The sequence below is a fragment of the Lotus japonicus genome, chromosome 3 (genome assembly GCF_012489685.1).
Source record: "Lotus japonicus ecotype B-129 chromosome 3, LjGifu_v1.2".
In the NCBI taxonomy this organism is placed as follows: domain Eukaryota; kingdom Viridiplantae; phylum Streptophyta; class Magnoliopsida; order Fabales; family Fabaceae; genus Lotus; species Lotus japonicus.
Window position 1 is genome coordinate 77777074 of NC_080043.1, and position 144179 is coordinate 77921252.

At 35.5% G+C, this 144179-nt stretch overlaps 10 protein-coding genes across 23 annotated transcripts in view; 5 read left to right on the forward strand and 5 right to left on the reverse strand.

Annotated features, from left to right (window-relative positions):
- Positions 1-7791, reverse strand: part of LOC130746119 (mediator of RNA polymerase II transcription subunit 12-like) — a 17406-nt gene extending 9615 nt beyond the window's left edge. Inside the window, exons 1-8 of one of the 3 annotated variants that reach the window (XM_057598648.1) lie at positions 7616-7791; positions 6980-7040; positions 5817-6012; positions 2268-2327; positions 1223-1328; positions 383-451; positions 161-214; positions 1-9 (exon numbers count right to left, since the gene is read on the reverse strand). The exon at positions 1-9 is cut by the window's left edge and continues 99 nt beyond it. In XM_057598648.1, the coding sequence (XP_057454631.1) occupies positions 1-9; positions 161-214; positions 383-451; positions 1223-1328; positions 2268-2327; positions 5817-5944 (426 nt within the window). In that variant the 5' untranslated portion in view covers positions 5945-6012; positions 6980-7040; positions 7616-7791. Of the gene's footprint in view, positions 10-160; positions 215-382; positions 452-1222; positions 1329-2267; positions 2328-5816; positions 6013-6979; positions 7074-7615 lie in introns of all 3 variants that reach the window. The other 2 variants (XM_057598647.1, XM_057598646.1) reach the window with 2 other exon arrangements.
- A 2374-nt stretch (positions 7792-10165) lies between these two features.
- LOC130746120 (uncharacterized) lies at positions 10166-16250 on the reverse strand. Of its 2 annotated transcripts, none has more exons than XM_057598650.1 (7): positions 15132-16250; positions 14496-14691; positions 13988-14055; positions 12294-13881; positions 12057-12187; positions 11675-11858; positions 10166-11454 (listed from the first exon to the last, which is right to left on the reverse strand). In XM_057598650.1, exons 2-7 carry the CDS (start codon positions 14644-14646, stop codon positions 10808-10810), a joined length of 2769 nt encoding a protein of 922 aa, XP_057454633.1. In that variant the 5' UTR covers positions 14647-14691; positions 15132-16250; the 3' UTR covers positions 10166-10807. The 2 variants fall into 2 exon arrangements, with proteins under 2 accessions (XP_057454633.1, XP_057454632.1); XM_057598649.1 differs by having other exon boundaries at positions 14496-14767.
- A 6107-nt stretch (positions 16251-22357) lies between these two features.
- On the reverse strand, positions 22358-31306 carry LOC130746122 (putative recombination initiation defects 3). 6 transcript variants are annotated; one of them, XR_009022015.1, is made up of 14 exons: positions 31002-31306; positions 30354-30507; positions 29291-29435; positions 28984-29121; positions 28464-28516; positions 28178-28369; positions 27873-27938; positions 27545-27610; positions 27158-27207; positions 26000-26138; positions 25682-25769; positions 24147-24238; positions 23022-23129; positions 22358-22672 (listed from the first exon to the last, which is right to left on the reverse strand). XR_009022015.1 is itself a non-coding variant. In XM_057598652.1 (14 exons), the coding sequence occupies exons 1-13, from the start codon at positions 31067-31069 to the stop codon at positions 23026-23028; spliced, it is 1365 nt and encodes a 454-aa protein (XP_057454635.1). In that variant the 5' UTR covers positions 31070-31306; the 3' UTR covers positions 22358-22672; positions 23022-23025. The 6 variants fall into 6 exon arrangements, 5 of the variants coding, with proteins under 5 accessions (XP_057454635.1, XP_057454634.1, XP_057454637.1 ...); XM_057598652.1 differs by having other exon boundaries at positions 24147-24251; positions 28984-29118; XM_057598651.1 differs by having other exon boundaries at positions 24147-24251.
- An 8588-nt stretch (positions 31307-39894) lies between these two features.
- LOC130746124 (U-box domain-containing protein 33-like) lies at positions 39895-51039 on the forward strand. 4 transcript variants are annotated; one of them, XM_057598661.1, is made up of 10 exons: positions 39895-39910; positions 41959-42320; positions 45412-45533; positions 45632-45753; positions 46311-46415; positions 47124-47457; positions 47589-47729; positions 47833-48363; positions 48833-49597; positions 50541-51039. In XM_057598661.1, the coding sequence occupies exons 2-10, from the start codon at positions 42047-42049 to the stop codon at positions 50721-50723; spliced, it is 2577 nt and encodes an 858-aa protein (XP_057454644.1). In that variant the 5' UTR covers positions 39895-39910; positions 41959-42046; the 3' UTR covers positions 50724-51039. The 4 variants fall into 4 exon arrangements, with proteins under 4 accessions (XP_057454644.1, XP_057454643.1, XP_057454642.1 ...); XM_057598660.1 differs by lacking the exon at positions 39895-39910 and adding an exon at positions 39987-40187; XM_057598659.1 differs by lacking the exon at positions 39895-39910 and adding an exon at positions 40919-41412.
- Positions 51040-55992: 4953 nt separating this feature from the next.
- On the forward strand, positions 55993-68247 carry LOC130744768 (signal peptide peptidase-like 4). Its single transcript, XM_057596925.1, has 15 exons — positions 55993-56242; positions 58300-58622; positions 59741-59899; positions 60040-60151; positions 60421-60540; positions 60709-60860; positions 61129-61317; positions 61870-61904; positions 62526-62688; positions 63535-63588; positions 63823-63915; positions 66371-66513; positions 66718-66788; positions 67426-67509; positions 67611-68247. Exons 1-15 carry the CDS (start codon positions 55993-55995, stop codon positions 67727-67729), a joined length of 2067 nt encoding a protein of 688 aa, XP_057452908.1. The 3' UTR covers positions 67730-68247.
- Positions 68248-69580: 1333 nt separating this feature from the next.
- LOC130746125 (SKP1-like protein 21) lies at positions 69581-78280 on the reverse strand. 2 transcript variants are annotated; one of them, XM_057598663.1, is made up of 10 exons: positions 78150-78280; positions 76534-76833; positions 75644-75868; positions 75335-75526; positions 75139-75249; positions 73630-73708; positions 71679-71779; positions 71391-71554; positions 70861-70994; positions 69581-70019 (listed from the first exon to the last, which is right to left on the reverse strand). In XM_057598663.1, coding segments are annotated over exons 2-10 (1044 nt in total). In that variant the 5' UTR covers positions 76570-76833; positions 78150-78280; the 3' UTR covers positions 69581-70017. The 2 variants fall into 2 exon arrangements, with proteins under 2 accessions (XP_057454646.1, XP_057454647.1); XM_057598664.1 differs by having other exon boundaries at positions 78067-78265.
- Positions 78281-91230: 12950 nt separating this feature from the next.
- On the forward strand, positions 91231-95107 carry LOC130746127 (probable glycerol-3-phosphate acyltransferase 8). Its single transcript, XM_057598665.1, has 3 exons — positions 91231-91638; positions 91707-92019; positions 93950-95107. Exons 1-3 carry the CDS (start codon positions 91319-91321, stop codon positions 94829-94831), a joined length of 1515 nt encoding a protein of 504 aa, XP_057454648.1. The 5' UTR covers positions 91231-91318; the 3' UTR covers positions 94832-95107.
- Positions 95108-104052: 8945 nt separating this feature from the next.
- LOC130746128 (ascorbate transporter, chloroplastic) lies at positions 104053-110126 on the forward strand. The gene is made up of 11 exons (XM_057598666.1): positions 104053-104338; positions 104980-105488; positions 105703-105810; positions 105996-106151; positions 106723-106938; positions 107277-107486; positions 108465-108602; positions 108971-109072; positions 109187-109252; positions 109544-109628; positions 109712-110126. Exons 1-11 carry the CDS (start codon positions 104293-104295, stop codon positions 109807-109809), a joined length of 1734 nt encoding a protein of 577 aa, XP_057454649.1. The 5' UTR covers positions 104053-104292; the 3' UTR covers positions 109810-110126.
- A 567-nt stretch (positions 110127-110693) lies between these two features.
- Positions 110694-113434, reverse strand: LOC130746129 (cytochrome P450 86A8-like). Its single transcript, XM_057598667.1, has one exon. The coding sequence runs from the start codon at positions 112626-112628 to the stop codon at positions 111024-111026; it is 1605 nt and encodes a 534-aa protein (XP_057454650.1). The 5' UTR covers positions 112629-113434; the 3' UTR covers positions 110694-111023.
- An 18296-nt stretch (positions 113435-131730) lies between these two features.
- Positions 131731-144179, forward strand: part of LOC130746130 (ATP-dependent helicase BRM-like) — a 12524-nt gene continuing 75 nt past the window's right edge. Inside the window, exons 1-15 of one of the 2 annotated variants that reach the window (XM_057598668.1) lie at positions 131738-131973; positions 132116-132385; positions 133907-135229; positions 135371-136702; positions 136913-137025; positions 137236-137323; positions 137426-137512; positions 137693-137785; positions 137874-137957; positions 138046-138249; positions 139205-139447; positions 139525-141072; positions 141174-141701; positions 142266-142517; positions 143361-144179. The exon at positions 143361-144179 is cut by the window's right edge and continues 75 nt beyond it. In XM_057598668.1, the coding sequence (XP_057454651.1) occupies positions 132185-132385; positions 133907-135229; positions 135371-136702; positions 136913-137025; positions 137236-137323; positions 137426-137512; positions 137693-137785; positions 137874-137957; positions 138046-138249; positions 139205-139447; positions 139525-141072; positions 141174-141701; positions 142266-142517; positions 143361-143993 (6729 nt within the window). In that variant the 5' untranslated portion in view covers positions 131738-131973; positions 132116-132184 and the 3' untranslated portion in view covers positions 143994-144179. Of the gene's footprint in view, positions 131974-132115; positions 132386-133906; positions 135230-135370; positions 136703-136912; positions 137026-137235; positions 137324-137425; positions 137513-137692; positions 137786-137873; positions 137958-138045; positions 138250-139204; positions 139448-139524; positions 141073-141173; positions 141702-142265; positions 142518-143360 lie in introns of those variants that run through there. The other variant, XM_057598669.1, reaches the window with a different exon arrangement.

Below are 144179 nucleotides of genomic sequence, written 5' to 3' on the forward strand. Positions count from 1 at the left end.
TTGGCCAGCCTGTCAAAGTAAATCATGAAGACCAAAAACCTTCATATCAAACTGAGATAGGTTGAATGCAGTAAATAAAAAATAAGCCAGAAGAAAAGACGCAAATATGAATAATAAGCAAAAAGGATAAATAGATAACAAGACATTATAAAGATATTACCTTCCTCTTCTGAGCACGAGACTCATTGATGGCCCTGAGACGTTTTCTAACAGCCTGGAAAGAAGAAAAATTAAGAAGTTAACCTATATCCACTAACACTAAGTTTTCCAATGAATACAAAATAAAAATGGCTAGCGTGCAGTAAGTTCAGAGCATAGCCATAGAAACAAATAAAGAAAGTGGACACAAACATCCCATAAAGATATGAGACATGGGAGTCACCTCTTTGCAACTAAGGACAACTGCCTTGTTAAAATGTGGAACCTGGGTCAGTGAAATTTCTCTAGCTTCCTGAGAGACACAGGAAGCAAGGCAATGTTAGAAATTAACAGATACTAGACAAGAACCGGTTTGAACAGTTAAAATGATTTATTACTAAAAAATCACAAGTTGATTTTCATTATTCCAGTGGCTAATTAAGGAAAGCTGTCATTCACAAGAGTGAAGACATTACTAGATCACTATATCAATTACCATGAACAGAAGGAGATCAAGATAAGAAACTTAAAAGGAAAATCTGTAATATCAATTTCATTGGCAATAGCACAGACAAAACAGATATGAAGATAACGCCAATGTAACAGGAGATCATGCCAGCATACGAATTATTAAAAGCAACAACAACCTCTGCAATCATAATACTAGCCAAAACTAAGATAATGTACTCTGAAAACACAAGACGACTTTTAGTTCTATAGCTATTTCCTATAGTTGCGATTACAGTGAAATAAAAATATAATTAATTGGAGGAAAAAAGCCAGGAATGAAAATAACAGCACATCAGGACGGGAATATAATGAGATTACAGCAGCATTATGAAAAAGTTGCAGAAGATGTAAAAGGAAAAGAAAAAGAAGAAGAAAAGTGCTAGGGGTGTACCAACCTATTTCCTTTTAAGATGAATGAAGAATTTAATCAAAATAAAAATCAAGAAAATATCAAAAGGATTACAGTTTCAAACTTCCAATTACCTTAACATATTCTACCAAAAATAGTTACAACCCATGAGGGCTAAACATGATATCTACAAACCTTAAAAACAAGTCAAATTTAATGACATACCTCAAGTCCCTCAACTGTATCCCTGTATCCAGATTGCAAATACTCTCTGGTCAGAGTCTCCTCAGGACAATTTGGTGTTTGGGGAAGAAAATCTGGGGCCCCAAGCCTGAGATTAAAATAATAGCATATAACATGTAAATATACAGGATAATAACATCTTGTTAGCTTAACCATCAGAATTCAGAGTAATGTTACAAACCCACAGGATAAAGAACTGAAAAATCTAGAAAGACAGAAGTAGAACAAATCATCAAAGAATTAGTAAAACTCAATCGAGAAAAGGAGAGAATTCTCCTTCCAAGCACTTATTCTCCTTTTACAAATGAACCGCTCCTTTATTTAAAGATCTATAATCTGGATCCCCCTCTCCTATTATTTCAGCTTAGTCCCTGCTCTTCACAAGTTTAACCACTAATCCACTTAACTATTCTAACTGACTAGTGAATACTCTATGGGCCCAACCAATTCCATCACCTTGATGTTCAACCTCGTCTGCAAGGTCCAAAATTGGGGAATCAAGATCTGATTGTGGGTTTGTGGCTATTTCCTTTCTAGATACCACTTCTTCTTCCACCTTCAGTTGCATCTAATCTTCCCTTCCCTTCCCTCTGTTTCAAATTTTACAAAATTGTAATATTGGAAAAACTACACTATACCCTTTTCCTTACATATTCCTGTACGGCAGCTAACCTAGCTTCCCTGTTTTGTTGTGGATAAGCATAACTACCACTGGGCATGGAAATGGAGTGCACCATTGCTTTAATCTCTCTTGCACACTTCTCTTTTTCTCAACCTGACAAATCTGAGTCTCCCTCTTCAACTACTTAAGGCCAAGTCCTCACTCTTAACAACCACTTAACTACTCCAACTAACAATGAAGTAACAAAAAGGAAAAGCCAATAAACAAGGGGGAGAAGGGGAAGACAATATCATATATGAAATTTTACCTATGTAATATATACCCCCAAAAGCATACTGTGGCGATTATTTATGAACTAAGAGTAAGAAATCATTCAAAAAACATGCTATTACGAACAAGAATCACCTAGAGTTCAAAGGTTCTCTATCACACTTCAACTTGTATGGGTTTAGCGGTGGTTGTCGCCTGCAAACACAAAACCATAGGGTTGAAAGTAATTATTAGAACTCAGACTTCAGATATAGCATAATAAAAATAAATAAATAACACATTATTTCTAAATATCAAACAAAAACTCTGTAAAAATGAAAAATTTGCAATATTAGGTCAACCAAATATAAAAAAAAATAGAATGCAGGCGGCAACCGAAATGACACAGGAAGATGCTCAGGGTTCAAGCCCAAAGAATGAAAACTCAGGGGAGTACCACTGCGAGGGAGAACCAGCCAGGGACAATGCCACAGAACAAATGTGCCTACTTAGTTTAATTTCCCCCTGAGGAAGAGGATGATGATAGACCTGGATAAAGACTATCCTAACTCCTAAGTGCTGGACTGGAAAGTGGACTCAAACTTAAAAGATCAAGGGAGGTGGAGCTGAATGTCGCTGGATTAAATCTGCTTGAAGATGTTGTGATGAGTGGAGACAGGAGACCTCACTTAGAACTGGCTGTGGTCCAGAGTGTTGAGGGGCAAGGCAATATACTAAAGGAAAGTGCTGATATGGCTGAGGAGGCGGGCCTACCCATGCCCCACCAAGGGCCATGACGACCCTCAGTTGGAATTGTCGGGGTGTAGCGGCCGCCTCGACAAGAAAGGAGCTTAAAGATCTATCCCTTAAGTTAAAGCCATCTTTTGTATTCCTCATAGAAACCCAAGCCAAGAGGGCCAAAATGGAGAGAATTAAAAACCAATTACATTTTACAGGACTGTATACCATGGATCCAGTTGGACTCTCGGGAGGTCTTGCTCTTATGTGGAGGATAGGATGGGATGTTGAGGTGCTGGAAAGCTCAAGGAGCTTTGTGCCAGGGTTGTTAATGGCGGATAGCGTAGTGTAGCGGCCAGCCCAAAAAACACTATTTCGAGCGCTATTGCGGCGCTATAGCGGAAAATAGCGCAAATAGCGGTGAATAGTGGAGTAGCGGTGAACCCCCAGGCCGCTACGCTATAGGCTATAGCACGCTATTAACAAGCCTGCTTTGTACACACCCGGATCTTAGATGCAGGCTCAGATAAGACCTGGGAACACACATTTGTGTATGGAGACCCTGTTCCTGCAAGAAGGAGGGGCCTATGGCCGAAACTACCAGGTTTGAGGCCTAGAGTAGCAATGTCGTGGTTCTGTGCGAAGGATTTCAATGGAATTCTGCTTTCCCGTGAGAATGATGGAATGAGACCACCTGTGAGATCTAGAATCCAAAGATTCAGGGAATTCCTTCACCACTCAGAATTGATGGATTTGGACTTGAAAGGATGCAGATATACTTGGCATAGTAACCCAAGCGATGGGTTTGTCACAAGGGAATGTATTGATCGAGTCCTAACCAACTGGAACTGGCGGGAGTTATTTCCTAATGACGTGGCCTATGCCTACCCGATGGTAAGCTCAGATCACTGTCCGATCTTCCTTGATCCTGCTCAAGAGTGTTAATCAATTGGGAAGCTTCATTTTTTCTTTTAATCTTTTCTGCTTTGTTTTTTTTTCATCCTCCTGAGCAATTTTTTCTCTCATTAGGTGAGGTTGGCTACATAAATAAAATGTATCCATAAAGTCCTATCATGAATAACGTTTAATGATAACCATTTAAAATTCTTAATGGTTTAGCCCATAGTGTTACCAAGTCAGCATGCCCAATAAGAAAGTTATTTAAGTTTGTTCCTACCACAGTAGTCAGTAGCATGCAATCACGCCTCTATGCACCGGCGCAGCCCCCTACCCCAACATAGGAATGTATCGCATCGCAGTTAAGGATTGCAATAATTTACGCAGATGAAACATGCGATCGCGGTGCAAAAGAGATGAGAGATAGAGATGACACGCGAAATCCCAGAAATGTCCTCACATTTAAAAATATTTTGGGATTTGATTTTAATGCCACCCCTATAGATATTCATGAGATCCCCTTCCGCACTTTTAACGAGCGGAATGTATAATTTGTATACCGCACTATGTAATTGATTTCCGCACTTATAAGTGCGGTAATATTGGGTGGCGAGAAAACGAATAGGGGTGGCATTAAAATAAATTCCCAAATATTTTAGGGCTTTTAGGGGTATATTGGGGATTTACATGTCAAATAAAGCTCAGTCAAAACTATAAAATCTTTGACACCCAGCAACCCACGCTCATTCATACGGAAACCCTACACCCCTGCATCATCTCTTCGGGCTCTCTGACGAACATCCAATCCCTCTCCGGCGACCACTGCACGCCGCTTTCTGGCCTGTCCACCTCATCCCAATTCCTATTCTGACCTGTCAGGTAGGCTTCCTACTAAATTTTTTTTAATTTCTCTTCCTCTCTGTTTTCTCCTCTTCTCACTCTATTATGTCATCCTCCTACAGTCGTGGCATCCTCCTATCAACCAGCCAACACTCCAACCCAAAAAAACTCCTATGCAGCATTTATTGATGTGTATGTTTTTGTTCGGACCTATGACTTTTATTGCTGCTATGAATGTGATTTTGATTTTTAAGTGATATTTACCATTTTTTATCAATTATATGTACATAGTTAAATTATATAAATTTATATTAAAAATTTCAGTGTAGCAGCCATCCCGCTATGCACTATACCGCTATATCAGTTTTGGGGCCAGCCGCTAAGTTTTTGTTCAGACCTATGACTTGTATTGCTACTATGAATATGTTTTTTATTTTTAAGTAATATTTACCATTTTTATCATTTATATGTACATAGTTAAATTATATAAAATATATTAAAAATTTCAGTGTAGCGCCATCCTGCTATGCACTATACCGCTATATTAGTTTTGGGGCCGGCCGCTAAGTTTTTGTTCAGACCTATGACTTTTATGGCTACCATGATTTTTTTTTAAGTGATATATACCATTTTTTTTTTCATTTAGATGTACATAGTTAAATTATATAAATTATATTAAAAATTTCAGTGTAGCGGCCATCCCGCTATGCACTATACCGCTATATCAGTTTTGGGGCCAGCCGCTACGCACCGCTACCCAAAACTGATAACTATGGTTCCTACATATTTTAGTATAATAGTCTCATGAAAATAGGATGCACACACAGAACGGACAGAATCAAAGCAGAGAAAACTGAAACTTTTCAAAACTGTACTTAAAACTTCTCTTAGAACTAATTTCTGTTCAGGCTAACTGTGAGTATGGATATGAAATTGCTTGCCTATCATACTATCCAAGCAGAGCATCAAAAAAGTAGACACTACAAGACAAAAATGCATAAGAACTGGAAATTTGATCACTCAAGAATTACATGAACCCCACTCTGAAAAAATCATCATTCCAAATATTAGTTGACACAAAAATTTGTGTTAAAGCAAACCCTTATGTGCCACAGCCATAATTATTTGGAATTTGTAGTAACCATGTCACATATGCTATAGTCATAACTCATAATCATTGAGAAGGAGAGATTGGCGATAAAGAGCAGTGTCAGGAGGAAGTTCTCTTACCTTGAACTTACAGGGAAGTTAGCTGGCAAAGAAGATGAATCGGATCTTCCAGTGTCCCTAGCAGATGGTCCGCCTATTTTATTGTTATTAACTGCACTAGTGCAGCTGCCAGCATGATACCTATGCATTTCCCCTCAACTATAACCGGCATACTTCCCTCAGCATCATACCACTGCAAGTAGCCGTAATAGCTAAACTGCATGATTGAAAGTGCCAACCAAGTTATTTCAAACCAATGCCAATTCTTGAAAAGAAAAAAGCATGTAAATAAAAGGCAAAGGAAACAGAATGAATTATTGAAAAAAATATAAGCGCACATGGTAAACTAGCTACACATTATTAGACTTCCTTCAGCTGCATAAGGATATGAACTGAAATCCTAACATACTGTATATCCCAAATTTAGGCCTCATTGGAGGACATGTACCCCAAAAAACATGCAAGGCAGAATTCCGACTTGTAAGCATACAAATGGATAACAATTAAAAAATATATATACAGTGCCCCAAAAACTATATTATAAAACTGCAGAGTGCTTTGAAAATGCTATACATAAAATATATTCTGAAAAAGGAATGCATGCAAAATCCTAAATTCTAGTTCACGTCACGCTTCATCCCGTTTTCACATGATAAAAACCAACCTGATGGCTCAACCCTGGAGGAAATAAAATAAAAACAACTTAACCTCTATAGTCTGAAATTGAAGCTAACGTTCATACCCCCAAAATAATAACACCATGTAAGTTCCTTCTGAAAACATAACCAAGCAGGTGAAAAGTTTTAAATATACGCCCTCAAAAGCATCTTCTATGCCATACTAATGCTAATTCAACAACAATAATGTTATTAAGAAGCAAATAAAATTTTAGATACTGAGGTCAAGTATAACATTTGAACTGGAAAGTTTCCATTAAAAGTTTTCTGGAGATAAATTCCAATGGGAAAATATGGAAATTGTATCTACATCAGTGTTGTCAAATAGCAGTTATAGCGGCGTTATCGCATAGCGCTTTTTTGGCTTGCCTCTACTCCACTATTACCCTCCTTTTTCCGCTATTTTCCGCTTTCAGAAGCTGGAAATAGCAGAGTTTTGGCTTATCGCTATAGTCCGCGATCCGCGATAAACAACACTGATCTACATGAAGTGCCAACTCTACATACCAGAATAAAAACGTGTGACTATCCATTTTGTAGAAGCCAGAATTATAACTCCAATCCATATCTGAAGTAATAAAATATAAGAGGCAGCAGAAAGCTGCAAGATTCAATCAAATCACTTATGATCCAGAAGTAAAGTCCAAAACCAATAATAATAATAATGAGCAAACAAGCACTCTTTTACTTGTAACATTTTTTTCTCCCAATTCAAAACAGCTAGTAGTTTATATGACCCTCTAAACTACCCAAGATACCAAATGAACTTCTTCAGCTGCAAGACACAAACTTTAAGACAACCCACAAGCTTAATCATCTAAAACTCTCAGCTCAACATCAAATGCAAACTATCCACATAGGGCTAAACATGTAACAGTAAAAACCTAAAAAACAAACCTAAACCAAGAAAAAGCGCCAAAATTTGAACTCAGAAGCAAGATCCAAAACTAGGGTTTTGGTGGGACGAAATCAAGAACCTTCAAAATTTGTTCAATTTTTTCCCCAAACTTGAGAAGCTAATTGCGGGGTTTCAAAATTGAGTGATGGAACTAGGGTTTCCGATTCGGAATTCCAAAAAAAGAGGGGTTTTGATCAAAATGGGAAACCGAGTACGAGATTATCAAAAGGAAAGTCAGGGCATACCTTAGAAGAAAAAAATCGAAACTTTGAGTGAATGGGTTGACGAAAGAGGAAGAAAAGGGGTTGTGAAGAATCAGGATTTGAAGCTATGAGAGGCTTTGACTCTTTGAGCTTCTGGGTGTTGATGAGGACGACGATGATGATGTCTCTGTTGTTGTTGCTTCCTCTGGTAGGAATAAAGGGTGAAGGAGAAGGGATCTACCAATTATTATTAAATTAATATTATTTTTTTGATAATAATTAATATTATTTTTTCTATGTGTGATTTGTGTTTATTCCTTTTATGCCCACCTATTTGTTTGATCTTATTACATGAAAGTTGTCCTAAAGTTCAATGGATAGAGACAAATAGTGTGGACAAATTGGTCAAATTGCTTGCATAAAGTATTTGTTAATTGTTCAATTTGTTTTCTCACAATGCTTATTTTGTCATGCATGCGTGATGAAAAGTTTGAAAGAAGGGGGAGGGCTATAGATAGAGAGGTATGTGCACAAATTGAACTTAAAACCTCTTCAATTGTTTGATCTTATCAACTTAGTCATATAGTAATCAAAAAGTTAGGAGTGCGTTTAGACCTTCAAATAGTAGTGCTTAAGAGAAATTATATGAAAAGTTTGAGAAATTTATTCATCTGATAAAAGAAGCACATACAAAGAATAATAAGATCCAATTCTGAAAGGAAGTACATCAGAAGAAATGATCGACTCTAACTTTAAAGTGGTGTCGTGTCATTTATTCTGACAAAATCAATGTCAAAAGAAGCTAGCATAGCCATTAAAAGAAGCGAAAATTTGAATTAGGTAAACACAATCTTGGACAATAGAAGTCAAATGGGAAAACTAGACCTTATGATTCATTCAGACATGAGGATCAGCATGTAACTTATCTCAAATAAGACAATATCCAAAGCCAATTGCAATACTCAACGCAATGAAAGTGCCCTAGCCGCAACTGCGTTCAAGGAGCCCATCTGCTGGAAGGATGCCGCTGCCAAAACTAGGCAATGAAGTCTTTAATCACCATTCCAAAGCCAGCTATAATAGCACATTTGCAAGAAGCTTCGGATAAAAAAGATGACGATCAAGACAAAGAAGAGCCCCCATGAAGGTTGCAATGCCATAGACCTTCTCTATAAAGCAAAGTTCACACTAAGTTATGATTGCATATAACTTAAAACTCATCATATAGTGTTTCTGTTTAGAAAGTGAAGCGAAAATGAGTTAATATGGTAAACATATTAACTTACAGCTTTTTATTATATTCTTATTACTTTTATTAGCCTCATGACTATCGATCGTGTGATACAGGTTGACATCAGGAGAAAAAAATTAAAACAAGAGAATTTTGTGCATCTAATTTCAAAACCTCTAAAATCTTAGAGTTTTAAAATTAGTGGGATGAAATCCACATGTACAAAAATTGAAACTAAACTAAAAGATGATATATTTTATTGAAATAAAAAATGTTTAAAGTAAATGTAAGTTATTAGTTAGTCATTAAAATATCTCAGTAAAATTACCTTGGATTTAAACATAATTTATAGTTAGAAAAATTCATTGCTAAATTTCTTGTTTAAACTATAGTATTTTTTGACGTGATTTAAAAAATTAGTTATAATTGTGTGATTTAAAGAATTAGTTATAATCGTATAACGCACGATGTTGAGTCACTTTTTTAATTTACTCTTGGAGTCCATGGATCCCTCCTCTTAAATATAATACTCGTGCGTTATACGATTATAATTAATTCTTTAAATCACACAATTAATGTAATACATCATTTCTTTTTTTCAAATCAATGCTTTTAATTTTTTAAATTATACACGATAAAAGTAATTTTACTTTATTAACTTTTTAATTGTGCAAGATACAAATATGAGTAACCTTGAAGCCAATATTGAAAATTGCCACAAATTTTTTTGAACAAAGTAATTCACAAGCAATTGGTGACAAGTTTGAACCACAAAAACAGGGCTAAAACGTGTACCCCAAAGGCTTGGAAATTCTTTATGGTAGGCACTAGGCAGTAGGAGCATCTACATGTTTAGATGACCAACCAATTTAGCTACAATGTTTTGCAAGCACCAATGTGCAACTCAATAATTACATCTACTTTTGCATTGGAGCTGCAGCTACACACCAAACTTGTTGTTCCCTTCTTGATTCTTAGCCCAAATTGGTGTCCATTTTACTGGTAAGAGGCCAGATCTCTTTTGTATCCACTTAGTGTTTTTTTTATAAATGGATGACATGGTCCTTGACATATGGAATTTGACATTCTCTAGCATGGTGAGTATTATCCTACATACATATCTCCCTATTTTTATTTGAACATCTTACAATGTTGTTGCATATTGTGTCAAGTTCGGTGAAGCCACTGAATTTGTCCATGTCCAAAGATTTAGGTATGAACTTGTTGAAATACCATCATCCCTTCAAAGTTCAAAGTTACATAAAAGAGTAAGAAGCAAGAAAAATTATTCTCATGATCCTTATAGTACTAATGTCATGAGTTTCATATCCTTTCTTTAATCTTTTCCTTCGAAACTTCAATGAATGGAAACTTCAAATCACACTTCATTATTTCCAAACTTGTACATACAATAGATTGACAGAAACAAAAAAATATTATACAAAGAAGTTACGATGATGATGATATCAAACAAAATCATATCACACCAGCTAATATAATCAGCATATCAAACTCTACAAAATCTACAACTAAATACCGTTGGCCCTTACAGGATTAAGTGAAGAACACACATAATAAAAGTGTTACTTTGTCACTGTAAACAAGACAAGCACTGCTTGTGGTTTGTACTTTAGAGAGAAGCAGTTGCAGCGCTTCCTATTTACTTCTTGTGACTTGTGTTGTGTTCCCTTATTTGAGTATCTTCATTCACCATGAAACTATGTAATATTGTAAAGTCAAGCATGACCAAGAGAAATGCTACCAAGCATGCTTTACAGAAAAGTCTATCACAACTTTCCCAGTATTCTTTACTTCCCTTCATCCTCTCACAAAGGAATTTAACAGGTGATATGAACAAAACGTAGTGCATGTTTGGAAACCCTTTCACAACTGAGTATGAAGTCAGAATCAGTTCTCAGGAGAAGATTCTATGAGTAGCTTCCGGGTGCCACAATTGATTCTGAATAAAAGCTGATCCAAACATGCTAATGGTCAGTTGTCTTTTACATATTGGTGCTGCTCTTGTTGTCATTAAACTCAAATTGAAGCTGAGAACATTCACTTCCGTCACTTTTGCTTACACAGCTCAGTACTGCATCTTCCATCAAGTCATCAAGAATGTCATCGCCCATTTCGAAACCGACTGTTTCAGCTTCGAATCGAAGGTCCATCCATGCTCCAGTTTTTTCCATGTCTTTCCTAACAATTTTGTCCAAGGTGTGTGGTGGGGGCAAGGGAAGGAGAAGCCAGCACACTCCTTCCCAGACCTTGAGATTGACTCTTTTCATATTTGGAGTTGGTCTTATGCCAGGACTGACAAATGATACGCAAGGTGAGGCCCCGAAGTAATGGCAACAAACCTCCGTGAGAATGTCGTTGATACAGTCATATAGGAGCTTCGGATCACGGCAAACTTGGTTTGGTAAAGACTCTACCTGATCAAACAATGAAGGATCTAGTATCTTATCTGAGGAAAGACATTTCATCAACAACTGGTCTCTAGTCAATCCAGAGGCTTGCATGACGGCTTTAATGTAGTCATATATCAACTCATTTTCTTCAAAACAATATTTTGCTCTATCTGTTTGATTCACAGGTGAAGAATCTTGTTCTTCAAATTGGATATGTAGTGGCGGTACTGGTACTTCAACTGAAAAAATGAATGAATGTGATAGCACATTAAAAATAATATGATAAACAAATATGTTCAAAGCTAGTCCTAGAGAAATTTCAGCAACTTTAAGTTATCTGCATTTAGTATACATTATACTGTTAGAGGCGGTTGAACCATTGGAATCAAGTTAGCAAGGATCTAGTTTTTGAAAAATTGCCAGGTATGCCCTTCATGACTTTAGTGCAGGAATGCTTACCAGTTTGAAATCTGGAGCACCCAGGTTTGACATCATCCTCTAAGAATGGGGTATCAAGAACAGAAACAGGACTGGGCCGTCCAGATACGTCCGCAACACATTCTAGCTCTTTAATTTTCTTTGTGATGGAAGAGTGGGATGGGGATGACTGTGGAGACAATGGTTGGTTTTCTTCTGTTACATCCTGCAGAGAGAACAAATGATAGATCAGATAAAATTTTACAGACATAAGGGGTCACTCCTCCAAAGAAAAGATCATAAAACTACAGCATTAAACAAATCGTAACGAGTCCTTATTTTGACAATATGTTTGGCAAAATACTCCACGATCACCAATATATTGATTTATGTAAAATATATATAATGCAGACAGAGATGGTACCTGCTTCAAACATTTAGAACATCTTGCACTATCGGGAACTTCTGACTCATCATAGTTTTGCTCCTCCTTTAGTGCACTGTTTCCAACTGGTTCTGAGGAAGATTCCAAAACGTTTATCTCTTTTACAGATTCTGCATCACCAGCACATAAATTAAGAAAAGGATGAGTACTAGAATATATGAGAAAACACAAACCAAAGTTTACCATCACTTAAAATATATTTTTTGGACATGATACCTTCAGCAACAATCTCATCTCTAACATGACAATAATTCTCCTCTTTATCAACATGACTAAGCTCATCTGAGAAATTCGACTCTGACTTAATTTCTTGTACTTTATTACTAGAGCTTTCATCACAAATACTTGCCAGATTCTCTGCATTGCCTGTTTCTTGATCCATACCACCACCAAAGGTTGCTTGCTCGGGAGACAAATTATCCTTACTCACCTCCCTAATTTTATCTGAAGTAGAAAATCTTGTCTGTGCAGTCACAAAATGTTGCTCCCAATCCCTTCCAGGACTGCCAAAGGGAGAAAAGTTATACTCAGGAAGAGATAGTATTCTCCCAAGGCTTTTGGAACTCTGCCTACTTGACAAGTCTATGCTCTTATCTCCATTACCTACCATCTCATACAGATGTTTCTTAGCCTCTATGTATAAGTTAGAAGCCCCTTGTTTAGGGTAAAAACCCTTTTCATTTTCTACAATCAGTTCAGAATCTTTATTTGCAACAGTCTTGTCTCCTTTCATAACACCGGTCGTAGGTCTAGAAATTTTTTCAATGAAGAAATGATCTTTATTAGGAGATCTCATTCCAACACTGTTTTTAGCCATGGATTTGGTCCTAAGCCCCTTGTTTGAGACCCCTTCAAGGTTTCCATGTCTTTCCTTTCCCATAGCATGCTTTAATTTCTTTTTTATCTCAGAAAGAGAAAAATGTGAACTACCTTTCACCGAAGGACCGTCATATTCGACAGTATCATGAGAATCCAGGGATGAGGAAAGGTGGTTTCCAGGCTTCAGAACAACAATTCTATTTGGAAAGTCAGTATTCCCATTTTCATTTGTTGAACTTTTTGATTGAGACTTTACTTTTTTCCTGAAAAAATTATGCTTCTTATGGTTGACGATGTCCCTAGTTTGCTCCAGATTTCCATGATCTTGTTCAGAAAAGTTGGAACCAGCAAGACAACTACATTCTTTGTCATTTTCCCCCTGAGAATTCCCAAACTCTTGAATACATTTCAATATAAGTGTATTTAACAATTCCTTATCTGAACTTATGAGCTGAAGTGCTTCCATTAGTTCATGGGAGCAAAGGAATTTTCTAGCTTCTGCCACATCTTTGCCGTTATTTATCATCTGATTCACAAGTTCAATAATTGCAGCTCTAGCATTGTTTTCAGAAATATCATGCATGTGGTTTGATTCCGAATGAACTTCTACTCCTCTATTGTTGCCATGCACCATGGAGCAAACACCTTCTAGATGACAGAACTCTTCAATTATCTTTTCCAGATCAAGATTATCTTTAGATTGCTTCCTTGAATGCTGACGATTTGAGATTTGAGATTTCAAGGTTTCATCCAAATTTGAATCTCTGGTGATATCACGGTCTTTCTCAAAAGATTTCTTATTTCTTTTGGAATCTAACTTGAGGAAGACTTCACGCCTTAACCTGGACTCCTTTGATTCTACTTGAGCCTTATCTTTTTCCTTCATTGCATTTTGGTCAATGAACATCTCTTCTTCAATGAGTTTCTTCACACTTGGCTTGGTAGAAGCAGCTCTCACTGTCGGTCTTTTACTCTGTCCACTGTCCTGTAACAATCATGATATAGTAATATCAATAAATGCAATGTCCTTTTGAGTTTTGTAAACTTTCATTTTTAAATTTCAAATTTATTAGTTTCAAAAGCAGACTTACAGAACAGCCTTGACCATCTTCATCCATATTGCTCAACATCTCAAACTTGTTCTTAGAATGTACAACACCTGTAAGAACAGAATATGAAATTGAATAATTAAATATCAATTCATTTCTATGAATCCATTGTCTTAGAATTCGGGTCAGGCTTAACTCTACCCCCAAATGCTAGCTTAAAGGTCAGGATTACCCTTCCATTTATAAAGACTTAATTGGCTATATCTTTAGTCAATGTGAGACCTTAACACAGTGCAGCTTCCCCCACAAGTCTTTTTCCAAAACCGTTATAGACAGAGAAGTCATATTTTGATGAAAGATTTGAACTCGGAAAACATCACAGAAAATTGCTTGACATGCAAATACAAGTCACTGCACAATTGCTCAGTGTATACTCATTTTGTTATTAGTTTATTTAGCATATAGAAAGTCCTGGTGTATTTAGAGATACACGGACATGGCCATAGTTGTCAATTTTGTACAAATCAAAGATGTTAAACGCAGTTCTTACCAACAGCATGCTTGCTGCTTCTTCTCTTGTCTGCAATCAGCTTCCGAGTGGGGTGACCGTGGCGAAAATCAAACATACTAATAAAACCCCACATACAGCCTGCTTTATCTTTCTCATACCGGATTTGGCGTCTTTGGGACTTCTTTGCCATGGTGATTGGACACGGTTCCGTTCTATCTTTCCTCTTTTCCTTTCCCTAAGGATGGAAATATAGCCTTGGCGTTATTTTTCCTATAGCCCTCTAAAACATTTCAGTGGTAAGATTGCAAAACCTGATAGATTAACAAACATATGAAGCAATTAAATGCAGTTTAAAGCCAACAAAACACCTATCATTACTTCCCAAAATCATAATGGTTTATGCATAATGCACCTACCCTAACAACTTCTTAAATGATGCAGAAGATATATGCACATCAAATTAATCTCTTTATGCTAGTACATTCATTAAATCAAGGCCTAGTTCATGATGAGAAGATTTAAACTTAAGTTACACAGTGAACCATCATAGGAAAATGAGATTTAGTGGTTACCAAATTAAGAAATGTAATGAGAACTGAACAGTTGGGTAGATTATGCATTGAAATTAAGCAAGGCAAAAACTAGATAGTCACATGAAAATGAGATTGCCTGAACCTGAATTGAGAATCTCCTATTCTGAGCCTTTTCCACTCAACTTGGTGAATGAATTAAAGGCAAAGATGCAGATTGATTAGTCCACTGATGAAGCATCTAGGAATACCAATTTCACTCCCCCAAGTTGCAAATTCTAGCTTCCTTTGGAGGAGAAGGTATCAATGCCTTGCTGTTTCTACAGGGCTTAACTATCTGAATCATGAAGCTCCACAGAGAAAAAGCTGAAATTACCAGTTATCTGCGCTTCTCTAAAAGGAAAAGGTCGATTTATGATTGACAACAAGTCACAGAATCACAGCTCATTTGATTCCCCTTTCTTCCGGCATAAGAAAAAATAGTCAATGATCAAACGTGACAAAAAAGCTTCATTATAATTAAACCAAAATTCCTATCCCAAAACAGTCAAATCACTCAAATCCAAATTCCAAAATCACCAATTCAAGCAGAACTCCATTACTTCTGGAACAGACAACCAAATCCATGAGTGCAATTCTGCAAAAATGAAGCATTCATCTCCTTCAACAGTTCATCCACTGAAACAACACAGCACATGAAGAGTCCCCACTAAATTCTTCTCCACCACTAACCAAAAACTCTCACACATAATTCTCTCTGAAGTTACACTCTTTAACCAAATATGAATCACATGAACCATGAAAAATTAAAAATTTGAGATTCTCTCTACCTCTCAGACACTCAAAAGAATGAAACACCACATTCTTTCTGTTCTGAAGAATGTTGCAGAAAATTTCACCCACCCCAGAAGAAAAAATCAAAACTTTCTCAACTGGGTATCTCTATGACAGCAAAAAGAAGAAGAAAATGGTAATCTAGGACCGACCCATGATTTTCAAGGCATAATTATGAAATGGGCAACCATTGAATAGTGAGAAAAAGTGGAGAGAGAGAGAGTTGATGGTGAAGGAAAGTTGAGAAGGAAAGTGAAAGTGGAGGAGAGCTTTACAATGTTGTTGGGTACATGACAGTTGAGGATAGCTAGACAGTGGGGTCCGCAGCACAATGTGTCGATTTCTTCCTTCCTATGTTGCAGTTTTTCAAAGTTCAAGAAACCATCATCGAAGTCACCACCACCAAAAAAACAAAGAGAGAATGGAATCTGATTCAATGGGGAAGAAGATTGACGTGTACGCCACCTTTATACTACAACTGATTAAGGTCATATACATGTAATGATGTAATCATATCACGCCATGTCCACGCAGGTATAATATGTTAGGTTTGTGAGCATCTTATAATTAAAATCACATTCACATGGGACAAATATTTCAACTATGTGAATCTAATGTCAAAATGGACCATGGTAAAGTTTGGGTTAAATAAAACTTCTTGATTCAAGCATTGAAATCATGATAATATATACTCCCTTCGCTCCTTTTTATAAGAAAAACTTGGCCAAATCACACAAATTAAGGAAACATATATTTTTTATAAAATAAACTACAATGCTTAATTTCAATGATGTTTTTTCCTTTTTACAAGAACAATCACACACTAATTACCATAAATGTTGACCATGCCTATTGGGGTGCTTGCAATTTTCCTCCAAATTTTTGCATTGAGAATATGTCTTTTTGCATTGGAATTGATTATTTGACTTAATTTTATAAAAGTGTTTCTTGGGCCCGTGTTTCTTATAAAAAGTACCAAAAAAAATTGCCAAAGGGTTTCTTATAAAAAGGACCGAAGGGAGTATATCATATCTTCACCGATGGAGTTGACATAGTGGTTCAGTATTTTATTCTTTAGGGCAACAACAACGAGAGTTTTTTTTAGCAACGAGAGTTTTTTTTGGGTTGCTCTCTGACAAACAACTATGTTAGCAACTCATCCACCATTAGAGAACAACTTTTAGTGTCTGTTTGATTTTCAGTTTGAAAGTGTTTTCACCTAACGGAGATTTATAGTCTCTTTCATGTTTGGAGCATTGAAATGTGTGATCTCGAATTCTAATATGCCTCAAACGGACTTTCAAACTAAAAACCAAAAACAATTGTCAAGTCGTGGCAAGAGTTGTTTATTGCAGTAACTCCGAAAGAGGTTTGGGAGTTGCTATCGTGGAACTCAATTTTATTTTATGTGATGAATGAAATGATTAAATGTAGATAAATAATAAAATATAAAATATGAGGTAGATTGTGAGATCCATTTGAGAAATATTTTAGAGTTGTTGGGTTGAAGTAAAAAGGCAATAGAGTTGTTTAAAATGGTGTGAATGATGTGTCATTATGAGGAATTGTAAAGAACAATATACAATTCAAATTAGCGACTCTCATGAGTTGTATGGATGAAGATGTCCTTAAATAAGTGGTTTTAGATTCGATTCTCCATTTTGGTGAAGAGAAAACTCATTGGTCTTCCACAACCTAGCGTGCTACATAACTGTTAGCATTTATTATAAAGTTATTGTAATTTACTCTATTGAATTTTAATTAACTTGGGATTGTAACCTCTAAGGGTAAGTTTTAGCTTTGGTAAAACTCTAAAAAAATTAAGCTAATGTGGTTAATTCACTAGATTTTGAAGTTGATTCACGAGAATCTATGCAATATATACCACTAAAATGATATTTAAAATTTGAAAGATTGGAATCGAAGATATTGAATTATCAAAATAAGTCTCACACTATCTCTCACGTCCAAATCGAACTGAATCGGTTAACTGTTTCGAATTAGGTCGAGTTTTGAACTATAAATTTGACCTTAAACAGGACCTAAACCATAAAATCAATTGAAAAACCTATAATCGGCTCAAAACCCTAAAATCGCCCCTAAATAGACTTGAGCCATAAAATCGATCGAGAACCTAAAATCGACCCAAAACCCGACATGAACCCTAAAATCGGCGGGAAAACCTAGAATCGACCCAAAACCGTAAAATTGACACTAAACCTAACTTGAACCTTAAACCGAATAGAATCTCACTTGTTTCATTCTCACGATAGAATCTCATCGATGCACGCGCTTTCCATTCAAAGCGCATTGAAATTCAACTCAGATCGAGGATTCATTTTTATCTTTGTGTTGTTTGTTTTGTTAGCGACGCAGAATCGTTGGTGGTCGAATTATTGCAGCTCTCGAAGGTGTCCACTTTGGCCATCAAATCTAACTTGAGCTTCGTCAAGATGTAACATGTTGTTCATGGATTTTTGTGCTGTGTGATTTTTAGGGGTGGTGGTGGTGGTCGTGGCTTCACTGCGACAACGATTGCCCCCTGCCGCAATGGCTGCTAGATATTAGGAACAAAGAATGACGAAGACAAAAAGAGAGGGTGCTTTTATACTTTAATAAATTTCACTGATTGACCTATAGGTGAACCACTATTTTAGCTGGTTCAAGCTAGCTGTTTCTGTATAACACTACTTTATATTATTTTTTACTGAACTAATTACTTCCGATTGTACCACAAGCTAAAAATATAACATTGCTGGTAGATTTATCTTCTAAGCTAATCATCTTGGCATGCTAACTTCATGAATTGCGTCTCATATATTCAATTGCTAGCTTAAGGGGAAAACAAAACAAAATTATCATTAGTTGTTTTAAGTGTGTCAGCTGAGACAGAACATAAACTCTACTTTTGCCGGTATTAGTCATGATTTTACGATTAATTCTTAGCACAAGCACACTCTCAATATCATCCTCAATTACTCATGATACGTATTTTTCACGGATACCTCGACATTGTCATTGCCATATCTAAATGAAAAGGGGTGCAGTTTTTGTTCCCTCGGGATCATGGTTTATATGATACACAGATTTCAGGGTTCGTCAGTGAAAAAGAAAGAAATTGAAGAAAAAGAAATGGATGGATTATGTAATATCAAGAAGTAATGAGTTCTCTGTCATATATGTTGTGTATTAAATCTAATGGAGCCATCGATATGATACTGATTTTGTGTTTTTTAGAGAACAAGAGCTAGGTCTAAGTGTCACCATGTTGGGACCACATATTTCTGGAATCTTATTCTGAGTTAACTAAACACATGCACTACAGGATCATACAACTTATAAACAATGGCTAATTAAACCACTAAAGAAATAGATCATGTGATATCACCTTCCTTTTAAAGATATAATGTGGTAAAAATGTGATTGCGCCAAAAAATATCTATTTTTTTGGTACATACCAAAAAATATCTATTAATTTTAACATATATATGAAATGGTTGAAAGTTATGTGAGTGTCACTAAATTAAGTCATATTTTTAGTAAATCTCACATAAATTTTAATCGATTAATAAAAGAGTGTTGGAAGGAAAATGTTAAAATAAATTCTTGAATCTCGAAGCAATTTATGTATGATTCTATTCCATTTCCTCCCTTATTGAAAATATAATAATGCCTCAACAAAAAATTGCTCTCTCTTAAAACATTCTTTTTGTTATAGTTTTTTTAATACTGACGCATGTTGGTTCAGTTGGTAAAGATGATGATTGTGTATTTAGGCCCCGTTTGGAAGAGCTTATTTGAGCTTATCTGATAATATAAGCTCTTATGTCAGTGTTTGTGTGAGCTTATGCAAACAGCTTATTTAAAAAAGAGCTTATTTTCATAAGCTGTTTTGAGCTTATTTTCATAAGCTATACATGATAGCTTATGAAAAAGAGCTTATGTTTATGCACAACTTATTTTTTATTTATTTCGATTAAAAATTTAAAATAGCATATGAATAAGCACTTATGTCATAAGCGCGTATAACCATAAGTGCTTAATTAAGCTGTGTTTCCAAACGGGGTCTTAATTCTTAATTTCAATGTAAGAGTTATGTTGGTAGACGATCAATAAGTAATTTGTAAGCGATTTATAGTTCTGATAGTATATCCTAACTTGTGATGGTAATCGAAATCGAATTCACCTAATTTTTTTTTTCAAGTTTGCTTTTTGTTGATGTATTATGTTATCATTGAAGAGGAGACAAGAAGATAGATGATTTCTGATTTTAGTGTACCATGCCTGCCTAATATCTTTATAGTATTTCGATTCATTCAAATAAGGCTTTAATTTCTCTCACTCTCACTCTCACTCTCACTCTCACTCGTACACAAAATCATTGCGCGGGAGAATCAACTGATGCAGCTGAATTGCTACATATTTATGCGCTCAAGGAATTTAATATAATTAAAGGTAAGTGGGGGAGAGGTGGTGTGGGTGGGTGCATGACATATTGAGGACCACCAACAACTGATTAAGAAGGCTCATACTGTAATCAATCATGCCACATGCAAATAGTTAGAGATAATGAGATAAGGACCTTTTACCTCATCTTCAATATCAATATCAACAAGAAGTTCTTAATTAAATACCGCCTCAAAAACTTAACACTGTTTAGTAGAGAATTCAAACACTATATATTTTAACCTAGCCAACTTGTGCTCTGTTTTACTTTTTTGACTACTAATAGTGGGTACTGCCTAATTCCAACTACTGCCTTTGAAGCATTGGATGCCCCATATCTTTTCTATATGTCTAACAAAGTGCTATCAATCCATATGCTATCTGAAAAAATAAAGAAAAAGCAAAGTTGTACAGCAAAGTGGGGAAAGATGAATCTGTTATATTTTACATACAACAATGGTTAGATACCCAACTCCGGAAGTAGTAAAATCATCTCTGTAGAGGGGGAAAATAATAGAGTATAATCAGCACTAAAATAATTCTCTATATATAGTCAGTTTTCATATATAAGAAGAAATAATCTCAATAAACAACCAAATAAAAAGTGGACCGAGAAATTTTAAATTAAAATCAAGAAGATATATTTTGATTTTAGATATAAATCCTACATTATTGAAGATCAATGTGTGCTGGGATACTAGCTAAGCAAGCAATGACATTGATATCAAAATTCTACAATAAGACAAAATAGCTGCCATCAAAGGGGGTATATAATTAAACAAAGTCGTCATTGTGCACTAAACAACATTCTAGCAACTAATCATTTTACAAGAATAGATAATGTGAAGTCTTTATCTGTATATCCAATCGGACGACTACCTCCAATATTCTTTTTTGGGGTAGAAAAAGAGATCACAATTTTCCTTGTTGTGGCATCTTGTGCACATATATACTAACTTTTCATAACGATTTTCTGTCCCCCCGACCTCTCTTTCTCTTTACCTCTCCCAAGGCCGACATTTTTAGGATAGGATATATGAAGAGAGAAAAATGAAAGATGTAATAAAAAGAAAAATAAAAACAAGGGTTAACCGGTTAAATAAGTTTTCTTCATGTCTCTACAAAATGAGTGAGTTTTGATTTTAGCTTGCTGAAAAGAAACTTGAAATCACGCACATCTATTACATTAACGCCCATAAAAACGCACAATACATCTTGTCTTCCTTATATTTCAATTACCTTATTTTAATTTCTAGCTTATTACTATTCTCTTTTTAGAATCGTCTTTGATTTTCTTCTGTGTGATTTGTGTGAGCTTCAGCCTTCAAGCAATGTTAATATACGATTGGCAACACGTGAAAGTTAATATTGCAGAATTTTCAAGTGACATTTTACGAGCCACTAAAAAGTAAAAACAATATGTTTGGAGCACGAGCAAACAGCGTCGGCAATTGCAGTTCAAATGCTTGCATACATATCTCATTATCTCACCATAGCTGTATTAAGTGACATCCTCGTTTCTCCTCTCTAGTACTGGAACCCACGTCTATAGAGCAGAGTCCACTTACCCTCATAGATAAGAGATTGGTCTTCCCTTAAACAGCTAGTGCCCTACTTGGATAGGAGCGTTAAACCAACCACAAACTAGGTTTAGTTTGCAAGTTGTGAAAGAAAGGCATCCTCACTATTATGAAACATGGGGACGCTCAGCTCAGCTGCCTCGTACTTCACATGCCCAAACCAAAGCACTATGATGATCTAATTGATGTGGGCCAATTTTGGGTCACCAATTTATTTTACAATGTGGGTCAAGCATTTTTCTTTCAAAAAGGCCTACGGTGGATTGAATTAGGGTAAAACTAAATGAACCATCCCCACACCTAACAACACCATTTCCCTCTCTTCATTTTTTCAAAAAGTATCCCACTACACCACCATCCCTTCAACCCCCCTCTCCTCAACTCTTTCACCATCCCTTCCTCCCTATTCTCCATCATTTCCTCACCATTCTCCATCATAATAATGATTAAACCACAAGTGGAAGTTTGCTTCATTATCTTTCTATAATTTTTGCCAAATAAAATTGTTAATTTTGACACTTCATTTTTTTGCATAAAATGAATTACTAGTTTTCTATATCTGTTTGCCCTGAGTAAAACTACGTAATAAAACAAGGAGCTGAAAAAAGAATGAACCTACGTAAGCACTAAGCTTTCGCTAAATTAGAATGTCTTCCCATATTAAGATAGAAAGAACGAACCACTTTCTACTGAAGGAAATGCAGTCCACAAAGCTTAATTAAACCAGTAAGCAAACCAAATGAAGAAGCTTTTAACGATTTTTTGTGCCTTGAGGAGGAAAAAGTGGGTGGGGGTTCCTTCTGCATCTGAAAGCATCAAATTGCACCTGGACAATCAAGAAAGTGGTATTGTAATGACATCTGATTTCGATTGTAAACATGTTATTGAATTGAAATTGAGATCATAACTTCTGACAGAGGGATCACATGTGTCACAAAATAGCATAGCAGTGGATTTGGATTTCCTATTTTCAGGGAAATTGTAAATTTTGGCATTCAAGTAATTTAAACCATGCAATCAAAATTGGACAGCTCATAGGTTTCATCAAGATTAGATAGCTCATATAAACTCAAAATAACTAAAAACATTTTGATATTTACACCTTGTCAGACACTATGATACATGAATGTCTTTTCCAAATGGAAAAGTACCATACATGGAGCTAGAAGAGTTACCTTCTTAGATGGTTATAACATTATTATACTTCCTCTTACGCCTTCTTGCTTTCTGTAAAATCCGCTGGGTTTCTTCCTCCTCTTCCTTGGTTATATTTCCGAACAAGTCTTCTCCATGGGAACACATACATAGAGCAGTTATTATTTCTATTCAAATAATGAAAACTTTGTAATAAAGAAATTTGTAAACAGTTAAATTAAATTTAAATATCACTGGCAATAATTCAAAGCAGATCAATGAGTTTAAAACGATCAGAAGAGAATCCTTAGATTCTGAAATGCAAGATACAAGAGTTGTATACAGGAAAGGGAAGAAGCGAACAGAAAATCTAAAAACCAACAGAAAAGCTTAACAAGCTAACCAACAAACTAACTGACTTAACAAACGAACTAACATTATAACTGATCAACAATAATAAATACGCCTAATATCCCCCCTCTAGCCGGAGAGTGGATGTTTAACACTCCCAGCTTGGAAAGCAGCCGTGTGAAAGGAAGAGGATCCAAAGGTTTAGTGATGAAAACGGAAGATGAAAAAGCCAAGCTTGTAATATCTCACGAACTAAGTGGCAGTCAATATCGATATTCTTGATACGCTTAAATGTAGGATTAGCAACAATATGCTAAGCGAATTGACTGTCACAAAAAGAAGAGTAGGAGAAATGAAAGGTAAACACAAATCAGTGAGCAAGTAAGTAAACCACTGAAGTTAACAGTACTCCACTTCAGAAGAGGATTTAGGAGGCAGCAATTGCAAGAAGAAGTCTGACTATAGTAAACTTGGCGACCAGAGAAAAAATATAGAAATAGTCAACCCACTCTTGTTAGGTGTAACCCTTAGCAACCAAACGGGTTTGTATCATTCAAGAGAACCATCGTCCTTGTATTTTATTTTATAATTCCACCTGCAACCAATGGGAACTTTTTAAGCAGGTAAATAAGTGAGACACCATGCATATTTCCATTTAGAGCATGAATTTCGGCTTCCATGGCTGCAACCCATTCTGGAGACTTGACAGCTTCAGTGTAGGTTTTAGGTTCAGTGATAGAAGAAATAGCAAGAGCATAATGAAGATGAGATGGAGATAAGGAGTTACAAGATAATAAGATAAGGATATGATGTACCTGAAGAAGAGAATGAAGTGGACTGGACAGAGTTAAGAAGCCGGCACTGAAAGTCCTCAAGATAAGAAGGAGACTGTTTGTTCCTTTTAGACCTGCGAATAGGAACTAATGATGGAGGCGAACAATCATGAGAATTATCAAGATTCAAGGAGGAAGTTTGACAAGGTGATATATTAGATGGACCAAAAGAAGATTGAAGATAAAAAAGAAAATCAAAGTTTTGTGTTAGGAGTAGGTGTTTAGTGCATGATGATAATGTAAAGGGGAAAACATGTTCATAAAAAAAATTGCAGGAAATAAAAATTTCTCTAGAATTAGGATCAGATAGAATTTAGCATTTAGTTAAAACCAATGAAAATACATTTCGAGCCCGAGGACAAAGTTTACTTCTATGTTTTGTTAAGGTGGAAGAAAAACACAGATCCCAAAACCCTAAGAACTAATAAGGTTGGGGGAGTACAATGAAGTAGTTCAAAAGGAGACTTTTTACCTAAACAGGAGATTGTCATCTGTGATGAGGTGGACAGAATGGTTTGCTGCATAGGACCAAAATCTTTTGGGCAAAATTGCATGACAAAGTAAGTTTCTATCAATGTAGATAGCACTCTGCAATATGTGGTGATAGGGTTTGGGTAATCTACGAGACTACCATACTGTTACAGCGATCCCAATCTTCGTACATTTCATCTCCTCCGCTCAGTGCCTTGGTCGAACCATTGATAAATTTTAACTTGTACTTTGTTGACAAAGCTCGTCGCAACGCTCTCCTCCAAGAATGTTAATTTGAACCATTCAATGGAGGAGATACCAAAACCATACCAGAATTTTCGGCTCGATGAAGATAATACGGGCTTCAAGTCGGATCCACAGTTTCTAAATGTCGATCCCATCATGTTTGGTGTTCTTCTCCATTAAGCAAGGATTCATTCATGATTAATCACACACTGAATCAAGTAGTAGATAGAAAGGAAGAATGAAACAATTGATTATGAATTACAGGTCGAATTGAAGCAACAGATAGGAAGGAAGAATGACAAAGGTTGACAATGAATCGAAGTGCGAGCGGTAGCAAAGCAAGGGTGGGTTCCCTTGCTCTGATGCCATATTACGGTAAGAGAAACTAAGAAGAGGGTTGAGAGAATTTTAGATTCTGAATAGATGAATATCTTCCTTACTTGAGATACAAGGTACAAGAGTTATGTATAGGAAAGGGAAGAAGTTGACGAAAAAACTAAAAAACTAACAGAAAGGATAACCGAAAAGATTAACAAGCTAACCAACACACTAACTGACTAAACTAACTTACATCATAACTGATAAACAATAATAAATTCACCTAATATCGAAGTCTATATCCAGTGTAGACAAATTGTCATAATTAATCAATTTTTAATCATAATTATATGGTACTTAATTATTGCCCTCACCTCCTTGAAACAGAAGATAATGTTAATGAATGTTTTTCATAGCCCAAAACTGCATCTAGACCCATGAGCAAAGGAGACAATATGAACAATAATAGAGACAAAAACCACCTGCGTTTTCTTCGACCAAGCAGGAAAAAGCTCCGTCCTCCTCATCAGATTCAATGACGATTGCACAGTCTCGTCCTCCCCTCACAATCTGTTATGAGAACAGTACATGGCAATTCATACAGCATCAGATTTGTCATTTTGACAAGCACAAAACTTTTGCACGAAAATGAAGTGATGTATGTCACTGTCAAGTGCATCTTATAACTGTTCATATCATATCCGTAAGTAATAAGAAGCAAGAACATAAAAATTATTTTGATTTGGAAGGCATGTAACTATCTGATCATGAATGAGGAGAGACAAACATTTTGATAATACCTTCTCAGAGCATGGTTCTTTTTTCTTTTGCACCTTCTCAGATATTCTATCTGAAAAAGTGACCTCTTTTTTTACTGACATCCACCCTCCCATTTTCACCTTTGGAGCTGCAGCAGCTCGTGTCCTCATCTTCACTTCACTGAAATCAAGAAAAATAGGTCTGACCTTGTTCATCAAATGCTTTAATATAACCAGCTGTAAGAGGAAGTATTTATAATTAATGATTCAATACAATGGGAAAGACCAACAGAAAATAATATAAGGTTAGATCATTATACTCCAATAGAGCTGCATTTTATCAGCCAGTGTGAAGAAGTGGATACAATATAATTTAGCATGATTCAAAATGTAGAAAATAGAATAATTGTATCATGTGTTTGTTGTGGAAAAAGAGGAGAGGCAGCATTCTTCAAAACAAAGGATGAATAGCCTCCCAAAGAAGTGACTCCACCCCCTCAGTAAAGGATGTATGATCTCTTTCTCTCCCCCATAGCGATCATGTGATTTTTAAATCTCACACTCTTGGATATTTACTTTTACAATTGATTCTAGCTTTAAAATCAACTTTGGATGGAGCTACAAATCTTAATTTCTTCGGTTTTCACTACTAGATTTCATTTTAGATTTCTCATAACCTACGAAATCACTTCTCTCATTAATGTATCCTAACATAAATTATTTCATTTTCAATTCTCTTACACGATAGTCAATTTTACTAAAATCAATTCTATTCCCTATCCAGAAATAATTTTAACCACGATGATCCAAATATGCACTTATTATTAGCCATAGAGGAAGGCCTCAAGGCAGCAGTGTAACCGGAAAACAGAGTGCTACTGCTATCTACTCATCAAATAGGATGTTGTATATACTATATAAATATGAAATTTCGGAAATGATTAATTGCCACTGATCTCCTCTCTCAGATCAACTATGGCATATAAAATTAAACTCAACCCTATGTGGACTTGTCCTCACATTTGGGAGTGAAAAGTACATTACATAGTCCTGTAAACAACGGTTTAAAACGTTTTCACAAATAATAAATGAAAGTATGAAACTTCGCTAAATTTACCCATAAACAATTTAGACAACTGAACACAACTTTACTAACTGTTCAGAGACACTGTATTAGGTAAATTTGTGAGGTACACTTACCTAACAGGAGGCTGACGCATTTTCGGTGGGGTAGCCTGTTTGCTAATACTCTGCAAGCTAACAATGTATCAGGGGAAAAATGCTTTTCACTAAAGGAAAAAAACAGCAGCATAATATGGAACGAGGCAACGTTCCTTTCACCATAAAAAGGGGAAAAGAGTATACAACCACTTTCACCTCGTAATGAGTTTTTACTTGTCTAAGACTGGTGTATCACACCATGTTTTTTCTAGTGACATATTTTGGGACTTTATTCGAAATTATCAATTAATTAGGAGAAGGGAAAGTTCAAGGTGCCCATCTATAGAAGACATTTGAGGTGATTGTATACTTTTTCTTTGTAAAAAAGATTGGTGTACTAATGATTCAATAATAGAGATAAAGCACCTTTGAAGATAGAATAGGCTGTGCAAGATTCTTTGGGTTGAGGTTTTTTAAACTACCAGAGATTTCCTGCACGTACTTATCAGTTAAGCATCAGTTCATTGACAGACAACAGGATACTAAGATATAAACGAGAAGGGAACGAAAGAAACCTAATGGGATGAAAACATTGTACAGAAGCAATAAAAAGTGTGAAGGATTTTAAGAAATCTTTATATTGTAGGAGAAGGGAAGTTCAAGGTGTCTATCTATAGAAGACATTGAGGTGATTGTATACTTTTTTTCTAAAAAAGATTAATGTATTAATGACTCAAAATTAGAGATAAAGCACCTTTGACGATAGAATAGGCTGTGCAAGATTCTTTGGGTTGAGGTTCTTCAAACTGCAAGAGATTTCCTGCACATACTTATCAGTTAAGCATCAGTTTGTTGCCAGACAACAAGATACTAAGATATAAACGAGAAGGGAATGAATGAAACCTAATGGGAAGAAAACATTGTACAAAAGCAATAAAACATGTGAAGGATTTTAAGCAATCTTTATGTTGTAGGTTTATCGACTACTAACCTTAGAAAAAAAATGAAGTTTAATATATGTGCATGTTTTAATCAATATTTATTGCCATATTTACGTGCCTGCATTTCTTTGGTGGTGTTATGAAGATAAGTTTGTACGTTTCGCAGAGAGGCTTCAAATAGCTGAGGAAAGGCTGAAACCATCAAATATACTTCCTGTAACTTCTCATTGTTTGTAACCTGGCTCAACTGTTCAGTGACAGATTTCAAGCTCCCGTCGATTCTTGCTTTAATGTCTTCTTGTCCTTTAGTCTGATTTAAAAACCACCTTATCTCAGTAACTGAACTTCGATATTCATTAATGTTAGAGAAATAATGCAAGTCAAGATAGAAACCAGGTTGTTACCATTAACTGAAGTGAATTATCCTGAGCAATCAACTTCTGTCTTATGTAATCCACTGAACGGAAAGCAAGAAGTTAAAAGTTGTATACTAGGTTACCAAAGTAATTTATGCAACATACCAGGCCAGAAAATGCATTCAGATATTATCATTAGAATATGGATGCAAGGAACCCAACCAAAAAAGACCAGACTGAGTAAGATGGCATCAAACATCAAATGAATAGTAGGTCCAGATGTCTGAATTCTAAGTAGAAAAAACGAACGAGCTATCAATTGAACTATGTTTCTAAGAATAAACAATTATTAAATAATGCAACATAAGCATTACAAAATTTCAGTAGAATGTCTTCAGAAAAGTGATTACTCAAATTCAAAGTCAATACAGGATTAAAGCAAGAACTAGATTTTAGTTTCTCAGACTCGCTGTCTTCCAAATATAAGTACTCACCTAAATTAGTATACATAATACTTCTATAAATTCTTTTCAGGGTGTTGTAAATACTTAGAATTTGAATTACTTACTGTCTAAAATCATTTCCTTTGTTCCTTTGTTTACTTGCATTACGTCACTTTGAACAGAATCCAAGATCATTGCAAACCTGCTCAATGAAGTTTCCATCATGCCAATTCGGTGTTCAAGTCCTTCACTTAACTGACCTGCTACAGAAAACAATAGATATGTTATCTTTAGTAAATGCAGTAACATGCAAACATAAAAGGGCACAAACATAATTGACTTCCTACTTTTGCATAGGTTCAAGAAAGCCAGATCATCATTAGATATAATCTTATGTGAATGCTAAAACTATAAGATATGAAATACTCTTACTTTTAGGATCTGCAGAATTCCATTTGACCATGAGATTTCCTGAAGATCTCGAGTTAGGTGGTTGACTCTCTTCTCTCGAATACGTAAGTCGGGGCAAGCTAGATATTTTCTTCGAAGAGTTCTCATATTCTTGGGAACCCATTCTCTGGAAGGATTAAAAGAACTTAATAAACATAGAAATAGAGTCATGAACTGCATGTATTAATGAGGGAATCAATGACTCAAAATATGTTATTTAAATCATAACTGAGTGGTGCATCTTGGAATATGTTCTCTATTTACCAGGACAAAATAACTGGTAATGACCTCTCATGCATTTCAAATGTTTAGTGATAAGAAGAGGGGCAGATGAGATTTTTCCTCTCAAATTTGTAGATACTAGTCCCACACAAGGTAGTGCCCTGCTGATTTTTTACCACACTAAATGGATAAGACATTTCAGTGTTCTTACTTCTTACATGATTCAAGCGTAATAGGTGAGCACCGGATAACTGTGTACCAGGAGGTGAGCTTTTACAGCCATTACCATATGACCGAACAATAACCGAAAAGGCCAACCAGACCACTAACCATAAGATACAGGAATAATTACAATGACTTAGCTTTAATTACATTCACACTTCTAACATTTGACAAACTACACTTACCTTCCTATATTAACTGTCCTCACACTTTGAAACCTTTTTAATGAAATTACACATAACTTCCTACTTTTATGAACGCATAAATCTTTTGAAAAATAACAAAGCAAGGTAGATAAGTATAATTGCCAAACAAGAAGGGTGTCACTGCAACCAACACCAACATCAGAACAGGTGAATGTAATTGTGATTGTTATTATTATCATCCCTAAATATATTCATGATTCATCTCACAAATCATGCTTTATCTATTCTTGCTTCATCTATCAGTTTTCTTTCCAAGTCACAAATAATTAATAAAAGAACTGCAATATAGTTTACAAAAATGTCATGCTTCTTAAATTAGACAAGTTTATACAAGTGCAAATGTGCAATCAAGTTTATAACAGAATTACTGAATCATTTAGGAAGCAAGGTTCGACCTGGTCATTCGTCGTGACAGCCTCATCAAGAGAGCTCTGAGAGAAATTAGACAACAATCCATGCTGAGATGAAAACCCCTGAGAAAATGACTGCTGAGACAGTTGCGAGCGATGCTGCGAAGCTTGCATTCCGCTCGATACATTGTTCGATCTCCTGTTAACAAACAGCAAAAGTGACTTATCAACAACACTATTTTCACACCGGAACCTTGTTAGTTACACACAGGTTACTGATAATTTGATATTCACTCCGAATTCCGAACAGAGATCTTAAAACTGAACTCAAAGAGAAGCATGAATTTCAAATGAAGCATAATTAGCCTAAGTAACCGTTCATCGAAGTTTTTGTAATGAAATACTAAATCAGTTTAACTTCGTTTTTCCAGATCCGATAATTTCACATGATCCAAACAGATCGCTATGCAGAATTGATGAGATTTTGAAAAGACGAAGCTAACTGAAGCAGAAATGAGTAAAAATCATCCTCAAACGGACGCATATGTGAACAATTTCCAGATCGTCGATTTCTTCTCACAGAATGAAACAATCAATTAAGCATTCTAGCTAGTGATTCGGAAAAGAAGAGGTAGAAATAATCGAAAACGAAAGGATTGAAGCGAATGGTGATTGAAAAAGCGAGAAACTAACCTTGAATGTAGAGGAGGAGGGGGGAAGACGGAGATGGAGGAGAGATCGCAGGCCTTGTTGATCTTCATTTTGCGTTTGAGAATCGGAGATGAAACGGCGTCTTAGGTCATCGGAGAAAGCGTGGCGAGTACGAGAGAGGAGTTGCAGGCTTTTTCTGTGTGGAAGAAGGAAGAATGATGGAAACTCGCACACTGCAAACAAATGCGCGCGGGAATTGAACGGGGATTTAAATATTTGAGATCGTTGCTTGAGATTTGAATTTTCGGAGACACATCTTCCTAAACTATCCAGCTAATACGGGTCAATTAATTGGGTTCGCTTCATGGTAATTATGTTTTTCCACTTTTTCGTTCATGAGACTTATTTTAGTTAATTAATTTTCTACTATATTAATTTATCAACTATTATTATTTTGCTTTATGAAGGGTGTGGGTGTGGATGTGGATTGAGATCAGACGTGGCTTCAAGGCTGTTCAAGGGTGCTTAAAAATAAGTTGATACATATGCACGGACAAATGGGAAATGTCAGTATTAAAAAGTCGGAAAGACTATCTCCCAACACTTGTCAAACATATGTAATCAATTATATTTGACCCAACTCTGCAACAGATCAGAGGGTTATCTAAGGTACTCGTGCCAAGTAAAATCGCTCCTTATGAAAAGACAACGAGTTTCGGACGCAACAACCGACTTACAAGGTATTCCAAACTCTTTGTAGGCATTTGCCCCCGATCTAATCGGGCCCAGTAGTCCTAGCCGTAAACGATGGATACTAGGCGTTGTGCGTATTGACCCGTGCAATGCTAGTTTGACTTGGGGGTGGTGATTTAGTGACAGTGGGCAACAAAGAAAAGGGATATGTACGAAATAGAGATATTCGAACCACGTGTTATGCTCTAATCACATGAGGCCAACAACCAACGAATCCACTCTTTCTGAGTGCACCCCCCTACGGCCGACGACGACCCACCCCCCAAATTGTGAATACTACAAATCAACGTCATTCCAAATTGAGGGCCCAAGCGCAAAACTTTCCCATCATCCATGCCACATCTGAAATCCGCTAACCAAAGATTGAGTGTGACACTTAAAACCCCACCTACAGTACATAAATGTACCCTCACCCGTTCGATCAAACTATGTGTCAGGAAATTCGACGACTCCCCTTGCAAGTTGTAGCTATTATTCATCACAAACCTTGGACCTCAAAGTCTTCAAAACTCAACTCTATAAAAGGCGAGTCTTAAAAAACTAAAGGTACAAACTTGAGCGTTGAAGTTTCTTTGCAAGTACCATCGGTGCGACCTTGCAACGGAGTAGTGGACATTCCAACTAGAGACGTACCAGACGCCTCGATGCTCGTCGTTCTCCCCTCTCAATCAACACCCTCCTGGTGATTTCTTTGCAAGCATGCCTCTTCTAATGGAGCGCATCATATGTGGCAGGGGCGGAGGCAGGAATTCATTTCTAGGGGGGCTAAGATTGAATATCATAAAAAAAGCTAAACATCACCAATAATACAGATGTGTGTGTGTGGAGGAAGGAGATGATAGACATTCGCATTTTTATGATAGTATTGAGAGAGAATCATCGAGATGAGAAGAGTGGAAAAATGAGAGATATACTATATAATATGTGACAGAAAATTCAAAAAGACATAAAAATAAAAAAATGTGAAAAAATGCGATCAAGGAAAGAAATTTGTAAATGAATTATTACTTTTGTTATTTGCGTATTGTTCTTATTTTAAAAGTTGAAATAAATGCAGATTATTACTCTTTATTTAAATCTTTTCATATTTGAAAAACGTTACAATTTATTAGTTTAAAGTATTTCACAGTTTATTTATAAACTACTTCTACTTTTTATTAGATTAAAATACTAACTTTAAAATTTAAAGTAGAGTAACACTTTAATGGTGATTAGGCATTGTAGGGATATAGGGCACTGTTTTAAAAAATAGTTAAAAATATAGTAATATAAGATAGGTACATAAATTTCTCAGAAATAACACAAAACATTAATTTTATTTCCACTTCACAAATGAAATGAGTATGTAAAAAAATAGTTGAAACTTTCTCTTATTTTAATAAAATGGGTATGACATAGTTTGTTTTGGGTAAGCCAATGATACATTACAATTAGGCATAAAGGGTGCCCACCCATAGTTTACAAGAAAAGAAAAGGGGATGGGAAGAAGCAATAAAAAACAACATATGAAAAGCCAAATTAAAAGAAAAGAAAAAAAAAAGCTGCAAACAGAGAGCAACGCACAGGCCAGAACAGAGCCAAAGTAATTAATGTATCCTGGAGACATAGTATAGAAAAATGGGTATGACATAGTATAGAAAAAAGAAAAACTTGGGAGCTTGGGGGTGCTAAGCCACAGTAAGCACCCCCTGTGGCTCCGCCACTGATATGTGGTGTTTGGCTTGAAGCGCCAACTAGTCAATGTCAGCCTTTGACCCTGCCCCTACAAGACCAGTCGTTGAAGTTCTTGATCAATGATGGCGCTTCAACTGGAGAGCATCTTCTTTTCAGAAGTCAACGCCATAAAGGGCTGATAAGACTTATGCTTGCCCCCAAGACAAATACGTTGTGGCGATTTGACACACACTCTAACTCACTTTCACTAATAATGCACAAATTAAGTCCAATTCAAGGTGGTTTTTATAAATCCAATTTTAGTTTTCACAATAGTCACAACTATGGTGGTGGCATTCGAGAAGGGAAATAAAAGAGAATATAATAGGTGGTAGTGGTGACACGATGATGGAGGATACCTGGTAGAAGTGGTAGTTTAGGATGTTGAGTAGCAATAGTGGTGGTGGATGTTATTTGATAGTAGTGGTGGTGGTGGAGGTTTCCTAGTGGTGGCGATGAAGGGACGTGGTGGTGATGGAGGGTGATGGTTGTGGCAGTGGTGTGGTGGAGGGTGGCGGTAGGTGATGTGGTGTTACATATTATTAAAAATATAAACTATATAATTCCAAAACTATTTTTGTCAGCTTTAAAAATTAGACCGAAAGTGTTTTGAAATTAAATAAAAATCATTTCAACACCACTTTGACCAAACATGTTTTATTTTCAAATTTACAATTTGAAAACTCGAAACTATCTTGGATCACTCTTAATTACCAATCAATAGCAACAATGATTATTTTCATCATTAGCTGTGATTCACATTTATATTGAAGTGTGTCTTTGTGTAATTTTTGGATAGTTGTTTAATAATTTTATGATTAAATGGGCTGAATGGGATTGGACTAGCCCACTAATGGACTCTGAAACATTCAACAGTGTCTGCGTGGCGATCCGCGAGAGAAGCAGCGAGAGTCGTTGATGCCAGTGAATCTAATGGCGAAGAACACGTGGGGAAGAAGCACAACTTTAGTGTTTCTCACAAGTTTGTTGCATCTGTAGCTCATGTCAATTCTGCTTTGGCAGGTCATAATAGTTTTGCTTTAGCAGGATATAAAAACTACAATTCATACAATTGAAGGAGAGAAGAAGAAACATTTACAGGAAAAGAATGTGAGAAGAAGGAGAACAAGAGCTCCCTTCAACCAGCACACATCAATCATACTCGATTTTTTCCCGTTCACCCAAAGTTTCATTTGAACCATAAAGTTGATACTTGTACAGAAGCCTATGGCGTTAGTTTTTGCCGATAAAATTTTAATATTTATTTGATTTAATATTTTTTTTAATAAAACTTTATTTAATGAAAGAAAAGCTTTTGACCAAATAACCATTTTATGATTAACATTTATATAAAAAATTATGTTCAAATAATATTTTTTAACTATTAACATATTTCTACATTGCTATGATTAAAGTTCATAGTGTGTGTTTGGTAATCAAGAAGCTTGTTCACATATCCGGAATTGATGCCTAGGGAAAAATCTGAAGATGTATTAAACAATGATATAATTGATATGTAAACTAAGTATCTCTTTGGAAAGCCAGAGACAATGAACATGTTCAGAGACAAAGTGCGAGACCTTAGTAAAATGCAGAAATGTCTTCAGATAAATCAATAATTTTAGTAAAATGCAAAACTGTAGAGCGCAAAGAAATTAAGATCAGAAGCAGATCGGTTAAAAGTTAAACCTAACCTCAGTTGTATGCAGAAGAATACAAGAGAGTCATACCTCAAGAAGCTTGTTCACATATCTGGCATCGATGCTTGGGAAAAAATCTGAATATACATGTTCTTGTGAATCATTGTTCATGCTTCAAGCTCAATTGGTTCTTGATAACAATTCATGTTCACAAAGACCCTGCTTTAGACCCTAAGCAGATCAAATTTTGGTTCCAAAATAAGCGGGCTAAGATAACAGTAAACATAAACTATTTAAAGAGCAAATTCAATTCCTTTAAAGCATTTATATTTTCAGTTGTATTACACACTTTTTGACTTCTGCTGGTATTACACGTACTCCAACTCTGAAGGATCGGAATGCAAAGCTTCTTGAAGAGAACATGATATATAGAGGAGCCCTAAAGAATGCTAAATGTTCCACATGTGGAGGTCCCACTTTTGTTTCTGAAATGTCCTATAAGGAGCATGTGGAAAATGCTCGATCAACACCCATAAATGTTTTTGCATGTGACTCAGGAAACATACGATAAAACTACAAAACTAAGATCCTTATGTGATATTGTGCTTAAACTTGTTCTTGAAAAGGATTCTATTATCTAGATTGGGTAGAGAATTTATTAGCCATTGTAAAAACTTCTTCTTCTTCTTAAGTATATTTTCCTCTTGTAACCAATTTTTTTTTACCTAAGTACGTTTGGTTCAACAAAGAGAATGAGAGAGATTTGAATGGAGTAAAAGGAAAAATGAGGTTTCCTAATAATCTATTTTTTTATTTTTTAAATAATGATTTTTTAAAAATATGAATCAAATTGATTTAAGCTAAAACAAACAGGTCCCCAAAGAATAACTCAAACCATGGCTTTACCCTCATCACAAACCTTGGACCTCAGAGTCCTCCAAAACTCAACTCTATAAAAGGCAGGTCTTATAATTCCAAAATTATTTTTGTGGTTTTAAAAATTAGACCAAAAGTGTTTTTAAATTAAGTAAAAATCATTTCAAGTACACTTTCACGGAACACATGCTTATTTCTAAATTTACAATTCGAAAACTCAAAGCCATCCTGAATGACTTTTAATTACCGATCAATAGCAACAATGATTATTGTTATCATTAGCTGTGATTCACATTCATATTGAAGTGTGTCTTTTTTTCCGCATGTGTGGTGCTTCATATGAAGCGCAATCCAAGTGAAACTTTATACTACCTACGTTCCTATTTAACTGTTAAGAGAAAAAAAAACACACATATTAAAGAGTACGTACAATTAATTTTGTTAATTTTTAGGAAAGTATTATTTGTTTTCCTATTTCACCATTTAAAATGTATTTTATTTTTCCTAATTTACTGTTCCTGTATTTCTCAGAAAAATATCATTTAATTCTCTCTTAAAACTCTAAGCGAAACATATTTTTTCATCAAAGTAAATAGATAATAAAGAACGGATAGTATATTTGTTTTGGTGGGGTTGGAGATAACCCGACATGACTTCATAAAGTATTGAATAAAATCAATACGTTGTCTTCACTGTGACTTCATAAAAAGTCCAAATTAGTAAATTATACATTGAAGTGTTTATAAGCTTTTCATTTGAAACCCGATAATGTTGTTTATGGTTACTGTAAAAAAATGAAATATTACTTGTCACTTTCTTCACTTAACTTAACTAGGTTGCTTAATGTCTTTTTTCTTCTCCCTGATTCAGTGATTCCCTACCGCATCACATCAATTACACCCACACATTTGACCAAGAAAATTCTCTTGTAGCATTTGTTCGTCATCCTCTCATATTCCTTGGTATATTCTTCCACTGCAGTCCCACCTGCAATTTCCAAGCACATGGAATTAAATTATGAATGAATGAATGTACATAAAACCTTGATTTTTGTTCTTTCTTCGTTGTTGATAACACGTATGACGTCTCCGTCTTCAGTCCTCATATAGCTTTAGCCGCCGCTAATATGCTATCGCCGCAGTTGTTAATATCTTAATGCATGTTTGCAAACGTGTCAAAATGGAGGTTGCAATTGTATTTTTTTTGTCTTGACCAAGTATCCCCACAGCCGATAGCCGTGAGACTAATCCCTCGCCCCACGGTCAGCGCACTAAGCAGTAGGGGGCTGGCCAAGAGTTTTTTCTATTCGCAAGAGTTGGGATTCGAACCCCCAACCACTTGCTTAAATGATGAAGTGCTGAACCACTACACCAACTCACTTGGTAGAGGTTGCAATTGTATGCATGTATTCACTTTGTTAAATAATTTAAAAACTAAGATTTATTATAATGTAAAATATCAATTTTATCATTAAAGAATCATTTGTGATATTTATGGATGGAATTTAGCGTAAACAACAAAATTGGAAAAGAATGACCTAAATAGTAGAAAACGCGTCTTGAGAACATAGTAGAAATGGATGCAATTTATAGTCTTTGTTTTTTGTGTTCAAAAAGAACAAAAATTTAGTCTTTGTTTTTACTTATAATCAACAAATTTTATTATTTTTTAAATTAGTCTCATAATTTTGATCTAGTTGTAGTAGATATTCTTGATATTTTCTCAAAAGTGTGTGCCAGCTGTGCGATTTTAAAGATCAAACTTTCGATCCAAGCATTCAACTAATCATCTTTAACCACTGCAACTAGCACTCATTGGACGAATGCATTTTCTGATATTGTACTATAAATGGGAGCAGAGGTGGCATTAAGGATCTACCAATACAAAATAATATTAAAAAAATTAGTGATAGTGATAGCTGCCGCTAAATCAAAGAAAAAAAAATTATTGACCAGTTAGGGTGAAAATAGGCAAGGCCAGATCAGACTTTGTGCGGCCCAAGCCTGAACTTCATTCCAATTTTTGCGGTCCAAGCCTGACATGTCTGTTATAGACCAAATTTTAAGGCATGATCTGGCCTTTTAGAAGGTCTAACCTGACCTACTAGTTGTTTATAAGTTTATTTAACTGAAAATGTCTTCTTAAAGAGATCAGTACGCAAGCGGGCAAATATGTTGCGGGTTATAGGCATTTCTACATATCATGCGCTTTCATTTATTTATATTATTAATAAAGAATAATATTATGTAAACATACTAACCTATCAGGCCAAATATATTTTCTTGATAGCCTCAACCTACCCTTTTAGTTAATCGTGCCTTTTAAAAACTATAAGCCGGACCTTTTTATTAAAAGAGTTAGGCTAGGCCAAACCTTTGACGGACCATGCCACGGGCCCGTGATGGATTGTCTTGCCTACTTACTCCCCGACCAAGATCAACGGGCCATCTTGGAGGAACGAGTCATTTCCTAACTCAGACAACACCATGCCATAGTCTTGAACTTGGACTTGATGGATGAGCAAAGAATAATAACCATATGGGAGAAGTGGCCACCAAAAAAAAGATAACTTCAAGGTACAATGCCAGGGTAATTGTGCGATAATTCACCCTTGGCGACTTTCTGCTTTGCAAAGCCGATTGTCGGAGGTCATGGCGCCATACGTGGAAAGCTAGCACCCAAATGGGAAGGTACATACAAGGTGCCTGAGGTCACAAGCATGGGGGTTTATTGGCTTCAACCTCTTTAAGGGAAAGACATTTCATGTTACTAGAATGTGTGCAACCTTAGTGGATAACATAGCTAAAGGGCTCATGCTTCAACCAACGACTCAAAGGCTCTACCTAATTAGATCGGGCCAACGTCTCAAGTGCAACGCTCAGAAAGGGGATCACTTTGAGCTGCTAACTCAAATGAGAGATTCCTTACTTGCTTGGAGGTTCCCCGCCAACACTTGGCTGGAGCAGTCCTCTAAGGACTCCATCCTAGGAAAAGGTCATACATATCATAATCTTGATCACAAGGGAACCCCCCTCCCCCAATTTGATACTCGACGCGGGCGGTTCTGACCAAAATAGTCTCCAACCAACACTAGAGTTCAGTTGCGAGCGAGTTCAACAACACTCAGGAAAAGACTCTATTGAACACTTCCAAAAGAGTTTAAGTACGTGTTCACCTCGTGAAACAAGTGAAAAGCAAACAAGAGTTGAATTTTGAAAGTTATCATTTCGAACATAATTTTTGATGTTGTTGTGGTGAAAATAATTGGAACGCTAGTGTCGGCTAGTGTAATAGTATTTTTGGTCTATACGGCTGGTACACTAATAATTACGGTTTAGGGTCGGTAATGACAATCAATGTGTTGCGTCAACTTAAGTCGGTTGAACCGCTGCTAAATGTAGCGTCAACTCTCGTGATCGACGTTAAGTATTAGCTTCTAGCTGTTTAATGCTAGCCCTGGTGCCGACACTAAGTTGATGCTAAATCGGCTTTAGCATCAACTTTTGTCTTGTTAATCGACGCTAATTCGCGTTTTTCTTATTGTGAGAACTATCGTGCTGATAATGTGTTATATATGGATACGAAGTAATCAAGTAGATAAAGAGATGAGAAGGAGGAGCAAGATACACATAAATAATGTAATGAGATATCATGCAAAGTACTTAAGTACACCCTTTTCCCATATGTGTAATATTAGGTTAAGAGTGAAGTAAAATATAGTACAAAGTATAACCTTAAAATACAGTCTAGCTCATGTATTCTACGTCTAACTCTAATCAAATCAGATGATGAGGCATCAATATATATTTAGAACAAAAACAACTTATTAAGAATTAACAAGTAATCTGTTGCTGAGATACTCCTTCTCGGAAGCTTCATGTGCAGGGGGGGCAGAGGGGACAAAGTGAAGACGGAGAATTAGACAAAACTTGTCACAATTTTGGCCAAATGGAGCTAAACCAACCACAGGTACGGGGTTGTTTATGTAATTCCACAGGATCCTCTGTCTTATTAAATACTAGTTCGTTGTCTCTTCTATTTGTAGTTTATTCACTACACCAACATCAATATGAGCTCAAGACAAGGTCCTTCTCTTCCATTCCTCTAAAAGATAAAAAAAATCCCTTTACATGTAGACCTGAAGAAAGAAGGCTCCATTATATCCTTTTTCATTTTACCACTTTTGTATCATGGCTTTCCATGCACTTTCCACTGTCCTTGGAACATCTTCATGATTTTCTGTGAGGTGAGTCAGACAGAGACAGCTTTGCCTTTGAGTCTCCTATGTTGGATCTGTGGGTTTGTGCAAATTCTAGGATTTTGTCCTTTGTTTTTTATTGGATTGAATGGAATTCCATTTTAGCATAAGGAAATTTTGTTTTACAAATTTCTCTTAAATGAAGCAGGAGCAAGATTTTGATGAAATTAGAGCAAATTGGAATTATTGAATTGTTTTTGTGTTTGATTTTTTTTTCTTCTTTTGTCTGTTTTGGTTTTTGGTAATTGGGTTGAAGAGATTTTGTTAGAGCAACTCCAACCCTTGGTTCCTTATCTGGTTTCTTAACACACTATTCAGCACTATTCTGCACTATTCCTGTGGGCCCGTACTGCCACATCAGACTTAAGAAACTCCTAAGGAACTGAACCAGATTTTGCTCCAACCCATGGTTTCTTAAATTACTATTTGAAGGGTCCCACCCGTGTCCCACCATACAACATAAATTAATAATATTTATTTTCACACAATTTAGATTTAAAATTTAATACTAAATCAATTAAAAAATAATTTAATTAATATTTATACAAATTTAATTTAAATTTACTTAATAAAACCGGTCAAACCGGTAAATTCAAAAAAATTTAAAAAAAAAAAAGCCCAAACGGGCAGAAAACCGGGTCCAGCCGGTCTTGACCGGCTGGACCGGTCCCAAACGGTTGGATGACCGGCTAACCCGGTCATCCACTATAAATACTCCCTTATCACTCCCTCCCTCATTAACCCTAGCCGTTTCCCCTTTCTTCTTCCTCTGCTCTTCTTTTCTTCTTCCTCTGCTCTTCCTCTGCTCTTCTTTTCTTCTTCCTCTTCTCTTCTTCCTCACAGCCAACTCCTCACCTCCTTCGACCCGCCACCTCACCGCCTCCTCACCGCCACCAAACACCCACAACCTCAAACAAAACCCACCTCTCCGCCACCAAACACCCACAACCACAACCAAAACCACCTCACCGCCACTCACCCGCCACCAAACAACCTTCACCGCCACCAAACCCGCCTCACCGTCTCCTCATCGCCACCAAACACCCACCACCGCAACCAAAACTTACCCCAGCCGCCATCAAAGCTTCAATCCGGACCCAAATCGCCCCTCAAGCACTGGATCGGAGACATGCAGGCCTTCCACCCTCCGCCACCGCCACCAGATCGGAGAAAAACAACCGGATCAAGCTTTCCTTTACACCCTTCAGCTTCTGTAATTTTTTTTTTTTCATTTTTCTTTGTAAAAATTTAATCTTCTGAAGCTTTGTAATTATTTTCTATTTTTATTGTTTGAATAAAATTGTAGGTAGTTCATGCAATCTGTTTCTACTATTTCTTCCCTCTGAAATCTGTTGGAAGTGAATGTGAGAGAAAGTATGTTATTTTAATTAAGAAACTGATAAAGCAGAGTTGCTTGCAGAAGCAACTCTGCCCACTTTTCCTTAGCTAAGGAACCTTAAGGAACCCTGCTCCAATGGGTAAGAAACTGGCCCTTGGTTTCTTAACAACTCCAACCTGGTTAAGAAACCAGCGTTGGAGTTGCTCTTATGTTCTAGATAGAAGAGAGAGAAAGCTGAATTGGGTCATTTTGGAATCATGATAATTTTTTTCATGTTCTTTCATATTGAAATTATATATTATATGTAGTCTGTCTCTCTACTTATATGTACTAAATAAGTGATATTATTTAAATATTTACTTGGCATTTATGTAGTTTTGAGTTTCTGATTGAGCTTCTGTTTAACTTGACTCTACACAGGAGGTATTGCTGCTTTAGGAGGGAAAATGTGTTCAAAGGTGAAAGAAATCCAGTATTTGAAGAGAGAGTAACTAACTAACTAATTATAATGGCTGTGGTAAGTCATGTGCTAGCAACTCCACAAGGGATCATTTCCGGGAACTCACTTGGTGATTTTAGGCTTCCTAGAATGTTGACCACAAGGAGAGAAATTATAGAAGAGCCTAATCAAAGTGTTGTTAATGACACAATCTATGTTGCTGTGGCAAAAGATGTGAAAGATAGCAGACTAAATCTTATATGGGCAATACAGAACTCTGGAGGAAAGAAAATTTGCATCCTTCACGTTCACGTGCCATCACATATGATCCCCATCAGTGACAGTAAGTTCGCAACAGCATATATATACCTCTGATCTCTCTATATGGATATACATATACTTGAGGCGTATCAACTGAGAGTAATTTTTATTGTGAGAGATGAGAGCATTAAATCGTGACCATATAATTATAAATGAATGGTTGAGATTTAATGTCATTTAATGATCATGTGATTTTTTTAAAAAGTCATGTGACTTTATGTTTTAATCTTGATCATTCATGTTAGATTTAATGGTCACGATTTGATTCTCTCATCTCTCACAATAAATATTGCTCTCACTTGATACACTCCCTACATATACCTTAGTATTAATTAAAATGTATAATTAATTCAAATAAATTGAAATTAAAACTTTAAAGCCAGAGAAGAAACGTGTGGTATTTAAAGTGTTGGACATGGAACTATGGAAGAGTGAACTCACACATGTAGGTTGGGGTGAGTGTGTGGATTATATGTGAGTGTAGTGCCTGGTTCAAAAAATTTAAGATAATTGGACATAGAACACTAAAGGCTATAAACTATGAGAAAAGGGAAGATACACCGTCAGTGTAAACTTTTTTTACACAGACATTCAATTGTTTTCCGCCACATCAGAAATTATAATTGTAATTTAATTGAAATAAATGAAGAATATAAGTATTTATCCCATGTGGCATACAATCATTGGATGACAGTGTAAAACTTATTTACACTGACAGTACATATCCATTAAACTCATAAACTATTACGGTCCCCTTCATTAATTCCATGTGAGACTTGATTAGTCTGAGTTTGACTTGTTATTGCCTAAATTTGTACTTAAGTCTAACCTTAGAGTCATCCATGTGAGCTATTTTTTTTTTGTCTTGAACTTGATTCTCATGTTGATTTAAGTTGATAGTTTTCTTTTTCATTTAGCACATTCATTTTCTTTTTTAACTATGTTTTTACTATTTTTTTTTGGATTTTTTTTTATAATAACATGTCATTTAAACTTGATCGAACTATAGGTAGTGTTTGGCCCAGCTTATTTCTGACTTAAAAGTCACTTTTAAGGTAAAGTTGGGCCAAACAGATTTTAACATAAGCTCCTTAAAAAATAAGCTCCTTAAATTTTACAAAGAAAATGAAGAAAAGTAACTTATAAGCCAAGGCTATCAATAGGAGCTTTTTTGAAAAGGCTAAATTTTATTTCATGCATCTATTGTGTGGATCGCTAAGTCACTAATCATCAAACTTCGTTCTTCACCATTACATGCTATCAAAGGGCATCCGCTAACTGGTCGAATAGAAAGAAGGATGAAACTTGGAAGTGATGGTTTGAAAAGGAGGATGAACTCTGTCATGGTGGTCACAGGCCAAGACATGGTATTTAAAAAAAAAATTGACAGGAACAAGACCCTTTCCTTCTTCACAAATTTTTGTTTCTATTTTGATTTTTACTGATATTGTTGACGAAATCAATTTCAAAGTGTTATGGAAGGGTTAATTTTGGTGTTTTCAACAGGGAAATGACCATGTCTGGAAAGATGGATTGAGTCACTTGAGTGGATGAAAACTTTTTTAAATTGCAAAATTGCTTCCTTTAGATTTGCTTTGACCATTGTGTTTGATCTGTATAATACTTGTGGGCAAAAGTGTCGTGAAGCTTTGTGAAGGTTTGATCATGTATATAAAAGCGCAAGTCAAGTGTTTGACAAAATGTTTAGATGAGTACGTGTGAATAGCACATGTTATTTAAGGTGGAAAAATATGAAAATTACCAAACAACTTTAACCTTATATTTAAAGCTCTTATTTTTATCTTTAGCTTTAAAGTAACTTTTAAGTTAAAAAAAAGTCGGGCCAAACGCTACCATAATACACCTTGTTGAAAATTTGGAAGCGCGAACCCAAAATATACTTATAGTATAAATGAGAGTATGAGCTACGTGTGAATGTGGAGTGTGGTCTAAAATCTTAAAACAATTGAACCTAGAAAACTTAAGGCTATAAACTATTGTAGCCTCCTAAATCTATTTCATGTGCAACTTTGTTTTGTTTCAACAAAAAAGATTAATACTTTGAAATAGTACTCTATTTTAAAAGCAATAGATATTTTGAAAACAAAAGACAACTTTTGATATTCAAGAAAAATTAAAATAAAGGCTTATGTATGCATAAAATCTTTAAAATTAAGCAATTTTGGCACCTCCTTTAAATTTAATATACATAAAATCATTAAATCTTCATTTTTTCAAACATCTTCATTTTCTTTTCAACTATTTTACTTATGATGAATTTGACATATGATAGAATTATAAGTTTAAAAATAAAAAGTTAGTTACATTTTGACAATTTTAAAATATTTTTAGGATATGAGATTAGGTTATAGAGGTGAAAATTTGTGATTTTAAAATTTAGTTTTGATTCATTGACACTCATCTTTCTCTTCCATTTTATTTACACTCACTATCTTTTTCTTATTTTGTATCACATTATCTATCATATATCTCATTCTTTTTCATTTGTGCCTTTTTTTTTTTACTTGGTGTAAGTGTAACAAATTTGGGAACAAAAACATATTGTTTTTATTTTTGAATGAAATTTATTATTTTGATCAGAATAACGCCTAAAATGATTAAATTATTGAACATGGAAAGATTTATTTTTGAAAGCGATAATTTAAGTAGAATAATGATGATAGAAGAATTTGATTTACAACAATTAAAAAGTCGTGAGACTAAATATGCATGATAAAAATAAGAGACTATCCCCGTAGGATAGCTTAAGTGGTAGGAGTTAGGGGATATATCGATTGGGTAGGGGGAGACTTAAATCAACGTAGTTAAGAGTAAGCGGTCTAAAAGTGTAATTAACCCTAAAATAAACTAATTTGAGGCTATAATATATAAAAACAATTGAAAATATTAACAAATGTGAAGGTAAAACAATTGAAAATATTTGATCATAACGAAATTTTAAAAAATATAACAAAATTAAACAACGGTAAAATCAAAGTACAAAATATTATCTTACGACATTATTTTATTATCTGGTGCTGCATAATTCTTGAAAATGCTTACACAATTTTCATCATTTTCTGATATGGGCGTGTTAATTTGGTTTTTTACAGTGGGTGCTAAATTTCCAGCAAGTGCATTGAAAGAGCAGGAAGTTGAAGCTTACCGCGAAGTTGAAAGGCAAGACATGCATAAAACTCTGGATGCTTATCTTCTTATCTGTCAAAGGATGGGGGTAATTATTCTCCTAACCCTGTACATGCATGCATGTAAGTGCAGAATTAATTTCAAAAGTTGCATGATTTTTTTACTGATTTTTCTTTTTTTGTGTAGGTGCGGGCAGAGAAACTACACATTGAAATGAATTGTATTGAAAAAGGAATTGTAGAACTCATCTCCACTTATAACATACAAAAGCTTGTAATGGGAGCAGCTTCAGACAAGTACCATTCAAGGTAATTAAGAAGCCCCCAGAGGCAAAACACATTATTTATGCCATAGTATATGTTTCATGTAACTTAAGTTGGACTGTGCTTTATTTCATAAATTCTAATTAATGATCTTATAATTTAGTCTAGGCCTGATTCTATCATAAAAACTAGCTTAAGGGTGAGGGTTGCTCTTCCATTTATGAGGACTATTATAGCCATATCTCTTGTCCATGTGAGACTTCTCAACAGACTCACTCATGCCTAGAGGTGGACATCTAGAGCATGGGATTTCCAGGAATGAACATCTGCAGATGACCTATATATAGGTGGTCTCAATAAACGACTTTAGGATATACTCTGATGCCATCTTAAAATTTGGGTTAAACCTAACTCTACCCTAAAAGCTAGCTTTGAGAGTGAGAGTTGTTCTACCCTTTATAAAGATTATTTTGGTCATATCTTTAGTCAATGTGAGACTTCTCGACTAAACCATTTGTTGCTTGAATAATTTACAATTCCATGTTAGCTATGGTGAAGTCAACAAAGTGTTTTCACTGAGCACCACTTACATGATATTGCAGGAGAATGACAGACCTCAGATCTAAGAAAGCTATCTATGTAAAGGAACAAGCTCCAGCTTCTTGTCGTATACAATTCATTTGCAAAGGATACCTTATCTACACAAGGTAGGTTATTTTTTGGTTACTGATCTTTTCTCATATGACTAGGGATGCTTACTTAGTTATCATATTCTTAGTTTAGTTAGAGCTTAGTTTGAGTTGGTTATACAAAATTGAAGTTGGTTATATGCTATTAGTGTGTGTGCTTGCAGTAGAAATTGGTATTGTATCATTCCATTGTGTATCTTTGAATATTGTGCAACCTCCTTGGTTTACTTTTTCTCTTGAGAATTAATCTCTCATCCTTCCTCTTCTTGATTTATCTCAATTTACTAATTCGGTATCAGCTTAATGAAGTCAATCTAGCCCCGTGGATATCTCATGATGGGCTAGGAGCATTTCTCTAAATATCAAGTCTGCAATCTCCACGCTTCATATATTCAACTCTGGGCATTATGGGTGTGTTAAGTTCTCACATATACTAGAGCTATGATCAAAGAAGTCATTATAAAGGGTAGGGTTAATTCTCATCTCTAAGTAAATTAGCTTTTGGGGTAGAATTGGGTCAAGTAGATAGAGTAACATGAAGATATATGTAGTTCTGGAGGAAGCTTGATTGTGTCCTTAGGGCACTAAGCTCAATAATAATTTCATAAAGCTATATTTTTTTGAGTTTTCTTTGAATTTGTATGATTTTCTGCACTCTGCCACAGTATTATCATTGCACTTGGTTATATTATCTTGGGTACTGAACTGAGTACCACATCAAATCAGGGATCGCAGTTTGAGTGGAGGAAATGTAGGGGTCACATCTCCTTTGGTGCAGCAAATGCCAAACACTGAAGTTGGGCTTTTAACTCACTTTAGATCTCATTCTGTTTCCTTTGGGAAAAGTGTGAAAGATCAAGTGTTATTTCGCAGAGCAAGCTCCACCAATGATGGACATGGAAAGAGCATTGCATCTGTTTTCTCACCGTGCTCTCAGAGTGGTTCAGTAATGAGCCCAAATTTGATTAATGATGGAAGTGAAAATGTATTGGAATTGAGTTTGAGGGGACTTTCTAGTATTAAAGAGGATCTCCATCATTCATCGCCTCCTAGTGTGCTGGTACTTACATACTTCCTAATGTTCGAGTCATTTGGCGATAGAAAATCTTGATCCGTTTTTTATTGAGTTTTTGCAATTGAATTTATGATATGTAACACTTAATTTGATTTATTGAACATTGTGAACACTAGCAGGATGGTGGAATGAATGATACTCTTTATGATCAACTAGAGCAGGCAATGTCTGAGGCTGAGAATGCTAGGTGTGATGTGTATCAAGAAGCTCTTAGGCGTGGGAAAGCTGAAAAATTTGCCATTGATGCTATACGCAGGGTAATTGTTCTTCTCAGCTTTTAATGTAAAGGTTCTTGACCTTGCATCTTCTAATATATTTTAATGTGGTTTCATGCAAATATTTGAACCATTCAATTTACAGACTAAAGCCACTGAAATCATGTATAAAGAAGAGCTGAAACAAAGGAAAGAGGCAGAGGAAGAACTAGACAATGCAAAAGCAGAAATTGATAACATGATTAGCCAAAGGGACAAAGTTAATAAGGAGCTCCAACTTGCTCGAGATCAGAAGACATCACTACGGAATCAAATTACATCAACTGAACTTACCATGAAGGATTTGGAGCAGAAGATTATGTCTGCTGTGGATCTGTTACAAAACTGCAAGAATGAACGAGATGATTTGCAAATTCAGCGCGATAATGCTTTGAGAGAGGCTGAAAATTTTAAAAAAGAACAAGGAGAGGCCTCAAGCACACATCATGTGCTTCCACTCTTCTCTGAATTCTCTTTCTCAGAGATTGTAGAAGCAACAGGTAACTTCAATCCATCCATGAAGATTGGTGAAGGTGGATATGGAAGTATATTCAGAGGTATCCTGCGTCACACTGAGGTGGCTATCAAAATGTTGAACCCCAACAGCACACAAGGACCCTCAGAGTTCCAACAGGAGGTAGATCAATGGTTTGAGTGTTGTTTGATATTTTCAACAGCATCCTATTTTGGTCTGCAGTAATCTTTTATAGCTGGTTACATTATAATCTGAAACATCTACCCTAAATTCTAAGATAGTACCAGAATCAATCTTAGACCTATTTATTGGGCTACCTGCATATGTCCAATTCTGCAAAGTTAACGCTCCAGATGTCCATCCCTGGCATGAGGGATGTGTTAAGGTCTCATATTGACAAGGCTTATGTCCAAAATAGTCCTTAAAAATGGTAGAGAAATCCTCACCTTTGACCTAACTTTTGGGGTAGACTTAGGCCTAACCCGAATTCTAAGATATCTTAAATTGGTTGTAATATATTAAGTTAATATATGTAAGGCTATGAGGCGGAATTTGATCTTAACTTGTCTAGATTTGCACTGAAAGTGTGAAACAAGTATATGTTTTGACCCCACTTTTGATTTTGTATCAGGTTGAAGTATTGAGCAAGTTAAGGCATCCAAATCTTATCACACTTATAGGAGCCTGCCCAGAATCATGGACTCTTGTCTATGAGTATCTCCCCAATGGAAGCCTTGAAGATCGTCTCTGTTGCAAGGATAACACGCATGCATTATCGTGGCAAACTCGGATAAACATTGCGACAGAACTATGTTCTGCTCTCATTTTTCTCCACTCTAGTAAACCTCACAGCATAGTGCATGCTGACTTAAAACCCTCCAACATTCTCCTTGATGCAAACCTTGTTAGTAAGCTCAGCGACTTCGGGATCTGCCGCGTACTATCCTGTCAAGAGGATTCTAGTAACAATAGCACAGAGTTTTGGAGAACTATGCCAAAAGGAACTTTTGTGTACATGGATCCTGAATTCCTCAATTCAGGGGAACTTACTGAAAAATCAGATGTTTATTCATTTGGTATCATACTTTTGAGGTTGATTACTGGGAGACCAGCCTTGGGAATAATAAAAGAAGTGCAATGTGCTTTGCATGCTGGCAAGTTGAAATCCCTCTTGGATCCTTTGTCTGGAGACTTGCCATTTGAGCAGGCTGAGAAGTTGGCTTGCTTGGCTTTGAGGTGTTGTGATATGAACAGAAATAGCAGGCCAAACCTTCATTCAGATGTATGGAGGACACTGGAGCTAATGAGGGCATCTTGTGGAGGCACACACACCTTTGAACTAAGTTCTCAAGGGCACTGCCAGCCTCCTCCATATTTTATTTGTCCTATCTTACAGGTGACTACCTCTTTCCATCTTCATTTTCAGTTTGAGTTCATTCAAAATGATAGATTTTACTGCTCTAAAGTGAGAGAGTTGCTTCAAGGGTAAAGTTATCACAACCATTGATTGAGAAATTAACGGTTACAATTTAAAGAACATTGTAATTTGTTATGCATGTGTAAGTATACCATGACAATCTCAATCATGGTCATTTAGATTTAGCTCATCTAAAGTGAGGGAGACACTTTAGGAGTCCGGCTCCTCTAAAGTGAGTACAAAGTAAGTCATCACAACCATTGATTGGGTTTCTTTATTGACTTTTCAAAGTAGGTACTCACTATTAATGATTATGACGACTTACTTTCTAATGTGACCATCTCACTTTAGAGGAGCCAAATCCACACTTTAGAGCATAAAGTAAATCACCACAACCATTGATTTAGGATAAGTAGTTGAGATTTAAAGAACATCACAATTTAATAAATTTATTACAATGTGCAAGTATATGATCCCAACCTCAACCACTTATTTGTCAATCAACAATTGTGATGACTTTCTTTACCTTCTATAGTGACTCCCTCACTTTAAAGAATGGTGAGACCCACATGCATTTCGACCCATAAAAGAGAGTTGAAAAGAGTGTTAAAGTGAATGTTGTTACAACTAATCTTGGAACAATGAACAATTCAAGCAAATGAAATGCACCCCTGTAGTCAATTGTCCTTGAAAGTTCTACATACTCTTGGCTTGTTGTGAATAAATTTTACCTTGCATTTATTTCAAAAACTGAGTGAACTAGCTAATACTTGGCTATTCCCAACTCCCAATCTTATTTTATATCTTTTTAAGCTTCATATTCATGCAAAGATTTTCCAAATCCATGGATCAATGAATCATAGAGCTTTGAATAGAAAAATCATCTAGGAAAGTTCCTCCTCATAATGTTCCTACTTTGCAGGAAGTCATGCGAGATCCACATGTGGCTGCAGATGGTTTCACTTATGAAGCTGAAGCTATACGAGGATGGCTGGAAAGCGGTCATGACACTTCACCAAGGACAAGTTCTAAGCTTACACATTACAATCTTGTTTCCAACCATGCTCTCCGCTATGCAATCCAGGACTGGCTTCAAAGTCATTGATCAAGCTTCTCATTTTCTCTCTTAACATTTGATTAAATTGTAGCTTGCATGTTTACATTAAGTTTCTAGGAGAAAGCTGTTATTACAAGTGTTTTCTTCTATCAGTTTTGTTTCTTTACAGGTCTTTAAAATATGGAAACCACATTTTATAGCCATCCTGTTGTATAGGTTCTAGTTGTACCCAATCTACCCATGTGTTTATTTATCTTAAGTTAATGTAAAAGAGAAGCATGTATGATGTACATAGCTACTTATGGCAGTAGAGTTTGTTGTGTAATTATCTATAGTTTCAATTAGAATTTTTAAAGTGGAATAATGTGTTTCTCCTTTCTGTCCTTCTGCAAACAGCTACAGAGCAAGCTGTAGAGTATATGTCCTTCAATTACTGTATGACTTTTATATTTACTATCACGGGTACCACGAGTCAGGACATGCATATGGGACATTTGGTTGTTTATAAAGTATTTACAAATCATTCACCAATATAATTATCATGTCGGCAGCAAAATGAAACACACAACATTTTGAGAATGCAAAAATCTTTTACACTATCTTGTATATGAATAAAGCTCTAAAATTAATATAATTTTGTTTTCTATTTCATTCAATCTCATTTTATTCTTCTAAAAGTAATTATTGTTTTAATTTCTATGTAAATATAATAGAACTTAATAATTGCTGCGCACATGAAAGTGAAGACATGTTTAGACAGTAACCGGTTCATGAGATCAACATGGCCCACACGGCTTCCTTCACAAATGCCAAACAAAGTGGAAAGTGGAAGGACCACCGTAGGACAACATAATAATAAATCAATAATTAAGCCTGTATAAATCATAGGCTTGTTCTTTAATGTCGAATAGGTCAAGTATTAATTATACAAAATCTTTCGTAGATGGATGACATGGGTTACCATTTTCTCATTGAAATATATATATATATGATCATATTTGTATAGCAACTAGATTTTTCACCCGTGCGTTGCACGGGGGAGCATATATCAATCAATTCATACTTTATAAACAAATAAGTAAGTATAAATCCGCGCAACAATATGACGACGACTTTTAAAACGACATAAATTTACACCAATTGACCAAAATATTTAAACGATTTCCATGAATAGAAGAGCATACACCTGTATAGATTAAATCATGCAATGGTATTCAATTGAATAAACCATCAAATAAGAACAACTCCATTATGAAAAGGATTTGAGGTTCTACACAGTGTCGCAATGAATGATATACAAAATTGATAATAAATTAGCAAAATGATGTCTAGTTGATCCAAGCTATTCCTCAGGGAAAACTCCTCTATAATCGGAGATGAAGATTCACCCTTCAGCTTTCCATAAGCCAAAAAAATGACAAATTAAAATAGACACTCTAAATCCTTAGGGGCAGTTGAAAAGTGTTTAAACCTTGATTTATCGTGAGTACTGAGTACAATTAAAAATCTGATCACATTAACCTATCCAAATGAGTCATCAACCTTGCTTCTTTGTCCACCCTCAACCTCGCCAGAGATGGTGCAAGAATTTGAATTCAAATGGAAAGAAAAATCAATCCTAGAATTCAAACGAAAAATATTAAATGGTAACTAACAGTTAATAAAAAATACTCACAAATTACATATCACCGGAGAAAACCGCAACAACAGCTTGGCGGCGGCCGCGGGTGGAGAAGGCAGTGCAACAAAGACTATTTGGAGGATGAATCTCAGTTCAAACACAAACGTAAAAGAACAATTCACAACCACAACTGGAAAAATGAGACTCGGTGAAAGAGAAGAGGGAAGGGGAGTCAAAATCGGGCAGATGGCGATGCCGTTGTTGAGGGATGGTGGTGGACGAAGGGTTCTGATATGAAGATGAGGGGGAGAAGGGTCTCAAAAATATAAAACCAGTTATAAAGAATAGTGGGGATGCACACAGGCAATTGGGAAAAGGGGAGGTGGTGGTAGAAAATCTCGAGAAAGAGATGTTGGGAAACTGAAGAGGAGTAATTGAATCAAGTAGGGTTTAATGATGAATGGTTTCAAAATTTGAAATTTGGGAGATGAAACAACAGCCTAGGTGAAAGGAGAGAGCATTATTTGAAAAAAATCAGAAAAGTTAGGTAAATGCCACATGTACAGTGAAGATGTGAGAAGGGCTGTTAGTTTGACATGTGGAATTCCACTAATTCTAAGAATGCATGAGAGCGTAGAATGCATGAGGAGATGACATCTCAGCATTTGGTCCTTTGAACCTTTGCTCTTTTAATAGTATTATTGATATTGATAATAATTAAATAATTAAATTAATAAAATTTAAATATAAACAACAATATAATAATCAAATTATTAAATTAAATACAACAAACAATTTTTTTGACAAAATAACATGAATCATTGAAACCATGTTAAGAGGGGAATTTTCTTCTAATAATGCCACTAATATACTCTCAATGCCAATCGTCCAGCTCCCCATTACCAACTCATGTTATGTTTGGCCTTTTGCATTTGCAGGTGACATAACTTATTAAGATTTTTCTCCCTTAAACAATTTAATAAGATTTAACCTCCTCCTAATTGAAGAAAGTTGTCTCAGTAGTATCCTTCATAACCTCGTTTCTTATAAGATCCACAAAGCCAATAAGCTAAAAGGCTTCTTCTCTAATCAAAGATAACTATATTTAAATTCCTTGAATTCTTCTATAGTAATATGAAACATAGTAGAGATTCATCTTCTCACATGAAACTTCTTTCCAAGTGGTTCTGACAGTCATCTATTTGAGAGCTTTTCTCGATTCCCATAATGGAATTGAACTCGTTCTGCAAAAGTTCAACAAAATCACACTATTATATAAAACTACGATCCTAATTCTTCTGTAGTAATATGAAACATAGTAGAGATTCATCTTCTCCCATGAAACTTCTTTCCAATTGGTTCTGGCAATCATCTATTTGAGAGCTTTTCTCGATTCCCATAATGGAATTGAACTCGTTCTGCAAAAGTTCAACAAAATCAAACTATTATATAAAACCACGATCCTAACTCGCTTTAACCATACAGACCTTATATTTCAGTTTTAGCACTATCAATAGGAAGATTAGGTTTCAAGTACTCTACCAACTTACCATGTTCAGTGGATAAGTAAGCTCTATATATGTAGACATAGCTAACCCCAACAGAAACAGTACAACTCAAAGTGAAGCTTCTCCTGCTCTAGGCCATGACTTTCAAGATCAGTCTCCTGTTCCAGCAGCCCATCCATAGTCTTAAAGAGCTTTCTCCTTTTGAAAACACAACTACTGCAGCACTTTTTTGCATTTCAAGCAAAAACATACAAACACCAACAGAAGAGACAAACTTTAGAACAAATAAAAGAGAACACAATATTTAACTGCTAATCATAAATAAATAAGAGTAAAAAGGGTGACAACTTGAAATGGTCCTATTCATTGAGGGAGAAGGGACATGACATATTCAATAATTGAAGAACTAATAGTACCATTGCCTTCAAATCCAATCCTTATAGTTTTTCTGCAAAATGAACAATAAGTCCCTTTCAATCAAAGATCACTCATAGAAATTGCTTGAGCTTAACCATCATAAACTCATTGCACCTGTGCATGCATGTTCTCTTATTCTCCTCAATCCTCTTGCTTGTCTGCATGACTTCCACCAATCATTCAGCGCTGCTCCTAATACCCATATATTGACCTGAAAAATTTCAAAAGAAACTCCATTTAGTTACAATTTAATGCCACAATTTAATGTTACGAAGTTTATTGGCTAATTTTATCAACATGAGCAGTTACACCTTCAAAAAGTGAACATTAGCTAAGTTCATGAGAAGGGGGACACCAGTATTAGGAGGCAATGATATTGAATGAGACCAGAATGCATGAGGAAGTGACACATCAAAAAATGGTTCTCATAACCCTTGCTCTTTTAAGAAGATGAAAATGACATAAAAAAGGAACATTAGCTTGATGGCCTTAACCTCTTTCTCTCTTCTTCTGAAGGAAAATTATAGTAATTAAAATAACCATGAAATTATCCCTCTAATTTTATTTCCCTCTATTTATAGCTAATCCCCTCCTAGTACTAACTAAATACTGTAATAATCCCTAACTAACCTAGCAGTAGCTAAGTAATTTACTCTTATGTTACATCCTAACATGTGACTTACAACTGCTTGAGCAGCAAGCATTTATCCTTATTACACCGGTATTCATATAACATCATGTTATTCCTTTTTGTTTAACATCACAAAGGACCATTAATAGATATATATTGGTCAGTTTTACCAAATAATCTTCTAGAACCATAAACTTGGATTTTGGTACCATAATTAAAGTTTAAAACAAAATAATGGTCCTTTCCAATTTATGACACCCATTAGAGTTTCCAAAAGCATTTCCTATGTGCTGCTCAAATGACCTTCAGAAAGTAATCAAAATGGCATGATCAAAACTACATAGATAACTCAAATTGTGACATTTGAGCAGCAAATGAGTTGTTCAGAAAAAGAACAATAAAAGCACCAAATTGCAATAGCAACTATCTATAGGAAAGAAAGCAGATTTCTCGACCCATGTATGAGCTCACCTGGGGTATAATGCGTCTATAAACAGTAGCTGGACTCTATGACCTGTCAACACCAAAGATGAGCTTGTTAACTCAGGTTTCAACAGGATCAGCCAATAATTAGTAGAAAAACCAAAATATAAAAATCCAGATGCCATAAAACAATGAAAATTGGAACAGAAGACATGAACAACATTGTATGGATAAACTCGTATCAGGAAAATGAGCCAGATTTGAAAATATAGGGGTACAAAATATAGGAAATTGAGCACAAAACAGTGGATATGGGAATTAGAATAAAAAACAATACAACGTCACTGTCTCAGCCAAGATATTCTATTGCCATCAATACAGCTTGGTAGCCAATGACTTGTGCAAATACCTTGAAATTTAAAGCATCTGCACCCATTAACAATTCATATCAGAAACAGAACAAAAGTTCAAAAAATCAATCAGCTGAAAGTAACGTATAGTTCTTCATGATCTGAAAGAACCTCATGTTTCTCCAACCTAAAAAAACACCAATAAAGAACCGATTCTTCTAAAGAAGTCCCAAATGTCCAATATGACATTTATCCGAACACAAAATTGTAACAAAATCAGCAAAAAAAATGGTTTCTACAGAGAGAGAGGGATGAAAAGGAGAAATAAAATGAAGAAATTTAGAAAACCCTAGAAAAGATAGGAGGGATGAGAGGGAAGAGGGGATTACTTGCGAGGAGCAGTGACCATCTTGTTCGTGAGAGTCCTGACGACGGTCATGCAGTAAGACTGGCGAAGTCTTGGCCTAGAAATGGTGTCGAAGGGGATGGGGGCGGTGCGGATCGCAGACCTTGGAGAAAAAGTACTCCTCCGCCTTCGAAACGCTGGTGGGAGAGGAAGCTGAAGGGGACGGGGCGGTGCGAATCGCAGGTTTTGGTTCGGGCTGGGAGCATAGGAGGTCAGAGAAGGTGAGTCTTAGCGTGGGGAAGCTAGGCGGGGGAAGAGGTCGTGGAGGAGATGAGACCTAGAAAGCAAGTTGGGGGAGACCAGAGGGTGAATAGAGCTAGTTGAAGAAGAAATTTTGATAAGAGTAATTCATAGGAGTATGTGAATAAGCTGGATAAAGTGGTTGGGCAGATTAAAGAGCCACAAAATTTTAATTTTTAAATTCACATGTTCATGGGAGCTGTGCAGAGCCTTCCTTGGGACATGAAATCTGCATAAGGGAAGTGGGAGTGAAGAAATTTGATTGGCCATTGATGGAAGAGATGAATTTGAATAGGGAAAAAATAATTATGAAGGCTTGCATGCTTCTGTGGTATGTGTGAAGCATTTAAAAAAGGAATTGGGGAAAGAGATGATGGAAATAGAGCTGCGTTTATGCTATGTTTGGTTGGGTGGAAAGAAAGGGGGAGGAAAGAAAACACGGAAACCGATGTATGAATTTAGAGTAACCTACTCTAAATTCATGCATCGGTTTCCGTGTTTTCTTTCCTCCCCCTTTCTTTCCACCCAACCAAACAAAGCCTTAATGTCTGATGGGAGTTTTAGCGTTGGAAAGGGAGGGAGTGCAGAATGGGGGAGTTCTCCAACAATTGATCACGTGAAAAAATCAAAAAATAAAGAATACAGAAAGGAAAGGATAGGAAAGAAGGAGTAAATCACTTCTTTTTTATTTGATTTTTTTAATTTTAAAAAGTATTTGTTTATCTAAAATTCAATAACTAAATTTTAAAAAGTATTAAGTGCATGATATTTGGAAAGATTGATGAAATTTATTAATTAAAAAATATCCTAAATTTATTTAAACCCATAATTTCTAAAAGTAAAAAAGGATCCAAATAGTTAAAAAAAATCTAAATACATTATTATAGTAAAGTTTGATATATATATATATAGATAATATAATTCTTTTTATTATATATTTTAAAAAAATTATGTTTACTATCATAAATTCATTATAATTATAATTAAGGTACAGATTTATACCAAGAAAAAAAGGTATAGATAAAAATTGATTGATAAAAAAAAATGCCATGAAAGGCTTCATCGTGAATGGGGGAGTAATTTTATGTTTTTTTGGAAACAAACAAAATAGTGGGAGAGAGAATGAGTTCTTAATAATGAAGGAAGATAGTGGGAGAGAGAATGGTGAGTGGAGCTTGATAAAAAAACAGAAAAAGAAGGAAATGCCACGTGTACAGTAAAAAGGAGAGAAGAGCTTGTAGAATGCCATGTGAAATTCCACTAAGTCTAAGATTGCATGAGAGAGTAGAATGTTTGTGGTTGCGACACATCAGCATTTTGTCCTTTGAACCATTGCTCTTTTAATAGTATTATTGATGATGCGGAATTTTTAATTGAATATGAACATAAGAGTGCTTCATTAATTTTAATGTCTATTGAATCTATCCAACCTATCAAGATATAGATAATCGTAGGTGGTATGTATTGAGTAAATTTTGTTAGAAAAGTTTTATCCATTCAGTATTAATTTTGAAATCTTTATAAAATTAATCTAATAACTACTCACCGCAAATACCTTAGGTTACCCCATATAGGAGCCACACTCTCTAAGAACCTTTAATCTTCACCACATTCGCTTGTCGGATCAATTTAATAAACTAAATTTTAATAATTCACAAGAATTACAAGTTATCACCCAGTCATGCTTTGTAGACGACAAAAAAAAAAACTAAACAGTACTCCCTCCGTTCCAAAACTATTGTAGTTTAAGAGTTATGCACAAAGATTAAGAATTCATTAATTGATGTTATAATTTGACTGAAACACCTTTATTTAATATGAGTTATATGAAAGAAAGAGAATGAAAATCATTGGTCAACTAATTTGTGAAAATTGTGATTGGTGGAATTAAGAGGTGATACTTGAGTGATGTAATATTAAATGAGGGTATGAATGGAAGAGAATGAGATAAAGTGCTTTGGATAGTAAAACAACAATGGTTTTAGAACAAAATAAAAAAGTTAAAACTACAATAATTTTGGAACGGAGGGAATAATAATTTGATTAATAAATTCCACTATCATTTTCTTCTCAATTCTCTCACTCTCTCCACCGCCACTTCCTCCTCCTCCAAGATTCCTCTGTACCTAACTCAAAATCACTTTTTTATAGCTTTCTCAAATACCCTTTTCCCTTCCACCCTCAATTTCCCATCAAGATTCTCTCTTCTTCTCATGGCTTCACTGGGAGCCATATACACTGTAGTACTCTATGTGTTCCTTCTTGCTGCCACTTTGGTTTCTGCTGGGGATATAGTTCATCATGATGATGTTGCTCCTACAAGGCCTGGTTGTGAGAATAACTTTGTTCTGGTATCAATTTCCATTTCTTCTTCATGTGAATTGCAAACTAATTTAGAAATGTAATTATCCTTGGTTTTGATCTTGGTCTTGATTATTGAATTATGCTTGTTTGCTGGAACAATGAGGGAATTTGAAAAGTTATAGAAAGTAGAAAAAATATTCTTTTTTTCTAGAGGCAATGAAAATTGGATTGTTGGGTGCTGCAACAATGAGGGAATTTGAAAATTATACTAGAAAGTAGAAAAATATTCTTTTTTTTTCTGAAGGTAAGGAAAATTGGATTGTTGGGTGTTTTTGAGTTTCAATGAAGTTGATCTGCACCTTCAATGATGGTTTGGATGGAGTAAGCTCAATTGAAATTCCCCTTTTGCTGCTGCTGAACAAAAATGCTTGCTTGAGTTTTGGAGTTCTTAAGAAAATTCAGTGTAAAAAGGAGAGAAAAGAATGGTGATTCTATAAGGTTGCTTAGAGACATGCTTTTTATAGATACTGTACTTCTATGCTTAATTGTGATTCTTGTTTGCCTCCTTATCATTGCAGAGGTGGTGTGTTTCTAGCTTTTGTTTATAGAGTAACCTGTGATGATTATGTGGTCCTAGTTTGCTGACTTTGTAAATTAGTATCTTTTTATATGATATCTTTGATTTCATTATCACTTTTTATTTTTCTTTTACCTGTCAATGTTATCATGCATACTTGCATCTTTGCACTTGAGGTTGATACTGGTGGAGTTGTTTTGTAGGTACTACTAAAAAACCTTAATTTGTTTATATTATCCTTTATATGTCCCTTATAAAATTTCTGGAGTTCTGTGCCTCTTTTTTGTTGATTGACCTTCCCTGATGGTCTGCTTTGTAGTGAAAAAAGTTCTATTTTTTGGTAAACTAAAATGTCCAAAATTTGACTAAGAACCAGGTGATGATGGTAACCAGCTGATTGGGAACAATATATTTTATGGACTGACTATGAAAAATGAAATCTGCAAATCTGAAAAATGGACTGTCTTCATGGTTTTGACCAAATTACTATGTTGCCTATTTCTAGTTTCTTATATTGCATATAGCCAGATATATGTATGTACAGTGTTTTCTCTAAACAGTTTTGACCAATTTCTTTTCTTCTGTTAGGTCAAAGTCCCCACTTGGATTGATGGTGTGGAAAGCCGTGAGTATGTTGGAGTTGGTGCAAGATTTGGCCCTACATTGGAATCAAAAGAAAAACATGCCAATCACACTAGAGTTGTCATGGCTGATCCTCCTGATTGTTGTAGCAAGCCTAAGAATAAGGTTTTTGAATTTATTTTTAAGCTGTAGACCTTACCAAATACTACTTTGTGTTCATGTGAAGAAAAATTGTCCACATTGAAAGCTCTATTTTTTTAAATTATTTATTGACTTGTAGTTCTATTGCTTTTCACTAATGTTAGCTCACTAGCGAGATCATTTTGGTACACCGAGGAAAATGTAGTTTCACAACCAAGGCAAATATAGCTGATGAAGCTGGTGCTTCAGCCATCCTCATTATTAACTACCGTACAGGTGCTTCACTTGTGTTTCGTTTTGTTTTGTTTAAATGCTTTTCAAAATCTCATAGTCTGTCTTGTTTTTCATTAATGATTATACAGTTAGAGCCTTAGAGGTGATATTTGGGACCATAGTTGCAGAGTCGGTTACCATTATAGCTAAATTTTGTTCATTATTTGTTATTAAACAAAGAAATTCACAATAATTAGTTACTGTAAATACTTCTTTTGTGTATACAATATAATAATTGTTTTAAGCAACTACTGCTTGTCCTTATGGTGCAGAACTTTTCAAGATGGTTTGTGAAGAAAATGAAACTGATGTCGATATTGGAATACCTGCTGTCATGCTTCCACAAGAGGCTGGCTTAACATTGGAAAGACATATTAAAAACAACTCCATAGGTATGATTGACTTTCCCTGAGCCATCTCTAATTTTGTAACTAGTTGTCTTTTCTTCGGCACAGGGCACTTTAATTTTTAAAATGACAACTTTAGTTTTTGATGCCAGATCTTGTCTTGTGTCTTACTTGGCTTTCTTGCACTTTTGCATGTACATTCTTGCTATTAAGTGTCCATACAGTTATACTCTCCACTGCGTCCATTGGTTGATGTCGCGGAAGTATTTTTGTGGCTCATGGCTGTTGGTACCATTTTATGTGCTTCTTATTGGTCTGCCTGGACTGCCAGAGAAGCAGCTATTGAGCAAGAGAAGCTTTTAAAGGTCACCTAGTTCCTTTTCCTGTCAAATTTATTCTCTCTCTCTTGGATGAAAGAAGAAATATTAATAGGTGACGAAAGAAAGAATACAAATATGAGGTATCATTATCATCCTTAGGCCGAGACAGACAAACAAAAAATCCTGAAAGGAAAAACTCATTAAAACAATAGGATATTGTATAGGGAGGCTCTTGAAAGGAATATGTCTACTCATATTTAAGAACTCATTAATTTAGTTTCTATTTACCAATATATAAATTTTGTACTTTCAGGATGCTTCAGATGAATATGTTAATGCAGAAAAAGAAAATGTTGGTTCCAAGGGTTACGTGGAAATCAGTACGGGAGCAGCAATTTTATTCGTTGTGCTTGCTTCTTGTTTCTTGGTTATGCTGTACAAATTAATGTCACACCGGTTTGTTGAAGTTCTGGTGGTTCTATTTTGTATTGGTGGGGTAGAGGTGAGTTATTCTTCTTCCAGGCTTTGTTCTTGTTGATTAAAGTTCATCCCTTCCTCCAACCTAGGTTGTAATCAATTTGTTGATCTACCAGTTTACGACACTTCACTAATAATCATTTTGCATCTTCTTTAATATAGCTGAATTGTAAGTGGTGTTCCCTTGTGGTTTCTTTTGAATGAAAAATTTCTCCTCTATGTTTTGTTATCATGAAGAAATGCTTGGGGCGTGATCTGCGATAGAAAAGTATCATTAACCTTAAAGGGAAAATTTTACAGCACAACTACAAGACGGATAAGTTAAATCCTAAATCTTAAGGCTCAGGGCCAATAAGATGCCTCTGGTTATTCAACCCAAATAAGCCATGCCATTTACAATTGCACAATATGATAAATTTTGAATCCCCACCCCAGTAGACCTAATTATCCCTTAGATTGATTGACATTATTATTTTCGTTAGGTGATCTTCGCATAATTAATTACTTCGAGCTAAATTCATAGGCATGCATGGTATCATACAGTAGCTGAAACTTTATATTCTTCATGTGTTTTCAGGGACTGCAAACTTGTTTAGTAGCTCTGTTATCTTGGTAAGTCTTTTATCCAGGAAGGTGGTTTGGTGAGAGGAGGATTTGACAACTAATCTGTTTACTTTTTCTTCTGTTATGAATTTGTGCAGACCAGTTGAGTTATATATGCCATGCTTTTTATAATCAAAATTTTAAATCAAACTGAGAGAGAGTATAACTACATTTATTAGGCCCAACTCAAATGCCACATTAATTTATGTTCACTTTTTCTTCTGTTTACTTTATTTATGTTCTAGAACTTTGATTAACTGTTTTTATTATTGGGGATATAAATGGTGGCAAGTTAGGGTGAAAGTAAATTGAAATTTAGTTGGCTCTCAATCGTTTTCCACATACCTTTTTCCTGAAAAATATAGCAGTGAAGAGGTAATGAACCTAATTTTAAAAGAATCATTAGCCAAATGTAACAAGACACACATATAGCTCTCTTGAACTTTGCTCAAATAATTTACATAATTTTGGGGTGACAGTATTTTACTGCTTTCTTTTAATATCAACATTGCAATAAATAAATTTTATTTGAAAAGAGAAATGACTTGAGCTTGAAGTTTGTTGCTGCACATGGTATATTCTATTAGATTCCATCGTTATGATACGGAAATGACAGCAAAATGCTCATAGTTTCAGATGGTTTCAACATCCTGCACAAACATTTGTGAAGATACCCTTCTTTGGAGCTGTCTCATATCTGACACTTGCCATTACTCCCTTCTGCATTGTGTTCGCTGTTGTTTGGGCAGTATATCGTCATGCATCAGTTGCTTGGATTGGTCAAGATATTCTTGTAAGAAAGTTTTATTACTTCCTCTGTATTCAATACTTTTTTTCTGTTATTTTTGCTTTGGCATGGGCTTCCTGGCATATTTAATTGAAACATAAAAAATTATGATACAATCATAACAATACTACTTGTTTCATATCATAGATATTGCTTTCCAATTGCTAGAACGTCGCTGCTAAGAAACTAAAAATCTTCTTAAACTAGCATGGAATCTGAACTCTTCCTCTGGTGTGTAACTAAAAAGAACACTATAGGATACCATATGTGGGTCTCGTAATGTACTACTTTGATTTACATATGATATAGATCCAATGAGTAATTATCTCCTTGGCGTGGACTGTGGAGTCATGAACTACAAATTTAGAGTGCATTCTTTTGCTATTGGTCAACTGGAAACTTGTTAAGAACAGGATCAAATTCCTAATCTCTGCTTTGTATATGAGAAGTTAGGCTGTTTCTCAAGACCAAAATGTTGCATTTCACATGAGTTGTTAGCACATGGTTGAAAATTGTTATTGGCTATGGATAATTTGATATACCCATATTAGTATTTATTTCCATGTTTGTTATTATTTTTCTGCTTCACATCCATGTTTTTTTCTTTCTTTCTTATCACTTACGTATATAATTTTGTTGATAATACTTATCTTTCTTTCTTTTGATTTAGCTTCAAATAGAAACTTAAGTCCCGCCATTTAGGTTTTCATATTAGTTATGACTAACACTCCTTTAAGCCTGTAGGCTTGTATATTATAATACTTGATTTACTAAATGGAAGCCTTTTACACTTCCAAGAAATTAATATGGATTAGCATTTATTTACTTTTTTTTCTACCTCCTGTCCTTCAGGGCATCGCGCTGATAATTACAGTTCTTCAGATTGTTCGCATACCAAATCTCAAGGTAATGATGATTCATCAATCAAAAACTATTTTTGGTTCTTAAGAAAGATTGTCCACGTCACCGTCTCGGTTATTCTCATGTACTTGTTATGAAACTTCTAAATTTAAGGGTACGGTCATACATGGTGGAGCATTATGTACAGTTAAACTGAATAACTGTTGAAAAAATAGCTTTCCTGGATACTAGTGAACTTTTTATTGTTAAAAAAAGACACTTAACATTTCTCTGTATCAGGTTGGGACTGTTCTTCTCAGTTGTGCCTTTCTGTATGACATCATATGGGTGTTTCTCTCTAAACGGTGGTTCCATGAGAGTGTGATGATAGTGGTGAGTGTGTTAAAGAAAGCTCTACCTCTACTGTTCTTTACAAAACTTATTTTTACTTCATAAACACTGTTCTTTTCCCCCCTTAAATACTGTTGAAATTATGTCTCAGTAGCTGTTTGAATTTTAAATTTAAGTTGTTAGTTTGAAGTTGTTATTTAAATTTGAATAAGTCCTAATTCTGTTAGGATGATTAGTTAGACTATCTTTGAATTTGTTTAGAGTATCTTCTGTTAGTATTTCAAATTTTGCAGATTTCTAGTCAGTTTGTTAGTTACTCTTTGCCTTTAAAAGAGCAAGTTCTGATTAATAAAAAATTGGCCTTCCATCATAAATATTTCTCTTCTCTTTCACGTTAAAAAAAAACCAACAGAGTGGTATCTAGAGCCATCTTCTTACGGACCTGTGAACATGGATGCTGAATCAAATTTCTCCAAAGTTGCACCTCCAGTCTTTGATGGAGAAAACTACGATCTATGGGCTGTCAAGATGGAGGCTTACCTAGAGGCTTTGGATCTTTGGGAAGCTATAGAAGAGGATTATGAAGTCGTTCCGCTGCCTGCCAATCCTACCATGGCCCAGATCAAGAGTCAAAAGGAGAAAAAAACCCGGAAAGCAAAGGCAAAATCATGCCTTTTTGCTGGTGTTTCATCAACCATCTTCACAAGGATCATGAGTCTCAAATCAGCGAAAGCAATTTGGGATTATTTGAAGGAGGAGTATGTTGGAGATGAAAGAATAAGAAGCATGCAAGTGCTCAATTTAATGAGAGAATTTGAGATGCAGAAGATGAAAGAGTCTGAGACAATCAAGGAATACTCAGAAAAATTGTTAGATATTGCTAACAAAGTAAGGCTGCTTGGAAGTGCGTTTGCTGATTCAAGAATTGTTGAAAAAATTCTGGTAACAGTTCCTGAGAGGTATGAAGCGTCTATTGCCTCACTTGAGAATACGAAGGATCTTTCTAAAATCACTTTGGCAGAAGTGATGCATGCATTGCAAGCCCAAGAACAACGAAGGCTGATGAGAGAAGATCGTGTTGTCGAAGGTGCTTTTGCAGCAAAGCATCATGATAATGGATCCAAAAGAAATAATTCTATTAAGAAGAACCAACCAACCAGTTGTGAGAATTTTCCAAACAACCAAAACAATGACAGAGGTAGAAAAAATTATCCACCTTGTCATCATTGCGGAAAGATGGGTCACCCACCGTTCAGATGTTGGAGAAGGCCAGATGCAAAATGCAGCAAGTGCAACGAGATGGGGCATGAAGCTGTAATTTGTAGAGACAAAATCCAGGAAAGTGCAAATGAAGCAAAAAATGCGCAAGAGGAGGAAGAAGACGTGCTATTTGTTGCTACTTGCTTCTCTAGTAATAATTCTTGTGAATCTTGGTTGATTGACAGTGGTTGTACTAATCACATGGCCAATGACAAAGAGTTGTTCAAGAGTTTGGACAACACCAAAGTCAAATGGGTCAGAATTGGGAAAAAATTCCAGTAAAAGGCAAGGGGACAGTAGCTATAGAAAGCTACACAGGTACAAAAATTCTCTCTGATGTTTTGTATGTACCTGAAATTACTAAAAACTTGCTTAGTATTGGACAGTTGCTTGAGAAAGACTTCAAATGTTCAAGGTAAAAATGAGGAGCAAGACTTTTTCATTTGATTCAATAAAGGAGGAGAAAATTGCATTTCATGGTGATTTGGCCAACGAGCCTGTCACACTTCTTAGTGAAGGTGACGACGAAGAGAAAAAGAAAGGGAAAGCCAATTGCAACAACGACAACAGGGGTGTTACTGTTGAAGATGATGGTGGTGTTTTTGCAGCCACTGAGGTTTTGGGTCGCCAGCCAAAAGATAAAGAGCCTGAAGGTCATGTTCATGTGCCAGGACCTCAAGGAACAGATCAAAATCCAAAACTACCTAATGAGAGTCCTCCATGTCATCACATGTACCCTACACATTACTATGTTCATCCACTTCCTGCTTTTATTTACAACAACTATAGTGTGGCGTATTTTGCACCTCCGCTACCATATTCTTATGCATACGTGATGTGTCCATGGAATGGAAGCGAACCTGCCGGAGCACATATTCCAGTATGGTTGACTTTTTGAACTTTGAGAAGTTAGAAGTTTCCAGCTACTGATCCAAGGAGGAGTGTTGAAATTATGTCTCAGTAGCTGTTTGAATTTTAAATTTAAGTTGTTAGTTTGAAGTTATTTAAATTTGAATAAGTCCTAATTCTGTTAGGATGATTAGTTAGACTATCTTTGAATTTGTTTAGAGTATCTTCTGTTAGTATTTCAAATTTTGCAGATTTCTAGTCAGTTTGTTAGTTACTCTTTGCCTTTAAAAGAGCAAGTTCTGATTAATAAAAATTTGGCCTTCCATCATAAATATTTCTCTTCTCTTTCACGTTAAAAAAAAACCAACACTTGCATTTTTCTATACAGGTAGCTCGAGGAGGTAAGAGTGGAGAAGACGGTATCCCCATGCTTCTCAAGATACCACGTTTGTTTGATCCTTGGGGTGGTTACAGCATCATTGGTTTTGGGGACATAATCTTACCAGGACTTCTGGTAGCATTTTCACTAAGGTTGAATTGGAAGTCATGTATTGATCATACAATATCTGCCCCTCATATTCATCTTCTCTGTATCATCACTGATGCTCTTTTTTTCTGAATAAATACCAGTCCATGTTATCTCCTTGTAAAATGTTGTTGGTTGATGGAGAGCATGGTCTATATCAAGTTAATAGTTCATGAATTTAATTATTCTGCTAATGACTAACTTTACAGGTATGATTGGTTAGCAAAGAAGAAGCTTCGTGCTGGATACTTCTTGTGGGCAATGACTGCTTATGGTTTAGGTATGATATGTAATATCTAAAGATAGTTTCCATGATAAAATGTGAAAATCTTCAAACCTGTTAACTGTTACTATAAGATTTCTAACAATTTAAAAAAAGAATATCCTGGGAAACTTCCTTGCCATTGCTGGGCATTGTAATCGGATTTAACAGGAGTCCATAAAAACTTCAATGCTGACAGTCAGCAAATTTCTCAAGTTTGGTTTTTGGATGGCACCAGAATGGGGGAAATGGTTTAAAGTAGAGGCTTATCTTATAATCAGTGTTATTAAATTTCCGCCATTGCGGAATCTCATTGCGGGTTTTTGGCTCTCCGCCATGGCCGATATCATGCCATAATCCGTCAAAATCCACCATCATTATTTGTCAAATATGGTGGGATTTTGGCTCTCGGCCATAGTCCGCCATTAATGACCTTGATTATAATTTATTATAATGCATTAGGCCAATGCTGGCTGTGATGAAATATATTAAATATCCATACAATTTACAGTTTAGCATTGCATAACACTTTGATTTATACATCATTAAGAACTACACTAAAAATCTGTTGTCATCCTTATGTTCCTCAGTTCATATATGGAGATTACTATTAGCTTGCTCTTTTACTCCTCATTCTTTGAATTTTGATCTGCAGGTCTCCTCATCACATATGTGGCTTTGAACTTGATGGATGGGCATGGCCAGCCGGCTTTGCTTTATATAGTCCCATTTACACTTGGTAAGTTTAAGTATCAGGCTCATTTAAATTTGAAGCACAAACATATGTAATGGCATGCTAGTATATAATAACTGGTCCTGTTTCTGAAACCTTAAATGCAGGCACCTTTTTGTCATTGGGAAAGAAGAGAGGTGAGTTAAAGATTTTATGGGCAAAAGGAGAACCAAAAAGGTCTTGCCCGCATATCCAAGAGGATAACCAATCATTTAACCACCATTGATCACCGGCAGACTTGTATCCATAGTATTAGTTTATAGGAGAGTGATAGCAACTCTTAGGAGATTATATAACATTTGTAACTTTGTTGTACAAAGTTTCAACCAATGATGTGATAGCATGCACTTAAATCAGCAGCTGAGAGTTGAGAAAGATGCCATCCAACTGTTCTGATTTTGAAGAGGACCAATAAAACTTGGTGCTGTAACATCATATTTCTTGATGGGGAGATTATTAAGATAAAATCCATATACTGGTAGATGACTTTGCTTCCATGAGGTAGGGTCTGCCCAATGCTATTATGTCTTTTGCCGAGCAAATGTCAAGAGGCAGTGACATGCATGGAAAATTACAAATAAAGAGTGGAAGACTGGTAAAAGGCTGCTAACAAGGAGAAATTGTTGTTTACTAAGGCAATAACTTGAGTTGTAATATTGGTATTATTATTCCTGCTATTCTTGTTGTGTAACATAGATTTGAACTCCAAGATAATTGAATTTAATATCTGTAAGGTTTTCTTCATATGAATTTCCTTAAATCACCAGAAGACATTGATATGTCAAGTTTCTCATATCACATGTACTTGGTCTTACATTAAAATTGGGCCGTAGAACATGGCTTGAAGACTCGACCCATTTCAAAATAACTATCGATAAATTATAAAATTTCAGTTAAAACTAATACATTTTGTATAATTTAATATTTGTGACCTAATTTAAAAACATCAATACATTTATTTTAATTTGTGACCTAATTAAATTTGATATTAAAACTTTAACACGTTTAAATATAGAATTGACATCGTTGTCAATTGAATTATGACTTAGGCCCCGTTTGGAAAAACAGCTTAATTAAGCGCTTATGGTCATAAGCGCTTATGACATAAGCGCTTATTCATAAGCTATTTTTAAAAATTTATTGAAATTAATTAAAAATAAGCTGTATATAAGCATAAGCTGTTTTTCATAAGCTATCCTGAGTAGCTTATGAAAATAAGCTGAAATAGCTTATGGCAGGCCATAAGCTGTTTGCATAAGCCCTTCCAAACACTAGCATAAGAGCTTATGCTGTCAGATAAGCTCAAATAAGCTCTTCCAAACTGGGCCTTAATGTTTGGAAATCAAGCTTATCCCAGTTGAGATTAGCTAACTTGACCTTAAGCATCCTTACATGACATAATGTCACCCAACATTTGTAATCTCTTCTTTTTGTCTCGCCTGAAACTTCCAACTATAAATAGACGCTTCTTTTGTCAACATATATATATGTGCCTTCTTTCTTGCCAAAGATACTTAGATTCAAACCCAATGAGATGCTCGGCGGCACTTACATTGTGGGAACATAAATCTCAAAGAGTAATACTACAATGCAATGTAACAAGCTATTTACTTTTAAACAAAAATATTTTTCATTTGATTCAACTTCAACTTTACAACTCATCTGGTTCTACCAGATTTGTATTCTATGCAGTTTCCAGAGGAGCAAGCATCCCTAAAAACGAGGCTTTTGCAACACCAAATGAAGTGAAGCTTGTGTAAATAATAACACTGGCGGCAACTATGACAGAGGCGGCAACAATGATGAAGGCAGCGACAGCGACAAAGGCAGCAGGGGAATCCATGGAGGAGATGGTGGTGGTGACCGGAAAAAACAGGGAGGTGGAGTAAATATGAACACAGCTAGATGAAGGAAAACATGATAAGAAATACACAACAATGGGGAAGAGAAGCTGCAGCTGGGACATGAGAGGGGAGCCCCACACACATGGGGGAGAGAGGTTCTTTTGGTTAGGCTGCATATATATTTCAAAGCAGGAAATCGTGATAACCAGAAAGAACCTGAATCAAGGTTTATTTTGGCCAAAGGCAGCTTGAGGGAATAGAAAGCAAATATTTTAGAGGATTATCTTCACAAAAACAATGTGTTCCAAGTTACAACCAAATTGGGACTGGACCAAGCACAACAGTGACATGCAAATTATAAACTAAAACAAAAGATCCTGTCCCGAGTGAATTAAAGACAATCGTAAAGAAAAAAAAAATTAAAATACATCGTTTAATAATTAAAACATTTCATACATTAAAATTCCTAAAAAAAGCTTTATTTTTCTTTCAATACATTTTATTTTGAATCCTTAACAAGTATCCGCAGAGCACTCATTAATATTTTCCTACAACAAAATGAATGAAAGAAAAACAACTGACATGCAACACTTTCTTGCGCTTGCCAGAATCTCAAAATTGTTCAAGCCATTGGCCATCTGGTAGGGATACATTTCCATTCCGAGTCCAGTCCTGAAAATGGAAAGAGAAATATTCAATGAGTTACCAATAACACTAAAACAGTTGGAATTGTTAGTTGTTACGAGTTATAGAGCATATTTCCTATAGAAAAAAGAAAGGCAATTAACCTAAGAAGTGTTTTATTACTGAATGACAGTGCACAATGAATGAATTCAAGCACTACTCAAAGTAAATACAAACCAGTAAGAGATTACCAAATTCACAAAATAATGGTAAGAATAAAAGTTTGGCAATATCAGCACACCATGGTTTATAACTTATAAGTTTATATGATATGGGTCCCGTTTGAAAGAACTTATTTAAAGTATCTCATAGAATAAGTATTTAGAAAAGTGATTGGCAGAGCTCATGTAAGTAGCCGACTTATAAGCTGTTTTGAGTTTATTTTCATAAGTTGTTCAGATTTACTGTAACCTATCTCTTCAGCTTATTTCAATAAGTTTATCAAATTAGCTTATGAGTAAGCATTTATGCTTTAAGCACTTATAGCCATAAGCACTTAATTAAACTGTTTACCCAAACACACCCATGGTATGATACAATTGTGACCCTACACACCATAATTAGCTTAACATGCATCAAGTATATGACAAAGGAGTACATAACATAAGAAAACACATTTTAGAAAACAGCAAATGCAAAAATTGAAAAAATGTCAATACTAGCAAACCAAAATGCAGGTGCAAAACGAAGACACAAATATCTGTAATTCAGCCAAATTTTTCAGTTATACTAAATAAAAATGGAAAAAGAAGAAAGATAAAAGTTTTAACACAGATAGTCCAGCTAGAAAGCATAACAGAAAGTACTGAAACATATAGAAGTAGCATACAAGCATGTCGTCTTAGAAAACCAGTCCCATGAGTACTGAAAAGCATTGTATTCCTTTCTTGCCCTGACGTTAAGAATTCTTGCATTCTCTCTGGCCAGTCAGAATTTAATCTGCGGGCAAAATCTTCCACTTCCCTGCATCAAAAGGTTACGACGCAAATAAAATTTAGTTGCATCAACTTGAAAAGCACTTTAATGAACTGGTGAAAACACGGAAGGTAAATAAATAGTGTGATGAACATTGCCACTAGGGCTTAGCTCAAGAATGCAGAAATTATAGGTTCAATTCTTTGAGAAAACCAAAAAAAAAAAATAAAGATAAGGAAAGAGTTCAATCATTTCAGTGTTTTGTCATCTGCATATACTATAGACAAAAAAATATCTATTCAGAAAAGCTACTGACTATGCAGGAAAAAAGCAAGTGACCGGCGAAGTCAGTGGAACTATGCTAAAGATGATAACCAGCCTAAAAAAATACAAGATAGATTTTAAAAAACAATAGTGTAAAGCTGAGTTAGAAAAAAGAGCAACCTGTCGATTTTTTCCTTCAATGCAGGATCAATCTCATCATCTATATCACCATCATCAAACTCAAGCTTCGAAGGAAAAGTGTCATCTTCTCTATATTGCGAATTTGAGGTCTCACATATATCAACTTCAGAACTTTCGGGTCTGATGTTATGACCGTTTACCGCCTATTACAAGAAAAATAAAAAGGTACTAAATAATGAACGTTTTCGTGATAAGACAATAGGCTATGTTCATTCATAATTGATATCGTGCTAAATGATTTCAGTACAAGACAACATTTACAACCACCTTCTTATTCAGCTCAGACACTTCTTTTAAAGAGTTCTTCTGTTGCTCCTTTTTCCTGCGGTTCTTCTTTTTGTTCTTGGAAGTCTTAATTTCCTTTGAATCTGTGACAAAATTCATCACCTCCAGTTAGGAAGTCAAAAGGGAAGCTGAAGAAAAATATAAAAAGGCCATAGCTCTCAAGCAATTCTTCCCCAGAAGAATCTTAAAATAATTTCAAAATGCAATTAGTAATGCTAAGACTACCAAAAATCATACCATAATTCTTATCCCGAATTGTTTGACATACAAGCGCAAGTCACATCAGCGGACCAGCAACAATATGTCCCAAAACAAATCAAGGCTCAAACAATAGCGAACCAGAAACAACTAAACAAAAACGCTGAAATAGAGATTAATGGAGCAACTTGGTGCAAAACATAGCCACTAAATAGAGAAAACAAAGCACCCAAACAAACTCTAATAGTACTGGAATTAGGGCTAAACAAAGGACCGGGACTAGCAATCACATGACCAAACAAGGTGCTTAACGAGAATAGGAGTAATAGATGACTGTCTCTATCGCACAACAAACAGTAGCTGTTGAATGAGATGCCACAGTCCACACAGCCAACGAATCCAAAAGCCAAACTGGGTTAAAAGAGAACCAGGAGGAGCTGATGACCACAACCGAAGAAGTGATAATGCCAATTAAGGCAGTAAAGTGGCACGTGTACCTCACGCTCTGGTGAAAGCTTGCACAAGATCGGCGCATGAGGATGTGCAGCCACAGCGCGGCGGTGCTAGGGGAGATCAGCATGCCAGTGGCTTCTGAGATGGACAAGGGTGCCAACTTCAAGACCTAATGATTGCAAAAGTAGTCCAACACTTAAAGTGGACCAGATGACTGGGGCAATGGCACACCTAGGGTTGGCTGATTGTTGGCTTTTGAGACAATTTAGGATTTCACCTTTGGCTCTTGGTGATTATAAAGAGTGAGCCATCGCTAACAGTGGCAGAAGCCTCAAAATCAGAAAATGAAAATTTGAAACTTATGGCGATTGCGTATGATGGGTCAGCACTGATAGAAACTCAAACCCGAAAAATAATACAAAAAAATAGAGTACCTAAAAAAGGTGGGAGATAGTGACATTATCATACCAGAGTTCAAAACTTTGAGGAACTCAACAGTAGAATACTAACGGGAACAGGTTCATGGAGGAAAGTGTTGGTCTAATACCATGATAAAACCGTAGTCTTTAATGGTATAGAAAGTTAAAAAGGAATACAATGAACAAGTTGTATGACTTGTATTGGTATAATATATGTATGATTTTACAAAAGATAAAGCACTTCCCTTATTTTTAGTACTGGTAGACTCCTAATCCTAGTCACAGAGGGAGACTAATTAAGACACATAGCCCTAGAAAATAAAGAAATCAATCCTAAAGAGAAAACTATCCTGAATTACTCTAAGATATGATTAAAATATTAAAAGATATTATTTTATGTTCTAGCTGGCACCATGAAAATAAACTATATACCCATGAAGAATTAAGTTGTTTTCTAATTACAATTATCAGAACACATTAATTATAATAATTCACAAATATGTTCACCAACAATTTAACGAATTTATGAAGTTAATTTTTGCAGGCGTGTCTTATATCAATTTATCATAAATTTTGTTAAAGAAGGGTAAAGTGCTTGTCATATAGAAAAGGGGACAGATGTTAGCACCGTCCTTGCCCATGCTACTTTGACTGATATGTCATAAACTAGTAGGAGCTAGTGATGATGATGATTTATCATCTAAAATTCTGTCACTCATCCTCTCAATTTTATAACGTAAATTGTAACACTAAATAGAAACTCTTCTTTAATTAGGAATGAGATCCTACATACGTCATCAATCTATAGATGGAAAAACATGAAGTAAACCAAAAGAAAAGGAGGACAAGAATGGTCAATTTACCTCCATCGTTTCCATTAATAAAAGACAAAAGGTCGTCAACTGATCGTTCATCTACATGCTCTTCTTCAGCTTCAGCATTCTGAAACATGTAAAGGATTGATTATTATTTAACTCAAAACTTATCTACAATTTAAGAGTTAGGACATATTGAATAGCACGAGAATAAATCTCCACCAGTGTTGTCAACGGTTGGTGGTGCATTAGCAGCAAGCAACAGATAATAAATTACTTATCTTTCCTCATTTAAACCAATAAGCTTAAATTTTTTAGGGGAAATTAAGTCTTTTGACTCTGACAGCAGCTGAAAATTAATCAGATCAGAAATCCTAACTCATTTTCCCTGCTCTCTCACAGAGGCAGCAATGTTAAATAGGTTTCACCAATTCAGCCCAATAATTTGATAAAGTTATATTCCCGAGTGAATATTATTGATAATATATCTGTTAAAGTTTCATTGAGCTCGATCAAAAACCAGATTATGAGGAATATTATTGATAATTGATAAAAATAACATGTTAACAATATATTCCCAAGTTCTTTTCAGCCTCTCTCTACTAAATACCATGTTATCAACCCTTCTCACCGGTGCCTTCAAAGGTCTTCTTTGTACATGTCCATAACCACCTTAACTGATTTTCTGTCAGCTTCTCCACGATAGGCCCCAATATCTCCTCTTATACGCTCATAACGTATCTTATCCTTTCTAGTGTGACCACCCATCCATCTCAAAGTTTCAAACACTTCAGCCCAATAAAGTTTCAACCACAATGAAAATCTTCTAAGACCTACAAACAAGCACTTTTCAAGCTAACATTCATCTCAATTTTATGTCTTATCTTCTTCTTACAATGTCAGTTTTGGGTTCTATGCTCACCTACATCTGTTTCAGTCCCTCTCTCTCTGTCATTTTTTATTTTAAAAAATATTGTTGTTTCTTATCTTCAAAGAGGTGTTATTTTGTCTTACCACTTTCTATACTTCAATTCCAGCTTTGCGTAGAAAATCTTCCAGGGTTTTCTCAATTTCAGTTCCGCATTGAAAAGCCCGGGCACTTATAGCATCCTTATATTCATTATCATCAGGAACAAATAAGACCAGGATAGAAGTATAATCATTGTTTGAAAATGATACAAATACCATTGTATGCAAACACTTTCAGTATGTGTTGTTTTTTATTAAATTTTACATTTTTGTAACTCATTCTTGCAAAGAACATGTCCCTTTTAATGGAATCCCTACCAGATGTATGTTAAGGAATTGAGCAGGCTTTGCTCCATCAATTTTCTCCATTTCTATGGTGTTTTATGCTTCAACATTGTGACACCACGTCATCTGCCATAAAACTATGGAAGTTGACGCCATACACTATTTTTAGAATCAATCTGAACAGATATCATTGGCAAAAGTTCATTCAGAAATACCTAATTGGTGAATGAGGACTACATTTGACAGTAGATTACAACACATAAAATGTACTTAGAAAAAAAGTAAGAAACAATTCAATGGCACCTTTAACCTTCCACGCTCCTTTAGTTCTTTCCGTTTTTTGGCATACAAACGGTTTAAAAGCCTGATCCTTGGATCATCCGTTATGTTCCTCAAGGGCTCCAACTTCTCTTCCTGGATCAAAAGAACATGTAAGAAATGAAAACTGAAAATTCAAGAAGATATAATTGGCATACAGAGTCTCACAAGCACCAGACACCTCTGTAAGGTCATCAGGCAAATGAAATATCTCACGTATCTCCTCCGGCGTTTTCCCTTCAATTATTCGAGCAAGTGCACGACTGGTAAGATCAACCAGTGGCTTTAACTGAAGGCTGTCTGCAGCAGACGTTAACTCACAGAGCCTTTCTGTGTCTATCCTAACGAATTTCTCATCATAAGACTTTCGTTCCTATATAAAAGATTGATTCCCAAGTCAAATAACCTTTAATATCATCACTAAGACATGGATCATCTAGTCTAGAAGAAGAAAATAACAAGTTAAGTGCGTGGAAGAAACTGGTAGAACCTTGTTTGAGCGGCCTGGTACTTGATGGAATCGACAATAATCAAGAATTAAGCTCAACATAGCAGGACTGACTTGTTGAGGAAGACATATTGCACAGTTCTTGGAAGATCCGGTGCCTTTTTGTATAATTTCTTGGCATATCAGTGGGCAAAACATTGCAATTTCTTGTTCCACTTGTTGGATTGAATCATCGGACGTTTGAAGCCATACATAAGGCTTCATCATCTGGAAATGCAAACAAGTAACAGTATAATGTCAATTTCAATGCAGAAAAAGTAATCACAACAAGGTCTTTTATGATAAGCAAGTTTAAAACTGTAAGTGTATAACAAACTTGAAATTCCAGACAAAAGACCAAAGAGTCATTTAAACACTAAATCAATTCTTTTAAAAGTCTAAACATAAAGACACTTTCCATTCACATTTTTCTTTAACAACCAAGAAAGAATTCAATAAAGTAAGCACAAGGGACTTTGCATTCACATAATCCCATCAAATAAACTCAAGTTTCAAAAGTCAACAAAAACACGTAAAACATACAATGCAAACTTAATGGCCCATAGCTTCAAAATCTATATGATATTTGAAAGGTAGGGTTAGAATTAAATTTTGCACAAGAAAAAAAGCTCTGAACCTATAGAGGCATAAATGCATTCTGGTTCGCAACAAAACTGAACCTATTGAAATGACTGACTATCAAGTATTTTCATTGACATAACAAATATTACTGGAAATGGATAAAAGGACATAGAAGAGAATATAGTGTTTACAAATAAAGCTTAAAGGAATAAGTTAAACAATACTGCCAAGACATACAACTTAAACTAAACTTAACCACTGCGAGATGGTCTTATGAAATTAATAATCACTTATACACAAAGGTATCGTACCTCAGGTTTAATAACAGGCATATCAATTTCTGACATCTGGAAACAATTTGAAACCTGAAATATGTGGATATTGGAAGTTTCTTTGTGGTGCAAGGAATATAACTCAAGTTAATAAATAACTTCAAATCCGAACAACCACGTAATATGTCCTCCAGTCAAAGGACTTCTGCAATCAGGACTATGGGAGAATTTGCAGAGCTACACAAATCTTTATCACAATGCTCCAACCGGTAAGTCAAATTGGTGCGAACGTGTCAAATATCAGGGCGAAGAATAATTTACCACCTCTCTAAATGACAGCTACAAAAGGAAGGATAACACATCAATAAGCATGGTGCCAATGCAGAATTAAAGAGCAGGAAAATATATACTAGACCAAATCAAGGATGGAAAACTGGGAATCATATTGTATATGTAACAAATGCTTGGCACAACAAAGTAGTGCAATAAAGTAGCATTTTATAATTCTTCCCAATAAGTGGATTCTACATTGTCTTGTTTTCTATAATTTAATTCATCATACTGAGGTCATGCAGTTTATAAACATAAGCATTTCTCTGTTATCGGGTGGAGAATATCATGTCATGCAAATAGTTCTCGCAGTTCCAGAGATGACAGCCCTATTTTTATGGTGTGGAATTGAACAGCCAACTGAATTGGCACATATTAAATTCAAAGCAATTTATACCTATCTGCACCTTAACTAATGTTGGAACCCGTTATAGTGTATGACGAAACAAAATTGATTTACAGCATTTTGACATTATGAACAGCAGTGGCTAATATATAGTTACCAAACACTAGCAAGACTCAGTGCAGCATCTTGCACCGATATCCAAGAAGCAGCCTCTCGAGTAAGATTTTCACGTTTTAGAACAGCTCTAACAAACTAGTTAAAAACTAAAAACAACAATTACTTATTTTAAGATTTCACAAATACTAGATTGACAAAACAAGCTTTTTTTTAGCTTATCAATAATAATCTTACTTCACCGATACTCACAAGTGCGAAACTAGCTATAATTCTTACTTGGTTAGCATTCTAGAATTATATTATTCTAAACTAACACCCAAAAGAATAGACAAATTAACCATTCACAGACAAATAAACTGTATTTTAGTAAATTAAAAAATATATATATTCTACCAACCTAAAAATTGAGATGTTTTTTTTCATTTTTTTACTAGGAAATGAACAGATAAGTATAACAATTTGAAAACATTTTTTCTTCTTTTTGTGAAAGACATCCCTCGTTCTACAATGACAAATTTTCTTCCTTCTGGTGTCCGAATTCAGAAGTAGATAAACTTCACTATTTTTATGGCCATGTGAACATCACACACAGATTTACAGCAAGCAGAACAAAATAGATTTAATAAAAAAACAGCACAGAGAGAAGAAAAAAAACACATTTTGAAGGCAACCCAGAATTCTTCAACATGAACAATAGGGGGATTTCAAATGAAAATAGAGAAAGGAAAAAAGAGCAAAAAATGAACAATTGAAATCCGTGTTTTCCATTAACGGTGTACCTGTAAGCAGAGAGAGAGAGGAATAGATTTGCAGAGTGACAAAACGAATTGAAATTAAGAGAGAAATGGGAGTGAGAATTTACTTGTGACACAGAAAATTTCACTTCAGTGGATTGTAGTAGGAATCGTTGCAAGGTGAAGAGGGGATGAATGAAGAGAAGAGAAGAGAAGAGAAGAGGAGGATGGTGCTAAACGAAGTCGTATGCAAGGGAACGTGAACCCAATTAGGTTTTTGTCAATAATCCAGTTTGCTTTGGTTGGGCTTTGGTACTCAAACAAGATGAAGAAGGCCCAAAAGCCTAATCAATTGAGTTGGGTTGTGGGATGTAATGTGTGAGATCGAGCAGAGAAATAACTTCATATATGTGGACAAAAAAATTGAGAAAATTACTTTATTCGTTAAAACAATGAGGATGAGACACGAGTTCGAATCTCGAGAAAGATATTTGTTACGATAGACATGCAATTGTATCCCGAACGGTTGGTGAAATCTGTCAATGGCTCAAAAAGAAGTTCACACGACAACCATCTAATTTGAAACCAGACATGCAATTGTATCCCGAATGGTTGGTGATGTTTGATTTCGTTAGCGGTAGATGTCTTGTATTGTTCAAGTTTGCAGTGTATGAGCATGGAAGGATTGACCTGAGATACTTCAGGTGGTTGGGTGAAAGGCTTTCAAGCTCATTTAGGAGGTGGGGGACTTAAATCTCCTTTGAGATCAAAATCACATGCATGTCATTTATGAGACGGACGGCTAGAAATTGTGGAGACCTTCTTTCATGACAAATTTAAGAAGTCGTATGCAAGAAAAACTTCTCTTTTATCTATCTATCTATATCTATATCTATATATATTATATAAAAGAGAAGTTTGGCAACAACGAGGGTAAAACAATCATGCAATAGACTATGACTCGTGAATGAATATTTTACCATGGGTATTTATGTAATTTCGTAGAACATTTTTCAGGAAATCAATCATGACTGTTGATTAGTTTTAATCTTGATCGTCCTTACAATTTATTTAAATGGATTTATTATTATTTAGATCTTATTAGTTATGGAATTCTACAGGGCAAACATACTTAATTTTCATTTATTGAATGAATTAAATATTAAATATGATTTCACTAAAAAAACCACTAACCTTTTCCCCTCCCATCAATGTCATCATATATCCATTTACTATTCACCTTGCAATTAATTTAAATGAATTTATTATTACTTAGATGTATATGTTATGGAATTATATATGGCACATTAAACATTATTTCACTCAAACAAAATAAAAACACACCACTAACCTATTACCCTACAACTATATAAATTAGTAGTAAAGCTCATGTAAAATGTGCACTTCACATAGTGTGTTGAGGTATTTGTTTTGGTTTTTTCAAAGGCTCAAACTTTGAGTAATTTTGCAGGTACTTAGAATGTCTTTTAGAATGATTAGCTTATACCAGTTTGATATTGATTTTTCATCTTGATTTCCTCATTTTTCTTTCTTTGATTTCATCTCACTTTCATGATTAGATTGGTTAATAAAGAATGTCTGATTTGTTTAATCAGTTTTACCAGTTTATCATCTTTCTATAGTACAAAATGTTCGAATTTTGCATGAAATATCTGACATTGTTATTGGAAAGGTCAAATGGAAGATTAAAGTTCGCGTGCTTCATTTGTGGGAATATGAGATTTTTAAAAACCTCAAATTGTTAGTAGTATTGAATTGCTATTAATCGATGAACATGTTTTCAAATTTGTTTATTATTTTTCATTTCCATGGTTTTAAATTGAGACTACTCATTTTTCAAAAAAATGAACAAATCAAACGTGATCTACAATCGAGGATCTATGATATCATTAACCGTAGTCATATGGCACAATTTAACGACATATTTCCTGCAGGAAAAGTCTATGTCATTCAGATTTTTATGGTGCCTATAAAAAAAAATCAGAATTTTATGGTTCAAGCGTCTTCAAAGAAATTTATAGTCACAAATGATAAATACATATTACTTTCATGAGCATCACTAAAATTGAAGAAGCTACATGTGACTATTTCTTCAGCAAAGTATGATTTTGTATCGATTCATGCAATTCAAAAAACTGCAAACGACCAACATTTGATGGGTTACATCCAATACAATAACAACATTGCGTGGTCCGTATAAAAAATAAATTGTTGATTTTAAAATGTAGTTTTCTATTAGTTGTTATTGAACATTTAGTTCAAAAGGATGGATAGAAAACCAATCATATTGATGTATTGTTAAAAACCCTGTAAACATCCGGCAATGGAACCAAATTTTGATAAAGGTTTTTTCCTCGTTGTTTGTACTGCTTTTGGCTAAACCTTTATGATTCAATCATAGTAAAACAGATACGGGTTTATCGTCCTCAGGGATTGTGTGAACATTAGTTCCACCAGTTAAACATTGATCTGAGCGGATACAAAGATGTTGGATAAATTGTTTTTATGGTTTTTGAATATAAAGAAAGCGGTAAAAGAATGTTTATAGGGATAACAAAGAAGAAAACGTATTTAGAGTGCATTCCCCTAATCCTCTAATTGCTTTCAACTCAAACACTTTTGCAATGGTTCATTTCATTTACGATGCCGAGAGTTATCCACCTAACTATCCCTAGCCTAGGTGAATCTATCAATTGGAGTTCCTAGACGTAATCCCTTACCATCTAAAAAGCCCAAAAGGAACAATACATCTCGAATTCTCTCTCAAAGACATTCTCAATGACCAATTTTTCCTAGAACAAGGTACCCTAGGCTTGCAAAACTCCGTTGTCACTCCAGAAACTCTTGTTAGAACTCAGAACTCCACCTGTCACGTGGAAATCCACTATTGCTCCTACCCAAGATATTCTCACCCTAAGACAACTAGTTCACTGAGTGATTTCTCTCTTTAACCGGACCCGCAATTATCTCCCGATCTCATGCTAGTCCATAGGAATCTAATACAAACCAATCAATACTTGAAGCGAAGAAAGTAAAACTTTAACACGCAAATTGTGACCTAAGACATAGGCGTTCTACCTTCACTGAACTGAGCATTCACTAATTCATATCAACCTTCCGATCTATTTATAAATTAGTGGAACTCTTTTGATTATCAATTGATAGGTTAGAAGCATGAAGCATAGAAAGAAACACCATACATGAAATATTTCCTTTTACATCAATGAATGAGTTTAGAACAAATCAAAGAATCAAGTTTCAACAAGCTAAATACAAAAATAGAAACAACATATACAAGGGATAAGGAAGAAGAGATGAAACCCATAAGAACGGCGAAGGATCCACGGCGATAGAAGCTTTCCCAAGCTTTCCATCGCCTCCGAGAGGTTGTCACGGTCTTCGGCGGTCGCCGCCATGCTCCGGAGCTTCAATCCATCAATCCTAAACCCAGGGACCTCCCCTCCATGAAGCCCAAGCTCCCTTGATATGTTTTGGTGCCAAAATTGAGAGAATTTCGAAGAGAATAGGACAGATGGGACAAAAATCGAGTTTATGCCCTTTAATAAGTGTTTAGGGCGGTCATAGGGTGTTGGGCGCTCATCAGAGGCCGCCGGGCGCCCTGCTTCCTTCAGCATTGGGTTTCATCAGCTACTTGGGTTCCTTCAGCATTGGGTTTCATCAGCTACTTGGGCGCTCAGCACCCCTTTTTGGGTGCTCAGCGCTCTGCAACTCTAAAAAATTAAATTTTCACTTTAAGCTTGGATTCTTCATGAATATCTTCCCTGCATCAAAAGTCCAAGTTAAGCTCATGAAATATATAATATTTATACTATTTCTAAGTTAAAACTAAGTACTTACTAAATCAATTACTTTGGGGATAAAATGATAAAAAATGCAAGCATACAAGTCAAATAAGTGCTTAAAATGATATTCAAATATACGTAAAATGAGCACTTATCAGTTACATCCAATACAATAACAACATTGCGTGGTCCGTATAAAAAATAAATTGTTGATTTTAAAATGTAGTTTTCTATTAGTTGTTATTGAACATTTAGTTCAAAAGGATGGATAGAAAACCAATCATATTGATGTTGCGCTACAAGATTTGGAGTGAATCTTCATACATTGACTAGAAATTAAACCCGTGCAACCCGTGCGTTGCACGGGTTCGTTTTTAATTTGTATTTTTTAATTGTAATATTTAAATTTGCAGAAAGGTAAGAAAGTTATTATTTAGAAGAATATTTAGAATATATGTATAATTAAATATAATTGAGTTATGATATTCTCACACTTTCTTTCTCTAATAAGGGTAAAAAGGATCAAACAGGTAGATTTCTTTTTTTTTTTTGCTTCATCGGAAGAAAAAATAGGTAGATTTCTATTGAGATTGAAATGAGAGTAGTTTTTTTTTTTTTATATAAAAGAAATTTAATTACTTAATTAGATTAGTATTGAAATGAACGTGGTAGTCTACTATTTTTTTTTCTAATATTGATTTAGTCGTTGCAATGATGTTATCAGTTGTGCTAAATTTTTTTATCAAGATTGATGTGGTTGTTCACCATTGCTGGTGGCATAGAAGTTCTTTTAAAATCACTTTCACGAACATAAAAATAGATTCTATCTAACTGCAGGATGGACGTCATTTGTTCCCTTTGAATGATTAAGTTGCTATTTTTTTCCATAATATGACAATATTGAGGAGTGAAAGATTCATATTTCTTATCAAGAATATAGTGAGTACTACATTTTACACTTATCTTTCTAGTGCAGTATATAAATTTATGTGGCTCACACTTTGTTACTGATTTGTGTCATATAAATATAGAAATGATGATATATTTGTATGATTTCAATTGAATGAGAAGGATTGTTTAGTAAATTACCATATATGTGAAACTCACAGTTTTATTTTCCAATCATCTGCAACGGGGATATATCACTAAGTAATGTGTGTTTCTTGTTGTTGTTGATGATCTTTCTCCTGCAATAAAAAAATAAGAATGAGTAATTTAAAAAAGCAATTTTGAAATTAACTAAAATAATTAAAAATGACATACTTGTTGAAGTAGTTAGAGACAATTGTCATTTTTTTTCTCACCAGCAGCTGAAGTCTAAGAAATATGAATAATTTGAGTTTGTGAGTGATTTCACTGGTTTGTTTATATAGAGATATAATAGATGCATGGTTCAATATAATACATTTCATTTTTTATTTATTTAATGTAGATAGTTGAATAGCCTCCTGACATTAACAATTTTATTCAGTTTGTGACACTGGTATTGCCATCATGCTACTATTTTTAATTTAATGTTAGTTTTTCTTCGAAATTACTATGTTAAGGAATTCTAAGAGTTTGTGAGTTTAAGAAAAATAGGCATATATTCGTGTAGAAAATTGGACAGCAAACTAAGACCATTGCATATCAAGATTAATTTTGGCGGAAGTATGCTTTATTGTTAATAATTTTTTTTTCTTGGACTAAATTGATATTAGTTTAAAATTAACATTAAATTTGATTTTGATTTAAGGTACTGCGCTAAAACCATTTGCAGATATAACTTTGTGGTCTGTTACACTTTTGGCATGGATGTTACTCTTTTGCTTATACATTTGATATTACATTTGATATTTATTAAGTTTAAAACTGAAATCATTAGTGCATAAGTTTCTACTACCCGTTCATTCACTCACTAAGCTATCTCATTTAAACACCAATTTTTTTACTAATGTATGTAGGTTCTCACGTGTATTTGTACTTAATACTTAGCTCAAGTGAGCTTTACTAATATAGATAGATAGATATTTTTTTTTTTGGAAAAACCAAATATATATATATATATATAAATATAAATAATTACTTTGGGAAATAAGAGCCCCAAGTACAATATAGATAGATATATATTGATAGAAATTTTTTTATTTTAAAAGTATTTTATCTAAATTATTTATTAATAAATATTATTTTGTTTTTTATTTTGATTTTTTAAATTTGTCAAATGCAAAGCTCAAGTCAATTTTAAGTCTATGAATGTTGTTATTTAATATAAGTAGTTGAATAGGTTTTTATAATACAAATTTTTTCAGTTTTTAGTTTATTAAATTTTTTATTTTTTAATGTATTTAATATAAAGGTATGTGAGCTTTTATGGTTTAATACATATGTGTATTTATACTTAATACTTAGCTCAAGTGAGCTTTACTAATATATATAGATTATTCAACACTTGGAAAAGATTTTTGGGTTTATATCCAACTTCATCCAATCTTAAAGGCTTAAATATGTTGGAGGTCCCTCTAAAATATAGTACTTTGGTTAAGACCCCTACAAAAAAATCTATTGGGAATACACCCTTACGTGCAAAATAATAGTGTGATTTAGGTCCCTGCAGTTACTCATCCGTTACAAAAACGTTAAGTCACTTAAAAAAAGCTTATGTGGCATTTTTAATATTTTTTTTATTAAATTTAATTTTCACATCTGATATATTATTTTGAAAAAAAAAAACTAAGCATCTTCTTTCAGATCCCAACCATACCCAGATCCTCTTTCCCACTCCCCAGAAACCTCCATTAATTACTCTTCCTTCATCACCTATTCTATGCCTCACAATGACACCCTTGCTCAAAATCCCAAATCCCCCAACACCCTAGCCATCTTCCATAACAGAGACTAGCTTCTGGGAGGATGATGAGGTAGCGGTAGCCCGCAAAGCTTCAGACTGATGAGGGTATTGATGTATGCGCCAGATTTGGAATGAGGGGAGATGTAGTGCTGCGACTTAGGGGTTGTGGTGGTGCGATAGAGAAGGCTTCGGTGGTGCGATTTTCATATCTAGAAAGGGGAATATGGAATAGGATGGCGCGATTTGAGGTGAGCATTGGGTAAGAGAGGTGGCGGCGGCGCGATTAGGGTTCGGTGTTTTAGGTGCTTATGGTGGCTATGATTCTTGAAGATGAAGAGTGTGGAAGAGATGAAAAGTTAAGTTTAAATAAATATAAAACCTAACAAATAACATGAAATATCGAGTGGTGAGGGAAGCGTGACTAATGCTTCATTTCCCGGGTTCAAACCCCCGTGAGTGCATTTTTTTGAATTTTGAACATTTTCTCTTGTGCTTATTTGGCAAAGATGACAACGTGTCTGATGATGTGGCCTGCCACGTCATCCTCCGTTAGAAAACTAACCATTCTACTAACGACAGGGACTTAAACTATACTATTATTTTGCATTTAAGAGTGTATTCCCAAGAAATTTTTTTGGAGGGGCCTTAACCAAAGTACCCCTATTTTAGAGGGACCTCCAACATATTTAAGCCAGTCTTAAAAATGTATTTATCAGTGGTAGGGGTTTTCAGATTATAGATTTATGCGTCTATATTGGTTCGCTATGTGTTTATGGGTTTGTTGAGTTTGGATTATTTCACTGAGATTTACGATAGAAAGAAAACTAGTTTAGATATGAGTTGGATAATGTTTGAGTTTGGATTATGATTTTTTGAGTTTGATATGGGTAATAAAGATGAAGATTAATCAAGAAGATGAAGAATATTCAAGAACAATTAAAATTTAGAGGAGGCTAGATTTCATGGAAGAAATTTTGTAAGGATCAAAACAGATGTAAAACGTCCACGTGGACGCCTACATGGATCAATAACTAATACATGAATATGTCAAAGAAGCATTATGACATCACAATAACATTTTTCTATCAAACAATATTTATCATAGATTAAAAAACAAAATTTTATTTTCCAATGAATATTTTAGATTTCAATGTATATGTTAGGGACCGGAAACATATTTAACCCACAAATTATTGTCAAAATCATAATTCTAGAGGAAAGATTTATGTGAATGGGCCCACATAAGTTTTCATTTTATGCACACAAATTTTAGATAATGTATAGTAAAACTTCATGCTTATTAGGCATAAGGGACGAAAACGTAAGTGATTAGATGATGATGAAACTAGCTTGGACATCCTTCATGAATTTTTACTTATGAATTCAGGTGATATGATGACTTCTATTGTCCAGTTCACTTATTTTTCATTCCTATAAAATTACACAAATCGACAATTTATTTTAACATCGTGCTATCTTAGCCCCACTAATTTGATTGTTGATTGTTTGAATGAATATATGATGTCATTAATGCTTAGAGAAGAGAACATTTATCTTAGTGCACATAGCACATGTATATCAGAAAACAATTACGATGACCTCTATGATGTTTACACACATGAGTTTTTGAACATAATAAACTCTTCAGGTTTGCCTAATCATCAGTTAAGGTACAAAGTTGGTGTTCCAGTAATGCTTCTAAGCAAGATCGATCAATCAGCTGGAATGTGTAATGGTACGCGTCTAATAATCACTCATATGAGAACATGCTTATCAAAAAAAAAAAACTCAGATGAGAACATATCTATTGGAAACAAAGGTTATATATGGATCAAATGTTGCACATAAAGTGTTAATATCAAGATTATAATTAACTCCATCAGATAGAAAAGTCTGTTTTAAAGGAGACGGTTTCCTATAACACTCTCTTTTGCTACGACAATAAATAAAAGACAAGGACAATCATTGAAAAATGTCGGCTTATATTTGCCAAAACAAGTATTTTCACATGGCCAACTATATGTAGCGTTCTCCAGGGTAACAAGTCCTACAAAATCAAAAGTTCTCATCTACGAGAATGACGACGACAATTTCTCATAATACTTCAAATGTTGTTTACAAAGAAGTCTTTCACAATGCTAGATAAGTAAATCCTTTACATATTTAATTACAATATTTCAATCCAGTTAATCAAATACTACTCACATAATAATTAATCTACATTTTTCTTTATAGGAAACAAAGAATGACAATAGAAACTAAAGACCCGTCCTCCATGTGAATATTGAACTACAAGTTAGTCACACCAATCATTAGTCTTAGTTGTATTCACATTGTAATGATTTCAACTGAAAACACATAAAGAATTGAGTTTAATGGATATGCACTGACAGTGTAAAATAGTTTTACACAGACATCCAATTGAATTCCGTCAAATCAAAAAATATCTTATTCTTTTAATTAAAATTAAAGTCAAATGTAATTATCTCTCTTATGTGGCATGCTTTGATTGGATGACTGTGTAAAACTATTTTACACTGTCAGTGCATATCCATTAAACTCTAAAGAATTTTATAGCGTTAATAGTAATTAAGTTCATATATGTTGCTTTAACATATAAAAGAACCAATGCAACATTTACATAAAAAAAAGAAACAACACACAAAAACTTACAAAAAATTATGAATGCTTATATAAAATTAACTATATTCTTTTAATAAAAAAAAAATTTCTACAAAAGTACATACAATACAAAAATACTAGTTATTAATAATGTCCGATCCGGAGTGTTTAATTTCCAATGTGTCACCGGATAACTTGCAATTTTCTTAATTTTAACATTTGACCAATGTTCATCGGGGTATTGTCTTCAAGTTATCACTGATGGCTTGATTTCTTAACCTTACAGAGTTGCAGTGAGTTCCTTCAAGGTGTTGGATTCAACTCTAAATAAAGGACAAAAATATCTTAGTGGTTGCTTGGATTCATCTAAAACACCAAACGACGAAACCATCATGTTTGAGAACTTGAACTTATCTTAAACATTATAAAACAAATTAGTGTTTTAGATCACTATATATAAGAGCTCAAGAAAATCTTTATCTAAGTTCCGAGATTAATCTTTTAGATACATTTATTTATTTATTTCACATATCTAAACAACTTTTTAATTTCAACCAAGTTTAGTCTATTATATAAATCATTTCACAAGAAAATTTAAAATAAAGTATTTGTTATAAGTGCGTTTGGATAAATAACCGAACACTTATTCATAAGTTGTTTTATGCGGTTTATAAAATTATCTAGCTCAAAACAACTAATAGAAATTAGTAATATGTGATTTATATAAAACCTTCCAAGCATTTGAGTAAATAAATATATATACTATACTCCACATGAATACTGAATATCTTATACATATAAATCGGAAGAGGCTGAGCTAGATAGAGTCGAGGAAAAGTCAATTTGATGCATGAATGTAGCTCGCCACATGAATACTAATGACAATGTGCTTGATAAGTTCTCCAAGGTTTCAACTACTCCAACTAAAAAATTTCAATTGTCCATACTCCAGAACAATCTCATAGTCAAATTTCAACCAATTTAATATTATCACTTCAACTCTAATGTATATCCATCGAGAGGAAAACCTTGTGCCGAATTTTACCTTGTGCCGAATTTTAAATGCAGTTTATATTCTCTTTCGGAATTTGGATTAGAATTATCTCATGTTGAAATTTTATATGATATCATATCATAGGAGTAGAATTTTAGGTAACAATTTAATATGAGATAAGTCTCATCCATACGCTAAAGAAAAGCCAAAAGCAAAACCAGGCTGGGGGAGGAAAACGCAGAAAACCAAAAAAAAAAAACTTGTTTTCCTTTGTTCATTTGCCTTTTGCCTTTTTATCCCCTATTTCAAAAAAAAAATAAGAAGGTAAAATTTATCATAAAATTTTTTATTTTTTTTTGAACGTATCATAAAAAATTATTAAAAGCATAGAGTTTAAATTCATAGCTGAAACTATAAGTAAATGATAAGAATTCAATATAAACATTTTTAGTTAACAAAAAACAATATAAACATTTTTAGTTAACAAAAAACAATATAAACATTTTTAGTTTTATATAAATAAATCTTTATGATCAATTTGATATGTCAAAACATTGTAAGGATTTTCTTTTACTACAATAGGGAGATATATAAATTGATAATTTAAAATCAATGTCCTTGAATGATAGCTCAAGTGGTAGGAGTTGGGGACATATGGGTTGGGTAGGGGAGGTCCAAGGATCGTTTCCTGGCGGGTGCATTTTATCTTTCCGATGTAAAAAAAAAATTTAAATCAATAATAATATGAATGCATCAATAAAGCATATGAGTTAAGTATCTTCAATGCTTGACATTAGGGATCAATGTGAAGGGGAGCTTTTGTAAATGCATGACATTAATGCATTGTTGTGTAATGGTTACTGGTTGTGCTCAATTAGTGTTATGATAGCTTCATAGATATGTTTGTCAAGTGTTAACAAATTGCAAAGGCAATATCTTAACTTTTAAGTATAAGAACTTAATTTAATTTGCTCGAAAAAATTTTGGAGATGACCAAAATTGCATATCCATTATATATATATATATATATATATATATATATATATAGTAAATATTAGACCAAATGTGGAATTGAGTCTAAATATTTTCCTCTAATTCAGAAATAGATTATAAATAACACAATCAAAGCAAAATATTTTTTAAATTCCCGAATTATAGCTCAAGTGGTAAGAGTTAGAGGACATATGAGTTGAGTGAAGAAGGTTTAGGGATCAATCTCTGGAAGTTGCAATTTAACTTTCCGATGTACGAAAAAATATATTTGTTTATACATAACATTTAGATTAGATTACTACCATTGTACCGTCTGAGATTTTTGCTAGATCAGATGATCGAGTCTCTGGACATCGTCTTGATGTCGGTTTGAATGCTCGCCTCAGTTCTATATCACTCATGATAAGGAAAAATTCAATCTCTAGCATGGCCTTGCTTGAGGTTAGTGACAATCAAAGAGAAGAGAAGATGACATTATTATGTTCGATCACATGTTCACCTTTTCGTGTTCAATCTATGGGTTTGCTTGAGTTATGTTTATTGACGTGGGCTTTAGCGTTTGTTCACCTGAGTTATGCTTCCCTCTTTAGCATTGCTCAATCTATCTCATCAAGGCGGTTCATTTCATATACAGAAAACTGAAGCTCACAACAAGATCAATGAATGGTGATAAACCCTTTTCATACGATTTGGTTATTTTGATTGATATGTAGGTTATTTTTGTTGAGGTTCATCTTCAATTTTTTATATTGAGATGGTCCTGCATGCCTTTATTGTTCTTCTATTCTATTGCAAGATGTAATTTTAAGGAAAATTTAATTTGCGTCTTCTTACTTCTCTTATCTTTTTTTGTGTATTGTTATTTTTCTCACGATTCCACTCATCAGTTACCGTTTAATTGACCAAATACATCTGCAACCCGCAAGAACCGAGATCGGACCAAATTGACATGGTGAACGGACAGTGACAGACTTGATGGTTTGTTGTTTCTCACCCGATAAAACCGACATATCTTTAACCTATAATTTTATGAGTATGATGGATGGGCCAACTTTTGTGAACAACCACATTTTTTATTCCTTTTTGCATAATAATTAATATGATTATACATTTATACTACTTAGTAAACCTTTGACTTTAGCAGGAAACAAAATCAGGACCCCTGTTTTCCTGCTGAAACCGACCAACTAAATCTGGTGCGCAATTAAGTAGGGGTGGTGATCCAACTTAAACCAATTTATACTTGGTCTTAGCTCGTGGGCCTTTGCTCACCTACAAACACCAGAACAGCGAGGCACTGGCTCACTGCTCAACCATATTTGACAAACTACATTAACTGCTGCCTCCACCGTACATGTGCATGCCTACCGTATAATAGTAATATAGTTGGATATATACAGCTCTCCTATAAAGAAAAAATATCAGAAATTTTTTCATGATATCAAATAATTAAGTTGGTGTGCAACAGAAGTCGGTAGCCAAATAATAATATGAAATTTAAGTAATTTTAATATTCCTCACTGGTTGTTTTAAGTTTTGAATATTGCATATGAATTTTTCAAACATGTGACATACTTGATTTTTTTTAACAAAGTACTGTGTTCAAGTTTTGTAGATGAAAAAAACTTTCGTCAAGAGAGTTAGCCCCACCGTGAAGAAAATAAGGAATTGTTCTCTCTGATTTGTAAAGTTTTTGCATAAGGAGGGGAGATTCGCAAAGATAGAATTCTGAGTACGGGTACGAAGGGTCGTCCAGAAGCGTTGAATGTTTCCGACTCGAACATAATTACCTTAAAAAAATGATATACCTGTAATCATATTGCGTGAATTTCTAAGGACAAATCCGTAATTATCAATAACTAACTACTAATATTTGTCTATAAAAAAAATATTGCGTGAATTTCCAAGGACAAATCCGTAGTTTGCTATTGCGGAGAGAACATTTAAAACGCGAGGTGCCTCCCACCCTCCACTCTCGCCTTCTCAGTGTAAGAGAAGAAGAGAGTTTACAGCTGTCACACGCCGTAACAGAAAATGGCAACGGCGAAACCGAAACGTAACTTCCCTCCGATAACAGAATGCAACGGAACTGCTTCGTCGGCGCGTGAGTCCGTCGCCGCCGACCTCGACGGCACGCTTCTCATCTCCCGGAGCTCGTTCCCGTACTTCATGCTCGTCGCCGTCGAAGCCGGAAGCCTCTTCCGTGGCCTCATCCTCCTCCTCTCCCTCCCCTTCGTCATCGTCTCCTATCTCTTCATCTCGGAAGCCATCGGAATCCAGATCCTCATCTTCATCTCCTTCGCCGGACTCAAAATCCGCGACATCGAGCTCGTCTCACGCGCCGTTCTTCCCAGGTACGCTCTCACACACTCACAGTGTTTGTTAATTTCTGCATCGGTTCGATCTGAGACGCACTTTGCAGGTTTTATGCGGCGGATGTGAGGAGGGAGAGCTTTGAGTTGTTTGATCGGTGCAAGAGGAAGGTGGTGGTGACGGCGAACCCGACGGTGATGGTGGATGCGTTTGTGAAGGACTTTCTCGGCGGGGATAAGGTGTTGGGAACTGAGATTGAGGTGGATCCGAAGACGAAGAAAGCTACTGGGTTCGTGAAGAAGCCTGGTGTGCTGGTGGGAGATCAGAAGCGTTTGGCGATTTTGAAAGAGTTCGGTGAGGAATCGCCTGATATTGGACTTGGAGATCGTAAAACTGATCACGATTTCATGTCTATTTGCAAGGTTTGGCTTCTTCTATTTAATAATTATCAAGATTTAATTATTTTTATGCAGATTAGTTTTGTATGAATATATAGCAATTAAGAGATGAAGAAATTGTTTAATTTGTTCATTAACTAATCTAAACACTGATGATCACTGAGTTAATCAATTAACATTACCAATTATAGATGGTGATCTTTATTGAACTAAAAATGAAAGGGTCAAGGAAATTCCTTAATATAGAAAAGGCTTTTGATTAATTTCACTTTCATCATCTTTCTATTAGCTTTCTCTTTCAATTGTTTTTTTTTATCATATTTTTTATTTTTCTGTCTCTCATTTTCTTATTTCTCTTTTGATGTAAATGTGTTTTAAGTGTGAACATAATCATTATTGAAAAAGAAAATTATTAGTTCATGCAAATTAAAGCTAGCTCACACATATTTAATTTCTTGAATAACTTATAGAACAGTGTACTTGAAAAGTATACATTGAACTAAAAAGTGGATTAATGGCTCGTTGGGCTCATTACTTGGAAAGCAGCTTCTTGCATTAATTATGACTGCAATATGTGATCAAACTGATCATGCATTTTATGTGTACTACTGATTAATATATTTAACATAGGGTATTAATTAATGCTATCCAAAAACGATAGTAGAATTAATTTGGTTTCCCTATATGCAAGATTATTAAGTTGACTATAGGACGTACTACTTGTGAACCCTTTCTTCAAAAAAAAAATTGGGTAGAAAAGAATGATATGTTTTTGTTGCTGAAAAATTAATTACTAGATTATTGTATACAAACAAAAATTTAATTACAAGATTAGATAATAAGAAGATTAGGTGGATTAGGCAAATGGAGAGAGATTTGAATTTGGTGCAGTTGAGGGCACTGCAATCACAAGGGTAGGTCGTTCGATTAAGATCTAACAAATTATGTTTCTGTAATGTGATTATTATCACTAATATGATTAAATATAAACCACCAGATCATAATCGAGTGAATTATCTATGTATTGACTGACGGCAAAATGAGTGACTGCAGTCTTCTTCATCATGGGGCCGGGACATGAAGAATTGAAGGCAGCCGCATTAACCGCGATAGTTGAGATGAGCGTGAATGCTCTTTGTTTTCCTTCTTTTCCCAACCAGAAACTGTAGTCCAACCCCATGGGACCCACAGCATTAACCAACCCCAACTAACTTCCAGCATGTGCACTTTGTGGCCCCTTCATTCATAATATACTGTGAAGCACCGTTCAATGGCCTCATGGCCCATTGTGCTTCATATACACTTCTTGAGTAGCTAGCTTACCTATAAGTTTCTTTTCAATTAATGCACTATGGTTTGTGATGATCTCACCCGCCCACAGGAAAGTTCTCCCCTCACAATACATACATGAAATTGTCCCAAGAATAGGATACATTTTCCAGTTGGTACTAAAGTCACTGTAACAATTTCACCTCCAAATATAACACGCAGAAGTATAAGTGAAACAATAACAACCTCTCAATCATATCAGGGCTTTAGAAAAACTGAGACACCATTCATTGTGTGTTATTTTCAGGACTTCTTCCATCCTACTGAATTTCATTTGACAACATTGTGTCACCTTTACCTGATTAGTAAATTGTTAGCTAATTTATGTTTTTTTATTATAATATTAAGTATTTATTAGTATTTCTTTTACTTTATATTTTAAGTTGTGCATCATGAATATTTGTCCTCTAGTATCTTAGAGAGATACCCAAAAAGCCTCTTTAGTATGAATTGAAACTAGTAAATTTAAGAGTGTTAAAATATTATTAAACCACATAAAACTACACTAATTTTATCACATAATTACTTATTACTTATGGTAATCTCTACAATTCTTTAAAAGAAAAAACCTTCAACCCTTTATGAACAACTCCTATGATCTAATTAATTGTTGATGAAACTGCAGGAAGGGTATATGGTGCCACCAAGCAAATCAGCAAAACCAGTCCCACAAGACCGGCTGAAGAGCAGGCTCATCTTCCACGACGGCCGCTTCGTGCAGCGACCAGACCCACTCAACGCCCTCATCACCTTCACATGGCTCCCCTTCGGCTTCATCCTCTCCATCATCAGAGTCTACTTCAACCTCCCTCTCCCTGAACGCATTGTCCGCTACACCTACGAAATGCTGGGCATCAAGCTCGTCATCCGCGGCCACCGCCCTCCACCACCATCCCCAGGAACCCCCGGCAACCTCTACGTCTGCAACCACCGCACCGCCCTCGACCCCATCATCATCGCCATCGCCCTCGGCCGTAAAGTCTCATGTGTCACCTACAGTGTCAGCAAGCTCTCCCGCTTCCTCTCCCCCATCCCGGCGGTCGCGCTCACCCGCGACCGCGCCGCCGACGCCGCCCGTATCAAGGAGCTTCTCCAAAAGGGTGACCTCGTGGTGTGCCCTGAGGGCACCACGTGCCGTGAGCCTTTCTTGCTGAGGTTCAGTGCTTTGTTTGCAGAGCTCAGTGACCGGATTGTCCCCGTCGCCGTTGACTGTAAGCAGAGCATGTTCTACGGGACCACCGTGCGTGGTGTCAAGTTCTGGGACCCTTACTTCTTCTTCATGAATCCTAGGCCGGTTTATGAGGCTACCTTCCTTGACCGGTTGCCGGAGGAGATGTCGTGTAAGGCCGGAGGGAAGTCGTCGATTGAGGTGGCGAATCATGTCCAGAAGGTGTTGGGGGATGTTCTTGGGTTTGAATGCACTGGCTTGACCAGGAAAGATAAGTATTTGTTGCTGGGAGGGAATGATGGGAAGGTGGAGTCCATGTATAGTGGCAAGAAGCAGTGAAAGGTAATAATATAAGCTCTGCTTTTGGAAGAATTGAGTAATATTGTTGGTTTGATTGTTTCAGCGTTTATTGATCATAAGGAAAATGTTAGCTAGCAAATAGCAATGTGTATTTTTTTGGTGAACCCCTTTCAGATGGGGTTTTGTTATGGATTTGTAATGATTTAAAGAATTTAGAATATGTTTTTGAAGATCACTTTCTATATATGTGACTTTAATTTTGTGGGGGGAGGGGGGCTACACTCATCCATTCAATGTCATTGATTTTTTGTTCAATATCCATTTTAATGTCATTCAGTCTCTGCTTTAAGTCTTTCCCTTGATGGGTTGTCACGATGCATTTATCAGCAGATTCGTTGTATTCATGTTACTTGTTTTAATTAGGTGTTAGATTTGGCCTTTTAATGATTTTTGATTTTGATTACATAATGAATGTTACTTTTTTGCGCACCCTATAACTGCACCTTTTTATTCCAACACTACCAAATATTTATCTTTCTATAGAAGTAGTTAGACAACTATTTAATCATTCATCTCTCATACAATTCTTCATGATTCTTAATAAATTCATTGCAGAGAAAACCTTTCAAGTTTCAACTGTTGTAGTGACTACTACTTTGTAGTTTTAAAATTAACTTTGTTACTTGTTAGGAATGAAAAAGAGATATTATGAGGTTCTCAATTCATAGCGCTCTTAGAGCATCTCCAATGCAAGGTTCTTAGTTCTTATTTTGGAGTTAAGAACTAAGAACTAAGAACTTTACCATTGAATGTGCTGACATGGACTCCTTAGTTCTTAAAAATAAGAACTCAGTTCTTATATAAGATGTTTTGCTTTTTGAGTTCTTAGCTTAAAATATTAATTATTTCTCTCTCATCCAAATTACTTTATTACTTTATAAGTTTTGTTTTATTATTTTATGGAAAAAAAAGTATAAATAATGTGGTTGGTGGGACCAAATGAATAGTAGTAAGAACTAAGAACTCATGGTTGGAGCAAAATTACTTGAGAGTTGCTTAAACACATGTGGCAATACGGGCCCACATAAATAGTGCTAAGAACTAAGAAATAAGAACTAGCATTAGAGATGCTCTTAGAGATCAAGAAATAAAATGAAGAACTAAGCTATGATCCAATCGATATCACAACATTAAGAATAAAAGTTTAAAAAGTAAAATGTTTACGATAGATTTAGATGAGAGATGAAACCAACCTTATTTAGTATATATGGGCAAGTGGGAAATGAAAGAGAGAAAAATATGTGGGATCACCGTACCACCTTTTTGTGGTGGTCTCTCACCAATTTGAAGATAATGTTGGAGTGTGTAATTTCTTAAAACATTTTGTCATCTAACCTTCATCATTATCATCATTATTTATAAATTCTTATATATTTAAAATAAAAATGTAATTTTAATTTTTAAAAAAAGATAAAAATGTCATTTTAATTTAGGAAAAAAAGATAAAAATGTCATTTTATAAAATAAATATTTTTTTCTCTTTTCATTCTCTATCCAACTAAATAAAAAGAGAAAAGATGCACATCATTCTTTCTTTTTTTTACTTATCTTTTTCTATTATACCCTACAATTTATTAAATATCTTATTTTTCTCATCATTTTCTCCCTACTTATCTTCTCTCTTCTAACTTTTTCTCATAAACTAAACAAAACATTAGAATTTTGTTGGGGGTGGGGGGGACTTCTAACTTTGTGGGGCAATATACGACTTCATATCTTAATATTAGGTATATTATTATGTATACTTGAAATATTAATTAGTGGTGCAATGGCCCCCTCATTGGCAACCTGCATCCGTCCCTGGAGGCAGATATGTTCAATGAAATCATATCTCCTCCCCTTTATAGGGAATAAAAGAAAATTTTGATAAAAGAAAATTTTGAAAAGACTAAAATTGATGTTAAAATTGCACGTTGTCACTTTTTTTGAAAAAACGATAGAATTGCCACCTATATATGACTAGAATATGTGGACTGATGATTGAATAAAACTATTTCAAAAATATTTTTAATGAAACAAACTTTTTTAAGGACTTAAAATTATGAAAAAAAATTATAGGAACCATTTTATATTACAGTGTATAGATCACGGATCAGAATATTTAACCTTTTATTTTTTAATCTGAACAAACCCACTCTAAGTTGGCTCTTAAAATTCTCAGTAAAAAATTTGGTTGGACTCAATTAGTAGTGAATTTAACTCTAAATGATCGAGGAAGGACATCATAATATATATTCTACACTTCGAGACCTTACAACCGTGACATAAAATGGACTTGTATAGTTTGTAATTTGTATTGCTTTTAGAAGACTACACAAATATAGTACTAATTATTTTTTATATATATGGTTTGTATCATCCTTAGAAAATGTTACAAGAATCTAGAAAATTCATAACTAAAGGCTTTGCTGTCCATATGTAATAATCTATATACTTATTAAAAAGAAAATCATTATCCACAAGAAATTAACATATGACATTCAAAGATTGAGTTTCCTCTCACCCCTCTCTCTGGCTGACAAGTGTCACAGCCAGAGAGACTTTAACAAATTAATTATACAAATTGATTTTCCTATAATTTTGATTCTTTGTCCCCTATTAAATGTAAAAATTATAAAGGAGTCATGGGCCTCTCCAAAATAGAATTCATGCACAACCCATTATAAAGGAGCTGCCGAACCAACCAAAAGCCCACAACGATGAAACAATTAAAAGGCTCATAATTGGAAAATAAAATGAAAAATTGTGGCTGAGTGGGAATTGGTCAATGCATTTACAACGTATGCCTTCAATTTCGCAAACATACATATTAGGAAAACTAATCACATTTTTCTGAAAAGTATTGGAAGATAAGTAATTAAATACATAGACTTATTTTGGAGTGTTTATTTCTATGTTTTAATAAATTCAGTTGCCATATTTTTATTATTTTATAAAAAATTGAATTAAAGCATTTTTTTTTCCAAAATCTGATCCCTGCCTTGATTTTTTTTAAATTAAAAAAAACGGAAAAATTCTTAAAAAAATAGCTTCAATCAGGAAAATCAATGTGTTAAAGGTAAAAAAAAATTGGTACAGAATATCACGTTAAACACATTTAGCGTTTATTTCTATGTTTTAATAAAATGATTTGGCATAGATTTTCGTTTTTTTAATATTTAATATAAAAATTGAATTAAAGCATTTTTTTGTCAAAATTTGATCTCTACTTGATTTGTTTCAAATTAAAAAAAAAACCGGGAGGGTGTTTTAAAAATAGATATTCACTCAGGAAATTATAAATGCTCTTAATTGTATATATTTTAATAAAAACTAAAAATGAAACAATCAAGGTCAATATTTAAGGAAAAATTAATACGACTAGGAAATAATATTGTTGTTTCAAATCTTTCATTAATAATATTAATTTGGAAACAATTTTAAAAGTCATTAAGTTCATATTTTAAACCATTACAAGTTATAGCCTAAATTAGTGAAACAAAATTTATTCCATAATTAACGTTTTATTAGTTTTTTTTTATGGAAACAAATAAATGCACGTCAAAAGAAATTAATTAAGGAAATTAGAGTAAATGAGTTTTGTATGGAGTGTTTAGTTCTATGTTTTAATAAATTATGTGGGCATAAATTTTCGTTTTTTTAATATTTTATAAAAAACTTGAATTAAAGCATTTTATTTTCAAAATCTGATCCCTGCTTTATTTGTTTCAAATTAAAAAAAAAACGGAAAAATTCTTAACAATATAGCTTCAATCAGGAAAATCAATGTGTTAAAGTTGAAAAAAATAAATTGGTACAAAATGTCACGTTAAACACATTTAGTGTTTATTTCTATGTTTTAATAAATTGATTTGGCATAAATTTTCGTTTTTTTTAATAGGCTTAATCCTCAAATTGGTCTCTGTCTTTGTCTCGCCGTCTGAACTAAGTCCCTCGTCGGAATTTTTTTAGTAAAAGGTCCTCTTATATGTAAAGCGTTTGGAGCAAGTCCTCGCCGGAGCCCGGAACTCCGACGAGTGAGCTGAGTGGCAGGTAAATGCTGATGTGGCTTTATCCACATCATTTTTAATTAAATTTGAATGACACATACTTAATTATTAATTAAATTAAATTAAAATTATTAATTAAAAAATCCGTAATTCGTAATTTCAGAAATATCAAATCCTACTTTCAAAAAAAAAAAAAAAAAGAAATATCAAATCCTAAATAAACACACAAAAATTAATGAGTATCATCAATGTTCTTCTTTTCATATTTTTAACCCAGAATTTTTTTTCCTCAACCAAATTTGAACTCAGAAAAACCAATCATCTTCCTCACATTCTTCATGTTCTTGAACAAACAACCAACCCCAAAATCAAGATCAGCCCCTCCCCCAAACTCAGAAAATTTACCCACAAATTTATCTTTTCCAAAACAGCATCCAACCCACAAAATAAAACCCCAAAATCTAGAAAATCAGAAAAATTGGATGAAGGTTCAAGTGAATTGGTGGGAGGTTGAAATTGTTGGCACGTTGGGGTCTAGGCGGTGATATTGGAGTGTTAGTTGGGATTGAATTAATGGGAGAGGAACTAGGCAAAGTGGGTTATGGGCATAAGCTTTTTAATTTCTACCAAGCATCAAGTAGTTGCAGAGGACATAACAATTGGGGATATGGTATCAGCCTAACCAGAAATTGAATGAACCCAGAAACTGATTGAACCCAGAAATCATAGCCCCTCAACGAATCCTTTTTATAAGTTGATTGAACCCAGAAATTCATCACTTCATCTTCTTCTTCTTCATCAACAAAGGACCCATGAAAACCTCACCACCACCTCTAACCCCCACCCCTACCCTCAACCAAAACCCAACCCTTACCTGCAACTGGAATCTCAACTCCACCACCACCTGCAACCGAAACCTCCACCCCCAACCCCGACCTGCAACCAGAACGTCAATCTCTCTCCCTTTCTCTCGCACTTTTCCTCCCAATCTGGGTTTTCCTCGCTCTATTTCTTTCCCATCTTAGGCGATTGTGCGGATTTTGGTGAAGGAGAAAGATGAAGAAGCCATAAGGGTTTCGTGAAGGAGATAGATGAAGAAGGCAGAAGGATGAAGAAGGCATAGATGGAAGAACGTGTTTTGGATTTAGGGTTGAATTAGATTCTGGATTAGTTTTTGAATTTTGGATTTTTTTAAATCAATAATTTTAATTTAATTTTAATTATCCAAGTGTAAAATAATTTAAATTCCACATAAGCATCATTAATCCACTCAGCATGCCATTTCATCATTCGCCGGAGCTCCGGGCTCCGGCGAGGTCTTGCTCCAGACGTTTTACATATAAGAGGACCTTTTACTAAAAATTTTCCGGTGAGGGACCTAGTTCAGATGACGAGACAAAGATAGAGACTAATTTGAGGATTAAGCCTTTTTAATATCTATTATAAAAATTGAATTAAAGCATTTTTTTGTCAAAATCTGATCTCTGCTTGATTTGTTTCAAATTAAAAAAAAAACCGGAAGGGTGTTTTAAAAATAGATATTTTCTCAGGAAATTATAAATGCTCTTAATTGTAGATTTACTTTCAATATGTTCTCTTCAATAAAAAATGTGTGAACATTCAATATTTGCTTAATCATTTACTATATTCAATGTATATAAATTTTAAAAATATAAACGACAATTATATGCATTAATATCGTTGACTGATTTGTTAAAAATCATGATACAAATTACATTTGCTGCATTAATTACAATCATTTAATTGTTTAAGTATTGCTTATTTTTGCATTAATTAAGTGTAGTAATCATAATAAGACATATATAAACCGAAATCATATAATGCATAAAGAATGTACGAATCACTTGATTTTAATGCACGACTTTTTTTATACAATTAATTTATAAAAATTAACTCATATCATAATCTTGCCAAAATTACTTTAATGCATTAATGAAATGAATATACCTTATTGGGCAGCAGCATTATTTTTAAATGTTGTAATTAGCCAAAATATGCGTAAAAAGTCATTTGCACATATATTTAAATATGAATGTAACTAATTCATTTAATATAATTGGTAATTAATGCATTTAAGAAAACCGTTTTTCACATAATGTTAGTTTGTATCATGATTTTTAAAAATTCACTCAATGTAATTAATTTATTAAATTTCGTAGGAAATAAAATTACATAAAATGTTGGTGGTCAATACATTTAAACTCTTTTGTCCAATTACAATAAATAAATCAAAATGATGGTGGTTAATACATTTAACCTATTTTATGTATAAAGAGTTTTTTAGCAAAATATCATGTGATTTTTAATTTATTTCCATTTAATAAAAAAGAAACGGTTGTATGTACCAATTTTTTTTAACTATGTACCTATATTAATTATGAGGATTTGATTTTTGTGGTACTGAATAAAACTGTTTTACTTCCCCATATTGTTGTTTTTAATGCTTGACTTTTAAGTCATTTAAATTTAAACCAAGAACCATAAAATTGAAGGAATGAAAATCAGCAAAAAGTCTTCATCAAATTTGACTTCTGACATGACTCTTACAAATTACAAAACCGGAATTATTCAAAGGAATTGATTTAATTTATTTTGATTAGACCTGTCCTAATTCTCAAAAATAAACAATATTTAACATTTTGTTTTTGCAAGGTATTCCGTAAAAACTTGGATTTATTTTACTGTTCATGTGTTGACATTGGATGGGTTATACAACGTTTACTATTTAACATTTTTAAGTTGGTCTATTCACATACATATTTGAACCTATTCTCTGTTATGCAACTATTCTACATATATATATCTACACAATAAACTTAATCGCCTTGCGTTGCACGGGATAAAAATGCTAGTAGTAATAATAACAATAACAATACAATAGGAATAGAATAATGATTCATAGACATCTAAATAGTAAAAACACCTCAAACACCCTTTTTTCCTGCGGATTTGGCCAAATAATACACTGAACTAACCACTTAAATACACATGACTAACCATAAAGCACATAACCGTGTAAAGTTGAAATTCCTAAATTAGGGATTTGGCCAAATAATACACTGAACTAACCACCTAAATACACATGACTAACATTTATGAATTTCAACTGAGTTTACACGGTTATGTGTTTTATGGTTAGTCATGTGTATTTAGGTGGTTAGTTCAGTGTATTATTTGGCCAAATCCACAGAAAAAAGGGGTGTTTGAGGTGTTTCTACTATTTAGATGTCTATGAATCATTATTCATGAATAAGAGTTTCTAAATTTGAAGACTTTTAAGTTTGGCTTAATTGCATATTTGGTCCCTGATGTATCACGATTGTGTGATTTGAGTCCCTCATGTTTAAAATGAGCGATTTTAATCCCTCAAGTTCTAATTTGTGAAAATTGAATCCTACCGTCAATTTGTCATCCAAATTTTAACGGTGTTTGCTTGTGTGGCGCTCATTTATGACGTGGATCTGACACTATGTCCCACTAAAATGCCACGTCATTAAATAAAAAAACAAATGAATTAAATGGTTTTAAATAAGTAAATATATTAGTATTGTTTTTACAAAAACAAAAAACTCCCAAAAACCTATCATCACCTCTACCAAAAAATTACCACAAACATATCATCGCGGAATCACCCCCATCATTAACGATTCCCAAAAGCAAAAGGTTTCCAGAAACAACTAATTATTAACCACCCAAATCACCAATTCACCATTAAGAACAACAAGAGAACATTTTCCAGAAACAATGTCACGTAGTCACCATTATTATTGCAGAGGCTAGAGCAATCAAGTGAGAAAAAAGAGATCGAGAGAGAAGGGGAGCAAAACACCGCCACCCCACCACCGCAGCCAACCTCAAGCCGCTGTGCACCACTAGCCATCGCTCCTTCCTCCAAACCGCACCACTGCGCCTTAGACCACCTAGCCTCTTTCATCGTCGTCGTCGTTCCAGCCACAACGTCACCGTTTAAGCAGGAGCCCTTTCCACCACAAGTTCGGCTGCAGAGCCTCTGTCCCCATTGTCTTTTCCTCTCTCTCTCTCCCGTTCTTGACTCTGGTCCCTCCCTTTCGCCGGATCTCAGATCTCTCCCTTCTCTCTGTTGCAGCGTCTTGTCTCATGAAACAATGGGATCTGGGATTTCAGGTTGCCATGGTGGGACGAGGAAGGATGGCACAGTGGGGATTGGGGTTTTGGATGGATCGCACGATGGTGGTGTGGGTTGAGAGAAGACGAAGTTGACATGGAAAAAAAATTAAATAAGAAAGAAATATTAATGCATAAGTCAGTAATTACGTGGCAAAAAGATTAAAAAAATTACTAATATAAATGCCAACTCATCAATTCCGTCTAAATTTGGATGGTAAATTGATGGAGGGACCAAATTTTCATAAATTAGAACTTGAGGGATTAAAATCGCTCGTTTTAAATATAAGGGACTCAAATCACACAATCGTGATACATCAGGGACCAAATATGCAATTAAGCCTTTATGTTTTAAGTAATATTTTTGGACCATTCTAATCAAATCAAACCTCTCTCTCTCTCCTTAAACAAAATGACAAAGCACTTTTGACGGTGGACATGAAGACCATGTTTCGGGACTAGAATATTCCTGGTATGAACATGAAATGCCATAAAATCCCAAAGATTTTCAAAGCATGAAAATCACGAATAGTACAATAAATAAACTAAAAAATAATAATACTAATAATCTCAATATTTTCACTTTCATCTTATTAGTTATTTATAAAAAAAATTATGAATAAAATTTTAGTGAGTTCGGCTCCCGACAACAAAATAAGTTTAGAAATCACTTACAACTACAAGTACTAATAAATCATCTACCAATTCAGCCCTTACATTGACTTAACTATCTCATAATTTTCTTTATGAGAAAAAGTAATTCGTCCTAACATGAATTATTATTTATCTAGAAGTTGGAAAAGAAAAGGAAAAGCACTTTTGGGTGAGTTCCTACCGTACAGCACAAGCTACACAAACATGGGAGCATCTTGTGGTATGTTTGGATGACGCATCGCGTGTCACGCTCTCAACCCTCCTTTCTCTTGGTTTGTAACGCCACTAACACACTGATTTTTTCATTTTTATTCCCTTCTTCTTCTTCTTCTTCTTAAAATTAAAAATTGCCTTAAAAATTAAACATAGAAAACAAGAATAATAATAATAATAAACGTGAAAATTTTGGAAACTCACTCACACACACACACACACACTGACACACACACACTGTCTCTCTCTCTCTCTGCTTATCCATCCTCTCCTCCTTCCCTGTCCCTGAAGGAGCAGAGTGAAGCAGCAGCAGAGCATTTCTAATCCAAAACGACGTCGTCTTCGAATGGTGTGACAAATAAGCACCTTCTTCTTCTCTCTCTACAGTAGCAAGCAAGCATCAGCTTCAGCTCCACTTCAATGGCTATGAGTAGTTTGATTTCCAACCGCAACTTCCTTGCCTCAGGTTCAATCTTCTTCTTATCTTTCACTGGTTACTTGCATTTTGTGAATTGTGATTTTACAGATGAATTTCAATTTGTTCATTTTCTAGATTTTTTCCATGGAGATTCATGGTTTACAGTAAGAAATTCATGTAGCGAGTTTTAGAAGACAAGAGGAATAGACGATAAATGGATAATCCTTTTGGAGATATATAGTTAAATAATTAATGTTTTGAGATATAGCATTGGTTAATTACATAACATTAGTTAATAAGGTCAGGTCAAATTATTGTATGAATTAATGGCATTTGATACTAATTCCACTAATTAAATACTTAATTTAGCAACATATATTAGCATTAGCAACATATATTTGCATTTTTATATTTTAGAATAATATAAACAGCTCTATATCATTCTGGGATTAAGTTGAAGCTTGAAGGTATAAATGATAGTGTAGGTGAAGTTATGGACTAGGAGAAGCATAGTTTTTAAATTTTATTTATTTATTCTATTTTACTTGCCTTGAGCATAATTTATTCGGCAATAATGAGTGAAGATTTTAGTGAGATGAGAACCTCTGTGGTCTAATTTTGGATTGTATTGATCACTATTGTAACCAGCGCGAGAGAATTTTAGCCGGAATTTTGTTTGATATTGGCAGGAAATGTATGTAGATCAGGAAAGGATCTATCACTTCAAACAGGGGGGATTTCTGTTTCTGGTGTATCTGCTACCCGATACAGTGGCTGGATTACAAAGGATCCTATCTCGAGGTGCCAGCATGCAGTGAATTATCAAACTAATTCACTTTTGGTAGAGAGAGTTTCAAAACTAAAGGCCTGCAGAAGAAGTGAATCGTACCCTTTTCCAGCTCCCTATTGCGGTAGTAATGTTGAATGTAGGGAAGTATATGGACTTGGTTTGGGCAGAAGAAAGCGGCCACTGCCTGAGGTTGGCAAAGCGAATAAGTTCCGGGCTTGTTACAAGTCTGATGAGTATGAAAATGCCGAAACAAATATGGATCCACTACAATCAGCTGAAGGGACTGGTGAAGCCATTCTTCTGCAAGGAGATCTGCAACAATCATCTCCTCGGAAGCAGCAGTTTCCGAAGCGTTGGGTTATTGTACTGCTATGTTTTTTTGCATTTCTTCTGTGTAACATGGATCGCGTGAGTAACTTACTCTGGTATTTATGGTTTCAGTTATGATGTCTGCTTACTTGAAAAGTAAAGTAGGTTGTTCAGCTGATCATTAGTCATAGTAGCCTTATTTGTTTTTATTTTTTTTTCTGTCAACATACTCAAAGTAGAAAAGAATTATGTTGCCTTTAATTGTTATTTGTCTTGCTTGCTGATGTACTTAGATTTTCATTATATTTTATAGGTAAACATGAGCATAGCTATACTTCCAATGTCTCAAGAGTTCAACTGGAACAGTGCAACAGTTGGCCTAATTCAGTCATCTTTTTTCTGGGGATATCTACTTACTCAGGTGTGACTGATATACATAACATATGTTAGCAAGAAATTTGTTTCAAAAATTAATCCCCTCCTGGCTCCTAGTAAACATTTTAGTACCACTGCTGGTTTAACCTGTCATAACATATACTGTTCTTGCTCGTACATAAAAAATTGTAATCACATTGCTTTCAAACTGACTGAACTTTTTTGGGTTAGATACTTGGTGGCATATGGGCAGACAAACTTGGTGGAAAGGTAGTACTGGGTTTTGGAGTTATCTGGTGGTCAATTGCAACGGTTTTTACTCCTATTGCTGCAAGGCTTGGGCTTCCATGTCTGCTTATTATGCGTGCCTTCATGGGAATTGGCGAGGTTGGTCCATCTATAGCTATACAACATTTATGACTCAATCTATCTTGGTGAATCTAATTTAATTCATAAGCTCACTTGTCCATATTTCTTTGTTACAAAAAAATGAATTGGCAGTTTAAGCAAGAAGGAAAACTTGGATAAGTAACTTTGAGCACAGTTAGTTATTTACTTGTTTTCTCCCCTTTAAAACTGACATTGAAAGTGTTGGGCCAAACAAAGGAGATGATTTAAACTACGGGGGATCATCCACATTGGGCATTATAGAGCAAACCACAAGTGAGTTGGACACTACATCTTTCACCCAAAACCTTAAGGCATAGGTGTATGGGTCCTTTCACTTATAAACCGCTCAAAGTTATCATTATCTTCCAATGTGGGACTTACTCACACTTGGTATCACAACATAAAGTGATGTAGAAGACTACATCAACGTTAGCAGGGACAAGTAATGCTATCAAATGAAAGATATTTTCACATTGGAGTGATCTTATGTCTATGGTCTGTGCTGAGTATAGAAATGATTTTTGTTCCTATGATTTGGTGACAAGATATTCTAATTCTTTGTTTTTAGGGTGTTGCCATGCCTGCAATGAACAATTTACTTTCCAAGTGGATTCCAGTATCAGAGAGAAGCAGATCACTTGCACTAGTATATAGTGGCATGTACCTTGGTTCTGTGACAGGCTTGGCAGTCTCACCTTTTCTAATCCAGAAATTTGGGTGGCCGTCAGTGTTTTACTCATTTGGATCCCTTGGTAGTATCTGGTTTGCCGTATGGTTGAGCAAAGTAAGTCAGCTTTTACAAAAATTTCAATGAATTTCTGATTGGAAAAAATTGTTTTGAGAGTAAAAAGCATTTCCACTCTCTGCCAACCCTATAAAGTATATTTTCATGTTTAGGGCAGAGTTGTTAAGGGACTGTCTCATGGAGTGTTGCATAACATATGACTTCAATACTATGTTTTTTTGCAAGTAATAATCAATTAATGGTCCATTGACTACAGATTGAGTAAATTGCTTATCTTGTGTAATATCACTGGAGTTGTATAAATGTGAACGACAATTTGTAATTCCTCCTGAGCAAGCTGATTCTCATATCTCTTCCCTTCTGTTGGGCTCTTCCAGGCATACAGCTCACCAAATGACGACCCAGATGTTGGGGAAGAAGAGAAAAGGCTCATACTTGGAGGCAGTGTTTCAAAAGAACCTGTGACAGTTATTCCTTGGAAATTAATTTTATCAAAACCACCTGTTTGGGCTTTAATTGTCTCTCACTTCTGCCACAACTGGGGCACATTTATCCTATTAACCTGGATGCCTACGTACTACAATCAGGTACTAACCTTTTTTAAATTTTTTTAGTATTCTTAAATGCTTTTATACATGCCCTTGACCATACTTTCTATAATCTAAAATATTTGAATTTGTTAGAGTCCCACATTGGCTAGAGATGTGGTCAAGCAATTGCTTATATATGGTTGTGCAAACCTTAACTCTTGAGCTAGCTTTTGTGGTTGAGTATAGGCCTCCCAATTTCTTCATGGTATCAGAGCCAATGGTTATCTGACCATGGGCCTGGGCCCCTATCCTAGATCCATTTGTTGTGGAGACCTCCCATATTTGGGCCACCCGTTTCATTCCACGCTCCAGATGTTCTACACTGGGCGTGAGGGGGTGTGTTAGAGTCCCACATTGGCTAGAGATGTGGTCAAGCAATTGCTTATATATGGTTGTGCAAACCTTAACTCTTGAGCTAGCTTTTGGGTTAAGTTAGGCCTCCTTCAGAATTCTTCAGGACTTTTAACCACAATGCTTATAGCCATAATTGTAGTCTAGAGTTAATTATCAGCTAGAATATATAGAAACTTTCCAGCTGTGGAGTTGTGTGATACCCATCCAACTGTCCACATAATTCTGATCTTACTTAACAGTAAGATTTTGTATATTACACGTGCTCATTGTTTTCAACCACAATGCACTTTAGTTGGCTGCATAATTTGTCCAAAGATAAAAACATTATTTGTTATTTGGAATTCTGATGTTAAGGCGCATCTACCATTTTCTCTCGACTGTTAAACTCGAGCCGAGAGCTATTTATATTTCTTGTTGCTTGAAGATAAGTCGAGTAAAATTTGCTTTACTCTTAACTGTGGATTTTTTCAAATTATGGAGATATGGAGACACTAGGATATGATTGAAGTCTTGATCTAACTTGAATGGTTATGTAATACAATCGACCATAGAAAAACAGATAAAGAAATTCATGAAATATTTAGTCCATTTAATGAATGAGCTAATTGATATTTTTTTCAGGTTCTGAAATTCAACCTCACTGAATCTGGCCTCTTGTGCGTCTTGCCATGGTTAACCATGGCTGCTTTTGCAAACATAGGAGGCTGGATTGCTGACACACTTGTTAGTAAAGGATTTTCTATAACAGCTGTTCGAAAGGTAAGAAAATCACTACTCTTGCAACAGTGTTTTTCCAACATTGTAAATTCCTGTACAATTTGTAATATTTCTATGCACAATACTTTACGTTTTCACCCCTTGATAAAAATAACTGCCTAATATGGAAGCTAATCTTGATTAATAAGACAGGTTCCTCTTATTATATTTTTTTTAATCACATAGTAGTGTACTGGGGCATTCATTTCAGTTTTCAGAAGAAGCCAAATTTTGTTGTGATTTTTTTAAAGTACTTTTCCAGGATAAAAATATTCTTCCTGATTAAATCTAAATCAGTAAGTAATGGCAGTGGATATATATACTGATTCAATTTCATTTTGCACCTTTTAAAATATTTCTTATTTTGCCAGATCATGCAGTCAATCGGATTTCTGGGTCCTGCGTTTTTTCTTACACAGCTAAGCCATGTCAAAACACCCGCCATGGCAATACTGTGCATGGCTTGCAGTCAGGTTTGAGCTAGATCAATATGCATAGCCATAGATTCCTATAAAGCATGTCTGCATAGGATTTAAAGTTATGCAGAGTTACATAATATAAAACATAACCTATTGTTTCCTTTACAGGGATCTGATGCATTTTCGCAATCTGGTTTATATTCCAATCACCAAGACATTGGACCACGCTATGCTGTGAGTTATTGCTATTTTAATTTTCATACCAGGAGTGATTTATGTTTTTTCCTTTTGAGTACATAAAAAAACATGTCCTCAAACCACCAAACAGTCTAGAGACTAAAAACATGCTCTCCTTGCTTGAGTTTTATTTGGTGACACTTGTTGTGAGCTGAACCTGAGTATTTTGATGACACTATAATGTTTAGAAATGATGCCAAAGTTATCCATTACTCGACTTTGCTCTCATTTTATAGTATTTTCTTTCAATATGAGTATATAAGGATGTTATTTATTTTTAAATTTCAGGGAGTATTGTTGGGACTGTCAAATACTGCTGGAGTGCTTGCTGGTGTTTTTGGTACTGCTGCGACTGGATACATACTCCAACGAGGTGAGTGCGCGCTCTGTTTATGTTTTTAACCTTTCTACATTGGTTGTCGTGGTCATTCACTTATACGCAATCTGTTGTTGCAGGTTCCTGGAATGATGTGTTTAAGGTTGCTGTTGTACTGTACATAATAGGCACATTAGTCTGGAATATCTTTTCAACTGGTGAGAAAATTCTTGACTGAAGGATGTAATGTCAGTCAAGGAAGGTGCAGACTACATAAGCCACAGAGATTACAGGGTAAAAAAGATGGAACAAAAATCCGATGACCAAACTTGGAAGCGTAAAAGCACCCTGCCAAAATAGAAAAGAGTCACCATCAAAGTTTTCAATCAAAATAGCTAGGCCTTTATTTTTCCTTTTCCATAAATTTTTTGCTAATGCCTTATCATATGATTTAAATGCTTTGTCTATAGATAAGTAGGTGGGTAGTTTCCACCAATGTAACTTAAAAGCATATTTAATACCATACATGCTATTTGACTAATTCTTTTGGTTCAATTTGTGCATTCCAACTTCCATCCTAGAACCAGAATATAACTTAAGAACTGTAATTTTTAAACTAGGCATTAAACTGAAACACAGATGTATACTATTATTTAGTTGAATTTTGCAGATTTTCTGAAATTAACTCTAAAGCAAAGCAATCATCCTGAAGACATGACACAAAGCCTGGAAATTATACAAGCCAGGTAAGTAAAATCCGATCATTGAACCTAAATAAAGCGTAAGGCATTCTTTTATGAACATCAACATTCAACCCTGTTAAATGTGAATCTTGTTCTTACATACTCCCTCCGTCCCTAATTATAAGCTAACATTGAGACTTTTTTTGTGTCACTAAATATAAGCTAACCTTGCAAAAGTTAATATTTCTTTTCATATTCACCCTTGCATTTATTGGTAGTGGAGCACCACCATTAGTAGTACAATGATGAAAAAGTGTTATCATAAATAGGGGTAAACATAGAAAGTTGTACATTTTTTTTGAAAACCAATGCATCAATTAAGGCTTTCTTAATAAGTGTGATTTTTACAACTTTAGCTTATAATTAGGGACGGAGGGAGTAATATCTTGAAACCAGTAAAAATAAATAGTAAACATCAGAACAAACAAGAAATAAAGAATACAATGAATATTTGCAAGGACTCTATATGAAAGATGGATTAGCATTGATCCACCCCCAAGACCCAAGAAAAAGAAATCCACCGACACTTCTCATATCAGTTATGAGTTATAAAATTTATAAGAAACCATGAATTTACCCTTTCTTAAATCAAAAAGGAAATAATTTTCTCTTGTTCTGTAAGTTGAAGCTCCAATGGCTCAATTCTCATTTGATCATGCATCCAGTGAAAGCCACAGAAACTTCCAATCAATTGCATTGCATCTCAAACCTATCTGGAATCTTTCACCTGAACTTCTCCTTCTCTTTCTTTTTCTTTCTGTATACTTGCCAAAACTCCCTTCAAATCCCTGCGGTGCACATTGACCTTGAGCCCATTTTTCATGAACAACGTGAGTGACATCTTCTGCTCCACCTGGTGGCCAGGTACCACTTCAAGCCGGTGGTTGAGGAGCACCGCGGAGGCAATGGACTTCATCTGCAAATAAGCCAAATCCTTCCCCAAGCATATCCTAGGACCAGCATTGAAAGCAACAAACTTGAAAGGATCATGCTGGACAAATTTTGTCCCATCCAATGACAACCACCTCTCTGGTCGAAACTCCATGCAATCCTCACCCCATGTTGACCTCATCCTCCCGGCCGAGTATATCGAATATGTCACCGACGATCCGGCCGGGACAAATGTCCCGTCCGGCAACACATCGTCGGCCACCACATGCTTCGAATCCTCGGGCACGGAAGGATACAACCTTAGCGTCTCGGACAAGGCAGCCTTGAGGTAAACCAAGCGGTCAACCTCCTCAAACACCAACGGCTCGTCAACCCATTTTTCCAAATCATCACCACGTGTCTCCACCAGGACGGTCGAGATCTCACGTAGGATCTTCTCCTCCACCCTCGGATTCTGAGTCACCAGCCAGAAAAACCAGCTCAGCGCAACCGACGACGTGTCACGTCCAGCTAGGATGAAATTCAGCGCCACGTGTTGCAGAAACTCATCCGAGTAACACTCTTTTTTCCTCATAAACCTAGTCAGCAAGTCATCATGGTGGGTCCCATCCTTCTGCTGATTCAGCAACTCCAATTTCCTCTTCTCAATCACACTCGACAAATGCTCGTCCACGTGGCCAAGGCTCCGGCTCAAGCTAACTTCCAATCCAAGCCGAAGCCATTTCTTCATCTTCCACAACACCTCCGGCAATATAAACCGCTGCAGCGTCGCCTCGGTGGCGCGGTCGAACGCGGTGGCGAACTCATTCTCCGGCAGCCCCTGAGCGCACGTCTGCGGGTCCCTCCCAAAGGCCAGTCCACAAATGTTGTCAAACGTGAGCCTCAGCATCAGATCCTGCAGATCCACCGCCTCCGCTTTCAGCTCGGCTTGTTTCAGCACCTTGCAGAGCCGATCCTTAATGGCTCGGCTCACCCAGCGAGCCATGGCTTGGCGCAGCGTCCTCGTGGTAAATTCCAGCGCGGCGGTTTTGCGCTGAAACAACCACGTATCCCCGTCGGAGTTGAAGATCCCGTCGCCGAGAAGATCGTGAAACACCGCGTGCCATGTGGGACCCTTCGGGTAGTTATCGAACCGGGTCTTGAGAATGTGCTCCAGATTCCTCGGGTCGCACGTGACAGTCACGAGACCTTGCTTCTTCGCCAGAAAGGGGATGGCGCAGATGCAGGTTTGGTACGTGCCGCCGCACGCGCGGAGGTTATCGCAGATCCAGTCATGCATGCGGTCACAATTCTCGATGAGACCCGGGAGGCTGCCCAATAAGGGCCAGACACGTGGACCTCTCAGTGACCGTGAGATGAACGTGAACCATAGCAGGTAAACCGTAATCGCCGTTAAAAGTAGTATAGCCGTACAAGTTTCCATTTTACTGCACTACACGTTTTTGAAAACTTGCAATCTTTGTCTGGAATCAAATGTCAAAAACCACAAGAAACTTCAAGATTTTTTCTCTCTAGGAAAGTTTTGTTTCTTTCCCGGGGAAAATGTTTGTAGTCAAAAGTACTTTCAAGAGAGGTTCTGAGTGTGCGGGAAGAGCATTTGTTTCATGAAAAGGTTGAGGGTTTAGGTTTAGAGATGAGGTGGGATAAGGAGTGTGGTTTATTTGAGGGAATGTGAGTGGGGGAGAAAGAAAATGGAGGAGACTAGAGTGAGAAGAGTGTGTGGATTGGAGTGAGAGTAGTGGTAATATTATGAGGGAGTGAGTTGGTTATGGAGAGAGATTTATAGGTGAAGTAGTAAATGTAGCCAGAGTGGTGGTTTTGACATTGCACCACACAATTCTCTCTCTTACTAAAGCCATGAGATGCAGCATGATAAATGCTGCCTCTGAGAGGTTGTTGAAGATTTTAAAGGTGAAGGATACCCACCTGTCTCTCTCTCTTTTTTTTCTCTCTGCTGGAAGTGGAAAGAGCAGTGGAGGTTCTTTCTTTCTTGTTATCTCTCTCTATCTATCTCACAACAAATTATACAGGAAATGCAACAGGGTGTTGGCAATCAATGAAGGGAAATAAATGAGAGTAGTTGAGGAACATGGAGAGGAAAAGAGAGGGGAGGGTGGTAAAGTAAAACAAGAATCAGAGAAGGAGAAAAAAAAAGAGAACATGCAAGTTCTGTTTTTGTGAATGAGGGAGGTAGTGGTCATGTAACAAAGTTATAAGTAGTGAAAAAATTAAAAGGTGTGTTGCCAAGTGGGGTTTGGTTATGGTTTTGGTGAGCAAACCTACCAACAATTTATTTCATTTATATGGGTGAACTGTCATCTTATCATCTCTGCATTCCATTCCCTGCAAAACCGAGTAGTAGTAAAAAATAAGATAAATTTTGAATAAAAGATATGAAAATCATGAACAAAAACTACAACAATTATTCTAGGATTCATCACAGTCGCAGAGTTGACCTGCTCTGTTCATTAATGGTGGTTGGGATGACTGTACATGCCTCATGCCTATGGTGGTTTTGAGCCAAAGTCAAACTAAACGCTGTCAGAATTAATTCAATACAAAATTGGCTTCAACCTCTGCTCAATCCTCAACACATTCCAATGTATTCTTCTTCTTGTTCCTCACTTAGGTGGTAGATAGAAGTTAAGTAAAATAGGTGAGAAGAACTCAAGATATTAGAAAATGGAGCCCAACTTGGACAAAGTTTATAAGTTGATCTACGTAAAATAAGATTCGTAAGCTTTTTATTTATAGTTATATAGCTCCATTTCAATAGCTTATCTTATAACATGAATGTGTTTATATTATGTAAGTATTCAAATTTTTTTTGTAAATAGTTAAATAAGTTAATTAAGTATTTATGTGTAACGTTTATCATATCAACAGTTATTCATAAGTTAATGTAAAAAATTATTAAAATAACTTGAAAATATATTATATATATTATAAATAAGAAAAACTCTTATTCATAACATAATTTGAAGGTAATTTGAATAGTTTAAGAAAATAAACTTAAGACCGCTTATAAGTAGATCATATGTTATTGATATAATATAAGTTCTTTCAAACACTCACAAAAACGTTTATGCTATAAGATAAACCAAAATAACTCATTTCGAATGGGTTCTATGATCATCAGCTGTTTTGAACTTACTTCATCATACAAAATATTAATTTGATTGTGTAGTCACTTGATATCAATAATTTTATCATAAAATAAACTCCATAGTTTCTTAAGTTCAGAATCTGTGTTTGGAAACCCGGTAGGCTAGCTAGCCGGCCGCTAGGTGATCTGAATCAATTTTGCTCAGTTGCTTTTGAAGAAGTTCTAGTATCACAAACCCAAATTAGTGGTTGCAGAATTAGTCAAAGCAGAATGGCTTAGCGCATGCATGTGCCTGCAACATTACAAAAACGAGTTTAATTTTCTCACTGGATAGGTAAGTTATGACTCGAAGATGAGTTCAGTTTTTCTCGTGTGTTGAAAACGTAACAGAACCAAACTCTTATAATTATTATGATCTCTTGTCTCATGCATGGAGCCTTCAAGAGTGCAAATGGTCAACGTTTGTTTAGTGGTTACATGTTGCTACAAAACAGAATATTGTCGTCATGTTTACATTTTCTGGCACTTGATTGGTATACTGTCAAATCCAGAAAGAATTAATGGTCCAGAAAATTAAACTTGGTGTGGTGGGGTTCAATTAAAGTGTTTTGGGTGTTAAAAATTACAAATTATACTACTACTAAAATAGTGAGTATTTGTTTGAGTATTCAGTGCAAAATCTTTTAATAAAAAATTTCTATTTTAGATTTCTTCTAGGACACTTTAAGCAATTTTGAGTCATTTGAACATTGAAGAGATTATGTTTATGGTGAAAGAAAGTCAATAGAGTAATGAGGAAAATGATATAGACACATCTTTGCTTTGGAATTATAAGCTAATAATTTACATATTTGAGGCAGTGTGAAGGTGACTATGCTTCTGTGGTAAAAAAAAATCCTCTTAACAGTAAATGTGCTCATTATCATTCAACGGCAATAGAGCTTACATTAGTGGTAAGGACGACTTCAAACTAACATAAAAGTCATCAATCCAGACCAAAAAAACAATGAGTAGAGAGGGCAAATTTTAACCATAAAATAATGAGCAGCTAGATTTCTCGTCCTACAACCAAGTAAAAACGTACTGAAATAAATTAAAAAAAAAACGAAACAGAAATACAATCTCTGATAATAGAAGTTAAATACGGCAAAGCACCTATCCATCTAAATAACGAAGTCACGAAAGTCAAGCTCCAAAGATGACAATGACTAACACTTTCGTCAACAGCGCGAGCATCAAGTTGCTTCCCCAACGAAGAAGCAAGAAAATCACCTGTGAAAATCGAACTCGTAACCATTTGATTAAGGGACGAAGCGTTGAAACACTATATCTTTGATTAGAGAGATTAGAATAACAAATAACTGAACCTTAGTTTATTTCTCATAACTTTGTCCGTCAGAACCTTTGATCTTCAAAACCTTGGTCATAAGAACCTTGTGAAATGATCTGTGTCACAAGAAGGAGATTGAATATTGTGTCTTAAAAAAATTTGCAAACTTTTCCTAAGGTAAACATTGTAGGTAAAACTAATTTCTAAAGTTTTTCAATAAAACCCATTGCTAGTAGTAGCGAAATGATAACAAGTAAGCAAAAGAGTAAAGGTTAAGAGAAATGTTCAAAGATTTATCTCGATTCGCCCATAAGTCTTAGGCTATCTATCATCTAGTCCTTGGTCACCACCAAATTTATCCACCAATTCTCCAAGTATTCTACGTGACTAGTTCTCACGAATATTTCCTTCTCAAGCCTCTTCAGGCTCATAGTTGCATAAACTTAGAGCACCAAATTATAAAAAAGGGAAGGATAATGACATGTAATAAGTGGACACCCTTTAATTACATATGGCATTACTCAACTAATAACTAGTTAGTAACTGTTAACTAACTCATAACTAAATTATCCGTCAGCTAACTAATAAGAAAAATTAAAATCCATTGTGTTAATTTGTATATGAGACAAAGGTACTACACTGATCGTATAAAAAAATTACTATCTCAACTAATTTTTTTTTTGAAATTTACAATCTCAACTAATTAGATTTTAATTAAAGATATGTAAAAAAATAATTTTTTGATTTAATTGATTAATAATTTGATGTGACACATATTTCAAATCTAATTAGTTGATTGTATAAAAATCTTTTCAGCTTTGTATACATTCAAATTAAAATCTTTGTAGGAGTACTACTTTTCCAGATAAGATGCACAGTAACTTAATAATGCTGAATTTGGGATTCATTCAAGTCATTGATGCCAAGATATAACAGCACATGCAGCAAGATAGTGCACTGTCTAGCTAATTTAAAACTCACAAATAAACCAAATAAAGAGAGTGAGATAGTATAATTCAGTTCTTGTTTGTGATCCTTGATGATTTTGCTGAATATTGATGCTAGACAACACCTAGAATTGAATATGTGGTTGATGTTTGCATGCTAAAAGGCATTCAATTTAAAAAAAAAAAAAGGGGTGGCTTATTAGGTGAAAACTTCATGAATCGTAGTTGGAGGGCAGTTGTTAATCATGTTGGGGTAACCAAGCAAAAAACAAATTCTGTGGGCGACATGCATGCTTTCATTGGGCCATATCAAGATCAAGTCAATATATTGTTAAAATGATTGATAGTTTTGGAACACTCACTGTTGATGACAGTAGTAACTACTAGCTGATCATTCTTCCGGCGCAGGTGCTCAAATTAAGCGATTAACAACTATCACAGATTATAATTCATTTCCATAGACTTTGATTGAACTCTCAAAACTCATTGTTAAATGACGAGGTGAGCAATCAATACATCACGCTTATGATTTTAAAATAATTTAATTTCGAAGTGGTGGCATCTTCCCATTATATATACCAATTCAACATTTATTATTGAGCATGAAACATATATGATTTAGGATGGTGTGACAGCCGATATCGATGAATGATTATAATTCTGGTCATGTGGCTTCAATTTCAGTCACTCTCCAATTAAAAGTTAAAATATCTATATGGGTTTTATTTGGTTAACGCCTTAGCGGTCCAATACCTATAACCTTTTGTTTATGCATTTATGTTGATTGCGGGATTCATAACAGCTGATGTAGGCATGGCTAATTGTTGAATTTTTCAATGTCTAAAAGCCTAAAATCCGTGATAGCATTCAACACTTCAATTAGGAATTTCTCTTTTAAAGGAATCTTAACAAAAAAAATTCTTTATAGCTAATCTCCGGGTCCCCTAATCTCCTGGCAAATGTTACTCTTGCTTCTCAAAATAAGAGGGGTACCAACACATTGGGGTATAGACCAATTTTGATAATAGATGGTTAGTATTTTTTTTGAACGTAGCAAACTTTAAAATAAATCGAAGTCGGCATAGAAGGCAAAAGGTCCGCCTGCAAGAGGCAAAACAAACCCGGAGGGCCCTCCTCTATCCAAATCACATCGGAAAGGGTAGAGGCATTCCGAACCATGAAATCAGCACAAGTATTTCATTGTCTACGGACAAAGGATAAATCAACAAAGTCAAATAACCGCAAAAAACTAATACAGTCATGAATGACAGAAAATAAAACAGATCTCCCCGTGCCTTTCTTCCAAGCGTAGTACAACTGCAAAGAGTCCGTCTCAAACTGGACATGTCGGAACCCCAACTAGGAAGAAATCTCCATCACCCACCGGAGGCAAAGAGCTTCAGCTATCGTTGAGGACGAGGCCACCGTTGGGTAAGTCGATCCTGCTGCAAGAACTTCTCCCTCACTATCACGAGCCACAAACCCGAAACCAGCTAGATTATCCCTTCCCATGGAGGCATCAACATTAACCTTGATAACTGAAGCTGCTGGTCTACTCCAAACCGCATGCCCAAGTTGTGGTTCCTCACTCGCGTGAGTTGGGATCGGTGCCACTGTCCCCAGCGTTTGCATGCGTGCGATTACCGTTGCGAAATCAAACTTTCTCTCCTCAAACAACCACCGGTTCCTAGCTTCCCACAAACAATATATCATGTTTTGCACCTCCACCACAAACCAACTTTCCCGCTGTTGGAGAACCTCTCGCATGAAATCAATGAAGAGTGTACCTGGGTCAACCCTTACACCAAGCTTGACAAACCAGCAGCTCCTTGAGACATTACAGCGAAGGAAGAGATGCTCAAGCGTCTCATCCTCCTCCCCACATACTGGACAACTCGGATCCACGTCAACCTATCTGTTCCGCAAGCTCATGCGAGTTGGCAGCGCCCCAACGTACACCCTCCAAGCAACCTCTTTCACCCGTGGTAAAGACTTAGCCTTCCAGAATTTCCGCCACAACCTCGTCTCAAGACAAGCACCAGCAGATGTAGAAGAAGACGTGGAAGCATGACAAGTTAAATTGTTGGAGGAAGGAGTACCCGGAATTCGCCGTATAGAAGCCATCGGACGTTCCCAACCAGTAAAAAAGATCATCAGCTGGATTAATGGGTAGAGGGACAGCCAATATACGAGCTGCAGTAGCTGGACAGAATGTCCATTCCACCAATTCCTTGTTCCAAGCCCTTTTATCCGCTTGAAGTAGATCAGACACAAACTTAAGTTGGAGCTCCACCACCACATCATGCCTATAATTAATTGGAGCACCATGAGGGAGCCAACTATCATCCCAAATTCGAACATTGTTGCCATTTCCAATTCTCCATGCACTCCCCTTTTGAACCATATCTGCCGTCTTCAAAATACTAGACCATGCAAAACTCGGGTGATAACCTTTTTTGGCACCAATCATTGATTGAGCTGGGAAGTAGACCGCTTTAAAGACTCTACCAAGGAGAGAGTCTGGGCCATTAAAGATCCTCCACCAGTTCTTTGCCACCAAGGCTAGATTAAAAGATTTGAAATCCCTGAAACCGAGTCTGCCATCCTGCTTAGGCCGGCACAAAGTTCCCCACTTGACCCAGTGAATACCACGACGGGTAACATCTCCTCCCCAATAAAATCGTGAAATCATACTCTCAATCTCATGGCAGAGGCCATCCGGTAAAAGAAAGCATGACATAACATATGAAGGTATTGCCTGTGCTACAACTTTAATTAGCACATCTTGCCCTGCCCTAGACAAAGTCTTCTCTTTCCATCCCTTGAGCTTCTCCCAGACCCTCTCTTTCACGAACTGGAAAATTTGGTTTTTCGACTTCCTAATGATGGTAGGGAGCCCCAAGTACTTATCAGAACTTTCAACTGCCTTCACATTCAATAGTTGTTGTAGCTCATAATAACGGTTCTCTGGCACATTACGGCTAACAGAAAACATGCACTTGTCCAAATTTATCACCTGCCCAGAAGTGCGTTCATAGGTTGCTAGAATGGTTTTCACACATTCTGCTTCCTGAACCGACGCTCGGGCAAAAAGAATACTGTCATCTGCAAACAAGAGATGTGAGATAACAAACGCAGATCGGGCAATCTTCACGCCATGTAAAGTAGAATTAACTATAGCACGCTGAATTAAAGCTGAAAATGCTTCTCCACACAAAATGAATAAGTAAGGAGAAAGAGGATCTCCTTGTCGCAAACCTCGATGAGGTGCGAAAGTCGGTTGCGAGTTACCATTAACCATAATTGAGTTTTCCTACACAATGGGTTGAGCTTATAATGTCTTGTGTTACCATAGATGGTTAATATTGGAACATTGAAATGATTAAAATATTCTTTTTAATCCTATTTCATCTTTAAAAATTGATGTATACACTAATAACAATTTTATAATCTCACCTGAAAAAGTATGGTAAACACCGGTGCTCTTCTTATTTTGAAAGACACCATAGCCATCACCCTAATCTCCTACCGTTTTTCATATTGAGCGTGGGTCAGGCGTGGAACCAGAGAATTTTGGTAAGGGATAAAAATTTAACACATCAAACAAAATTAACAATCACTAGCTGAAAGAGATTGTATAAAAAATTTATGAGGGGCGAAAACAACATTGAATATTATTCTTTTAAGGGGAATTTTTCTCTAAGAGCAGTCACCCCATTTTGCCACTACTTAGTTCCGCCCCTGCATGAGTGAGGTCTCACGGCTACCGGCTTTGATGATAACTTAGTAAATACCAAAAATTATGGTTTATGAACTACAACTCAAATTAAGAAAAATTTAGGGTGAGGGGCGATGACTTGTCCAATACACACAAAGGTGTCGGTACAAATGCTAAAATGTCACTTAGATTTACCTCAACTCAAGAGGATGAATGAGAGCTTGAACGTGCTACCTGTCAGATTTGAAACTGGGTCGTGCTCTATCCGATTAATTCAATTAATTAGTTTATTTAGTATAATAGATATATTACATAAAAATGACTAATTTACCACCTGCAGGTTAGTATAATTTTTAAAAGATTACAGACATGCAACTTCAGTAGCTTAAGCTCTATATATACTAATTAAGGAAGAAAAAAAGTTTGGGGAAGCCTTTGCAAGTTGCAAGTCATTGCCATCTTTTACTACAAATAGATTCTGATTTTTTATCAGCGAAGATATGAATAACATTAATGATAGAGCACCGATAGCAATTATGATTCAAAGTTGTAGTAACTTGATTCTGTCAACCAAATAAATTTACCTCTGCTTACGAAGTATCAAAATACCTTTCTCCTTATTAAAATTCTCATAGAAGAACATTTTATTGCAAGTGACACAACCAATTAATAAACAAAGATTACTCGATCCTAGTTTATTGTGCTAAATTCAATAGCTACCACTCCTTTGCTTAGCTAATCTTATAGATGTGGTCACACCTTTACAAGCTGTTTGTATAATTTTCAATTTTGCAGGTTGTATGAGATGCCCAAAATTTTCATTACAGTCTTTGTTGATGTTGCATCTTGGCTTAAATAAGTTTTTGGTCCCTTACCTTTACCATATGTATGGTTTTCGTCCCTCGCCGGAGTAAATGGGGCTTTAGTCCCTAACCTTTGCCAAAACATTTGGTTTTGGTCCCTCCGGAGATCTGGGTCAACGTCGGAGCTCTGATTGCCCATGTGGCATGGCCACGTGGGATTAATGAGCTGACATGGATTTTTTTTTTTCTTTTCATTTAAAATATTAAAAAAACGTAATTAAAAATATTAATAAAAAATAAAATTTTGAAAAATCATTAATTCATACTAATTTAATTGGTACATTAACTAAATAAACACAATTTTCATCCCCTTCAACTTCAATACTTCATCTTCATCATCATCAAAAACGAGTAAACAGCCATTTTGGTCCTTGGTTGTGTATAGCTGTGACGGAATGGTCCTCAGCTTTTAAAAATGGTCGTTTTTAATCCTTGAATGTGTTGACGTCGGTCAAGTTAGTCCTTTTTTCAATTTTCCGTTGGTCCCTGAGACGGAAAATGCCAAATGTCACGTTTTTTTACACGTTGGCATCCTACGTGGCTCTCCAATGGTTAGAATGAAAGTAAGTAAACACATTCAGGGACCAAAATGACGGTTTACTTCAAAAAATCACTTAACCATAATCTTCAACCTCATCTTCCCTTCATCCTCAATCTCACCTTCTTCTTTCATCATTTCCATAAAACAAACACAAAATCCTCAAATCTTCATCCTCCATCATCTTGACATAAAACTAAAATCATACCCAAAATAATCTCAATTCTTGTTCGAATCAAACTAAAAACCATACCCAAAATAAAACAAAAAATGAATTAACCATTAAATTGACATAAATCAAACAACATATGCCAACGGAATTTGAATTACACTTGTACAGATTTTTTAAAGTAGACTCGCATAAAAAAAGGGAAATAAAAGATCAAACAGGGGTCAAAAGCCATGAACTTTAAAGTCGTGTGCTAATAACTGGCACAAAATAGTCAGATCAAAGACAAGAAAAAAAAACTTTCTTATTCAATTTTGCTGCAAATTCATTCAATTTTTCCATCCCCAAAAGCTTGGAATAATTTTGTTGTTTGACTTCATCCCCTAAAGCTAAAGCTAGGGGTGCGCGACCTTTCCTTTTTACTTCTCCAAATTTAAGGAACCCAGAAAATGTCATAAACTCTATCTCCCAATTAAACACAAATTTCGTTGTTTGACTTTACCTTCTTTCTCACTTCTCCAATTTCTGAAACCCTAACATCATGAACCAGATCAGCCCACACTACTAGATCTGAAATCACTCGCTAAAAAATGAAGTAGAAAGAGGACCTGTTGAAGGAGCGCATCATCATAACTGGGCCACCACACCTCCAACCACCGTGCCTGCAACCCCACGTTCTCAGTCCTGTAATGCACCACCTTCTCGCCGAATTTCCAATCAAACCCATCAACGAACCTGCGAGGAGTTTGATGGTGAAAGTGAAATTGTTGTTGGGGGAAATGGGGGTAGGGTTTGGAATTGGGTTCCGCAGGGTGAAATTAGGGTTTGATTCTGGGATTGAAGATGGGAGACAGGATTGGTGGAAGGTGTAGAAGATTAATGCGGCGAGGGAGATGAGGATCAGTGGGAGCATGTGCCTAACCCTAATCCCACCATTGTCCATTGGTAAGGGTTGAAGAAACACTGACAACAAAAAAATAATGAATAAAAAGACCCAAAAATGAAGAATAAGAGATGAGTAACATGAAGTTGAAGAAACACTTTTTTTGGGTTTTTAAAGTTTAATGGTTGAATATGGAAAAAGATGATGGAGGATGAAGATTTGGGGATTTTGTGTTTGTTTTCTGGAAATGATGAAAGAAGAAGGTGAGATTGAGGATGAAGGGAAGATGAGGTTGAAGATTATGATTAAGTGATTTTTTGAAGTAATTCGTCATTTTGGTCCCTGAATGTGTTTACTTACTTTCATTCTAACCATTGGAGAGCCACGTAGGATGCCAACGTGTAAAAAAACGTGACATTTGACATTTTCCGTCTCAGGGACCAACGGAAAATTGAAAAAAGGACTAACTTGACCGACGTCAACACATTCAAGGATTAAAAACGACCATTTTTAAAAGCTGAGGACCATTCCGTCACAGCTATACACAACCAAGGACCAAAATGGCTGTTTACTCCATCAAAAACCAAGAACACAGAATCATGAAAACCCAAAAAACACCAAATACATAACACAACATCATCAACTCAGAACACAAACACCAACCCGAAACCCAGCAACATCAACCCGAACCCCCCCTCCTAGACTCCTCATCTGAGATTTATAACCCTCCCACCTTCGTCTCTCTCTTCTCTATTTTAGATCTGAAAACTCAAACATTGTTGAGGCATGGCTTCAAAACCAAATCGTTGTCACAGATGGAGATGAAAGATTGAGAAAAAATCCAAATCGAGCCCCTGTCTGTCCAGGTCGTGGCCGTCGGGGTTGAGTTCGTGGTCGCCGGGAGAGGATGATGAATCGGAGGAAAACTGGAGGCTTTGGGGGTTAGATCCATTGGATGTTGCATGCCCTGACGGGGCTTGGGAGGTAGCGGAGAGTGGCGATTGTGGCGGCGTTTGAGGTACGACGACGGAGGAAGAGAGAGATGGCCTCTCTCAGAACGATTCTTCTCTTGGACAACACAAACCCCAGAAGAAGCACAACACAAATCAAAAGGGTTGATGAGAGAGGGAGCAAGTTTGAAAGTTTAGGGTGGTGAATGAACAACAAAGAGAAAAGAGCGTGTTTATGGAGAAAGGTACAGACCAGGGCACATTGTGAGTATGTTGAAATGGAAATGATTTCTCTAGATGCCCAAATTGAGTATGCCCAAATCGCACCGGGATCCAATTGCTTTTCCTCTGTGAGTGTTTTTCATGATGCCCAGATGGAACTATGTGCTCAATTTGCTCAAAGATAGCACCTTTTGTTTATGGGGGTAGGTATGTTTTGTTCGATTCACTGTTTGGTTTGTGTTTTTGGTGTGGAGAGGCAATTTTCGTATTCAAGATTGGGTTGAATACTTGAATTTCTCATTTTTAATGTTTTTATTTAAATAATATATGCAATTAATTAGGGATTAATTATTGAGGTTTAATTTTGTTTTTTTAATATTTTAAATGAAAAATAAAAAAAAAATCCATGTCAGCTCATTAATCCCACGTGGCTATGCCACATGGGCAATCAGAGCTCCGACGTTGACCCAGATCTCCGGAGGGACCAAAACCAAACATTTTGGCAAAGGTTAGGGACTAAAGCCCACCTTTACTCCGGCGAGGGACGAAAACCATACATATGGTAAAGGTAAGGGACCAAAAACTTATTTAAGATTTGCATCTTTTATGAATTCTTTCCACTTTGTAGCTATAACTGTTTAGCAACTGAACATCTCTTGCATAATCTTTGCGTTGAGGCTGCAGGTGAATATTGTTGGATTGTGTCATTGACAAGTACAGTCACACATAGTCACATAGAGCTATCATAGTTTTGCAATATCTCTGTCCACTCTCTGTGAGGAATATGCTGTCCCTATAACACCTAACTCAACCTCAAAAGACTTAGGGGAGAAAATTGTTCTACTATTTATAAGAACTATTTAACTGTATTTATGTTAACAAATATGCTAGACAGAACCAGAAATAGCAAGCTGAATAACCTCACCCTCCTCTGGTATACTACAATTTTAGGTAAGCAAATTCACGCGCGCCATTAGTAAACCAAGAAGGCATGATGTCATTTAGCTAGATTTCCTGATGACTTTGTAATTCATTCTGTATTGCCTGCAGTTAAAAGAGCAAGTATATATACAGCAACCTCCCCTTGAGTCTTGTGTACATTACATTCTTCATAATCATATTTATGAAATCCCCCAAGACAAAACCAGAGACTGTTGTCTCATGCTAGTACAAATTTTTATGTTTCCTATAATTAATATGCTACAAGACACATAACTACCTCCCTATAACTATAATCATAACATAATATAATACTGAGAATGAATTTATCTGATTTACTGTTAGAACACATGTAAATGAAAAGTTAACATATCTTAACAAAAAGTGTTGTAGGATGTTTTATTTTCTCGTTTTCATATTTTCAAACAATAAACAAAACAAGCTTCAAGATTTTTCATCAATATGCAATTAAAAAAATTTGAAAAGTTGATATACAAAGAAGAAAAAAAACCAATGACATTGATATATGGATTTTTTTAATTTATCGGAATTTGATATTGATTTTGAAAATCGAACCAATCAAACATTTGTATATGTAATCTTATTTATAAATACTATTGTATCATTTAATTCATATTTACATATTTATATCTCTAAATAGTTATTATACAACTCGTACTTATTTATAATTTTTTTTAATAAATAGAGTTGAAGTAATCATTTAAATGAAAATGCATTTTTTTATTGAATGGAAATGTATCTAAGTGAAAAAAAATATAACTATAATTTTTTAACAACAATGATTTGTCTTTTGTTTGTCTTTGAATAATGTTGTTTTCACACCTCACTTTGAGGTGAAATGATGAGAGAGATAGGAAGAAAATAAAAAGTATGAGAGAAAAAGTATGAGATGTGATAGATGATGTGTGAACGTATTATCATTGATTTGTCTTTTACTTTTTTTTTGTCAATATTTGTCTTTTACTTAATTTCACTTTTAATGTTAAAAAAAACTCACTTTTGAATAATTAGTTAAAATTTAAAAACTACGAGACAAAACTAAGCGTGGGGTAGAGAGAAAGGCCCATCATCCATATACAGGGCCATATCATTTGAGACAGAGGTGAAACAACAAAGGGCCCAAAAAAAAAGGACATCTTCAAAAGTCATCTTGGTTAACATTTTCTGTCAATCTCCCCCTATTTATTTATTTTTAATAAAACTAAGGGTCACTTTTATTGATTTTTCTTGCGTCTTCCTTCTCTCAATATCATTTACTACCAGATAAGTTGCTATGATATCTCCCTATACATCTCATTTTAAATTTAGAAGCATTTTGATGTTGTTTTAAAGAAGCATGTGACATAAGATAGGACTTAGGGACCATCCCACATTGAATTTGACTCCCCTAACTAAATTCAGCCTAACAACCTTCTTTATTATGCTACTAAATCCTTCCGCAGCAATTAGAATTTAAAAAGATGGTGAAAGAGGATCACCCTACCATAATGCCCTACCCACTCCAAATTCCTCTATGGGAAGAAACAATGTTAAGAGCACTAGTACATTTGTCCGAGCGTTGTACGAGGGTATTGTTCTTATGTTTAAGAAACGTATCCATACATAAATTTATTAAAAAAAAAGTGCGATATTGATACTATTTTTTGCGAAAGTTAACACTTTTAGGAAATTAAAATGTCCATATTACAAAATCTCACACAACTTTTATATAGTTATTCATAAACATATTAAAAGAATATGAAAATGTACTTAAATTATATATAAAAAAAACTCTATTAGGATTAACATGACAGTATTTTCATGTTAAAGTGTTCTTTCCCATTAGAGTTTTTTACATAGTAATTTGTGAAAAAGTAGACTATATTGTACGTAGCACACTTTCAACATGAGATTATAATTATAATGTAAAGTAGATAAATGTTATTAAAATTCATTTTTCTATTAATTTGCACGTAAAAGTATTTTCATGTAAAATATTTCTCCTGAGGGAAACTCTTAACCATTTAGTTTAAACATAAATAAACACTGTAACAAAAAAAACATAAATAAATATAAATATATATTTATATATTATTGTATTGTAATATTCGCCATATTTTCATGCACCAAATTACAAGACCTTTATATATATTTACTTTCAAAAAAATTTAAAAATTATAAAAAGTACTAAAATTATATTAAAATGTATTTTAAAATTAGATTTAACATTAGAATTATTTTTATGTAGAATATTCCTCCTCATCATAACTTTTTAAAGTATAATTAAAATATAAATAATTGTAATAATTATATATATATAATTATATATATATATATTTACTTCTAGAATACAATAAAATTTTAATATATATTGACTCCTAAATTTCCATAATTTTACTACCAACTTTTTAATACTCTTAAAAATTAGTATAACATGTTCTCTCTGTATTATCTTTATCCTGTAATTTGTACAAAAAATGAAATTGTTATATAGTACACTTTTAATGTGAAATTATGTTGTAAATAAGTGAAGTTACCATTTAAAACTTAATATTTAAAATAATACATATAATGAAGTGTATGACTTAGGGAAAAAAATCAACTAAGAGTTGTGTGTTATGAGCTATTTCAAAATCTAATTGCTAAATTTGTGACTTACGCAGTCTCACGTACAACATACTTTTTTTACTTGATCATAGAAGAAGGAAATCAAGTTAATTTTTGGAAAGCATATAAAGGGAATGAGAAGTTTATTCGTTTTACACTTCGTTTTACATGCAACAACCAAACATGTATTGGAAAAAAAAAGCATGTAGGAATAACTCACTTTACATATAATCAAAACTAACATATAATCTCAAACACAAGTAATAATATATTATTATATTTATTTTATTAATTAGTCGTTTATGAAGGTAAGAAGGAACACAAAGTGTTTGTTTGGATAGCCACCAAACGCACGTTCAGAGTCTAGTTTCGAGTTATAAGGGCTGTTAATAAAGCTGATAGGTAGGTCTGTGAGAAATGAATCGGGAGAGAAGCGGATGGAGCTCTTGTAAATCGTGTTCCCAATTTCCTGTGCAGCTAACGCGAAAGAGGAAAAAAGCTCTGCTTACGTCGGGCTGAACGTAACCAAAAAACAAACACACCCAAAGATGATGAAGAAGGCAAGAAAACATACCACTACTCTATGATTCCATTTTAAAAACTACAACATACGAAAGCCCACATTAGCCCAAGTTCTTCTCCTTCATCCCTCTCCAAATTGCATCAAAATTAACCCCGATGCTAGCTGGACGGGGTTGGGACTAGTAGTGAGGGACAACACAAGTGGTTTATATAGCGGAGAATAAGCTAGACCCTCTTGTTGCCGAAATTGTAGCCATGAGGTGGTGACTTATAATGGCTATGGAGTAGGAGATGGATTAATGCATCATAATGAAATCAAATTCGTCTACAGATATTCGAGCCATGAACTCAGAGGGTTGCCCACATGATATCGCAGTTGTGGTACTTGCAATTTCCTTTTGGCATGTCTGTAGGCAAGTTAATCAATTTACCCATATTTTAGCTTATATGGTTGTTCATTTTCCAACAAGTCTTTGGTGGGATTCACCTCCAACATATATTGACAATACCCTATCTGTAGACTCGTCTCTATCAATTTAATTGAAGCTTGATAACTTTCCATCAAAATAATAGTGAATACTGAATACCAATAAAATGTTGGTTTAGTAGTAAACAATCTAAACCTCCATTAGGGTTAAGATACAAGTTTTAATTTTGGAAAAATCATTTATTGGGACAAACAACTACTCTTTCCTGAATGAGTGAGAACATCTCTTAAATACCAAAAGTAATAATTATGAATTAGTGTGTTTATAATTGTGATTCAATGATGATATTTGTGAAAATTGCAAGTCTTACATTTATATTTAGTGTTTCCTTTTTATAACTAGTTATTGGAACATGCAGGAAAACCTCAATTATGAAAAACTTAGGGATAATGGACATCCATTTGCTCATGACTTGGCTATACTCCCTCCGGTCCTATTTATAAGCAACAAAAAAAAAATTCACATAGTTTAAGAAATGTAGTTAAACTAGATAAAATGCATTAAATTTGTCTTAAATTAAAATGAACTTCCAAAATTACCCTTTGTTATTAGTGTTGGAAAGTGGAAAAGAGAGAGAATAATTAATGAGACACATTTTACAAGTTAGAATTAATAAGGGCATCATTGGAAAAAATTAATTAATATAGCTCAAACTTTCATTTGGTTCTTATAAAAAAGACCAAGATTTTTCTTCTCTTTCATACTTATAAATAGGACCGGAGGGAGTACTTTACAAAAATTTTGTGGCAACTGGCGAGCATGCATGGGCACCCTCATCAGGGGTACTTCCTAATGGGGTTCAAGATGCTAATAATGGATACCACCTATCCTTAGAAAATCTTGGCATTGGTAGAGGGGAAGGCTCAGCTGATTGTGAAGATGATAGTTTTGGAGCAACAAACGACTTAGCTGGTATTAATTTAAATAGTTCACAAGAGAATGTGGGTCAAGGAGTTGAGAGCCAAAGATCTGGAGATAAGAGAAAGAGAATTAGTCATTCTGAAAAAAGTTAAAGAACACAAAAAATCCAATAGCTTCCTCAAGGATAGTAGATGTTGTCAATGTGATTGCGGAAACGTGCGAGTCACACAATGATGTAGTGGACAATTCATCCATTGGTGAAGTGATGGTTGAGATTTATACCATCAAAGAAGTTTCGACTGATGTTGAGTTTCATACCAAATGTTGCCTACTAATGATGCACAAGCCAGCTATGGATATATTTGTTGCAATGCAAGGTTTAGATAGAAAAGGTTGCACGAATAACCCATATCCATCTATAACTATGTATGACTAGTCATAAACTACCTTTGAATAAGTTGAAAATGACTTTCTTATGTATTGTTCTTGTGTACTCTCTTTACTGTGAACTAGTTGTGTCTTTGTTGTGTACTCTCTTTATTTTGATTTAGTTATGACTTTGTTGTGTGTTCTCATTGTGTTATAATATGAATTATTTTGTACATATGATTGCGACTTAAAATGAATAATTGGAATGCAATAGTTGAGCTTGATAATAATAAAGATGAGTTGATTATGCAAGAAGCTTATTGTGTGAGTACACTTATTGGTTAGTATGCAATTCACCAGTTATATAAAGAGCCATGTAGAGATAGTGAACAAAGGTCATTCATGGTGTGCGAGAAAATTTTCAAGGTCATCCCATTCGCTGCTATCAAATTTTCGGATGGAAAAACACATATTTCGTCGACTTTGCACAAAATTAGGTTGGCATGGTCTAAAACCCACTACTCGTACATGGGTTGAGGAGGTGGTTGGAATATTCTTAAACATTGTTGGTCATGGGGTAAGTAACAAAATCGACTCAAGAAATGTTTTAACACTCGGGAGAGACTGGGAGTAGACATTTCCATAATGTACTAGTTGCTTGTCTTAAGTTGTCAATGACATACATTAGGCTATATGATCACATGTTTCAAGATTTTCAGAAAAAACTTCAAAGTGATCAACGTTATTGGCTATTTTTCAAGAATGCTATAGTAGCAATTGATGGTAATCATATTTCATGTGTGGTTTCTCCTAGTGTAAAATTATTGGAATAAAAGGATATCCCACCCAAATATAATGGTTATATGTGATTGGATCATGCATTTTACTTTTGTATTACATGGATGAGAGGATATTGCTCATGACGCTCGTGTTTTTTTATCAAACTGTCACAAATCCTAACATAAACTTCCCTCATCCTCCCACTAGTGAGCTCCTTTGTATGGTTGTAACTAATTTTCTCTTTTATATGCAAATCATCTAAATATTTTCTTATTTCCAGGTAAATATTACTTAGTAGATGCTGGATACCCAACACCAAAGGACTATCTTGGACCATATTGATGTGTACGCTATCATCTTCTTGATTTTAGGTGTCAATCTAAATTTTTGAATCACAATGAGGTATTTGACTATTATCACTCAAGCTTAAGGTGCACAATCTAAACCATATTTGGTGTTTGAAAGAATATGTCTGCTATTTTGCAGAAGATGCCTAGGTACAAAATTGAAACACAAGCTCAACTAGTTTGTGGAACCATGACTATACACAACTTTATTAGGAGGCATGTTGAGATAGATATTGACTTCAATCGCTATGAGAATGAAAACATAATTGTTGAAAGAGATGATCATAATCAACATGGTGATGTTAACATGATGTTTCAAGCATATCTTCCTCACCAGAGATGGATCATGTTTCAGACAACATTAGAGATCAAATTGTAATGTCCAGGAACATTAACTAAGATCATAGTTATTTTCAAGTTGTAATACACTATAATTTATATTTCTTATTGTGTTTTTTAGTGGTTTCTTTATATTTGCTTGTATGTTAATCTGATAACTACTATCGTCCAATTCAAATCATTTGAAAGTCTTAAGCAGTATACATTCATATATTATTAATTTAGTGAACTTAAATTATAAATTAATTCATACTATTTAGTTAAAAAATATGAAAGCCTTTTAGAATGATTACATATGATTTTGGTAATTATACAATTAAAATCAATTTTAAACAAAGTTATCCGAACGAAATTCTATTACGACAATCAACTCCTAATAAAAGTATTCATACATAAATCACGTTACTCAAACGCACATTTGATGAGATCTAATTCTGCTAACGCTAATCGAAACACACCGTTAGTTTATATCACGTACTTGTTTTTTGGCATAAAATAAAACAAAGGCGCACACACGGCGCACACACACACTCTCTACAACACATGCTCCTCTCAGTGTCACACTGTTAACTGACCCACCTGAGAGCACCCTCCAAAAACAAAAAAAGATTTATTATAAAAAAAGAGGAAAAGAAAATGTTAGGGTTTGACTGAAATTCACACAATCGCGTGCCACCCACATTGATCGTAGCAGAATCACACCGATTCACTCCACAAGATTCACCTTCACCTCCTTCCGAATCTCGCGGCATTTCACACACACAGTAAATCTAGCTCGTCAAATCTTCAGGTAGAGAGAGAAAAAATGGTTCTCTGAACCAGATTAAAAAATTCTTGAATTTTTGGAGGGATTTGAGGTTTTTCTTGGTGGGGTCTCTTTCTTTTTCTGCAATTTCTGATTTATTTTTTTGTTTTTCTGTGGTGGCTTGTAGTGTCAGTGATCTGCATTGGCGGTTTGTTGGCACGTGCGTCATCGTTGTTGAGATTCTGGGCTAGTTTGCATGCAATCTGGTGGTGGTGGACCCGGCCGGAACCCCGGTGTGGGGCCGGCTGGGAGGGCAGCGGCGTCGCCGTCGTCTGCAGCTGCGTCGCCTTCTTCTTCGTCTTCGGCGTCGCAGTTAGGGTTGGACTCATTGCAGCAGCAGCAGCAGCAGCAGCATCAACAGCAACATCAGCAGCAGCAGCAGATTGGTTCTCGGCAGGTGTGGATTTATGGGTTTAGTTTAAGCTGAATTACTGTGATAATTCTGTATAACATGTTACTCTTGAGTCGAGGTTGGTTGCTTGGGAATGGTGATGGTGCCTGGTGATTTTGGGTGTGAAATGCTGTTTGGTTTCACGGGGTTTTCGTTTTGGGGTTTTGGGGATTTTGAGAGTGCTGTGCAGGTTGGAGATTGGGTTGTAGTGGAACTTAACTTTTTTTTAATGCTTTTCGGGTTTTATGACAACCTCGTACCTGTTTGTCTGGTTTAAGGTTTTTTTTTTTATTTCAGGAGCAATTAATGTTTCAGGTATATGAGATGTGTCAAACTAGGCATGTGTTAATTTAGTGGAATATGCAAAAGTGATGGAAATCATTGAACTAGGGTGCAATTTAGTGCTGTCCTTGTCAGTTTTCCAGTCAAGTTCCCTTTCAATTTTTTGAATTATTTAACTAGTTGGTCTTTTTGCATTTAATTTATGTTCATATCTGATGTTCATTTATTCAGTGTTATCAAATAGGTGGATTTTTGGCTAATCACGACGCCGCTATTGCCCACTATAGCGCGCTATTCGCCGCTAACTAGCGGCCGAAATAGCGGATTTTTGGCACTCCGCGATGGTCCGCGATCGCGATTTGACAACACTGCACTTATTTGGCAGACATAACTATTCTGTGTGTGTGCTATTACTTTTCTAAAATGTTCCTTAAATTTCCTTTTAGACGTCGATGAGGATGATGGAATGTTAGGGTAATAGAGAACTTGAGGTTTTGATACCCCCTTCCCTCCCAGTTCACTATCATCTCTTCCTTTGCTGCGGTTGTACTTGTAACAGCTTAAACATGTTGATGGATGTAGATTATAACCAAACAAGCTCGATTTACAAATGTTTAATGTGTTTTTCTTCTGCATATTTTTTATTTTATTTTAGCCTTAATCTTTCTGCTGCCTATCACTTACTGTTACGAGTAGCGAAGTCCAATGATGTCTTTAATTTTAGATCGTCTGTTTCTTGTTGACTTTCAGTTTTGTATCTAATGCAATCTTAATGGTACATCATCAGTGTTTGCACTTCTTTCTCCAAATATTGTGATCATTAATATATGGAGCATTTTCTGCGTGCTATGTGGTAATGGTGGTTAGAAATCTATGATAACTCATAATCATGGTCTTGTTCCTGCATTTTGATGTTTGTTGCTTAAGTAGAGGACACTGCTTGTTTTTTTTTCCCCTTATGTATTGTACTAGTAGACTGCGTCATTTTCCATGGAATTTCCTTTCCTACCATCAGCTTCTTATTTTTTTCTTTTCTCTTTTAAAAACAGAGATCGTGATGATGGTTATAAGTTCGGGAACCAAATGAGCTTGTGATAGTTGCGCATTTTTGTATTCTGTTGTTTATCTTGATATCAATGAAATTTGCTTTATGATGTTATGTGTTTTGTTTTTTAGTGCAACCTTTCCACTAAATGATCAGTGTTATGGAATTTATGATGTTTATGTAACTTCATACATATGCAGTCATTTCAACAGCAACTGCTTAGAAAACCTGAGGGAAGTGAAGCTTTTTTTAATCATCAAGCAGGGCGTCAAGGGGTATTTGGGAGTAACAATTTCTCATCTCCCACTCCCAGTGCCATGCAACAGCCCCAGCAGTCTCGAAAATTCACTGATTTACCTCAACATGGTTCCAACCAGGGTAATCACGTAAGGGGTCAAGGTAGTGAGCAGCAAATGCTTAATCCTGTACAACAAGCCTACCTTCAATATGCTTTCCAGGCTGTGCAACAGAATCCTTCTTTGGGAATTCATTCACAACAGCAAACTAAAATGGGAATGTTGAGCCCTGCAAATCTGAAGGATCAGGAAATGCGTATGGGAAATTTGAAAATGCAGGACGTTATGTCTATGCAAGCAGTGAATCAAGCTCAGGGTTCATCCTCTAGGAATTCATCTGAACACGTTGCTCGTGGAGAAAGGCAGATGGAGCAAGGACAACAAGTAACGCCTGATCAGAAGAATGAAGGAAATCTTTCAACTCCGGGACCAGCCAGGCACTTAATACCTGGAAACATGACAAGACCCACGCAAGCACCAGATCCTCAGCAGGGCAACCAAACTGTTGCGAACACCCAGATTGCAGTAGCTTCTCAATTGCAAGCCGTGCAGGCATGGGCACGTGAACGTAACATTGATTTATCACATCCTGCAAATGCACACTTTATGGCGCAAATTATTCCCCTGATGCAGTCACGGATGGTCGCACAGCCAAAGGTCAGTGAGAGCAACATTGGTGCACAGTCATCACCTGTCCCTGTTTCAAAGCAGCTGGTCAATTCTCCAGCTGCTGTGAGTGAAAGCTCAGCACATGCTAATTCATCAAGTGATGCATCTGGACAGTCAGGTTCTTCAAAAGCAAGGCAGACAGTTCAACCCAGCCATCTTAGTGCAACAGCCAATGCTGGTATAGCTGGTAACTCCCGTGACTTGGCAATGCAGCAGTTCAATGTTCATGGCAGAGAGTCTCAAGCTTCTCTGAGGCTAGTTGGAAATACAATGCCCTCTATGCATTCTCAGCAGTCTTCTTCTGACTTGAACTTAGGCGCAGACCCTCCTTTGAATGCAAAAACATCAACATCTGGTCCGGAACCTCCACAAATGCAGTACATCAGGCAGTTAAACGAATCTACTCCTCAGGCTGGAGGTCCAACAAATGAAGGGGGTTCCGGAAATTATGCAAAATCTCAGGGGGCACCTATTCAGATGCCAGAGCAACGGGGTGGATTTACCAAACCACAGCTACATGTTCTTAAAGCACAGATACTAGCATTTAGGCGGTTGAAGGTCAAATCTTATCTCACTCTGTCTGTGTCTCTTCGCCTTATGTGTGCATGTGCTATTTATATACTCCTAGCAAAGAAGTTCTATATATAATCTTAATGAAGATATTCCTACTAATATATTTTTTTTTCTGTTGGTTGATAGAAAGGAGAAGGCACTCTGCCTCAAGAACTTCTTCGGGCTATTGCGCCACCACCTCTTGAGGTGCAGGCACAACACCCAAATCATCCTGCAGGAGGACAAAATCAAGACAAATCTGCTGGAAATATTATGGCAGAACAACCACGGCATGCTGAATCCAATGCCAAGGATTCGCAATCTATCCCTGCTGTTAATGGACACAGTTCTTTAAAGCAGGAATTATTTGTCAAAGAGAAGAAATCCACTCTACCACCAGTTCATGCTCAATCTGTTATGCCATCCGTGTCAAAGGAACCTGCTTCTGCATTATCTTCTGGAAAGGAAGAGCAGCAACCAACTGGATGCTCTTTCAAGTCAAACCAGGACAGTGAACATGGAAATAACAGTACACCTGTTAGAAATGAGTTAGCATTAGATAGGGGAAAGGCTATTGCACCGCTGGCTTCAGTATCTGACACAATGCAAATTACAAAGACTGCACAAGCAAGCACTGTTTCTCAGCCTAAGGATGGGGGATCAACCAGAAAATATCATGGACCCCTATTTGATTTTCCTTCATTCACTAGGAAACCTGACTCCTTTGGATCATCAACGATGGTAAACAACAATAATTTATCATTGGCATATGACGTCAAAGATCTTCTCTTAGAGGAAGGCATGGAAGTACTTAACAAGAAACGGACAGAAAATTTGAAGAAGATTGAGGGTTTACTGGCAGTAAACATAGAAAGGAAACGAATTAGGCCAGATCTTGTGTTGAAGCTGCAAATTGAAGAGAAAAAGCTTCGCCTTTTAGATCTTCAGGCACGTATACGGGATGACATTGATCAACAGCAACAAGAGATAATGGCAATGCCAGATAGGCCATATCGTAAGTTTGTTAGGCTGTGTGAACGTCAGCGTATGGAACTTGCTAGACAGGTGCAGGCATCTCGGAGAGCTCTAAGGGAGAAGCAACTCAAATCTATATTTCTGTGGCGTAAGAAGCTTCTCGAGGCGCACTGGGCAATTCGTGATGCCCGAACTGCCCGCAACAGGGGCGTGGCCAAATATCATGAGAGGATGTTAAGGGAGTTCTCAAAACATAAAGATGATGACAGACACAAAAGGATGGAAGCCTTAAAAAACAATGATGTTGACAGATATAGGGAGATGTTGCTGGAGCAGCAGTCTAGCATCCCAGGCGAGGCTTCGGAGAGATATGCTGTCCTTTCATCTTTCTTATCCCAGACAGAAGAGTATCTACATAAATTAGGGAGCAAGATAACGGCAGCCAAAAGTCAACAGGAGGTGGAGGAGGCAGCCAAAGCTGCTGCAGCTGCTGCAAGATTGCAGGCATGCTTCATTACCCCCCTCCCCAGCCCCCTTTCAATTTTCTAGTGCTCTGAGAAAAAAGTCTTTATATTAATCTCCTTTTTTTCCGTACTATCTAGTTTTGTAGATTTTGATTTTGATGGTTTCTAATGCCCTATATGAAATTGTTCTATAAGAAAAATTTCATAAGAATTTCATGTCACTGATCCATTACTATGTTTTTAACCAAAGGGTCTTTCTGAAGAAGAAGTCAGAGCAGCTGCTGCTTGTGCTGGAGAGGAAGTGATGATTAGAAATCGTTTTCTGGAGATGAATGCTCCTAGAGACAGTTCATCTGTGAACAAGTCAGTGTTTTTTTCCTTAATTTATTTGATATTTATATATGTTTTGAGTTTGACTTAAAACTGCGCGAGGGAGATATAATTTTGATGGAAGTTGTTGGTTCAAGATGTGTTAACCTGTTTTCTTTTGTGCATTTTGGTTTAAATAAATACCTTGACCATGTTTATGTAACTGTTTTAAAACACTAATTAATCTAATTGGCTACTTTCTAGGTATTACAACCTTGCTCATGCTGTGAATGAAGTGGTCATAAGGCAACCATCACTCTTGCGAGCTGGAACATTGAGAGACTATCAGCTTGTGGGTTGCTATGTTAAATGAAATAGTTATTCTTATCTTGATGCTTATGTTATATTTGTTGAGCAAGTTTTTAGGGCCTTGACACAATTCATTTTTTTAAAGGTTGGTTTGCAATGGATGCTTTCATTGTACAACAATAAGTTAAATGGAATTTTGGCAGATGAGATGGGTCTTGGCAAAACTGTACAGGTTAGTCTTTTTTTTTGGTTGCTTACCTTAGATTGGGATGAACATTTTCCCTTCTTTTCTTTTACTATTCCCCCCCCCCCCTTTTACAGATGTTAAATGTTCGAACAGACAAAGCATAATAATTTTATTCGAACATTTGTCTGTTCGATCTAACAACTTGAATATTTATTTTTTCCTCAGGTTATGGCATTGATTGCGTACTTGATGGAATTTAAAGGAAACTATGGCCCACATCTTATAATCGTCCCAAATGCTGTTTTGGTGAACTGGAAGGTGAGCTGTTAATTTTCTCATTTGATGGATATTCTTTTTCATTGTGATTGCTTGTTTTTTAACATGAAAGGTTGTGCTCATTGTGCAGAGTGAGTTGTATCATTGGTTACCATCTGTGTCATGCATTTTTTATGTTGGAGGGAAAGATCATCGATCAAAACTATTTTCTCAAGTAAGTGTGCCTCAGGTTATTCCTTTGTTATATTAAGAGTATAGTTTTGTGATTTTCTGCCTAAGGTTCATTCTTGTTATATTTGCAGGAGGTTTCTGCCATGAAATTTAATGTCCTTGTGACTACTTATGAGTTCATCATGTATGACCGGTCAAAACTTTCAAAAATTGATTGGAAATATATTGTAATTGATGAAGCACAGAGAATGAAGGACAGAGATTCGGTGTTAGCACGTGATCTCGATAGGTATCGTTGTCAAAGGCGCCTGCTTTTGACAGGAACACCGTTACAGGTCTGCTTTCCTTTGATACAGTATACATTTGTCTGTCACTATATATACTTTTATTTGTTTTATGCACCACTTTGACCAATCGCTGTCATTTATTATCATCAAGTTTGCAGTTTTCTGTCCTCTTGTTCAGCACCTAGTTCCCTTTATAACAAAATCTTTGTAAATATTCGCACAGACACACAAGAAGGGCCATAAAAAACAATGCTAACTTGCTGAGCTAAGCTAAGAATAAATTTACTTGCATCTGAACCTGTACAAATGAATACTCTTATTTAGATAACCTCAAGGTATGTTGTATAATGTTCTCTATATGAGGGTGGGGGGTTCTAGTGTGCAGTTTCCATTCTAATTGATGAGGACAGGGAAAGCATGAGAAGCAGATTTATACAGAACCATTTAAAAGTTTAAGGTTAAAATATATTTTTGTCTGTGGCTGTGCGTCACTTTCATTTTATTTTCTATTTATATGGTTTTTGGGTGCCTGATTGCAATGGTCAGAACTCAGAATTGATTCTCGTTAATCAAAATCATTGAAGCTACAAAATCTTCTGTGGTGAATATAGTCAATTTTGAGATTTCACAACATTATCTTGAAGTAATCACTTTTCTATCCAACCATAATCAACTTACTGCACTTCAACTTACTTTACCATAATCAATTTTATCAAAATTAATTCAGACAATGTTCATCCAAACACATTTACAATATGTCCTATCATGAATTATGTCTAAAGACAGGCTGTTTAAATCCAAATCCTCCTTAATGGCTTGGTATATAATTTTCGTTGGTCTCCTTCTATTCCTAATTATTGGTTGGGCCATTTTTCATGGTGTTATGATTATATGGTTTATGTTCTCTCTGTTATCATATACATGCCTATTGATAAGTCATATAGATACCTGATTTAGTCCAAAATTTTGTTGATAGATTATTTATGGTGTGATTTTTCTGCAGAATGATTTGAAGGAACTGTGGTCACTTCTAAATTTGCTTCTTCCTGAGGTTTTTGATAATAGGAAAGCCTTCAATGATTGGTTCTCAAAACCATTTCAAAAAGAAGGTCCTACTCAAAATGCAGAGGATGATTGGCTTGAGACAGAGAAGAAAGTTATCATAATTCACCGACTTCATCAGATTCTTGAGCCTTTCATGCTCAGGCGTCGTGTTGAAGATGTTGAAGGCTCATTACCACCAAAGGTGTGATTTTAGCCCCTTAGCTTGACCACTAGCCCTATTTCTGGTGACTTGATCCTAATATTAATGCTGCATTGCAGGTTTCTGTAGTTTTAAGATGTAAAATGTCACCTGTCCAGAGTGCCATTTATGATTGGGTCAAAGCAACTGGTACCCTACGTCTTGATCCTGATGATGAGAAACTTAAGGTTCAAAAGAATCCAGCCTACCAGGTGAAGCAATATAAAACATTGAACAACAGATGCATGGAGCTGCGTAAAACTTGCAACCATCCTCTGCTTAATTACCCATTCTTCAATGACTTATCTAAAGAATTCATTGTGGAATCTTGTGGAAAATTGTGGATCCTGGATAGGATCCTCATAAAACTTCAAAGAACTGGACATCGAGTTCTACTGTTTAGTACCATGACAAAACTTCTAGATATCTTGGAAGAATACCTGCAGTGGCGAAGACTTGTGTACAGAAGAATTGATGGGACAACTAGTTTGGAAGACCGTGAATCAGCTATAGTGGACTTCAATCACCCTGATTCAGACTGTTTCATCTTCTTGCTTAGTATTCGAGCTGCTGGGCGAGGCCTTAACCTTCAATCTGCTGATACAGTTGTCATTTATGACCCTGATCCAAACCCGAAAAATGAGGAGCAGGCTGTGGCCAGAGCTCATCGAATTGGACAGAAAAGAGAAGTCAAAGTTATCTACATGGAAGCTGTTGTTGACAAAATCTCTAGTCATCAAAAGGAGGATGAACTGAGAAGTCGAGGCATTGTTGATTCGGAGGATGAACTTGCAACTAAGGATCGCTATATAGGATCCATTGAGAGCCTCATAAGGAACAATATTCAGCAATATAAGATAGATATGGCTGATGAGGTCATAAATGCTGGACGGTTCGATCAAAGAACAACACATGAAGAAAGACGTTTGACTTTGGAGACATTATTACATGACGAAGAGAGGTGTCAAGAAACTGTCCATGATGTCCCCTCATTGCAGGAGGTAAATCGCATGATTGCTAGGAGTGAAGAAGAAGTTGAACTGTTTGACCAAATGGACGATGAACTAGATTGGATTGATGAAATGACACGGTTTGTTCATATACCTAAATGGCTTCGAGCCAATACAAGAGAAGTGAATGCTGCGATTGCTGCTTTATCAAAAAAACCATCAAAGAACACTTTATTGGGTGGTAGTATTGGCATGGAAGCAGGTGAACTTGGTTCTGAAAGAAGAAGAGGAAGACCCAAGGGAAAGCGTCCTAGTTATAAAGAGTTGGAAGATGAAGATTTGGAATACTCCGAAGCAAGCTCTGATGAAAGAAATGGATATGCACATGAGGAAGGGGAAATGGGAGAATTTGAAGATGATAGGTATATCGGAGCTGATGGAGATCAGCCCATTGATAAAAATCAATTGGAAGATGGTCTGCTTTGTGAAGCTGGATATGAATTTCCTCAATCTTTAGAAAATGCTGGAAATAATCAGGTAGTTGGAAAAGCTGGTTCCTCTGGATCATACTCTGACAGTAAAAAATTGAAGCAGATTGTATCACCATCAATTTCTTCTCAGAAATTTGGTTCACTCTCTGCATTAGACGCCCGTCCGAGTTCCATTTCGAAAATGATGGTTTGTGTCTTTACTTTGTATTTTGCATTTTTTATTTGGTTGTTAGCGGTTGCTTTGTTCTATCTCATTCTGATGAGATATCTAATGATATTTTTTGGCAGACAGATGAGTTAGAGGATGGGGAAATTTTTGTATCTGGTGATTCTCTCATGGACCACCAACAATCTGGAAGTTGGATACATGATCGTGATGAAGGTGAAGATGAACAAGTTTTGCAGCAACCAAGGATTAAACGCAAGCGTAGTCTTCGTGTCCGACCCCGTCATATGACTGAAAGGCCTGAAGAAAAGTCCGGCAGTGAAGTGACTCCTCATTTGGAAGTCCAAACAGTCCATAAAAATCAAGTGCAACTGAGGACTGACCTAGAATCAAAACCATTGGTAGACTCCAGTGCCAGAAGGAATGATCAAAGCACATCATCGATGAAAAATAAGCGAACTTTACCTTCAAGGAGAATTGCTAATACATCCAAATTACACGACTCACCAAAGTCTGCTCGTTTGAATTGCATATCTGCTCCTTCAGACGAAGCTGGTGAACATTCCAGGGAAAGCTGGGAGGGGAAGACTAACAATTCAAGTGGATCTTCTGCTCATGGCACTAAGATGACTGAAATCATCCAGAGAAGGGTATGTGCCTTTAATTGAATAATTGTGTTTTTTTCTACAGTGGTGGTCTTGTGTTTTCCTTGATGCAATGGGTCTTACTGCGTGTCATATAATGACAAGAAGCGGAAATCCTTATTCATTTTTCTTAATTTACAAAAGAAGTAATGTAATTAAAGTAATATAAGGTTGCCAATGATGGTGGGCTTAAGTGGTAGGATGAACTACTTCAACAAAATGGTCTTGGGTTTGATATTTGGTGGAGCTCCTTCATTGGCAGGTCATTTGTAAGCACTACTGTAAGTCCTCACGGAGGCTTGTGGCATGCTGACCTTGGAATTTGGCAACCTCCCTTCCCCCTGAAAAACAGTATATAAGGTTTTTAGGTATCTCATCTGAGGTATCTTTACCAGCTCAGCAGCAATCCTGAAGATATTTTACTCTGTTCATTTTTTCGTTTTTCCCAAAGACCTTTTGGCTAATAATTTGATCTTACTTCTCCATGAGATGCTCCATTACACATTAATTTTTTGCCTGCTCATTTACTGTTTTGGTAAGACTCTGAATTCATATTTTCTGCACTTGCAGTGCAAAAATGTAATTAGCAAGATCCAAAGGAGAATAGACAAAGAAGGCCATCAAATTGTACCTCTGTTAACAGATTTATGGAAGAGGATTGAGAATTCCGGGTACGCTGGTGGATCTGGAAACAACCTGTTGGATTTTCGAAAAATTGATCAGCGGATTGATAGATTGGAGTATAATGGAGTAACAGAGCTTGTACTTGATGTCCAGTTCATGTTAAAGAGTGCGATGCATTTTTATGGTTTTTCATATGAGGTGAGATTTCTTATCTGTAGCATTGCATAAAATCTATAACTTTTTTGGCCTTTGGTGATAGCTGTTGTTCTAACTTAGCCTTTCAAGATGGCACAGTAATCTGTTTCTTAAAGCAACCTAACATAGTTGATTTTTTCTGTGGAAGAATTCTAGATGTATGACCTTGTCCTTGAGTTACTTAGGACAAACAGATATTTGGATCTTTTAATGAGCCACATCTGAATGCATCAGACAACTTAGTTACACATTTTTTTCCGGAGAACGCTTAGTGACAGACTTTACCAGGAATTTTCAATTACTGGTTGGAAATTACCCTGAAGATTTATTTTTTGGTTGTGGCCACACTGGCCACCGCATTCTGCTGTTTGAGCCATAGTGTGAAAATAATTTCCACAAATTCATTCATTACTCCAATCCTTGACATTGCTTCTTTTCTCCTTTCTTGGTAAACACTACTATCATACTAACAATGTTTATACTGTATTTACATGTTTTAGCTTATTAAAGCATTTCTGTCTTTCTATTATTTAAGCAAAGAGGACAAATCCATCGAAATGAAATCATAGTTCTTTTGTTATCAATATGCTTCGTTATATGTGCTACATCCAACCTATCTGAATGCAAATTCTTGCTCTTTGTATCCGAATCACTTTGAAAAAGTGTGATTCTTACTCTAATTTACTGTTAAATGTGGAATATCCTGTGTCTGCCTTTTTCTGTCTGAACTTCAAGATTGCTGATGTAGATACTAGATAATGTTACTAAGATATTTACTGATTCCTAGGGTAATTTACGATATCAAATATTTATTTATGCATGTTAAAAGTATATCATCGTTCTCAGGTAAGATCTGAAGCAAGGAAGGTTCATGATCTCTTTTTTGATATCTTGAAAATTGTGTTTCCTGACACGGACTTCCGAGAGGCAAGAAGTGCACTTTCTTTCTCTGGTCAAATTCCTGCCACTGTAACATCCCCAAGGCCAATGGCTGTTGGCCAAAGCAAGACGCACCGGCCTATAAATGATGCGGAAACTGATTCCCACCCTTCACAGAGGTCACTGCAACGCGGATCGGCTTCTAGTGGTGAAAGTAACAGGATAAAAGGCCCACAGAAGCAATCAAGAACTAGAAGTGGTTGTGCTGGCAGCAGCCGCGAGCAGCTTCAACAGGATGATTCTCCACTTGCTCATCCCGGTGAACTGGTTGTATGCAAGAAGAAAAGAAATGACAGGGAGAAATCACTGGTGAAGCCTAGGACTGGCCCTGTTTCGCCAACGAGTGGGGGTCCCTCTATGAGAAGTTCAGGGTCAAGTTCAGTCCCCAAGGATGCTAGATTAACACAACAAACTGCTCATGCACAAGGGTGGGCTGGCCAGGCATCTCAACCTAATGGTTCTGGTGGCCCAGTTGGGTGGGCAAACCCTGTAAAGCGGCTAAGAACAGATTCTGGGAAGAGGAGACCCAGCCATACATAAATTTCTTAAGGTCACTAGAATGGTATATAATGGACATATTGTTCCTTGTTCCAGGAAGAGTTTAGTTTACACCTCATACTGTTAATATAGAATTAGGCCCTAAAGTTTTGTTTATGCTACCTAAATGGGTTTAAATGTAAGGTGCTCTCCAATTTTTTCGTTTTAGACCTGCATCTTGCAGGTGCT

Excerpts from the sequence above, each read along its gene's own strand:
- LOC130746129 (XM_057598667.1), bottom strand. The coding sequence starts at position 112,628 with ATGGAAACTTGTACGGCTATACTACTTTTAACGGCGATTACGGTTTAC.
- LOC130746120 (XM_057598650.1), bottom strand. The coding sequence starts at position 14,646 with ATGGCAAAGAAGTCCCAAAGACGCCAAATCCGGTATGAGAAAGATAAA. Across the intron at positions 14,056-14,495 it reads AAGCAGCAAGCATGCTGTTG|GTGTTGTACATTCTAAGAAC; the intron begins GTAAGAACTGCG and ends CTGTTCTTACAG. Across the intron at positions 11,859-12,056 it reads GTTCTAAATGTTTGAAGCAG|GATGTAACAGAAGAAAACCA; the intron begins GTACCATCTCTG and ends TTCTCTCTGCAG.
- LOC130746124 (XM_057598661.1), top strand. The coding sequence starts at position 42,047 with ATGGCTGTGGTAAGTCATGTGCTAGCAACTCCACAAGGGATCATTTCC. Across the intron at positions 45,754-46,310 it reads TCAGACAAGTACCATTCAAG|GAGAATGACAGACCTCAGAT; the intron begins GTAATTAAGAAG and ends ATGATATTGCAG. Across the intron at positions 48,364-48,832 it reads CCTCAGAGTTCCAACAGGAG|GTTGAAGTATTGAGCAAGTT; the intron begins GTAGATCAATGG and ends ATTTTGTATCAG.
- LOC130746125 (XM_057598663.1), bottom strand. The coding sequence starts at position 76,569 with ATGTCAGAAATTGATATGCCTGTTATTAAACCTGAG. Across the intron at positions 75,869-76,533 it reads TGCCTGTTATTAAACCTGAG|ATGATGAAGCCTTATGTATG; the intron begins GTACGATACCTT and ends TTGCATTTCCAG. Across the intron at positions 71,780-73,629 it reads TATTAATGGAAACGATGGAG|ATTCAAAGGAAATTAAGACT; the intron begins GTAAATTGACCA and ends ATTTTGTCACAG.
- LOC130746128 (XM_057598666.1), top strand. The coding sequence starts at position 104,293 with ATGGCTATGAGTAGTTTGATTTCCAACCGCAACTTCCTTGCCTCAG. Across the intron at positions 105,489-105,702 it reads TTCTGTGTAACATGGATCGC|GTAAACATGAGCATAGCTAT; the intron begins GTGAGTAACTTA and ends TATATTTTATAG. Across the intron at positions 109,629-109,711 it reads TGGATACATACTCCAACGAG|GTTCCTGGAATGATGTGTTT; the intron begins GTGAGTGCGCGC and ends CTGTTGTTGCAG.
- LOC130746122 (XM_057598651.1), bottom strand. The coding sequence starts at position 31,069 with ATGAAGATCAACAAGGCCTGCGATCTCTCCTCCATCTCCGTCTTCCCC. Across the intron at positions 30,508-31,001 it reads CCTCCTCCTCTACATTCAAG|GAGATCGAACAATGTATCGA; the intron begins GTTAGTTTCTCG and ends GTTTGTTAACAG. Across the intron at positions 26,139-27,157 it reads ATGCGTCAGCCTCCTGTTAG|TGAAGTGAAGATGAGGACAC; the intron begins GTAAGTGTACCT and ends TCTTGATTTCAG.
- LOC130744768 (XM_057596925.1), top strand. The coding sequence starts at position 55,993 with ATGAGAGGGAAGAGGGGATTACTTGCGAGGAGCAGTGACCATCTTGTT. Across the intron at positions 58,623-59,740 it reads GTGAGAATAACTTTGTTCTG|GTCAAAGTCCCCACTTGGAT; the intron begins GTATCAATTTCC and ends TTCTTCTGTTAG. Across the intron at positions 60,541-60,708 it reads TATTAAAAACAACTCCATAG|TGTCCATACAGTTATACTCT; the intron begins GTATGATTGACT and ends CTTGCTATTAAG.
- LOC130746127 (XM_057598665.1), top strand. The coding sequence starts at position 91,319 with ATGGCAACGGCGAAACCGAAACGTAACTTCCCTCCGATAACAGAATGC. Across the intron at positions 91,639-91,706 it reads TCACGCGCCGTTCTTCCCAG|GTTTTATGCGGCGGATGTGA; the intron begins GTACGCTCTCAC and ends CGCACTTTGCAG. Across the intron at positions 92,020-93,949 it reads ATTTCATGTCTATTTGCAAG|GAAGGGTATATGGTGCCACC; the intron begins GTTTGGCTTCTT and ends ATGAAACTGCAG.